This window comes from Salmo salar, chromosome ssa08 (assembly GCF_905237065.1).
Source record: "Salmo salar chromosome ssa08, Ssal_v3.1, whole genome shotgun sequence".
Classification (NCBI taxonomy): Eukaryota; Metazoa; Chordata; class Actinopteri; order Salmoniformes; family Salmonidae; genus Salmo; species Salmo salar.
The window spans coordinates 20,928,819-21,072,997 of NC_059449.1; the positions used below are offsets into that span (position 1 = coordinate 20,928,819).

Here is a 144,179-nt window from a genome sequence, read left to right on the forward strand (position 1 = left end):
TAGCCCAGGAGTGGCTGACGGAACTCTTCAGCTGGCTAGCTGGCTAGCTCCGTAATAATGTGTGTTAATTCCGTGACCGACGTTGCCAATAGTCACTCAGGTAGCAGCTAGTTAGCTGCAAGATCCAGGTGTAAATGTCCGGAGCCTGCGGTAGAAATCGGGGAAAGGAGAGAGAATAGGTCCGGTATGCTCTGGTCTGAGTCGCGCTGTACAAAAACTGGCGATAGCTTTTCGAGCTAATGGATAGCTGAGGACAGCTAACCGTGGCTAGCTGAACTTCAACGTTAGCCAGTGAAAATGGCTAACCTCTTGCTAGCTTCTGTTGTGGAATTCAGATGAGGTAAATAATACTTTCTTTTTTAAATTGGTGAGGCGGGTTGCAGGAGAGTGCTTTGAGGTTGAGTTTTTAGAATAAAAAAAAATATATATATATATAAAAAGATAAGTGAAGAAAAAATATGTAAATATATATATACACGGGACACGACAAGAGGAGGGTAGAGGACGTCTGAACTGCTACGCCATCTTGGAAAAAAAAGATGAAAGATAATAATAATATAAGATGAAAGATGTCTTCGCAAATAAAGAAAGTTAGCATACACTGAGTGTACAAAACATTAGAAACACTTGCTCTTTCCATGACAGACTCACCAGGGTGGGCCCAGTTTCCCAAAAGCATCTTAAGGCTAAGTTCACCGTTAGAACCTTCATAGGAGCATCATTAAATCTCCGAGCTGTTTCCCAAAATCATTGTTTTTAGCGTAGCACTTGAAAACGCTCGTAATCTAACACCTGCCTCAGACCACTCGTAGAACAGCCAAGCGCTTGATTAAATGGTTTTTCGCCCTCCTACAGCACTTTATACAAAGAAAAATCTCTGTTAAACATAGAATCACATGGTTTGTCTATCTCTATGTGACCTCCGATAACTTCAGAAAAAAGTTGCCAATGTCTTTGTAATTGATACAAATAATAAACTTATATAAACTTAAAATGATGCTTCAAATGAAAACTGAGATGACTGCATTAAAATATTATTTTGCTACATAGAAATATCGGGATATATTTTGTCAAAACAAGCAAAACAGTCACGAATAAGTGGTAATTGTGAGCATGAGGTGAGAGAAAAATATCAACATGCATCTCCCTAATTTCACTTAGATGAACAGCTATACAAGACAAATAAAATGGCAGACCCTTCCCTGCCCCCCCCCCCACACACACACACACACACACACTACTTAGTTGAACTATAACCAACTTGTAAAAAAGTCAACATCTCTAAATAGCATGAACAATATGACTAAAAGGAATGGAACAGAATGATAAGCGGAGAAATGCAAGACAACCATTTCCCTAAAGTGGAGTTATCCTTCTCTTTAACACCCCAATGCAGTACAGTTTTCCAGCCCTGAGGTGATAGAGGAGGTGCTGAGTAAAGTTACCCAACACACTGAAGGAGAAAGTAATGGGGGCCAGAAAACACTTGAATGATCTTAAAGAAATATGATCCTGAAGGACTGCCCTGATGATTGTAGGAGAGAAGTATAGCATGCAGGATGATCTGGAAGGTATGGGAGGCTGTCTTCTTCATCAGGTTCCCTCTCTCCTCTTTTTCACCCTTTCTCTCCTTCACTCCATTCCTTGGACTGGACCTGGTCAGTATGAAGACACTTCAGAACACGTTGATGAACAGAACCTATGCGAAGATACCGGCGTTGAATCAGATGGCTACTCTGGTAACTCCCTTGACACAAGGATGCAGTGTCAGCAACCATGTCACAATCACACATGCCATAGGGTGGACCACTGCCAGGAAGAGCTCCACACAGCTCTGGATCATGTGCCTTCCGACCTCGACCAAGCCAAAACTCCCTGGCAGAATGAAGGGTAAAGCTTTTGATGAAGAGGATGTTGGTGACCAACAGAGGTGAGTAGAGGAAGAAGAGAAGCTCCATGACAGACTGGTTGATGGTGAAGATCTCCTGTTTCACCTGCACCGAAGGGGCCACCCGGCACCAGCCACAGGTACCAGGTGTTGGTGACCAGGCCCAGTAGGCAGTTGAACACTTTCATTCGCAGGTGGACTGGCAGACATGTGGGCCACACCCAGCACCAGGAGTCATATTAGTCAAATCCCCCAGTATTGTTAAACCTGACGGGAACGGGAAAAGAGGAGTTTGGTTCCTTCATTGTTGCACGTCCTCTGTTACTTTAGTCTCTGAATAATAGGAAGAGCTGTGTTCTAAGATAAAGAGGAAAACAAGAGGAAAAATTATTAGTGGATCTGAAGCGGAGTAACACAGTGTAAAATGAATTTTATCATCACACGAATTAAGCTTAAATAGTGAGAGATTACAAATTGATTGAAATTACTGTTTTTTTAAGACAACGTCAAAAATGAGTTTCCACTGTACCTGCTGTGGCTTGTTCTTATCGGAGAAGAATGTGGCTGTACCTCTGTCCAGGGGTAAGGATTTGGCTCCTACAGTATGCTGAGAAGAGTTCTCAACACAAGATGACACAAGATGACTTATTTAGACTAGCCTTTATTTGACTAATGTATTGACATTTGAAATTAAGTGCATTTGCCATTAAAATAGCTAATGCTATATCAGGGGGGTCCACATTTTTTCTAGTGTGTATGAAGCTTAATGGCTTTCTAGAGGTGTTCACAGTCTGGGTTAGAATGTTGAGTAATGATGACACCACTAGCCAAGTCTCATGGGCAGTCAGTCCCCATACGTTTGAATAACATTATGACATGTTAGCGACAGACAAGGACCCTAAATTCAAATGACAACATAACATGAAGAAGACAATCCATGAACTAATGCGGAATGAATAGGTCTAATCCCCTATCTAGCCAACCCATCCTAATATTATTTGCATAGTTAATAAAACAAACCAACGTTTACAATAATACTAAACAAGTGATGGAGCTTAAGTTAACAACAAAACTCTAATGCTAACGTGATGCATCTCACAAAATGCTATTGCTACATGCAACCAAATTAAAACAATGAAAACTATATATCAAAAGAAAATTACACATTGTTCTACATGTGTTTAAACTACAGTTCCAGGCACTAAAGAAGTTAGGCTGTGCCATGGTATTGGCAGAAATTTGAATTAAATGTGTATTTAACACAACACTCTATCGTCTTCTAGTGATAGTTTGTCACAAAAACCTGTAAGTCTAACGTGTCTCTGGCCCTCTTCGGCATGGCAGCCTTCCCTCTCTGTAGAGGTGCATCAGGGGTGAAACCATGACACTGAAGATGTTAACAATCAGGAACATGGGGAAAACATTGCAGATGATGTCAAGACTGGATGACAGGGTGGCCAAACCAACAACCACCGAGATGGGGCTTGTCAAGATAATCACCAGGTTGGATAAGATGATCCCAAAAGCTCTCATCTTATGTGGGTCTGTTGTCCCCTTTTTCTTCTCTCCCTCTCTGCCTCCCTCTACCTCTCCTGGACCAGGCTGCTTCAGCACACGCAGGATGAAGAAGCAGCAGAGAGAAATGACAGCCACCCCAAGGCAATAGACACTAATGAGAACATAAGCTGCAGTTTGTCCATAACCCATTAAAGTGATATGTGAACATGCGTAAGTGAGCGACAGCAGCCAGACCACGGTTGAACACGTCACCCTGTACCTCCGGAGTCTGTACTTGAGGAAAGCCACAGGTTGGACCACCGCCAGGTAGTGCTCCACACAAATGCAGCTCTGGAGCAGGGGCCTGCATGTCCAGGAGAGGTTGTAGAGGAAATACACAGCCTGCCGTAACATTATAGCCTTCCGCATGAACAGGTAGCTGATCACTTCAAGGAGACCCTCGACACAGAACACCAGCTCCGCTGCAAACAGGTTAATAGGGAAGACCTGGGTGGGTTTGAGACCTCCAGAGAGACTTCCACTCAGAGAGAGCCAGAGGCACCAGATAATAGCTGGCTGCCCAGTCCCTCTGCATCCTCCTGGGGATGACAGCCTTCAGACAACTCCTGAGGTCCAGCGGGGGCCGAGGTCTCAGTTGCAGCCGTCCCCGACAAAGGTGCCATGGCTGGAGCGGCAATATAGTCACACCGAATGGGGGGGGGCTGTCCGAGAGACAACTTATTGCTGCTGTTTCTCTATATGACTGTCCCATGGTTTCCACGCAACCTGTTGGAGAGGGCTCCACTGACAGGAGGAAGCCCAGGATCTGGTCTTCTGTTGCATAATGCACATATGGCTCTGTATATTCTGCACAATACGTACTACAGTGGAGTAGGCTGCATATATGATATATGCAGCGATGTTCACGGTGCTGCAACTCCCTGGTACACCAATGTAGAAGAATAATCCACACGCTGGGTTGTTGGGGATGCGGTACCACCAGGTGCTGAGTAGTATCCCAAAAGTGGAGGAGAGGAATCCTAGGGTCCATGCTGCACCATCTGCAGGCCATTATTTACTGGACCACAGGTGGGCAGTGTTGAAAGCAGTAGCGGTTAATGGGTAATTGGGTAATTTAGAAAAACAAAAAAACATAAATACCTTATATACATAAGTATACAGACATTTTGCTATGAGACTCAAGATTCAATTGATTGAACATGATTTGGAAAGGCATACACCTTTCTATTTAAAGTCCCACAGTTGACAGTGCATGTCAGAGCAAAAACCAAGCATTGAGGTCGAAGGATTTGTCCGTAGAGCTCCAAGACAGGATTGTGTCAAGGCACAGATCTGGGGAAGGGAGGCAAAAAATGTCTGCAGCATTGAAGGTCCCTGAGAACACAGTGGCCTGCATCATTCTTAAATGGAAGAAGATTGGAACCACCAAGAGTCTTCCTGGAGCTGGCCGCCCGGCCAAACTGAGCAAGAACAACTATCTCTGCAGCACTCCACCAATCAGCATCATACTGTTGGGATGTTTTCAGCGACAGGAACTGGGAGACTAGACAGGATCGAGGAAAATATGAACAGAGCAAAGTACAGAGAGATCCTTGATGAAAACCTGTTCCAGAGCACTCAGGACCTCAGACTGGGGGCGAAGGTTCACCTTCCAACAGAACAATGACCCTAAGCACACAAACAATACAACGCAAGAATGGATTCGGGACAGGTCTCTCAATGTCCTTGAGTTGCCCAGCCATAGCCCGTACTTCAACCCAATCAAACATCTCCGGAGAGACCTGAAAATAGCTGTACTTGCAGCGACGCTCCCCATCCAACATGACAGAGTTTGAGAGGATCCGCAGAGAAGAATGGGAGAAACTCCCCAAATACAGGTGTGCCAAACTTGTAGCGTCATACCCAATTAGATTCAAGGCTGTAATCACTGCCAAAGTTTCTTAAAAAAAGCACTGAGTAAAGGGTCTGAATACATTTACATTTACGTCATTTAGCAGACGCTCTTATCCAGAGCGACTTACAAATTGAATACTTATATAAATGTGATATTTCAGTTAAATTTTTGCAAGATTGTATTAAAACATGTTTTTTCTTCATCATGATGGGGTATTGTGTGTAGAATGATTATGGGGAAAAATATATTGAATCCATTTTAGAATAAGGCTGGAACGTAACAAAATGTGGAAAAAGTTAAGGGATATGAATACTTTCCAAATGTATTGTTTTGCATGTACAGTAACAGACAGTTCCATGTCCTACAGCATAGTCAAGCAAGTAAATTATTTCCACATTGTCAGACCACTAAACAACTGTTGATTTAGAACCACAGAGAGTTATCGCAAGTTTCATAGAAAACAGGAGCTGCCTCCACTATTCCAGCACCATTTCAACTTCAACATTTCAAAATCTTCAAATCACCTCTGCTTACTGTAGTCTTATACAGGGACAACTAAAAGATCAAAAAATTATTTTGTCCAATCAACATAAGCTAAATATGATGTGGCTGTCCATGGTTCTGATTTCTGTGTGCGTGTGCATGTGTGTGTGGGGGGGTGCGTGCTCATTCGTGGAAGTAGAAAAACATGTTGACTCACCCTACTTGTAGAAAAACACCAATGCCATCCTCCTCTCTTTCATGTTGATGAAATGGTCTATCAATCTGCCATACAGTACATGCTTTTATTTATTTGTTGTCCTAGGCTACCTAGCTAGAATGCTTGCTCGCTAGCCTAACTTCCATTCTTGGGCAACGTCAGCTTGTTAACATTAGCCTACTCCATCTAGCTACATATTGAACTTCCATCCTCTCAGGCCAGCAGCACAACAATTTATCAATTAATGGTTGGATCAGAATCGCTCTTGTAATCATTGGCCAGTACGGAGAATTAAGTAAAACCACAAGTACATTCTCTTTTAAAATATGTTGAATTTCTTTACCCTTGTGTGGCGTTCAGGTCAGTGGGACCCATTTTGTATATTTACTAAAAGAAACATTATAAAATGAATACTGTTTTCAACCTGATAATCATTGGCCTAGGCTAATTTTCTGTGAAGAACATGTAAAAGAACACATTTTCATTGAGGGCACACTGTGCACCCCCCTACAGATTTATATTACATATGTGGTGTTCGGGTCCACTGGAACCGAGAGTAATAAAAGTGTGAAAAAGTGTGTAGGTGAAAACAAGCAAAAATGAAACAAAAAGGTTTGCTGTGTGCATTCACTCTGTCTTCCTCCTCTCTGGGCCTGCTGTTTCAACATAGCACCAATAATCTGTCTGTCTCCCTGCCTGTCTGCCTTTCTCCAACTTTTCTCGCAGTTTTTACCTTTTGTAGGATGTGAAACTACACAATGTCTTGTGGGAACCTGCACAATGTTATTACAATACATTATTTTGTAAAAAAAATGCAGTATATTCCAAGACTCTAGCCAAGCCAGGTGCAAATTGGTGGAGGGACACAATAAATAAATAGCTTTGCATGTGTAGCTCCTTACCACAATCAATCAGTATGGCAAAAATAATCTCTGCTCAGAGGGCCTTAGAGGGCCTCTTCCACTTTGGAAGAATTTTCAGAATATGAATGTCTCTGTCAATTCGGAGTCTGACAGTGAGTTGGAAGAAGAGGATGAGATTGAACCTCAGCCAGCCCCAGGACCAGCCCGTCAGCAGCCAGCCCCTAGGACCAACACGTCAGCAACCAGCTCATCAGCAGACTGCAGGAGGAGAAATATGGATGTCAACATTTTCCTGCCCAAGGAATGAGCCACCCCACATGGCTGCCAATGTGATAAGGATACAAGCAGGGCTGACGCGGATGGCGGTTACTCATGTGCAGGACATAAAGTCTTCTTTTGAACTGTTCATCCCAGACACCATCCAGAAAATCATTCTGGAATGCATTCATTTGGAGGGAAGTTGTGTTTTTGGAGAGTGATGGAAGGAGATAGACCAAACTCATTTACATGCATACTTTGGGGTTCTTATCCTCTCCAGCGTCTCATCCCGTCAGCGGGATCAAAATCCAGCGAAAAATCATATCGCCAATTAGCATTAAAAAAAATCATAATAAAAAATAAAAAATCATAATATATATATATTTTTTTTATAGATACACCTCTCCTGAATCGACCCACGTCGTCCGATTTCAAAAAGGTTTTACAGGAAAAGCAAATCATTAGATTATGTTAGATGAGTCCATCGTAAAAAGCAGCTTCATAGCCATTTTCCGACCAACCACTTGCATCACATATAATCAAAAAACAGCTAAATGCAGCACTAACCTTTTACAAACTTCATCAGATGGCACCCCTAGGACATCATGTTATACAATGCATGCATTATTTTGTTCAATAAAGGTCATATTTATATATAAAAACAGCATTTTACATCGGCGTCTGACGTTGACTAAATAATTTCCCCTCAAATGCGTCCCGGTAAACAATGCTACAATTCCCTAAATTACTATCCGATAACGATTTTTTAAATTTATATTGTCAATCTAACATTTATAGATGAATATCTCTTGAGAACACCTGTCATACCAGATTTTAAATTAACTTTACTGGGTAATCACACTTTGCGATAAAAGGAGATGCGATACTCAGAAAATGAGCTAATATACAGAGCTCGGCGCCATCTTGGCACAATCGCATGTCACATCTCATCTTGTATAATATTGTCAATAATCGCCTACCTTTAGTTGTCTTCATCAGAAAGCATCCCAGGTCCACAACAGATGTATTTTTGGTCGAAAAAGTCCATACTTCACGTTCCATTAGCCTGCTGTTGGTAGCGCGTCCTTGGGCTCTCTCCAAATTCTCCGATGTGCGCAGGGCTGAAGTTTCGGATAAAATGATTCTCCCGCCTGTAGGTTCGTTCAAACATGTCAAACGTTGTAAAACATTAATCTTCAGGGCCTGTAACACCAAGAGAGCCAATAAGATTCGAGGGGGATGATTTAATTGTCTTTCAAACCCATTCCAAAGGTGGGGGTAGACATGGCCGCCGGCGTCATAATGGTGATGGCCCATCCCCTGTGACCAATTTCCAAAGTCTCATTCACTGAGTTTCGACTGTATAAGGCTCAAACCACTGTGAAAAGACTGGCGACATCTAGTGGAAGCAATCGGAAGTGCTCACTGAACCATGGTTAACGGTGTGATTTATAGGGAAAGATGAGAAGTCGAGTCCACAATTCTGAATTCCACTTCCTGTTTCAATCGGTCTCGGGGTTTTGACTGCCATTTGAGTTCTGTTATACTCACAGACACCATTCAAACAGTTTTAGAAACTTTAGGGTGTTTTCTATCCATATATAATAAGTATATGCATGCCCTAGCTTCTGAGTTTGATTAGTAGGCCGTTGAAAATGGGAACGATTTTTTTTCAAAATGCGCTGTGGCGCCCCCTATCCTAGGGTATCCTCAAGACCTTGCTGGTGTTTTCAGATCCAATGGGGAACCCACAGAATTCATGTGAGATACAGAAACTGGCAGAGAACTTTTCCGTGCAAAACAATGTCTCTGGAACAATTCCACATTATTTCCATGATTATCCGCTTCGATAACCGAGACACCAGACCAGCTCAGTGGCAGGGAGACTAGCTAGCTGCAATTAGGTCAGTGTGGGACATGTGGGTGGACCACCTTCCCCGTTTTACAACCCTGGGCCCAACATTACTGTTGATGAGCAGCTTATGCCATTTAAGGGCCACTGCCCCTTCAGGCAGTAAATACCGTCTAAACGCTAAAAATGGAATCCAGATCTGGGCTGCCTGTGATGCTGCTTCATCATATGAGTGGAACTTGCAAGTGTATACGGGGAAGCCAGATGGAACAGCCCTTGAGAAGAACCAAGGGATGCGGGTTGTTCTGGATGTGACACAGGGACTCCGTTGCCGCAACATCACATGCAATAACTTTTTACTTTGCACAAGCTGTGACAGGAGCTCATCAAGAGGAAGCTGACAATGGAAGGAACAGTACAAAAAAAAAGCCAGAGCTACAGAAACAATTGCAACACCCCTCCCCCAGACAAACACGATTTAGTTAAAGCATAAACGACTTATTACAAATGTCCAAACCTCTAAATTGCATGAACAATATGATTAAAAGTAATGAAACAGAATCATAAATTGATAAATGCAAGAAAATCAGTCCCCTACAGTGGAGTTATGCTTCTCTTTATCCCAGATACAGTTAACAAGAAGTCTAATGCTAACATGATGTATCTCACAAAATGCTATTGCTACATGCCATCAAATTAAAACAATCCAAACTATTTTACATGCCTATGCCTTGCCTATGCATGTTTAAACTACAGTTGCAGGTACTAAGACGTTAGGCTGCGCTGCGGTACTGGCAGATTTGTTTTTGATTCACACAAGGCTCTATTGTCTCCTAGCATGTTTGTCACAAAAACCTGTACTTTTAGTGCCCGCAACTGTAAGTCTAACGTGCTCTGCCCCTCTTCGGCATGGCAGCCTTTCCTCACTGAGGTGTATCACGGGTGAGACCATGACACTGAAGTTAACAATCAGCAACACGGGGATGACATTACAGTTGTAATAAAGACTGGATGACACAGTGGCTTAACCAACAACAACCGGGATGGAGCTCGCCAAGATGATATCAAGGTTGGTTAAGACGATCCCCAAAGCTCTTATCTTATGTGGGTCTGTTGTCCCCTGTTTTTTCTCTCCCGCTCTGCCTCCCTCTACCTCTCCTGGACCAGGCTGCTTCAGCACACGCAGGATGAAGAAGCAGCAGAGAGAAATGATGGCCACGCCAAGGCAATAGACACTAATGAGAACATAAGCTGTGATGTTTTGATAACCCATTAATAAAGGGACAGGAGAACATGCATAAGCTAACAGCAATACCCAGACCATGGTTGACCACGCCACACAGACGCAGCTCTGGATCAAGGGCCTGCAGGTCCAGGAGAGGATATAGAGGAAATAACCAGCCTTCTGTAAAATGGCATTCTGGTTGAATAGGAAGCTGACCACATTAAGGAGCCCCTCGACACAGAACACCAGCTCCACTGCATACAGGTTGATAGGGAAGACCTGGGTGGGTTTGAGACTTCCAGTGAGACTTCCACTCAGAAAGAACCAGAGGCACCAGACCAGAGATTGCGTCCCCAGCAGGAAGCACAGAGCCTGGGCAGCAAAGAACAGCACTATCCCAACATAGCCGTGCAAACATCACAGTTGTCAAGGTAATTGTGGTTTACTGAAGAGGCATTCATCCTTGTGGAACAAACATCACAGTTGTCACGGTAATTGTGGTTTTCTGAAGAGGCATTCATCCTTGTGGAACAAACATCACAGTTGTCAAGGTAATTGTGGTTTACTGGAGGCATTCATCCTTGTGGAACAATATCCGAGCTCACTGAGATTTGAGAGAGGAGAGATTACAAGATTCATCACTTTATGTTTTAATATATTGTTGCCAAAATACTGATACAATATACTGATGCAAATATTCATAAAAATTATTTGATATACATAGGTCTACCGTTGTCTGTAACAACACTGCGCATTGTCTCAGAAAGTCTGAATTAAGACATGAATAGGAGATAATATACTCAGTGATGTTAAAATGTAAAATAAAATACCCTATTTTTTGTGTAACTCGTACCTTGACGCGCAACAGTTCTCTCTCCTTCTCTCTTCGATGTACCTACATGTATAAGTGATTTCTTGCAAAGCTCTCTGTCCTGTGTTCTTCCTAGCAAGTCACGTGTTGTGTGATTTACATACACACACCTGTGGGTGAATTGAACACCATTGCATTTTATTTGACCAGAAATCCAAACGTATCAAGAAGGAACAAAACACAGATTTACATTTTTTTATTTTTTTATTTAACCTTTGTTTAACTATGCAAGTCAGTTAAGAACAACTTCTTATAATTCTACCACGGTCAAATCCGGACGACGCTGGGCCAATTGTGCGCCACTCTATGGGACTCCCAATCACGGCCGAATGTGATGCAGCCTGGTTTCGAACCAGGTACTGCAGTGACGCCTATTGCACTGAGATGCAGTGTCTTAGACCATATCAACAAAATGCAGATGCTTGCACACACAGATGGAATTTCGACCTGCTCAGGGATTAGCATTTTGGCCTGAGCAGAAATGGAAGCATCACCACTCATATCACTCATTGTCCGAATCCTATGCCTTCCCATACCATAACTCTACAGCCACCATGGGGCACTCTGTTCACAACATTGACATCAGCAAAACGCTCGCACACAAGACGCCATACACTTGGTCTGCGGTTGTGAGGTCGGTTGGACGTACTACCAAATTCTCAAAAATTACGTTAAAGGCTTATGGTATAGAAATTAGCGTTAAATTATCTGGCAACAGTTCTGGTGGACATTCCTGCAGTCAACATGCCAATTGCACTTTCCCTCAAAACTTGAGATGTCTTTGGCATTGTGTTGTGTTATAAAACTGTACATTATAGAGTGGTCTTATACTGTCCCCAGCATCACGCTGTTTAATCAGTTACTTGACATGCCACACCTCTCAGCTGGATGGATTAATTTGATAAAGGATAAAATGCTCAATAACAGGGATGTAGCCAAATTTGTGCACAGAATTTGAGAGAAATAAAAATGTTGTGCATATGGAAAATATCTGAGATCTTTTATTTCAGCTCATGAAACATGGGACCAACAATTTACATGTTGCATTTGCCTTTTTATTCAGTTGATATAGAACATCACATAGAAGTAGAGAAGCAACTGCTATACAGGATGTAACACCAGTTAAAATATGACTAAGCAAAGTGAAAATAGTAGTATATGTTATTGGGGTTACATTTTGTCAAACCAAACAAAACAGTCAGGATAGGTTGGAATGGTGAACATGAGGTGATAGTAAAATCTCACAATGTAACTCCCTAATTTCACTTACATTAACAGCTATACAATGACAAATACAATGAACATTTCACACCAAACAACCCCTTAATCCTCTTCCCCACTTCTCACACTGTTTAGTTTAACCAGAAACCACTTACTACAAATGACAAGACCTCAAAATAGCATGACTAAAAGGAATGGAACAGAATGATAACCTGAGAAATGAAAGACAACCATGCCCCTACGGTGGTTATCCTTCTCTTTAACCCCCGATAAAGGGGAGTTTCCCAGCCCTGTGGAGATAGAGGGGCTGAGTAAAGCTACCCAACACACTGAAGGAGAAAGTAATGAGGGTCAGAATACATCTGAATGATCTCAAAGAAATATGATCCTGAAGGATTTCCCTGATGATCGTAGGAGTAGTTCAGCATCAAGGTTCAGCAGGATGATCTGTGCCCTCCCTCCTCTTTTTTACCCTTTCTCTCCATCCCTCCATCCCCTGGATCAGTAATAATGCTAAATGAATAGGCCTAATTGTATAACTAATAAAACAAACCAACATTCACTATAAGTGATAAACAAGTGATGACGCTTTAGTTAAAGTGGCAATCTGCATTTGGGACATCCATTCTTGGACTTTCAAATGAATGATATACGCCCATTGGATCTTGAAATATATTACTTAGAAATGCCTCATGAGCTTAGTTCAACTGTCATACACTATCAGAACCTAAAATAAGAGCTTGTTTAACTTCTTTGTTTGTTAAAAAACATCAATGTAAACCAACACCGCATAGTCTAAAAACTATCATTTTGATATCATGGCTGGTCAGTCCTTGCATCCATAGCTCTGTCTATGAATTAAAAAGTTGCTTTTTACAAAAACAATGGTAGGGACGGTTTGATTGCCCCTTTAACAACAATTATAAAGCTTATGTTCTGTATCTAACAACATTCTATTGCTACAGGCCACCAAATTAAAACAATCCAAACTATTTATCAAATATAATAGTACACAAATCCTTCTACATCTTTGCCATGTCTTTGTATGTTTAAACTACAGTTGCAGGCACTCAGAAGTTAGGCTGCGCCGCGGTATTGACATAAGAATTTTAATTCAATGGGTATTTAACAAAACCCTCTATCATCTCCTAGCGATAGTGCCCACACTCGTAAGTCTAATGTGTCTCTGTCCCTCTTCGGCATGGCAGCTTTCCCTCTCTGTAGAGGTGCATCAGGGGTGAGAACAAGACGCTGAAGATGTTAACAATCACCAAAATGTTGATGACATTGCAGTTGTAGTCAAGACTGGATGAAAGGGTGGCATAACCAACAACTATCAGGATGGAGCTCGTCACCAGGTTGGTTAAGATGATCCCAAAAGCTCTCATCTTATGTGGATCTGTTGTCCCCTGTTTCTTCTCTCCCCCTCTGTCCCCCTCTACCTCTCCTGGACCAGGCTGGATCAGCACACGCAGGATGAAGAAGCAGCAGAGGGAAATGACGGCCACCCCAAGGCAATAGATACCAATTATCACATGAGCTGCTGTTTCTTCATAACCCATTAAAGCGATAGCAAAACATGCGTAAGTGAGCGACAGCAGCCAGACCACGGTTGAACACGCCACCCTGTACCTCCAGAATCTGTACTTGAGGAAAGCCACAGGTTGGACCACCGCCAGGTAGCGCTCCACACAGATGCAGCTCTGGATCAGGGGCCTGCAGGTCCAGGAGAGGTAATAGAGGAAATATACAGCCTGTGTTAACATGATGTTCTGTACGAGGTAGCTGATCACCTCAATGAAACCCTCCACACAGAACACCAGCTCCACTGCAAACAGTTTAATAGGTAAAACCTGGGTGGGTTTGAGACCTCCAGAGAGACTTCCACTCAGAGAGAGCCAGAGGCACCAGACCAGGGTTGGCATCCCCAGGAGGAAGCACATGGACTGGACAGCACCAATAAGCACTGGCCCAACATAGCCCTTGTTAAGGCAAACATTCCAGCTGAAGTAAGTGTGATTTCCTGAAGAGGCATTCATCCTTGTAGAACAATATCCGATCCCACTGAGATATGAGAGAGGGTAGATGACAAGTTTCATGACTTTATGTTTTAATATACTGTAGGCAACATACTGATGCAATATACAGATGTCAACATACATAAAAATGCTTAGATATACGTAGGGCTACTGGTATTTCAGTCAAAGTATTGTGCATTGTCTCAGAAAGTCTGAATGAACACATGTTATGTAAAACGGTTTGCCAAAGGTAACATGTTATAATGTAAAATAACCTACCCTTGTTGTTTAAGTAAATCAGAGCTTTCCTTATGATATTTGTGGTTATCTGTCCTGCAGAAGGCTGAGTCCAACCTGATGGAACAAAACATCCATGAGTGATTTTAGCCTAAGCCACTTGTCCTGTGTTCTTCTTAACAAGTCACGTGTTATTTAAATACACACACCTGTGGGCGTTCATGAATTGAGCACAAATGAATGATTAGTTGACAGCAGGTCATTTTATTTGACTAGAAATCCTATCAAAACATATCATGAACAAAACACAGATTAATTATAAGGCATAAACACACACACACACCCACCAGCACACGCACACACACACACACACACACACACACACACACACACACACACACACACACACACACACACACACACACACACACACACACACACACACACACACACAGATGCAATTTCAACTTACTCAGTGATTTGCATTTTGGCCTGAGCAGAAATGGAAGCATCATCACTCATATCACTCATCACTTGTCTGTCCCAGCCACAGGTTAACCCAGCCACTTGCAAGGGCTGACTCTTTCACCTTACATAGTCAAATCATATGGGCTTCAGACATACACAGTATTAGTCTGTTTGGATTCTGGATTGCTCTGTAATTGCATTGCGTATACAGTATGGGTTTGTACTTACAGGTAAACCATATGTGATATATTCATAAAAAAACTTACATTCTACGTTTAAACACTCATCATTTCTGAAACAAGTGAAACATTTTTATGTCATGTATTTATCATGAAAAAAAACTCTTTAAAGATAATAGTATAGTGTTAATACTATGTAGCCTATATAGAAGGTATTAGTACTATGTACACTATATAGAAATGGTTAATACTATGTAGCCTATATAGAAGGTGTTAATATGTAGCCTATATTGAAAGTGTTACTACTATGTAGCCTATATGGAAAGTGTTAGTACTATGTAGCCTATATTGAAAGGGTTACTACTAAGTAGCCTATATTGAAAGTGTTAATACTATGTAGCCTATATATAAAAAGAGTTACTACTATGTAGCCTATATAGAAAGAGTTACTACTATGTAGCCTATATTGAAAGTGTTAATACTATGTAGCCTATATAGAAAGTGTTAGTACTATGTAGCCTATATACATTTACATTTTTACATTTTAGTCATTTAGCAGACGCTCTTATCCAGAGCAATTTACATTAGTGATTGCATACATTTCATACATTTCATTTAATTTCATGCATTTTTTATTTTTTTTGTACTGGCCCCGCGTGGGAATCGAACCCACAACCATGGCGTTGCACACAACCGGCTGGCGTTGCAAACACCATGCTCTACCAATTGAACCACAGGAAAGCCCGGAAAGTACTATGTAGCCTATATAGAAAGTGTTAGTTGTCACGTCCTGACCAGTAAAGGGGATATTTGTTATTGTAGTTTGGTCAGGACGTGGCTGGGGGTGTTTGTTTAGAGTGTTTCGGGGTTTGTTGGGCTATGTTCTTATGTAAGAGGGGTGTTTGTTTTATGTGTTTCGGGGTTTGTGGTTAATGTTCTATGTTAGTATATTTCGATGTTCGTTCTAGTCTTTCTATTTCTATGTTTAGTTAATGGGGTTGACCTTCAATTGGAAGCAGCTGCTCCTCGTTGCTTCTAATTGAAGGTCCTACTTATTAAGAGGGGTGTTTTTTCTATGGGATTTGTGGGTAGTTGTTTTGTGTATAGCTGTATGCCTTACAGGACTGTTCGTCGTCGTTATTTTTGTATACGTGTGTTTTGTTTTGGTTTTCCTTCTTTCTGCCAAATAAAAATAAGATGAGTATACACATTCCCGCTGCACCTTGGTCCAATCCTTATGACGCCCGTGACAGAACTATCCAGCAGAAACGGACCAAGCAGCGGGGATTGGAGCACCAGCCTGAAGGATGGACCTGGCAGAAGGAACGGCAATTATGGGAGGACAAGTTACGGGAGCTACGGGAGCCTGAGAGGCAGCCCCAATAAATATTTTGGGAGGGCCACACGGGTAGTTTGGCTGGGCCAAGTTTGAGCCCAAAGCCAACTCCCCGTGCTTATTATGGGGAGCGTGTGGATTGGAGAGCGCCGGTGTACTCGGAAGTGCGCACGATCTCGCCCATTCGCATGCTCAGTCTGGTGCGAGCGATCCCAGCCCCTCGCAAGTGCCGTGCTAGAGTGGGCATCCAGCCTGGAAGGAGGATGCCTGCGCAGCGCATCTGGCCACCAGTGCGCCTCCTAGGCCCAGGCTACCCTACGCCTGCTTTACGCACCGCAACCATCAGGCCTCTGCACAGCCCAGTTCGCCCTGTGCCAGCACTCCGCTCGTGCAGGGCTACTATTACCATCCAGCCAGGACGGGTTGTGCAGGAGGTGCACTCCAGACCTCCAGTGCCTACTCATGGCCCGGTGTATCCAGTTCCTGCTCCTCGCACTAGCCCTGAGGTGCGTGTCTCTAGTCTGGCGCTTCTAAAGCCAGCACCACGCACCAGGCCTCCAGTGCGTCAGCCCAGTCTAGTACGTCCTGTTCCCGCTCCTCGCACTAGCCTTGGGGTGCGTGTCTCCAGTCTGGTACCTCCAGTACCAGCCCCACGCACCAGGCCTCCAGTGCGTCAGCCCAGTCCAGAGCTTCCGACAACAGTGCCCCGTCCAGTGTGTCCGGCAACAGTGCCCCGTCCAGAGTGTCCGGCAACAGTGCCCCATCCAGAGTGTCCGGCAACAGTGCCCCATCCAGAGTGTCCGGCAACAGTGCCCCGTCCAGAGTGTCCGGCAACAGTGCCCCATCCAGAGTGTCCGGCAACAGTGCCCCATCCAGAGTGTCCGGCAACAGTGCCCCGTCCAGAGCTTCCGGCGACAGTGCCCCATCTAGAGATGCCCCACAGTCCGGAGCCAGCAGAGACGGCCCACAGTCTGGAGCCAGCAGAGACGGCCCACAGTCCGGAGCCAGCAGAGACGGCCCACAGTCCGGAACCGAGAGAGACGGCCCACAGTCCGGAACCGAGAGAGACGGCCCACAGTCCGGAACCGAGAGAGACGGCCCACAGTCCGGAACCGAGAGAGACGGTCCACAGTCTGGAACCGAGAGAGACGGCCCACAGTCTGGAACCGAGAGAGACGGCCCACAGTCCGGAACCGAGAGAGACGGCCTACAGTCCGGAACCGAGAGAGTCGCCCTACAGTCCGTAATCGGCGCAGCCAGAGTCGCCCTACAGTCTGGAACTCCCAGCGACGCGCATCAGCCCAAGGTCTCCAGCGACGCGCATCAGCCCGAGGTCTACAGCAACGCGCCTTAGCCCTGAGCCTTCAGCGGGGGTCGACAGGTTAGGTTGGGGACCTAGGCCGGAGCCTGAGCTGTCACGTCATAGTATATTTCGATGTTCGTTCTAGTCTTTCTATTTCTATGTTTAGTTAATGGGATTGACCTTCAATTGGAAGCAGTTGCTCCTCGTTGCTTCTAATTGAAGGTCCTACTTAAGAGGGGTTTTTTTCTATGGGATTTGTGGGTAGTTGTTTTGTGTATAGCTGTATGCAGTATATCAAATGTATTTATATAGCCCTTCTTACATCAGCTGATATCTCAAACTGCTGTACAGAAACCCAGCCTAAACACATTCCCGCTGCACCTTGGTCCAATCCTTACGACTTCCGTGACATTAGTACTATGTAGCCTATGTAGAAAGTGTTAATACTATGTAGCCTATGTAGAAAGTGTTAGTACTATGTAGCCTATATAGAAAGTGTTAGTACTATGTAGCCTATGTAGAAAGTGTTAATGTGTGTTGGTAATAGCTTCTACACAGTGAGTGAGGAGAAGACCTTAGCTAGGACATCCATCTCCCTTTCACCACCTCCCTGTCTCTCAACCCAACACTATGACAGCTGACTACCCCAAAGAAGCCCCCCATAGCCCCACCTTTCTTCCTCCACATGCCCCCTTCCTCCCAATGCCCCGCATCCCACCATCCCACCCCCAGACCAAGGAAGTGCATAAGGACATTCCTCCCCTGGCTGGTGTGAGGCCCCCTCTTCCTCCATGCTCTGTCAGCCTGGCCCTGACTGATGCACTTGTACCTCTTACTCAGCTGTCTGGCTGGAAGACGAGACTTCACTTACACATGATTAAGGTCCCCTAGTCCTCTGCTTGACCTGGAATCCCCTCAACATATCCACAAGGGCTGTCCCTTTGTAGCCACCAGTCCAGCAGTGTTTGTACAGGACAGCAGCTTTTTGTCACGTGAGGACATAAAGTGATGGCTATGTGTCTGTGATTATAGATTGAGGATGCAGTAGAGGGTCTAGAATGGTCTGGGGTAGGTTCCCTGTACAAAGCTTACACACGGGGTCAGCATTGGGTCTTTATTAGGTTCCATCGAGCTCTGTATCGTATGTATGGTTGTGTCAACAGAGCTACGTAAAACAGCAGGGGGCTGAGAGTGTGGGGAGGGAGGGAGGGAGGGAGGGAGGGAGGGAGGGAGGGAGGGAGGGAGGGAGGGAGGGAGGGAGGGAGGGAGGGAGGGAGGGAGGGAGGGAGGGAGGGACTGGAGAGAGAAACAGAGTGGAGACAGTTGTGGGTGAGGAAACATGGGGCAGAAAGAAGGACTGACAGAAGATGAGCAAGCTGAGTGACGTTGTGAGGAACGCTGGACAGTTCAACTACAACAAGACAAACATGTGTTCCCGAATACTCTAATTCTGTCTGAAGACTCTGAAGACTCTACATTCTGAACACTACATTCTGAAGACTCAAGATTCTGAAGACTCTACATTCTGAAGACAGCTATACGGATTACTACTACTTTGATCTGCCTGGGTCTACAGCTGTCCTGGATCGGCCTGTAGTCATTATAGACCAGTGTTATCTGGACCTGTCCTGGATCAGCCTGTAGTCATTATAGATCAGTCTTAACTGGACCTGTCCTGGATCAGCCTGTAGTCATTATAGATCAGTCTAAACTGGACCTGTCCTGGATCAGCCGGTAGTCATTATAGACCAGTGTTCACTGGACCTGTCCTGGATCAGCCTGTAGTCATAATAGACAATTGTTAACTGCATCTTTTCACTGGGATCTGGTCCCATTGGTCTGTGAGTCCCAGACAGTCCGGCCAGGAGATGCAGAAGAACAATAAGAAGAACCGGGTCCAGAACATGGGCCAGCAGCAGAGACCTCTAGCTTGCACAGCCTTGACCAAACCAGGCAACAAGTGAGTCAGGTCAGGGTTCAGGAGTCAGAGGGTATAATACAGGGGGTGAAGGGTAAATGGGTGAAGTGGGTGAAGTGCGTTGTAAAGGGATCTGGGGGTATGCTGTTTTGGTGCGCTTTGTAAATAAAGCAGGCATCCGTTTGCTTTAGGTGTGTGTACACGTGTTTGTTGTGGGATGGCATTTGTGCTAAATACCAACACAGCTTTTTAGATGGTCTTCTACCATGTTTGTTTGTGGTCTAGAATGAAACACTACCAGAAGTACTGTACCTTTCTTGCTACCTTTACTACCAATCAAACTGGTACTTGATTACTTTCTGATCCTTGAAAGAATGTAATTTGCACAGTCGCTAATTCAGCCACAAAATAATTTAGTGTTTAATACAGTGACTTGGCTAACAGTGCCGGGTCGGCGTACTGTGACTCAGCTAGTAATTCTATACTCAATGACTGTGGTAGTGCAACGCTTTAACTCAACTACTAGAGTAAGACATTGTGGAATTCTTTCTGAATCTTCTATCAAAGTGATCAGGTCAAATTTAGCCCAAACCTTTTCCCATAAAGTGGTGTAAAGTGTTGACGAGGTGGTTTATTACCAACTTTTGAAGTCATTTTTTTATGTACTGTGTAAACTAGTAATCTTTTCTTGTTTCTGTCTAGAAATTACAAATACTGTATATATATATATATATATATATATAGATAGTGCGGTATGTTGTGAACTAGATGTTTTTATTTGCTGCAGACAGCTGCAAGCCGAGTAGCAGTCCCCATAGGCTCCAACTTGTCATCACTCTTTTATTGTAAGCCCAACAGACAGTAAGTTTCTAGTGTTGCCCCATCCAACGGCTTAAATCAGTAAATGCTTAGTGCACAGTCAGAGGCGCATCACATCACAGTAAATGAGACCACTGACAGCCAACCCAGTCAGTCGGTGATGAAGGACAGGGGGGTAAATAAATAAACAGACTGGCAGAAAAACAGTTTTAGTACAGTGACCACATTTAAATTATACAAATGTGGGACAACAGGATGATTTTGCAGGACATTCACAGTTTTGGCCGCATGAGATATTTTCTTTTTTTGACTATTCAGCTAACCATCCTAAAATCTCATAAGACATTTGGTGGTGTGTTTGGTGTGACAGTAACATTGTTCTATGCCATTATATTTGGTTGTGTTATGTAGAATACTAACTAATCATTATGTGATCTTCCAAGACATTGATTCAGCTTTGATCTAACTTGACTAAATGAGCACCATTGTGAAAAGTGGCTGAGCAACACTCCGGTGTACTCAGGCAGCACTACAGCCCTGCAATGAACGAGCTAATTGAAGCGAAGCTACTCTTTTGCCTCGTGCAAAATGTAGTGATGCAGAAACAAGAAACCACATGTGTTTTATGAAAATCTGGCATTATGTGGCCAAGGAAACAATTCTGGTTTGTCTCGGGGAATGTAAAACTGTCAACGGTGTGCGCAACTGGTAACTTAAGTCAGGTGCAGGAGAGCAGAGATGAGTGAACAGGCACACTTTATTTGGCAGAAGGAAAACAGTCGGACGCAACTGCGTAACGACACTCCCGCCAAAGGCAAAAGCGAATAGCGCACTAGTCACACAAATAATGGCCACCAGTACTTCCCACTCAGACAGCGCACCGTCTGACCGATCCCAGGACGGCCAGAGGAGGGTGACGTATGGGCCCAATAAATAAACCGGTCACGGACAGCAGACGGAATGTACAGACGCCCAGCGGGACACTGGAGGGGAGCGGGCTCCGCACATAACGCCTGCTCAATGTCCGCGTCCAGCTCCCACACCACCGGCGCTACCAGGCAGGAGGCCGGGAGGATGGGAGTATGATCCATGGGCCGCTCCTCTGTGTCATACAGCCGAGACAGTGCGTCTGCCTACACATTTTGGGAACCTGGTCTGTAAGAAAGGATGAAGACAAAACGGGTAAAAAACATGGCCCACCTTGCCTGACGAGGATTCAGTCTCCTCGCTGCCCGGATGTACTCCAGGTTGCGGTAGTCAGTCCAGATGAGAAAAGGGTGTTTAGCCCCCTCAAGCCAATGTCTCCACACCTTCAAAGCCTTGACCACAGCCAACAGCTCCCGGTCCCCCACATCATAGTTTCGCTCCGCCGGGCTGAGCTTCCTCGAGAAGAAGGCACAGGGGCGGAGCTTCGGTGGCGTGCCCGAGCGCTGAGAGAGCACGGCTCCTATCCCAGCCTCGGACGCGTCCACCTCCACTATGAACGCCAAAGAGGGATCCGGATGGGCCAGCACGGGAGCCGAGGTAAACAGAGCTCTTAAGTGACCAAAAGCCCTGGCCGCCTCAGCCGACCACTGCAAACGTACCGGTCCCCCTTCAGCAGTGAGGTAATGGGAGCCGCTACCTGACCAAAACCCGGTGGTAGTTGGCTGCACCTCCTTTACCGTAGTGAGAGTCGGCCAATTACACACGGCTGAAATGCGGTCACTCTCCATCTCCAGCCCTGAGATGGAAATGCGGTACCCTAGGAAGGAGACGGACTGTTGGAAGAACAGGCATTTCTCAGCCTTGACGTACAGGTCATGCTCCAACAGACGACCAAGCACCCTGCGCACCAGGGACACATGCTCGGCGCGTGTAGCGGAGTATATCAGAATGTCATCAATATACACCACTACACCCTGCCCATGCAGGTCCCTGAAAATGTCATCTACAAAGGTTTGGAAGACTGACGGAGCATTCATCAACCCATACGGCATGACGAGGTACTCATAATGGCCTGAGGTAGTACTGAAAGCCGTCTTCCCTCCCGGATATGCACCAGGTTGTAAGCACTCCTGAGATCTAGTTTGGTGAAGAAGCGCGCCCTGTGCATTGACTCAATCGCTGTGGCTATGAGAGGTAGCAGGTAACTGTACCTCACAGTGATCTGGTTTAGACCTCGATAGTCAATACATGGGCGCAGACCTCCCTCCTTCTTCTTCACAAAAATTAAACTCGAGGAGGCGGGTGAAGTGGAGAATGTATCCCTGACGCAGCGATTCGGAGATATATGTTTACATACACGCCGTCTCCGCCTGTGACAGGGGATACACGTAACTTCCTGGGAAGTGTGGCGTCTACCAGGAGATTTATCGCACAATCCCCCCGTCGATGGGGTGGTAATTGAGTCGCCTTCTTTTTGGAGAAGGCGAGAGACAAATCGGCATATTCAGGGGGGATGCGCACGGTGGAGACCTGGTCTGGACTTTCCACCATAGTAGCACCAACGGAAACCCCTAAACACCTCCCTGAGCACTCCCATGACCACCCCGTGAAAGCCCTCTTTTGCCATGAAATGGTGGGGTCATGACGAGCTAACCAGGGAAGGCCAAGTACCACAGGAAACACAGGAGAGTCAATGAGGAAGAGACTGATTCTCTCCTCGTGACCCCCCTGCGTCACCATGCCCAGGGGAGTGGTGGCCTCTCTAATCAACCCAGACCCTAGTGGTCGACTGTCCAAAGCGTGAACTGGGAAAGGCCTAACCACTGGAACAATGGGGATCCTTAAACTATGGGCGAATGCTCTGTCAATAAAATTCCCAGCCGTGCCTGAATCGACGAGTGCCTTATGCTGGGAATGCGGGGAAATTTTACATGCACAAACATGTGTACAACAGAGGGCTCTGGATGAGAGTGGTGCAGGCTCACCTGGGTTGACGCCAGAGTGCCCTGCCTGCTGCCTTGATCCCCAGATGAACCAACCCGGCACTGACCGGCAGTGTGACCTCTGCGGCCACAGATGGTGCACGTGAAGGCCCCTCCTCCGGTCTCCCTGAGGGCAGCACCTCCCAGCTCCATAGGCACCAGAGCGGTAGTGCTGGGAGAGGGAAACGACAGAGCCCTCTCTGGGCGTCCGCGGGTGACCAGCAGGTTATCCAACCAAATGGACAGGTCTACCAGCTGGTCGAAGGTGAGGGTGGTATCCCTGCAGGCCAACTCCCGACGGACATCCTCGCGCAGGCTGCAGAGGTAGTGGTCGATAAGGGCCCTGTCTTTCCTTCCCGCTCCGGCGGCCAGGGTGCGAAATTCCAGGGCGAACCCCTGGGTGCTCCTCGTGCCCGAGGAGTCAACGACCACCTGCCTCAGGTGGAAGAGGCGTTCACCCGCCGCTCTACCCTCGGGCGGGTGGTTGAAGACTGCCCGGAAGCGGCAGGTGAATACCTCGAAGTGGTCCAACACCGCATCTCCTTCTCCCCACATGGCATTAGCCCACTCCAGAGTTCTCCCCGAGAGGCACGAGATGAGGGAGGACACCCTCTCCCTTCCCGAGGGAGCTGGGTAAACGGTGGCCAGGTATAGGTCCAGCTGTAGTAGGAAACCCTGGCAGCGTGCCGCCGTCCCATCATTATTCCCTGGGAAGGGCGAGACGCATCCCACAGGGACCGGGTACAGAAGGAACGATTAGTCATAACCCCTGTTGTGCTGGTGGAGGCGCTGGAGGGACTCTCTGTCTCTCCCAGCGGTCCATGGTCTGGGCGACGCGGTCCATCGCGGCGCCGAGATGTTGCAGCATCGCTGCATGCTCTCTGATGCGCTCCTCGACCCCTACATCTGGGGTACCTGCTCCTGCTGACTCCATGGTAGGTGTGTAATTCTGTCAACGGTGTGCGCAACTGGTAAACTGATGTCAGGTGCAGGAAAGCAGAGATGAGTGAATTGGCACACTTTATTTGGCAGAAGGAAAACAGTCGGACACAACTGCGTAACGACACTCCCGCCAAAGGCAAAAGCGAATAGAGCACTCATCACACAAATAATGTACAGCATACAATACCATGGGTTCCAAACAAGACCCGGCGAAAAACCAGCACACATGACACGTATGTTCACACATGCACACATGACACGATGAGGGATGTAAAACAGGTGTGCGAAAAAACAAAACAAAACAAATGGAAATGAAAGGTGGAGCGGCGATGGCTAGAAGACTTTCGAGCGCTGCCCGAACAAGGAGAGGAGCCGACTTCGGCGGGAGTCGTGACAAAAACAGGATTGAGTGAAGTAGCAGTAAATATGAAAGCAACACAAATGTGAAATGACCGTATGTCCTATTTTTCAGTCTAATACAGCTATTTGCTTAGTTTTGTAGCTCTTCATCGGTAGCACACTTTTTGTAAGTAGTTAGGCATAACTGTCCTCTCCAAGTTTTGCTGGAATTTAGCCCGAAAAAGTTTGAGAATTGGCTGATAGGTCTATGACATTGGCCAAACATCTGGTCTTGCGCAGAATATCAGATCTCAACAATGACTGGATAAGTTTTTTATGTCACCAGTAACACATCCTTATCATATACAGTGCATTCGGAAAGTATTCTGACCCCTTGAATTTTCTATATTTTATTATGTTACAGCTTTATTCTTAAATTGATTAAATTGCTCCCCATCCAACCTGACAGAGCTTGAGAGGATCTGCCGAGAAGAATGGGAGAAACTCCCGAAATACAGGTGTGGCAAGCTTGTACAGTAGCGTTATACCCAAGGATGGGGTGCATCGCTGCACAGCTATTTTCAAGTCTCTCCAGAGATGTTCGATTGGGTTCAAGTCCGGGCTGGGCCACTCAAGGACATTCAGAGACTTGTCTCAAAGCCACTCCTGTCAGGTTGTGACAAAGTACAGATCTCTCTTTACTTTGCTCTGTTCATCTTTCCCTTGATCCTGACTAGCGTCCCAGTCCCTGCCATTGAAAAACATCCCCACAGCATGATGCTGCCCACACTACGTTTCACCATAGGACCGGTGCCAGGTTTCCTCCAGATGTGACACTTGGCATTCAGGCCAAAGAGTTAAATCTTGGTTTCATCAGACCAGATAATCTTGTTTCTCATGGTCTGAGACTCCTTTAGCTGCCTTTTGGCAAACTCCAACCGGGCTGTCATGTGCCTTTTACTGAGGAGTGGCTTCCATCTGGCCACTCTACCATAAATGCCTTATTGGTGGTGTTGCAGAGATGGTTGTCCTTCTAGAAGGTTTTTCCATCTCCACAGAGGAACTCTGGAGTTTTCAGAGTGACCATCAGGTTCTTGGTCACCTCCCTGACCAAGGCCTTTATCCCCCTATTGCTCAGTTTGGAAGTGTGGCCAGCTCTAGGAGGAGTCTTGGTGGTTCCAAAGTTCTTCCATTTAAGAATACTGGAGGCCACTGTGTTCTTGGGGACATTCAATGCTGCAGAAATGTTTTGGTACCCTTCCCCAGATCGGTGCTTCGACACAATCCTGTCTCGGACGTCTACGGACAATTCTTTCGACCTCATGGCTAAGTTTTTGCTCTTACATGGGACCTTATATAGACAGGTGTGTGCCTTTCCAAATCATGTCCAATCAATTGAATTTACCACAGGTGGACTCCAATCAAGTTGTAGAAACATCTCAAATATGATCAATGGATTCAAGATGCACTTGAGCTCAATTTCGAGTCTCATAGCAAAGGGTCTGAATACTTATGTAAATAATGTATTTCAGTTTTATATATATAGGTTGCAGGCCGGACCACATGTTGTCTCAGATTGTGCGGGACAGTCCCATATTTCGTCCCACGTCCCGCAATATATATATATATATATATATATATATATATATATATATATATATATGTATATGTAAGTTTACCTGTTTTCGCTTTTTCATTATGGGGTATTGTGTGTAGATTGATGAGGAAAGAAAATAATTTTATACATTTTAGAATCAGGCTGTAATGTAACAAAATGTGCAAAAGGGGAAGGGATCTGAATTATTTCTGAATCTTTTCATAAGCACAATGTGACCGCAAGTGACTGACTGAAATTCTGGAGAAACCTATAAAATAAATCTAAGTGAGTGACGTTTGAATTTGTTGATCAAATGCTGGACATGATTGTTTGGTTGCGGGACGTGGGACGAAATATGGGACTGTCCCGCACAATCTGGGACAACATGTGGTCACTCTATAGTGATAAGTCTAATTAAGGACGGATCATTTACTATTGTATTCAAAGTATACTTACAGTACCAGTTAAACGTTTTTTTGCTTTATTTTTACTATTTTCTACATTGTAGAATAATAATGAAGACATCAAAACTATGAAATAACACAAATGTATAGTAGTCTCTAAATACCATGGAAACATTAGCAGCGTTAGCGAGGTATTAGGGATTGATTCCTGTATAGCAGTCTCTAAAGACTGCGAGCACAATACTGTAACTCATTAAGACAAAGACTCATGACATCCAATGTATCATCCTATCATTATAGGGTTGAACACTAACTAACGAAGGTTTAAGCTTAAATAAATCAGCTGTTTAATGTACTTGGTCGGGTGGGAGGTGGGAGTTGAGGATGCTAAGTTGGAAGCGTATGATGCATCGTCTTGCTCTGGCAGACTCTCTGAGGGGTATATGGGGGATAAAAGTTTTACGATTGGCAGCTGCCTGAGTCACTCACAGACACTGGTCAGAGAGCAGTCTCACCTGTCGCATTCCTTTTTTTTAAACCACTGTCTGGTCTTGTGGCTTTGGCCTTGGATTTGTTTGCTACATACGTACAATAACATATTCAAGCTTGTAGAGTCCAGTAAGAACAAAGTACAGTTGATAGGGTGTGTCCATGGCTGTGATAGTGACTGTTCTGGCTTGACACTTGACACAAGTTGGAGCTTTCTGAGCCCTACAATCCACTGTTTTCCCTGCTAACACCCCCTGGGTTTCCACAGTTTTCCATGCAAAAACTTTACATTTTAGTCATTTAGCAGACGCTCTTATCCAGAGCGACTTACGGTAGTGAATGCATACATTTCAATTAATTTCATACATTTTTTTTTTTTTTTTTGTACTGGCCCCCCGTGGGAATCGAACCCACAACCCTGGTGTTGCAAACACCATTGCAAACACCATGCTCTACCAACTGAGCCACAGGGAGGCTGGGTTTCCACCCCCTGGGTTTCCACTGTTTTCCCTGCTAACATCCCCTGGGTTTCCACTGTTTTCCCTGCTAACACCCCCTGGGTTTCCACTGTTTTCCCTGCTAACACTGTTTTCCCTAATTACACTGTCTCACTTCCCTACTGTCTGTGGGTGACCCTTTAACCCTCACATTAACCTAGTTCTAGGACTGTTTCCCCACTCTCTGTGTGTGACCCTTTAATTCTCTCATTAACCTAGTTCTAGGACTGTTTCCCCACTCTCTGTGTGTGACCCTTTAATTCTCTCATTAACCTAGTTCTAGGACTGTTTCCCCACTCTCTGTGTGTGACCCTTTAATTCTCTCATTAACCTAGTTCTAGGACTGTTTCCCCACTCTCTGTGTGTGACCCTTTAATTATCTCATTAACCTAGTTCTAGGACTGTTTCCCTACTCTCTGTGTGTGACCCTTTAATTCTCTCATTAACCTAGTTCCAGGACTTGTAAGAATCTTTAAAACCTACTTGATTAGAGGTTCAAACAGGGTCTTAAATAAGCCAAATGATCAGATCATGACGTGCGGGTGTGATCTTCTCCTAATATGGACTATTGTCTATTTCACCGCAGTCAGAATGCTCTCTCAGAATGATCTCTCATAAAGATTGTGAAAACACCACAGTAAGTACGTGCATAACCTATACCTCATCAAACTGCATGGCTTTCCACTGACATATCATGCCATGGGCTGCCGAGGATCTAAAATAAACACTCTAAAAAGGCTGGCCATGTCAGAGCTACGCAAGAGAAAACAATAAAATACATTTATACACATGCAATGTGACAGTCACAGGTGGCCACTGTGGGTCAAGGGGGCCTTATAAATGTCCTTTAACTGTCTAAAGCAACTAGAATCCGGCCTGCATCTTTTCACAGTGGTGGGCTTGTAAACTAAAGGTGTAAATCAAAGCGTTTAATACAGTGGCAACGCTGTCTTTCAGGCGCGTTGTTTGACTGCTTTGTGAGTCAGGGAATCAATTAATCAATGCCTGACAAACACTCGTGCCCCACAAAACATCACAAGGCATGGCAGTAAAGTTTTCATTGCACTTGTTAAAAGGTCAAGACTGGTGACTTTTATGCCAGGACAAAAGTCACCAGATTAAGAGTGAAATATCCAGATAAACCTTAATTATATGTGGCCACAGCTGGAATTGAATCCACGACCCATGGCGTTGCAAGTGCCATGCTCTACCGACTGAGCCATAACACCAAACGTCTCGTTATTGTTATTACACGTGTGGTGTTGTGCTGCAGTCCATTGCCTTTGTGCATACATATACCTAACTGAGATTATTTCAGCCCTTCAGTCACTTGAGGAGATTCATATCACACCTAACGATTACTGATCTCATCTGTTGGAAGCAGTTTGAAGGGTCAGTTTATGCCAAGGGGGATCTGAGTGGGGCACTCTAGGTCTGGGTAAGGGTTCTGGGGTCTGCCAAGTAACAGAGGCCGAGAGAACGTCCCTCCTCCCCTCCTCCCCTATTCCTCTCCTTAATCACACAGCAAGACCCACTGGACCCACGCACTGTAGGATAGGGATGGGCAATTCCAGTCCTCACGGGACAGACACTTTTTCCCCATCCCTGGCAAACACAGCTGATTAAACAAATTGCATTCTAAACTGAAGATCATGATTAGTTGATTATTGGAGTCAGGTGTGTTAGCTGGGGATGGGGCAAAAGTGTGACACCGATCAGGCTCCTGAAGACTGGAGTTGGCCATCCCTGCTGTAGGACATCACTTTGAATGTGTGTGATTGAAATTAGATGTACCTGAATGTGAATACATCATAATCACAAGATGCTTGTCAATGAAACACAGTCTGCATGACCTTTACGATGCCCACATGCGATGGGACGGCACGTAGGACGGTATAACTAAATCATACTATAGATACAGCAGAGAATAAAGTGTCAAAATCTGTGATGGTCTATAACAGTGGTTCTTAACTCTGGTCCTCGAATACCCTCAACAGTAGATATTTTCTTGTTGTCCCAGACTAACACACCTGATTCAATTTGTCAACTAATCATCAGACCCTCAATGAGTTGAATCAGGTATGTTTGTCCGCAGCTACAACAAAAATGGGTGCTGTTGGGGGTACTCAAGGACCGGAGTTGGGAACCACTAGTCTATAATGTTGTCCCTTAGTAACGGCTTAGCTGAAATGCGCCAAACCTATTTTGAGGTGCTTATTAAACACGAGTTACCTATATCCCATTGCCTGTAGGAACATAAAGTCATGCTAATGTGCCTTATCATCAGGTTCTTCTGGGTTTATTTTTATTTGGTGGTGTGCCCCTCTGCACAGAAATGTCACACCGTGTACCTGAATAGCACAAATTAGCGATGTGCTAGACGGACAAGATGGCCACCGTCCATTAGCAATGCTCTAGTTGATTGGTTAAAGGGGGAAGGCGATATCGTAAGTCATTGTATTTGCTGGCAGTAAATCACTTGGAACTGGCCGCTGCCCAACAGGCACTACGTAACATAGTTATTAGCATCGCATAACATCCATTTATAAAGCTTTAGCTCAGGCACTTTTAGCTTAAGGGACACATTGTATGGGCGTGACAGAATGTTTTTACACAACTGGGAAACTTTGTCGTTCAGTAGGTAGGTTCTGACTGTAGCAGTCTCAGCAGTGACCTCCTTCACTCTTGGGAGCGAGAGGAGTCTTAGTCTGCATCCCGAATAGCACCCTATTCCTTAAATAGTATACTACTTTTGTCCAGAACCCTGTGGGCATCCCTGTGGGCCCTGGTCAAAAGTAATGCACTGTGTGAAAAAGGCTGACATTTGCAACGTTGCCTTAGAGTGATCGCCACTAGCCTATACCCACCACGCCTGGGTCTAAAAATAAGAGGAGTCCTAAAAAAGATTTATGTACTAAGCACTCGTGATGGGCACTTGAGAGAGATGGTGTCAGAGAGAGAGAGTGTGAGAGAGAGTGTGAGCTAAATGAACTGTTAGTGAGCGAGAGAGGGAGAGAGAGAGAAAATATGGTTTAGTTGGTGATTGTTGTTTTTTAGGTCTCCTCCTTACTACTGGTATTCTGCAGCCAACCGTATGATACATTTTAATTGCTACAGTGCGACATTCTCTCATTGAATCTCCATTCTGCATTTCTATTGCCCAGTAATTTGCATGGAGCTGTTGATGGCTTAGCCACTCTGGGATGTTTGAGGGAGTGGAACTGAACGGCTGGCGACACTGTTAATTTACACCCCCTACTACGGCGTTCCGCTCAAAGTCATGAAGCCTACACCTGTCATGCATTACTGCCACACTGCAAAGAGGGGTCGGGGTGGGAGACCAACAGGGTAGTTCAGTGGTGTTACATTGAGTGATTCATCCAATCCAATCCCTTTGGATGTAATAGATACGTTAGTGGTTGTCTAGGCAACAGTGTGGGCAGATTCAGTTAATCTACTGAGGAGTATTCATGATGTGCAAACAAAGCTACATTTCCCTATTGATTGTGTTGTTACTTGGTCTAACTATGTTCTGTTGTAGGAGTTGATAGGAGTTGACCTTAACCACTGGTTCCAGGGTCAGATATTAAGTTCTATCCTAATGAGGATTTAGGCTGAGGATATCTGATCCTAGGTCTGTGTTTAGGGGCCAGTTCAACCTCAAGGTTAGGGGCCAGTTCAAACTCAAGGTTAGGGGTCAGTTCAGTCTCAAGGTGGATTGCTGAGATACCTCTCTAGCACAGAGGTTTTCAAACCTCTCCTCTTGGACCCCAGTAGTTTCACAATTTAGTTGTACCCCTGAACTCTTTCACCTGATTCACATATTCAAGGGCTTGATTATTATATAGTTGACAAGTTGAGTCATGTGTGTTAGCTTTGGAATACATCGAATACATGGAGCGGCTGGGGGTCCGTAGGAGAGATTTTCTCTAGCATGGAAGTCTGACTTCTGAATTCAGTCGGACTGAATCCTCTCCAGTCCACCACCTGCTCTTAATTAGTCCTACACTGTAGTACTGTATTACACATTAATGATATCACAAGCCAGACTGGAAGCCAATCCATTATGCAGCACTGTTAACACCCAGGCTGTTTTCCCCTCGCTTTCACTGCTGATGATGCAAACCCCATGGGGGGGAAGTGAGAAACATCCCATACCGCTCTGTTTGTCCCACCTGGGGCACCCGTATCATTTTCATCCTGTCTGCACCAAATCACTTCAGTGTCTCCTCTCATCCCTCCGAGGTTGATTTGAAACCCCACGCACGTGCCTTCACAACCCGACTCCCCCCACAACCCGTCACCTTTGTCCCAGCACCTAGGGTAGGCTTACGACAGCAACGACAACCATACACCATGCATCAGCAGTAGTAGTTGGAGCTCTGTAATCTGAGGACGCGGGCGGCTGATATAAGAGAGTGTTGGGTCTACGGAAACAAGATGGGCAGTGAGAGTATACTTGTTAGGGATATTCTGGTAGCAAGAGCACATGATCATCTTATTAAGTTGAGACTGGCGAAATAGAGAGACGTTATTTTCTCAGTGTGGTCAGTCATGAGGTTTGATTAATAATTTGATATGATTATTATATACATGTACTATGCCACCGAAATAGCCTGGACATAAAAAAATGGTAGGCCCCTATTTGATTTGAAATTGTAGTCATACAGACACAGTTTATGGAATGCCTGGAGGATTTACAGACATGTTCTGTTTCCCCCCAACAATAACCATATTATTACCTGTGAAAATAACATGTCACATGCATCACCATCATCATCATCTTCTTTTCCCTTAGAATGGGAAAGTAACTGAACACACCCTCCACCGTCATGGAGGGACAGTAGTCACTGGCTTGTCTTCACATGCTCATGCAACACGCCTAGCAACAGCATACATCTTGTCATCTTGTGATATGGTTGGTATTTTTGTTTTGTACACATACAAGATGGCATACGTACATCTCCATTAGCCTATGCTGTCTGCCTATGATCCACATATCTCCCTGCCTACGTTTGCTAGCCGTCCCGTCCGTTCCTTACCCTATCCTGTCAACATTGTGAGCACTTGTTTATCCATTCAGACAGGTGTTTGAATAATGTGCCTCTCTGTCCAATAAATAATGATTGTCATGAGGCTGAAGGGTGAGGCGCGGGGCTAAGGGGTAAATTTACGACAGCCAAATGTATCTTTCACCTCATTGATCATGAAACGTGAGTGACTCCAAAGAACTCTGTCGAACAGGTGCGGTGGCGAGGGGTAGGGGCCCTGGGGCGGTGGCAAGGGGTAGGGGGAGATGAGAGAGAAAGAAAGGGGGGAGTGGAGTAAGGGACACAGCAAGGGAGTCAGGCAGGTTGGGTGATGGGAATTTGCATGATGAAGAAAAAAAATCTATAATCTGACTCATTCAGAGGTGAGGTGGATTCCAAAGGCAGGGGTTGTGTGTTTTTCATCCCCACGACATGTCTCCAAATCTAGCATCGGCCGCTGTGGGGTATGGGGGACATTGCCCACAGGTGCACTTTGGTGACGCAAACAGCAACTAGTTATGACAGGAAATATGATTGAGAGGCAAGTCATTCGGACCCCCACCACCACCAAACCCACTGAGAGAGATAGCGCATACAGTACATAATGTTGTCAGATAGTTCATCCCCGTATCGATTACCAGTCCGGCATGGATGGATCATGTGTTACTGTGTCTGTTTTTAAATGTTTCTGCTATCGAATACATCGCTTGGATCAGATGTCTGTGGCATGTTTAAATACACCGGCATGCTGTCTCTCATTCCTTTTCTCGCTCGTCCCCCCTTCTCTCAAACATACAGCTTCTGTCTCTCATAAACACATGCACACACACACACAAAATGCCCATTCTCTAGGACCTAGGCCTATATCTCACAAACACACTATTTCTCTTTCTCACACGTGCACAGCCTCTGTCTATCCCTCTCTCTATCAGTGTGTGGATGACAGCAGTTTAATATGACCCAGGGGGAATGAAGGCAGTTGCCGTTACAAGCCTGATAATTCGTCAAGTGACAAGCTAATGAGAGGGTCATGGGAGCTTTGGCCACAGACACACCGGAATGTTGGGAACAGCCAATCACAGGACACAGTCAATTCCATACAACTTTATTTATTCCCATCAGGAGTGACTTTAAAAATCAATTTAGACATGTTTGCATTGTTAAGAGAAAGACATAGTAGTGTTGAGGTTGATGCAGTCTCAAATCCTAATTTAGCCTCATCCTGATTTATGTACTATTTTGAAAAAAATAAAAGTGTACAGTACATAACAGTAGGTGTCTAATACAGAAGCATGTAACACAAGTTTCCCATAACAAATGTCTAATATCTCAATATTGACCAAATATGCAATCTGTCATAACTTCACAAAACAATTGCAAATAGGAGCACTAAATAACTCTGATTTATGCTGGTAGTGAAGTAGAAACGTTGTTTTTAGTTTACATAAATTATATTGATGAATAAACTATAATTTACACATTTTGATAGAAAATAAGATACTGTATGTGTGGCGTACGTCTTTTTTGAGCAGAAAAAGCGCAATACGATTCGATTTAATGCCTAAGATTTAATAATTGGTTCTGCTCTCGATTAGTCAGCCTGTTTTCATTGTAGGGCTTTTTGCGCAAGCGGTTATATCCTTCGTCAAAGCGAAGAGAAGAGCTGATTTCAACAGGTCCCACAAAGACAAACAAAGAACCACACCCGGTATTGTATGACAGGTAGCTATGTCTAAACAGATTATTTTACAAAATAGCATCTTCACGGATATTAATCACCGTTCGTTTCGGTGATAAAATACCATTCATGCTTTCTCGTTCTGCTACTGGCATCGCAGCAAAAAACAAAATGGCCTTACAATGCAGCTAGCTAGCTAACTGGCCTAACGTTAGGCCTGGAAAGCTGCATTTAGTCGGACACTGCAGCTAGTCAATGTGGAACGTGTTTATCTGCAAACGTAAGTTATAAAACGACAGGAATGTATTTGCACGAGTGCACAGCTGGATGGTACTAGTCAATAAAATGGTCATTACAGCAGCTTGCTGATTAGGTTAGCTAACTAGCATTGTAACTAACTGTCCTTATTTCAACTGGTTAGCATCAGAGCGAATCAAGGCGTTTGTAATTAAGTGGCATTTGACATCTTGTGCAGTTTTGTATATAATGTATAGGCTAACTTTACAGTACAGTTAGAGCAAGTCGTGTTTTTATATTAGCGATCTAACTCATGTAAATGAATACCCGGCCACCTACAGCTATGTTGCTAGTAGCCCAATAATGGACTAGAAGCTAAGGTCGGAGTAACGTTGTAGTGCAAGGGCCTTACCGTTACATCTTCTATTTAGAGGCTAATTGGCTCTGGCAGCCAAATAATCCATCTAAATGTGAATCGATTTTCAATTGCGTTATGGTTCTAGAAACATAAAGCTGTCTACTTTCATATCACATCAAAACAATTTCACAAATGGAAAATATACAGTTACTGTTTTAAAGGTCGGCTTTGGGCAAAAATAACGTATTCAAACGGTATAACTGATCAATGCACCATCATACCAGGTCATTTAATGCTTAAACACAAAATTGGATTACTAAGATATTTGACCAAAGTGCCATTTCTCCAAAAACAAGTCTTTTGAAATGACGTCAACACTTATGTAGTTACTGGCAAACGAACTAGCTACGTCGGTTTCGGTGCGCATGACCTGAATGACTTAACAACCACCAAAGACACACCCTATTTCTCTTTTGAAAATTGAGAAAGGGGAGGAGTTGGACCAGGTTAACGCAGTTGCTGCTGATAGTATATTTGTGACTACAGGTTTGTGGCGTCCGTCTTCCGTTTTCCGTAAATAAGCACTGTAACATGGAAATATGGCAGTGTGGGAAACCTAACCCTATGAAGCTGTGTAGTAATTTAACCTTTTTGTTTTATGAAAATTATTTCTCGTTGATATGTTCCGTATGTTTCCCTAACTGTACTGCAAGTGATTCATGTTAAAGTTTAGAGAAAGTGTCTGGGCTTTTATGGCCAGACATATGATCATCCAGTGGAGGCTGGTGGGAGGAGCTATAGGAGGACACTCATTGTAATGGCTGGAATGAAATTAATGGAACGTAGTCAAACGTGGTTTCCATATGTTTGTGTTTGATATTGTTGCATTATTCCATTCCAGCCATTACTATGAGCCCGTCCTCCTATAGCTCCACCCACCATCCTCCATTGCTGTCATCAATAGGTGCTAAAGGTAGTTAGCCTCTATCAATGGAGTATGTTCCTAGTTACTGCACTCATTGTCATTTGATCATAATCCTATATACTTGTCCTTTCTTATGCATAGAACTTCTCCTCTTTGAGACTGATGTATGATGCCAACACAGATTAGCTTCTAACTAACCTATCCCTAATATCCACACAAGCTTGCTTGATCGGTGGACTAAATTTGTTCAGGATGCTGATGGACTTCTCAGTTACAAGATAGACTATCATCAGAGTCTAATGGCAAAATGGCGTTTACTCATCGACTCCTTAAGGCGTCAGCATGCTTCAGTTCAACTGGAGCCTATGCGACCCGAACGAGTGTAATCAGACTCCCTTAAAATACTTTTCTCTTGAAAAATTAGAAAAAGGCTACAATAGCACTTTGTCCATTTTTGAGACGCCGGAGCCAGTATATACTTCCTCAAAATCGTCAGAATTAATCTAAGATAACTCAAGAAATCGGTCATTAATTGTAATGTTTTTGCAGAGGAGATCTTAGTCGCCCAATTTTACATCTAACTAAGATGTTTGGTGCAGTATTTCTCAATGAAAAAATGTGCGCGAAAATGAGCAGTCTCTCATTGAATGACAACAAAGACTTTATTGAATAATCCCTACTGTTGACCAGGCACAGATGAAATGGGCGTAGACTTCGGCTACTACCGACTTCGGCTTGCCTCGAGAGAAAAATGTCTGTGCCCGAACAACCAAAGAAAACTTTACTGAAGTCCAAAACAAACAAAAACGTCACAATGTCATCATAATACATGCACAAACCCTTCTGAACTGGGAAGGATGCGGACACCTTTACAATTGAATCGGTCTGTCATCTGAAAAAGGTGTAAAAAATACTGCTGTTTGGGCTTCTATCGAATTTATGTATAAGAATTTTTCCCTTAATATTCCTTGTTTCAGGTCAACATCATATCAAATTGTACATATATTTGAATACAAGCAAGAATCAAGATTACATAAAACATAACATAAGCAACAGAAAACAAAAGTGACAGGGCTGGTTGGTATACCATATTTTACATTAGAAACTGGGTGGTTCGAGCCCTGAATGTTGTTTGGTTGACAGCTGTGGTATATCAGACTATACCACGAGTATGGCAATACATTTATTTTTACTGCTCTAATTATGTTGGTAACCAGTTTATAATAGCAATAAGGCACGTCTGGGGTTTGTGGTATATGGCCAATATACCATGGCTAAGGCCTGTATCCAGGCACTCCGCGTTGTTGTGATTAAGAACAGCCCTTAAACGTGGTATATTGGCCATATACCACACCCCCTCTTCCCTTATTGCTGAAATATACCAGTATGTGGTGTACGGACCGGTTTGGGTTTTTACTTTACCTTCTATAATGGTATTTCAGTGTTTGGTTTGTTAAATTTGATACGCCATGTGTAATGTCCATTTTTATACTTTACTCCACTACTTGAGTCATCTCTTTCTGCTCTCTTTCTGTGCCGCTTTCCACACAGACCTAGCCCCGCTAGCTAATAAATGTCAGAGAAAATGTAACTAGCTATACAGCCTGATAATACCAGTGATGGTGTAGACCTAAATCAGAATGTTTGTGCAACATTATCTTCAAAATCAGAGGGATACGTGAAGCCTGAGTATGTTCACTACATGCAGTAGCTAAGAGAACATTAAATGTAGCCAAAGATTATAGGGTCCCCTAGGAAACACTTACCAACACTTTTGTTGCTACCCTGTCTCCTCCCTGGCATTTTTGTTCATTTTCATGTCAACCAACACTGTATTCAAAGTGTCAGCTATTATATTCTAACTATAGAATTAGAATAATACATTTCCATGATTCCAACATGATTCCAATTTGGTTTAGGTCCACTCAGTCCCTTAAGGGGGCAAGGTAAATGCCAATAAATACACAGCCGTTCTGAGTGAGTGATCACCGTCAACCTATGGTGAAGAATTTCTATCCTGATGGGAGTGGTCTCTTCCAAGATGACCATGTCCCCATCCACAGGGCACGAGTGGTCACTAAATGGTTTGTTGAATGAAAATGATGTAAACCATATGCTATGGCCGTCTGTCACCAGATCTTAACCCAATTCTACACCACCATCAATAAAACACCAAATGATGGAATTTCTTGTGGAAGAATGGTGTTGCATCCCTCCAGTAGTGTTCCAGACACTAGTTGAATCTGCCAAGGCGCATTGAAGCTGTTCTGACGGCTCGTGGTGGTCCAACGCCCTATTAAGACACTTTGTTGGCATTCACTTCATTTTGACAGTTACCTGTACATTTCATAACATAATTACATTTTTATTACATTAACAAAAATAAACCTTCTTTCTTATTACCCATGACACTTCTCAGGGTATGTGCAAGATTAGGGGAAAAGATTCCCCCGCCTTTGTTCTGAAGTATGGAATTTGTTTTCTCCAGTGGCAGCCTTTTAAAAATCTCATAATAACACTGATTTTTATAGTAGGTTGCTGGTCTTTTATCCAAATCAAAATAATCAATTTGCAGGCCACAAAGTGTATATATATTTTTAGGAGATTGAGTTGTGCTAGTGTAAGTAAAGGCCTGTTTTCTGTGACACCTGATACAAGTAGCAACGGGTCCATTCTTCTAGGACATCTTAACATGCCCATTAGCTCAGTTTAGATTTTCTCCCAGAAAATTGTTTGTGGTGGGTAGGTCCAAAACAAGTGCCATTGGGTACCTTTCATTGTTGTACTTATTTGTGTACTTACTAGAGGCTGACCGATTATGATTTTTCAACGCCGATACCGATTAACCCTAACCCCAAAAAAGATGATACAGATTAATTGGCCGATTTTTATTACAAAAATATATTTTTGGGGGGGTTTAATTGTATTTATTTATTTGTAATAATGACAATTACAACAATACTGAATGAACACTTTAACTTCATATAATACATAAATATGATCAATTTAGCCTCAAATAAATAATGAAACATGTTCAATTTGGTTTAAATAATGCAAAAACAAAGTGTTGGAGAAGAAAGTAAAAGTGCAATATGTGCCATGTAAAAAAGCTAACGTTTAAGTTCCTTGCTCAGAACATGAGAACATATGAAAGCTGGTGGTTCCATTTAACATGAGTCTTCAATATTCCCAGGTAAGAAGTTTTAGGTTGTAGTTATTATAGGAATTATAGGACTATTTCGCTCTACGATTTGTATTTCATATACCTTTGACTACTGCATGTTCTTATAGGCACTTTAGTATTGCCAGTGTAACAGTATAGCTTCCGTCCCTCTCCTCGCTCCTACCTGGGCTCGAACCAGGAACACATCGACAACAGCCACCCTCGAAGCAGCGTTACCCATGTAGAGCAAGGGGAACAACTACTCAGAGCGAGTGACGTTTGAAATGCTATTAGCGCGCACCCGCTAACTAGCTAGCCATTTCACATCGGTTACACCAGCCTAATCTTGGGAGTTGATAGGCTTGAAGTCATAAACAGCGCAATGCTTGAAGAATTGCGAAGAGCTGCTGGCAAAACGCACAAAGGTGCTGTTTGAATGAATGCTTACGAGCCTGCTGCTGCCTACCATCGCGCAGTCAGACTGCTCTATCAAATATCAAATCATAGACTTAATTATAACATAACACACAGAAATACGAGCCTTTGGTCATTAATATGGTCGAATCCAGAAACTATCATTTCGAAAATGAAACCGTTCCGTATTTTATCTAACGGGTGGCATCCCTAAGTCTAAATATTCCTGTTACATTGCACAACCTTCAATGTTATGTCATAATTATGTACAATTCTGGCAAATTAATTACGGCCTTTGTTAGGAATAAATGGACTTCACACAGTCCGCAATGAGCCAGGCGGCCCAAACTGCTGTATATACCCTGACTGCTTGCACGGAACGCTAGAGAAGTGACACAAATTCATGTTAGCAGGCAATATTAACTAAATGTGCAGGTTTAAAAATATATACATGTGTATTGATTTTAAAGAAAGGCATTGATGTTTATGGTTAGGTACATTGGTGCAACGACAGTGCTTTTTTTCGCAAATGTGCTTGTTAACTTTTTGAGGCTGTCCCTCCCACCGTGCAGCCAGTGAAAAATCAGAGCTCCAAATTCGAAAACAACAAAATGTCATAATTCAAATTTCTGAAACATACACCTATTTTACACCATTTTATAGATAAACATCTCCTTAATCCAACCACGTTGTCAGATTTCAAAAAGTCTTTACGGCGAAAGCATAAAGTTAGATTATGTTAGGACAGTACATAGACAAAACATTACACACAGCCATTTTCAATGCAAGGACAAGCGTCACCAAAAGCAGCTAAAATTATGCACTAACCTTTGACAATCTTCATCAGATGACACTCCTAGGACATTGTTAGACAATACATGCATTTTTTGTTCTATCAAGTTCATATATCCAAAAACCTCATTTTACATTAGCACGTGACGTTCAGAAAATGTATTTTCCCCCAAACCTCCGGTGAATCAGCACAACAATCTACAAAAAAACTCGTCATAAACGTTGATAAAATATTAAACTGTTATTCAAAGAATTATAGATTAACATCTCCTGAATGCAACCGCATTGACAGATTTCAAAATAACTTTACTGGGAAAGTACACTTTGCAATAATCTGAGTACCGCGCTCAGAAAAATACATCAGGCAATTACAGATACCTGCCATTTTGGAGTCATCTAAATGCATAAATAGCATTATAAATATTCACTTACCTTTAATAATCTTCATCAGAAGGCACTTCCAGGAATCCCAGGTCCACAATAAATGTAGTTTTGTTCGATGAAGTTCATAATATATGTCCAAATAACTCCATGTTTGCGCGTTCAGTAAGCTACTCAAAATGTAGGACGCGAGAGGAAAATGTCACGACGAAAAGTAAAAAAAGTTATATTTACGTTTGTTGAAACGTGTCAAACGTTGTATAGCATCAATCTTTAGGGCCTTTTTCAATCAGAACTTCAGTAATATTCTAACCGCATGATTCCAGTGTCTTGAAAAACGTTTTGGAACACAGCTTACTCTCGCGTGAACCCGTGCAAATGAACTGATGCCCTTCCCTGGGTCACCAACTTCCTTTGTTGGCTCTCTGTTCACCATAGAAGCCTCAAACAACTTTCTAAAGACTGTTGACATCTAGTGGAAGCCTTAGGAAGTGCAAAATGAACCCTAACTCACTGTGTTCAATAGGCAGGGACTTGAAAAAACTACAGGAACCAGATTTTCATTTCCTGCTTGTATTTTTCTCAGGTTTTTGCCTGCCAAATGAGTTCTGTTATACTCACAGACATCATTCAAACAGTTTTGGAAACTTTAGTGTTTTCTATCCAAATCAAATAATTTGCAAATATTTGACTCTGGGCCCTAGCATTAGGCCGTTTGCTCTGGGCACGCTTTTCATCCGAAATCGAAAATACTGCCCCCTATAGCTTGACAGGTTAAATCATAACCCGTTTGTCGAAGTAGGCTGTGATTCGATGAGAAATTAACAGGCACCGCATCGATTATATGCAACGCAGGACACGTTAGATAAACTAGTAATATCATCAACCATGTGTAGTTAACTAGTGATTATGTTAAGATTGATCGTTTTTTATAAGATAAGTTTAATGCTAGCGAGCAACTTACCTTGGCTTCTTGCTGCCCTCGCGTAACAGGTAGTCAGCCTGCCATGCAGGTTCCTCGTGGAGTGCAATGTAAGGCAGGTGGTTAGAGCATTGGACTAGTAACCAGAAGGTTGCAAAAACAAATCCCCGAATCCCCGCTGAACAAGGCAGTTAACCTGTTAGGGCTAGGGGGCAGTATTGACACGGCTGGATAAAAAACATACCCGATTTAATCTGGTTACCACTCCTACCCAGTAACTAGAATATGCATATACTTATTACATATGGATAGAAAACACCCAAAATTTTCTAAAACTGTTTGAATGGTGTCTGTGAGTATAACAGAACTCAAATGGCAGGTCAAAACCTGAGAGATTCCTTTACAGGAAGTGGCCTGTCTGACCATTTCTTGAACTTCTTTTCCATCTCTATCATTTACTAAGGATCTCTGCTCTAACGTGACACTTCCCACGTCGTCCATAGGCGCTCAGAGCCCGGGAAAAAACAGAATGTCGTCATTCCAGCCCCAGGCTGAAACACATTATCGCCTTTCTCAAGTGGCCCATCAAGAGACACTAGCTTATGCGCGTGACCCCGACCGCCCCCGCCTTTGGGATTTTTTCCTCTGTTTGCCGAAAAGGAGATTCCCTGTCGGAATATTATCGCTTTTCTACGAGAAAAATGTCGTAAAAATTGATTTTAAACAGCGGTTGACATGCTTCGAAGTACGGTAATGGAATATTTAGAATTTTATTGTCACGAATTGCGCCATTTACTTCTTTACTATTTCGGATAGTGTCTGGAACGCACGAACAAAACGCCGCTATTCGGATATAACGATGGATTATTTTGGACCAAACCAACATTTGTTATTGAAGTAGAAGTCCTGGGTGTGCATTCTGACGAAGACAACAAAAGGTAATCAAACTTTTATAATAGTAAATATGATTATGGTGAGTGCTAAACTTGCCGGGTGTCTAAATAGCGAGCCCGTGATGCCTGGGCTATGTACTTAGAATATTGCAAAATGTGCTTTCACCAAAAAGCTATTTTAAAATCGGACATATCGAGTGCATAGAGGAGGTCTGTATCTATAATTCTTAAAATAATTGTTATGCTTTTTGTGAACGTTTATCGTGAGTAATTTAGTAAAATGTTAGCGAATTCCCCGGAAGTTTGCTAGTTCTGAACGTCACATGCTAATGTAAAAAGCTGTTTTTTGATATAAATATGAACTTGATTGAACAAAACATGCATGTATTGTATAAAATAATGTCCTAGGGTTGTCATCTGATGAAGATCATCAAAGGTGAGTGCTGCATTTAGCTGTCTTCTGGGTTTTGGTGACATTATATGCTGGCTTGAAAAATGGGTGTCTGATTATTTCTGGCTTGGTACTCTGCTGACATAATCTAATGTTTTGCTTTCGTTGTAAAGCCTTTTTGAAATGGGACAGTGTGGTTAGATTAACGAGAGTCTTGTCTTTAAATGGCTGTAAAATAGTCATATGTTTGAGAAATTGAAGTAATAGGATTTTTAAGGTTTTGAAAATCGCGCCACAGGCTGGCAGTGGCTGTTACGTAGGTGGGACGCAAGCGTCCCACCTAGCCCATAGAGGTTAACCCCCGTTCCTAGGGCGTCATTGAAAATAAGAATGTGTTCTTAATCTGACTTGCCTAGTTAAATAAAGGTGTAAAAAAATGGCATATCGGTGAACAAAAATACCAATTGTTATGAAAACGTGAAATCGGCCCTAATTAATCGGCCATTCCGATTAATCGGTCGACCTCTAGTACTTACAAGTTATTCTTTTATTGGCCTTTGTATCAAATTGATGGTAAGTCTAATGGTGTTGAATAGTTAACATTGCTTTGCTTTTCCACCCTGTAAAAGAGCATGACTGCAAGATGTTTAAGAGAAGATGATGGAATTTCCCCTCCCCTCAATTTAAAAGGAAACAAAAACAGTGAAATCATAGACATTTCTCACTACATAGGGACCCCCTCCTGTAAGAAAACCAAAAAGAAGAAACAATACAAGCAAATCAAATTTGAGGAGGCCCAGCATCTGTAATCCTGTTTCTGCTTTCCACCTCTCAGCTTCGCGTTGCTCACAGAAAGTCGATCCCAGCTCTACCCTCTATCAGCTTGGGCAGATAGGGCAGCCAGCGCCTTCGGTACCATAGGCCGGGGAACCCCGTTCCTCTTCGGACCGTCTGCGGCTATCCGCCTGGCCCAGATCGAAGCCCAGCTAGCCCTGCACCAACTGAGCATCATCGCCGCTGCCAGTAACCACGGCAACCAGCAACTGGCCCTGCTCAACCTTCTCCAGCAAGCAGCTGCCAACAACATCGCTCAGCCGCTCGCCCCTGTCATGTACCAGCCTCAGCAACAGGGGGCACCCTTCAACAGGCCCAGGAACATGCCATACCATCAACAACAACCGGGCCACTCTACGGACGGCAACAACATGGCCCAGATGAACAGCTACCAGGCGGGTCAGTTCCCGCCGCAAACACGGCTACCCGAGGAGCTGGAGTCAGCGATCTCTGTCCGTGTTCAGGGCGGGAGGGACGAGGACCACCGACTACTCAACCAGAATACCCAGATCTCCCGGCAGCACTGTGTAGATCCCCGCCTGCATGGGGACGGTCAGGGTGGGAGTTCAGAGACTGCCTATTCTAACAGCAACAACCTTGTCTCGCTCTCCTGCGATGACCAGCAGAATCAGATGCAAGATGTGGACTGGTCCAACTACCAGACTCCCAGTAAACTCTTTGGTCTCAATCAGCAGCAGCACCTCCAGCAGTCCTCCCACTCTCATGCTAACCCCAACAGCGGGCATTCAGGAGGGGGCATGCAAAGCTGGAATGCTCCTGTTTCTGAACTGGGTCGTCCACAGGGTGGAAACATGCAGGGTCTGTACGTACCCGAGAGCGCAGGCAGTATCCTGGCCGGCTTCGGTTTGTCAAACGATGACCTGGAGGTTCTCAGCCACTACCCTGATGACCAACTAACTCCAGACACTCTGCCCTTCATCCTACGTGACATACAGATACACAAAACAAACAGAAACACAGGCCCTCCTGCGTTCTCTCAAACTCACCCTGCTATTCCTAACCTGCCGCCACCGCCGCGTCCTTCTCCACCACAGCGGCATCCTGTACATTCATGTACGACCAACATCCCAAGTTTTCTGAGTGTGACGCAAACGGCGGGTAAAGTTATCGACTACGGCCACGCGAGTAGGGCAGCGGAAGAGGGTAGAGACTCTTACAAACGCGAGCTACCGCCTAAGGAGAGAGCGACTAAACCAGAGTCAAAGCCCACGGGTTCGTCTTTGAAACGTAAAGCTGAATCCCCAAGGCGGCACGACGACGACTCTGACTCAAAGAAAGACAAAGACTACAGGAGGCGTGCTCCAATCCCCGACGCTCACAAGCACAAAAGAACGCCCGTCAGAGAGCCGCCATCAAGATCTCGGTCGGAGCGCGAAGGGTCCAGATCAAGGCCACAGTTCAAAGCCAGGAGTGAGTCGTCAAAATCAACCAGACCCTCCGGTGCCAAACGCAGCTCTAGCGCAACCAAGAGGCTCCCAACACCCACCATGATAGGTGATTTCTCGGCGGACCCTCCGAAGGTGTACCCCCACACCTGCTCCCTGTGCGACATGCAATGTGAACGGGCTAAGGTGAGTACCGTACCTGTACCGCACACGTTGTTCGCCAAGCAGAGATTTTGTTTTTGTTAAACGGATACTTCAGGATTTTGGAGTCTGATGAACTCGTGGATACCATTTGTTGTCTCTGCGTCCAGTTAGGAAGCTGCTAATTAGTGTTAGCGCAATAACTGGAAGTCTTTGGCAACTGCTAGCATGCTAGTAGATACCATAGACTTCCAGTTGTTGTGCTGATGCTAGTTGGCTTTGGCTCACAAAGTAACTTCTAACTTCCATCATACTGGATACAGAGAAATGGTATCAATGAGTTCCTCTGGCTCTGGGGAAGTAGATAAAGGGCTTCATTGCCAAAATCACAAAGTATCCCTTTAAGCTTTTATAAAGGCCCAATGCAGTTAAAGGAAAAATCCACTCAAACTATATTTTGGTATTTGTTTCCATTAGTCCACGGTTGATACAGTACCACAGTGTTTTGAATGTCAGCAGTCAAGTTTTCAAGATATTGGACTTTCAAGAAGCAAAGTGTCACTTGCCACATTGTCATGATGATGCAAAACCTTTTGGGACTAATGAAGAAAGAAAAAAAAAAAGTTTTGGGGTGGATTTTTCTTTTAAACACCATAACCACTTTTACATACACACCAGGCATAAAACACAGTGAAATACATCACATAATATTTGATTCTACTTTCAAAAATATGCATAGTTTAAGCAATGGTTTAACAGTTCTGATTCACATAAACAATTTGCACGTTTGGTGAGCTTATGCCGATTGAAACACCAGGTTTTCTGTGCAATCTTTCAAGTTATTTGGACATGTAAATACCTTAATCGGCATTCCAGCGGTGATCTGCAGTTGTGCTAGCACCAGCTGAGCGAGCCGCCGTCTTTAGCGAGAGTGAAGTGAAAATCGGAACAACAATGTATGCATCTTTACAAATAGTTTTCACATACAAACTTTATATGTCCGTAATCAGAATCAAATATGCTTCCCAAAAATAACATGGTCGCTGTGGTAGAATGTATATTTTGATTGGCAATTTTCTGCATTTGTCAGTGCCATCAGGTAGCCTGATTTGCAGATGTGTCCATGTAAACAGCACTATTAAGGAAATCGTTCTTCTTGCAAAGCATGTAAATGTTTTTATTAAACTATTTTATTGATCTGACTATCCACAATAATCGCATTATTGTGTGCATCTAACCGTACACGGTGTCTTCTCCTTTCAATCCATATATGGTTGGTGTTACTGTTGAGTTGTTCAACAATTAAAACAACTAAACACTAAAGGAGAGAAAAAAAGAAAAAAAATTGCTCCTGAAAAAGTAGCCTGACCCTTACTCTGCTGATGATGAAGAAGATGAAGATTGCAGAAGACATGGATATAACTGCAAAAGCTGACTCGTATTTGTGGTGAAGAGGACTAACTTTACCCAGTATTCACTCTTCTGCAGTGCACAAAAACATTATCAATGCTGTTTTAATACAAGAAACACCATTTTGCAATTTACATTTTTCTTTTTTACAGGTTGTTGCCAAAATGTCTCTTTTGATAACTTCAAATTTTGAAACTTTCTTTAGTACTTTGCCATTTGATGCCTCAAACTTGAACAAATAGTATCAATGCATATATTTTTGATAGTTTGTTGAGGAATGCATTCAAGATGTGGAAGACCTATACATATCAACAATACCCCTAAATATACATAACATTTCCACCACTCTCCTTAATGCTTACATAAGCATAGGCACTATGGTGGTGTAAATGTGATCCTACCAATCACATCTCTCTGCTGGACTCTGGTAGATATCTAACCATTATTTCTTTATTTTCTTTTGTTTTTTTCCTCACAGGACTGGATCGATCACGTGAACACAGTCAACCACACAGCTAGCTGCAGAGATCTGCGCAACAAGTGGGTGTTTAAACAATAAATAAATTGCTAAATCTATGCTGACAGTTAAAATCCTTATGTCTATTGAAGCACCCATCAGTCTAAGTAAAAAATTAAATATATCCCATCAAAATCCATCAGTTTAAGATGTCAGATATCAGTTGTTTTTTTTTTGCATGGGCTGTGTCTCAATCCATCACATCCGCCTATGTCAGCCTTCCGCGTCCATGATAGGTGGCTGAGCTACAGCGGTGTTTATCAGACCATGAGACATCCTGAAAATCAGTCTTCTCAGAATCAAATATGCTTCCCAAAAATAACATGTTCGCTGTGGTAGAATGTATATTTTGATTGGCAATTTTCTGCATTTGTCAGTGCCCTCAGGTAGCCTGATGCCAGATGTGTCCATGTAAACAGCACTATTAAGGAAATCGTTCTTGCGAAGCATGTAAACGTTTTTATTAAACTATTTTATTGATCTGACTATCCACAATAATGATGTCTGTAGGGTCCGAACGGTTTGAGAAGTGTCATGTGACTCGTCTGAAGTCGGTAACGCTGATGTGCCAACTACTGTCTGTAGCGTCCGAGCCATTTGCTCTACATACTATGACCCCACTATGGGTGACTCACGAACATGATGGTGTTCTCCGTTTTGCTCCATGACCTTCTGAAGCTAACCCTTAAAAACAAATGAAGTAAGGAGGAGTTAGTTTTGTTCCAACAAAAATAAGGGGTTAAATAAAACAAAACATTTCCTGAGCTTTCTTATATCCTAGATATAGGACAGACATTCCAAAACCTTATTCTTTATGATACATTTTTTTACAGCCTTTTTTTTTGTTGCCATTTATGAATGTGTTATTCAATGCATTTCTATGGGCTATAGGAGGCCACATTCAATATTTCCTAAAATATAGATATATTTTTTTAGCTTTTTGGGGATTCTTAAAGGTGTACTAGAAATTTGAAATCAAATAGCTATATGATCCATGGTATGACCATCTTAAAACAATTCCTTATGTTAGCTTAGTACCTCTCCCCCACAACGGCTTAGACTTTTAGAGTTAACTAACCCATTAATACTCACTAATAACCCATGGCTGGTGTACTCATGTCTCTTCTTTCCCCCCCAAAGGTATCCAGACTGGAATCCAAATATCCCAAGGTGAGAGATGTTCCTAAAATGTAGGACTACCTATTTTTCACCCTGATTGTCCAATCGTACCTTTTTGAGATTACAACTGTGCAACTGACAAACCACCTATCATTTTCCTCTGGTGGTGTTGTATGTCACTGGGTTTTTGAATCACATATAATGTCATATTGTTCTTCTGACTCCTCTCTCCCCTCTTTGCCCCAAACCAGGAGGGACCCGTCTCAAGGTCAGGATGCCTGTGCCACCTGGCATTCCCTAGAACGCTCTCCCTCCCGCTCAGTCTCCCGTTCCTTGTCCTGGTCCCCCACCCCTCCTCCGGGCAGAAGGATCTCTCCGCCCACCTCCCATGGACACGCCCCCCACACCTCTGGCCGGCACAGCCCCTCCCAGTCCCATCGCGGTTCTGCCTCCAGCGCTCACAGGCCGGAGAAGAGAACCAGCGAATCCTCAGGTAAGCCACTTTTGTCTAGATGCTAATCTGGGCTAGTGGTTGACATGGTTTCCCAGACCCAGATTAACCATATTCCTGGAGTGCTAGTCTGTTGGCACTGTAATATATCTGCCCTGTGCTACATCGTCATAACCCAGACATCATTTGTTACCCCTACCTCCAGGGATATCTACTGTAAAATATCAAATCAAACTTTATTTGTCACATGTGCAGACCTTACCGTGAAATGCTTAGTTACAAGCCCTTAACCAACAGTGCAGTTCAAGAATAGTAAAGAAAATATTTACTAAATAAACTAAAGTAAAAAAATAACACTAACAATAACGAGGCAATATGCAGAGGTTACTGAGTCAGTGTGCGGGGGTACAGGTTAGTTGAGGTAATTTGTACATGTAGGTAGGGGTGAGGTGACTGCATAGATAATAAACAGTGAGTAGCAGCAGTGTACAAAACAAATGGGGGGGGGTCACTGTAATAATCCGGTGGACATTTGATCAATAGTTAAGCAGTCTTATGGCTTGGACGCTGTTAAGGAGCCTTTTGGTCCTAGACTTGGCGCTCCGGTACCGCTTGCCGTGCGGTAGCAGAGAAAACATTCTGACTTGGGTGTAGAGATTAAATGGTATGAAAATTACATTTCACGATTATAGTGACACAAATTATCACGGTCATCAGTATTATCTCGGTATTGTTAAGATGTGCTGGAAATGTAAAAAAAAATAAAAAGTACTGATACACACACTGAAATCATTTCACCAAGTTTTATATTAAAATTAGCAGCACTATGCACTTTTTGTGTGCATAAACATTAACCATTAAATAAACATAAAAATCTCTCCTTCATAAAGAAATAAGGTGCTGCTGGCCTAGCATCCTGTATGTATGTATGTATGTATGTATGTATGTATGTATGTATGCATCTTTGTTCACTACTTAACTTCTATGGGCTAGGTGGGACGTCACCGTCCCACTCTATTCAACAGCCAGTGGAAGAGCGTGGCGCGAAATACAAAACCTCAAATGCAATAATTTCAATTTTTCAAACATACGACTATTTTACACCATTTTAAAGACAAGACTCTGGTTAATCTAACCACATTGTCCGATTTCAAAAAGGCTTTACAGCGAAAGCAAAACATTAGATTATGTCAGGAGAGTACATAGCCACAAATAATCACACAGCCATTTTCCAAGCAAGCATATATGTCACATAAACCCAAAACACAGCTAAATGAAGCAATAACCTTTGATCTTCATCAGATGACACTCCTAGGACATTATGTTATACAATACATGCATGATTTGTTCAATCAAGTTCATATTTATATCAAAAACAGCTTTTTACATTGGCATGTGATGTTCAGAACATGCATTCCCACCCAAAACTTCCGGTGAATTTACAAAATTGCTCACCATAAACGTTGACAAAATACATAACAATTATTTTAAGAATTATAGATACAGAACTCCTTTATACAATCGCTATGTCAGATTTTAAAATAGCTTTTCGGCGAAAGCACATTTTGCAATATTCTGAGTACATAGCTCAGCCATCACGGCTAGCTATTTTGACACCTGCCAACTTCGGGGCTCACTAAACTCAGAATTACTGTTAGAGAAATTGTATTACCTTTGCTGATCTTCGTCAGAATGCACTCCCAGGACTGCTACTTCCATAAGAAATGTTGTTTTGGTTCCAAATAATCCATAGTTATGTCCAAATACCTCCGTTTTGTTCGTGCGTTCAGCTCACTATCCAAAGGGTAACGCGCGAGCACATATCGAGACAAAAAAATTCTAAATGTTCCTTTACCGTACTTAGAAGCATGTCAAACGCTGTTTAAAATCCAATTTTTATGGATTTTTTCTCGTAAAATAGCGATAATATTCCAACCGGACAATAGTGTATTCATTCAAAAAGGAAAAGAAAAAATAGCATGGTCGCGGGACTGCGCATATCCAATCTCTTAGTCACCAGGTAGACCACTGACAAACTGACCTACTATACTCTGCCCAGAGACAGGAGACGCCTCAATCCGCTTTCTGAAGGCTTTAGAGAGCCAATGGAAGCCTTAGAAAGTGTTACGTAACAGCTTAGATGCTGTAAATTCGATAGAGATGCATTAGAAGGACCACAAATTGCCTGACAGGCCACTTCTTGGTTGAAATCTTCTCAGGTTTTTGCCTGCCATATGAGTTCTGTTGTACTCACAGACACCATTAAAACAGTTTTAGAAACTTTAGTGTTTTCTATCCAAATCTACTAATTATATGCATATTCTAGTTTCTGGGCAAGAGTAGTGACCAGATTAAAACAGGCACGTTTTTTTAACCCGGCCGTGAAAATACTGCCACCTATCCACAACAGGTTTTAACACTGAACGCTTCAGTTTACTTTACTGAGAAGCTATTAGCAAGTTAAACAAATCATGACCTTTTCCCACATGTATTGAGCTAAAAGTTAACTTACCTTGCATTCACTATAAAGTACTGGGTGGAGGTCACGAAGATGACTCCAGAAATGTTAAGTGTTGTCCCCTTTCGCAGCAATTTAAAATAAAATGTTTGCATGTTTCTGCAGACAGGGTGACCATTTTCGATTTAAGTTTCCCTCCGCACTCTTGTAAAACCCAAAATACGACCACACTTCAGATTTGGTCCTCTTAGAAGGCTGAAAAATCTCCTGAGCTCTGTCACACCCTTCCGCCGTGTTTTCGCACAAAACCCACATTGCATGCTGCGCCTGCGTCACTGTTGCTAACTTTGGTTGATGCTGGATGGTATTTACCGTGAGTTATTCAAACCGTGGTAATCAAATACGGTTTTAATGATAATTCAAATTTGAAACGGTAATACAAACCGTTGAATTTTACCATGGTTTATCGTGAAACGGGTAACCATTTCATCCCTACTTGGGTGAATGGAGTCTGACAATTTTATGGGCTTTCCTCTGACACCGCCTATTATATAGGTCCTGGATGGCAGGAAGCTTTGCCCCAATGATGTACTGGGCCGTACGCACTACCCTCTAGCGCCTTACTGTTAGATGCCGAGTGGTTGCCATACCAGGCGATGATGCAACCGGTCAGGATGCTGTCAATGGTGCAGCTGTAGAACTTTTTGAGGATCTGGGGACCCATGCCAAATCTTTTCAGTATCCTGAGGGGGAAAAGGTTTTGTCATGCCCTCTTCACGACTGTCTTGGTGTGTTTGGAACATGGAGTACAGGAGGGGACGAAGTACACACCCCTGAGGGGCCCCATTGTTGAGGATCAGCGTGGCAGATATGTTGTTGCCTACCCTTACCACCTGGGGGTGGCCTGTCAGGAAGTCCAGGATACAGTTGCAGAGGGGGTTGTTTAGTCCCGAGGGTCCTTAGCTTAGTGATGAGCTTCGTGGGCACTATGGTGTTGAACACTGAGCTGTAGTCAATGAACAGCATTCTCACATAGGTGTTCCTTTTGTCCATGTGGGAAAGGGCAGTGTGGATTGAGATTGTGCTTTGAGTCCTGCCACATCCGACGAGCGTCAGAGCCGGTGTAGTAGGATTCAATCTTAGTCCTGTATTGACACTTTGTTTGTTTGATGGTTCGTCTGAGGGCATAGCATGATTTCTTATACGCGTCCAGATTAGTGTGCCGCTCCTTGAAAGGGGCAGTTCTAGCCTTTATGCGGATGTTGCCTGTGATCCATGGCTTCTGGTTGGGATATGTATGTGGGGATGACGTTGTCGACGCACTTATTGATGAAGCTGATGACTGAGGTGGAATGCTCATCAATGACATTGGATGAATCCCGGAACATATTCCAGCCTGTGCTAGCAAAACAGTCCTGTAGCATCCGCATCATCTGACCACTTCCGTATTGAGCGAGTCACTGGTACTTCCTGCTATAGTTTTTGCTTTTAACCTCTTATGGCTAGGGGGCAGTATTTTCACGGCTGGATAAAAAACGTACCCGATTTAATCTGGTTACCACTCCTACCCAGTAACTAGAATATGCATATACTTATTACATATGGATAGAAAACACCCTAAATTTTCTAAAACTGTTTGAATGGTGTCTGTGAGTATAACAGAACTCAAATGGCAGGTCAAAACCTGAGAGATTCCTTTACAGGAAGTGGCCTGTCTGACCATTTCTGGAACTTCTTTGCCATCTCTATCTTTTACTAAGGATCTCTGCTCTAACGTGACACTTCCTACGTCGTCCATAGGCGCTCAGAGCCCGGGAAAAACCTGAATGTCGTCATTCCAGCCCCAGGCTGAAACACATTATCGCCTTTCTCAAGTGGCCGATCAAGGGACTCTGGGCTTAGGCGCGTGACCTGACCGCCCCCGTCTTTGTGATTTTTTTTCCTCTGTTTGCCGAAAAGGAGATTCCCGGTCGGAATATTATCGCTTTTCTACGAGAAAAATGGCATAAAAATTGATTTTAAACAGCGGTTGACATGCTTCGAAGTACGGTAATGGAATATTTAGAATTTTTTTGTCACGAATTGCGCCATGCGCTCGACCCTTCTTTACCATTTCGGATAGTGTCTTGAACGCACGAACAAAACGCCGCTATTCGGATATAACGATGGATTATTTTGGACCAAACCAACATTTGTTATTGAAGTAGCAGTCCTGGGAGTGCATTCTGACGAAGACAACAAAGGTAATGAAACTTTTGTAATAGTAAATCGGAGTTTGATCAGGGCTAAACTTGGTCGGTGTCTAAATGGCTAGCCGTGATGGCTGGGCCATCTACTGAGAATATTGCAAAATGTGCTTTCACCGAAAAGCTATTTTAAAATCAGACATATCGAGTGCATAGAGGAGTTCTGTATCTATAATTCTTAAAATAATTGTTATGTTTTTTGTGAACGTTTATCGTGAGTAATTTAGTAAATTCACCGGATGTTTGCTGGGGGTATGCTAGTTCTGAACGTCACATGCTAATGTAAAAAGCTGGTTTTTGATATAAATATGAACTTGATTGAACAAAACATGCATGCATTGTATAACATAATGTCCTAGGGTTGTCATCTGATGAAGATCATCAAAGGTTAGTGCTGCATTTAGCTGTGGTTTTGGTTTTTGTGACATATATGCTTGCTTTGAAAATGGCTGTGTGATTATTTTTGGCAGGGTACTCTCCTGACATAATGTAATGTTTTGCTTTCGCTGTAAAGCCTTTTTGAAATCGAACAATGTGGTTAGATTAACGAGAGTCTTGTCTTTTTAAATGGTGTAAAATAGTCATATGTTTGAGAAATTGAAGTTATAGCATTTTTAAGGTATTTGTATTTCGCGCCACGCTCTACCATTTGGATATTGGTGAGGCGTTCCGCTAGCGGAATGTCTGTCCCTAAAAGGTTAACTTCTCTGGGCTACGTGGGACGCTACTGTCCCACCCACGGTACACACTATTCAACAGCCAGTGAAAAATCAGAACGCCAAATTCGAAAACACAATGTCATAATTCAAATTTCTCAAACATACAACTATTTTACACCATTTTAAAGATAAGACTCTCGTTAATCTAACCACGTTGTCCGATTTCAAGAAGGCTTTACGGCGAAAGTATAAAGTTAGATTATGTTAGGACGGTACATAGACAAAACATTACATACAGCCATTTTCAATGCAAGGACAGGCGTCGCCAAAAGCAGAAAACCGCTAAGTTATGCACTAACCTTTGACAATCTTCATCAGATGACACTCCTAGGACATTATGTTAGACAATACATGCATTTTTTGTTCCATCAAGTTCATATTTGTATCCAAAAACTCAATTTTACATTGGCGCGTGACGTTCAGAAAATGTATTTCCCCCAAAACTGTCGGTGAAAGGGCATATCAATTTAAAAAAATACTCATCATAAACGTTGATAAAATATTAAACTGTTATTCAAAGAATTATAGATTAACATCTCCTGAATGCAACCGCTTTGACAGATTTCAAAATAACTTTACGAGGAAAGCACACTTTGCAATAATACAGATTTTCATTTATTTTTTTCATTTCACCTTTATTTAACCAGGTAGGCAAGTTGAGAACAAGTTCTCATTTACAATTGCGACCTGGCCAAGATAAAGCAAAGCAGTTCGACAACATACAAAAACACAGAGTTACACATGGAGTAAAACAACATACAATCAATGATGCAGTAGAAGAAAAAAAAATAAAGACTATATACAATGTGAGCAAATGATGTGAGATAATGGAGGTAAAGGCAAAAAAATGCCATGGTGGCAAAGTAAATAAAGTATAGCAAGAAAAACACTGGAATGGTAGATTTGTAGTTTGAAGAAAGTTCAAAGATAAAATATAAATAATATGGTGCAAAGGAGCAAAATAAATAAAATAAATAAATACAGTAGGGGAAGAGGTAGTAGTTTGGGCTAAATTATAGATGGGCTATGTACAGGTGCAGTGATCTGTGAGCTGCTCTGACAGCTGGTGCTTAAAGCTAGTGAGGGAGATGAGTGTTTCCAGTTTCAGAGATTTTTGTAGTTCGTTCCAGTCATTGGCAGCAGAGAACTGGAAGGAGAGACGACCAAAGGAGGAGTTGGCTTTAGGGGTGACCAGAGAGATATACCTGCTGGAGCGCGTGCTACAGGTGGGTGCTGCTATGGTGACCAGTGAGCGGAGATAAGGGGGGACTTTACCTAGCAGGGTCTTGTAGATGACCTGGAGCCAATGTGTTTGGCGACGATTATGAAGCGAAGGCCAGCCAACGAGAGCGTACAGGTCGCAGTGGTGGGTAGTATATGGGGCTTTGGTGACAAAACGGATGGCACTGTGATAGACTGCATCCAGCTTGTTGAGTAGGGTATTGGAGGCTATTTTGTAAATGACATCGCCGAAGTCGAGGATTGGTAGGATGGTCAGTTTTACGAGGGTAAGTTTGGCAGCATGAGTGAAGGATGCTTTGTTGCGAAATAGGAAGCCAATTCTAGATTTAACTTTGGATTGGAGATGATTGATGTGAGTCTGGAAGGAGAGTTTACAGTCTAACCAGATACCTAGGTATTTGTAGTTGTCCACAAATTCTAAGTCAAAACCGTCCAGAGAAGTGATGCTGGACAGGCAGGCAGGTGCAGGCAGCGATCAGTTGAAGAGCATGCATTTTGTTTTACTTGTTTTTAGGAGCAGTTGGAAGCCATGGAAGGAGAGTTGTATGGCATTGAAGCTCGTCTGGAGGTTAGAACCTCTTCAGCGTCTCATCCCGTCAGCGGGATCAAAATCCAGCGAAAAATCATATCGCCATTAGCATAACAAAATTTAATAATTTGAAGAAAAAAAGAAAAAAAATGTTTTTTTCGTTTTATAGATACACCTCTCCTGAATCGACCCACGTCGTCCGATTTCAAAAAGGTTTTACAGGAAAAGCAAATCATTAGATTATGTTAGAGGAGTCCATCGTAAAAAGCAGAAACATAGCCATTTTCCGACCAACCACTTGCATCACAAATAACCAAAAAACAGCTAAATGCAGCACTAACCTTTTTACAAACTTCATCAGATGACACACCTAGGACATTATGTTACACAATGCATGCATTCTTTTGTTCAATAAAGTTCATATTTATATATGAAAACAGCATTTTACATCGGCGTCTGACGTTGACTAACTATTTTCCCGTCAAAAGCATCCGATGAAACAGTGCTACATTTTACTGAATTACTATTCGAAAACATGTTTAAAATGTAATATTGTCATTCTAAGATTTATAGATGAATATCTCTTGAAAGCACCTGTCATACCAGATTTAAAAATAACTTTACTGGGTAATCACACTTAGCGATAAAAGGGGATGCGATACTCAGAAAATGACCTAGTAAATACAGCTCGGCGCCATCTTGGAACAATCGCAGATCACATCTAATGTTGTATAATATTGTCAATAATCCCTTACCTTTAGTTGTCTTCATCAGAAAGCACTTCCAGGAATCCCAGGTCCACAACAGATGTATTTTCGGTCGAAAAAGTCCATCCTTTATGTTCCATTAGCATGCTGTTGTTAGCGCGTCTCAAGGCAGTATCCAAAAGCTCTGCCGGCCGCGGGACAGCCGTGTCGGGAAAAAAGCAATTTTTTTCCCATTTAGGTACGTTCAAACATGTCAAACGTTGTATAACATAAATCTTCAGGGCCTGTTTCAACAAGAGAGCCAATAAGATTCGAGGGGGACGATTTCAATGTGTTTCAAAACATTTCCAAAGGTGGGGGTAGACAGGGCCGCCGGCGTCATAATGGTGATGGCCCTCCCGCTGTGACCAATTTCCAACGCGTCTCATTGACTGAGTTTCGACAGTAGAAGGCTCAAAACACTTTGTAAAGACTGGCGACATCTTGTGGAAGCAATAGGAAGTGCTCAAATAACGATAGTTCACGGTGTGAATAATAGGCAACGACGTGAAGTTGAGTCCACAATTCAGAATTCCACTTCCTGTTTCAATCGGTCTCGGGGTTTTGACTGCCATATGAGTTCTGTTATACTCACAGACACCATTCAAACAGTTTTAGAAACTTTAGGGTGTTTTCTATCCACAGGTATTAATTATATGCATATCCTAGCTTCTGAGTCTGATTAGTAGGCCGTTGAAAATGGGCACAAATTTTTTCCAAAATGCGCTGTGGCGCCCCCTATCCTAGGGTAACGTCAAGAGGTTAACACAGTGTCCAAAGAAGGGCCAGAAATATACAGAATGGTGTCGTCTGCGTAGAGGTGGATCAGAGATTCACCAGCAGCAAGAGCGACATCATTGATGTATACAGAGAAAAGAGTTGGCCCAAGAATTGAAACCCTGTGGTACCCCCATAGAGACTGCCAGAGGTTCGGACAGCAGGCCCTCCGATTTGACACACTGAACTCTATCAGAGGAAGTAGTTGGTGAACCAGGCGACGCAATCGTTTGAGAAACCAAGGCTACTGAGTCTGTCGACGAGGATGTGGTGATTTACAGAGTCAAAAGCTTTGGCCAGGTCAATGAATACATCAGCACAGTATTGTTTCTTATCGATGGCGGTTACGATGTCGTTTAGGACCTTGAGCGTGGCTGAGGTGCACCCATGACCAGCTCTGAAACCAGATTGCATAGCGGAGAGGGTGCGGTGGGATTCGAAATGGTCGGTAATCTGTTTGTTGACTTGGCTTTCGAAGACCTTAGAAAGGCAGGGAAGGATGGATATAGGTCTGTAGCAATTTGGGTCAAGAGTGTCACCTCCTTTGAAGAGGGGGATGACAGCCGCTGCTTTCCAATCTATGGGAATCTCAGACGACACGAGAGGTTGAACAGGCTAGTAATAGGGGTTGCAATAATTTCGGCAAATAATTTTAGAAAGAAAGGGTCCAGATTGTCAAGCCCAGATGATTTGTAGGGGTCCAGATTTTGCAGCTCTTTCAGAACATCAGCTGAATGGATTTGGGAGAAGGAGAAATGGGGGAGGCTTGGGCGAGTAGCTGTGGGGGGTGCAGTGCTGTTGAATGCAGTAGGGGTAGTTAGGTGGAAAGCATGGCCAGCTGTAGAAAAATGCTTATTGAAATTCTCAATTATAGTGGGCTTATCGGTGGTGACAGAGTTTCCTATCCTCAGTGCAGTGGGCAGTTGGGAGGAGGTGTTCTTATTCTCCATGGACTTTACAATGTCCCAGAACTTTTTAGAGTTTGAGTTGCAGGAAGCAAATTTCTGTTTGAAAAAGCTAGCCTTGGCATTTCTAATTGCCTGTGTGTATTGGTTTCTAACTTCCCTGAAAAGTTGCATATCGCGGGGGCAGTTCGATGCTAATGCAGAACGCCACAGGATATTTTTGTGTTGTTAAGGGCAGTCAGGTCTGGGGAGAACCAAGGGCTATATCTGTTCCTGGTTCTAAATTTCTTGAAAGGGGCATGCTTATTTTAGATGGTGAGGAAGGCATTTTAAAAAAAATAACCAGGCATCCTCTACTGACGGGATGAGGTCAATATCCTTCCAGGATACCAGGGCCAGGTCGATTAGAAAGGCTTGCTTGTTGATAGCTGCCATTTTGGAGTAATCTAAAATCCTAAATAGCATTAGAAATATTCACTTGCCTTTAATAATCTTCATCAGAAGGCACTTCCAGGATTCCCAGGTCCACAATAAATGTTTTGTTCGATAAAGTCCATAATTTATGTCGAAATACCCCCTTGTTGTTTGCGCGTTCAGTTAGCTACTCCAAGTGTAGGAAGCGCGCGGAAAATGTCACGACAAAGTCAAAAAAAGTTATATTTACGTTCATTCAAACATGTCAAACATGGTATAGCATCAATCTTTAGAGCCTTTTTATCTTAGAACTTCAATAATATTCCAACCGGACGATTGCATTGTCTTGAAAACGTTTTGGAATACTGCTACCTCACGTGAACGAGCATCAGAAACCCATGTAATTTTCTGAGTCACCTACTTCCATGTGCTCTTGTTCGCTCTGTGTTTACCGCAAAAGCCTCAAACAACTTTCTAAAGACTGTTGACATCTAGTGGAAGCCTTAGGAAGTGCAAAATGAACCCAAAGTCACTGTGTTTGAAAGGCAATGGCTTGAAAAGACTACAGGCATCAGATTTCCATTTCCGGGTTGGATTTTTCTCAGGTTTTTGCCTGCCAAATGAGTTCTGTTATACTCACAGACATCATTCAAACAGTTTTGGAAACTTTAGTGTGTTTACTATCCAAATCTACTAATAATCTGCAAATATTTGGCTCTGGGCCTGAGTATTAGGCCGTTTACTCTGGGCACGCTTTTCATCCAAAAGTGAAAATACTGCCCCCTATACCCCAACAGGTTAATATTACAGACATATGTTACCCCTACAGCCAGGGATATCTACTGTAATATATTTACGTCATTATAGCCCAGACATCTGTTACCCCAACATCCGGGGATATCTACTGTAATATATTTGCGTCATTATAACCCAGACATCATCTGTTACTCCTACCTCCAGGGATATCTACTGGGAGCTCCTCTCGAGAAGGCCTGAAGCGTTCCAGAAATGACCCCGCCAAGTGTGCGACTGACCACGGCAACAGAGCAGGGGTTTCTGGAAAACACGAGTCCGGGAAACGTGAGTCCTATTTGTCATCCACCAGCAAGTTTCCGGCGTCCATGTCTGAGAAGCCACATCGTCCACCTTCCTCTGCTTCCTCTAAGCCAGGCGCCAAGCCAGCGGCCGGGAAGGAGACCGCCCTAGGACAGGACTCAGAGGTGTGCCCTTCACAGAGCTTTTGGTTCAATCTTTTGTTTGCTATGCACAGTGTCATTAGGACTTTTAAGATTAACTACGTTATCAGTAATAATTACTTTCAGTAGTAATATCATTTAGGGAAATTTCACAAATTGAATTAGAACTAACTTATAAGGATAGCAGCTTCTTCACACTCCCATCCAACCCAAGCAGTGCTTGTAAACCTTCCTTCCTTGATTTTTAGGTCCAGTCCTCCAATGCGCCACAGAAGAAGCCGACTCCAACGCTGCAGAAGAAGAATCCTCCAGGTTCCTACTTGCTCTATCTGACGGGCCTCCCTGTAGATGCCAAGTACCAGGAAGTGGTGTCACTGGTGCAGTCCTTCGGCAAGGTCACTAATGTCCTCATCATCAGGAACGAGGAGGGGGAGGAGAACCAGGGGCAGCCGCAATACAGTAAAGTGAGTATAGATAACTGTGTGGGAGTGTCAAGTTAGGCATCATACACTTTAATGCTAAGTGTGGTGTCTTTTTGATAAATATGAAGACATCTTGTTTACCCCCTTGAGTCGATTTCACCGGCCGGCCCTGCATAATAAAAAAAATCCCCATCAAAATCCCTCAGTTTAAGCATTGTTGTGGACTTAACATCTAATTTGTTTGTTTTCCTGTTTATAAAAGTGTGATTTTTTTTTTTTTTTTTTGGAGAGCGAAAACCTGAAAAAAATGGAAACCTGGGAAAACTAAACATGGAATTTGGGGGGAAAACTGAAACTGATTTTATAGGGCTCAATAAATATGCTGAAGCATGGGGTAGGCCCCTTTGCATTTATTCTATTATCCCAGATGTGATCTTTTAACTGGTTAGCTTCCAAAAAGTAAATGTGGACTGTTGTAACATCTTCAAAGTGCGCCAGGCAGATATATTGGTAAAGTCTTCCTGAAATCGTCCATATTGTTTTGTCGTGGCGGGAATGATTTTGCCGTGGCACAGCACTACATATAAATGACTGCAGCGGAAACACTGATACACTATATACAAAGGTATGTGGACACGACGTCAAATGAGTAGATTCGGCTATTGCTGCCACACCCGTTGCTGACAAATGTATAAAATCGAGCACACAGCCATGCAATCTCCATAGACAAACCTTGTCAGTAGAATGGCCTTACTGAAGAGCTCAGTGACTACCAACATGGCACCGTCATAGGATGCCACCTTTCCAACAAGTCAATTGGTCAAATTTCTACCCTGCTAGAGCAGCCCCGGTCAACTGTAAGTGTTGTTATTGTGAAGTGGAAACGTCTAGGAGCAACAACGGCTCAGCCGCGACGTGGTAGGCCACACAAGCTCACAGAACAGCACCGCCAAGTGCTGAAGGACGTTGCGCGTAAAAATCGCCTGTCCTCGGTTGCAAAACACTACTGATTTTCAAACTGCCTCTAGAAGCAACGTCAGTACAAGTACTCTTCGTCGGGAGCTTCATGAAATGGGTTTCCATGGCCGACAGCCACGTACAAGCCTAAGAACACCATGCGCAATGCCAACAATCGGCTGGGGTGGTGTATAGCTTGCCGTCATTGGACTCTGGAGCAGTGAAAACGCGTTCTCTGCAGTAATGAATCACTTTTTACCATCTGGCAGTCTGACGGATGAGTCTGGGTTTGGCGGATGCCAGGAGAACGCTACCTGCCCCAATGCATGGTGTCAACTGTAAAATTTGGTTGCGGAGGTGTAATGTTCTGGGGCTGTTTTTCATGGTTCGAGCTAGGCCCCTTAGTTCCAGTGAAGGGACATCTTAACGCTATAGCATACAATGACATTCTAGACTATTCTGTGTTTCCAACTTTGTGGCAACAGTTTGGGGAAGGACCTTTACTGTTTCAGCATTACAATGCCCCCGTGCACAAAGCAAGGTCCATACAGAAATGGTTTGTCAAGATCGGTTTCGAAGAACTTGACTGGCCTGCACAGAGACCTGACCTTAACCCTATCGAACACCTTTGGTATGAATTGGAACGCCCCCTGTTGAGCCAGGCCTAATCGTCCAACATCAGTTCCTGACCTCACTAATGCTCTTGTGCCAGGGACCTCACGATATGTATTGCGATTCAATGTTCCAACATAATGCTCACGGTATGTCTGTTGCAAAGGTACAAGAGAGAGCCATGATAAAACAAGTTTTGATCTGTCATGGAATTAAGTGAAATAAAAAATGGCAATAAAAGATGGAAAACAAGCTATGAAGCAAGAATACTGGTGCAGGTACAGCCCACTAGTGCAAAAATAATATTGAGATATGTAACTGTACCCCCCCATCACTAGTTTTGGATCCATCTTTCTAACCTCTGCCCCTCTCGGTGTCTCTGTTCCTCCAGGCCACTGTTTGCATGCAGAAAGAGCAGGACGCTAAAGCGCTGGCTGAGTGCCTCACTCTCAACATACGGGAACACCCCATCTCTGTCTCCGACCAGGTTTGTCCCGCCCTACTTACCGTACCAAAGCCACCTCAGCTCCCAGCTGGGTATTCATCCACTGGATTGTAAATCATAGAATTGGCTCATGTTTCCCTTGTAGTGAGGAAGATAGTAATGACAGAAAGAGGAGAAAATTAAATATAAAGGTGATGATTGATCAAATTGAATGTTTATTTCTTTGTTTTACAGAATGGCGAGGAGGAGATTACTTCCTCGATACCTGTCATTATAAAAGGGTAAGTATTATGCATTACCTGTATATACTAGGGTTATCTTTGACCCCTGAACTTTGCCACTTATGTGTTATTACGGAGGCAATTCTTCACACATTTCACTACTCTCCATAGAGAACTGATCGGTGCTCCCAAGACACCTGCAGCCCCGAACGAGGCCAACTTGACTGTTAAAGGCCCAGGTAAAAAAACATAAAATTATATAGTGCATTTTGTTTCACCAACGCCCTATGTATTCTGCTCAAAAGTATTGCACTAAATAGCAAGTAGGGTGCCAGCCTTAGATGTCTTGATTAATATACAACTAATGATGTTTGATAGACCTGATCAATAAGAGTTGTGAAATTGAACATTTTTTTCCCCCACAGAAGCCAGCGTTGGGCAGAAGAATTCAAATGAGGTGCTTTATTTTTGTTTCTGTCTCTTATTTGCCAGTATGTCTATTACAATTTTTTTATTAAGTATTTCAATATTATATATCACATCTACAGAAATACAATTGACGGTTGTCACGTGCCAAATACGTGTAGATTTTACTCTGAAATGCTTATTTACAAGCCCTTAACCTCTTGGGGCTAGGTGGGACGCTAGCGTGCCACCCGTGGTGCACTCCATCAACAGCAGGTGCATTTCAAGAGCGGCAAATTTGAATCCAAATAAATGTCAAAATTCAAATTTTTCAAAAATACAACTATGTTACACCATTTGAAAGATAAACATCTCCTTAATCTAACCACGTTTTACGATTTCAAAAAGGTTTTACGGCGAAAGCATAAATTTAGAGTATGTTAGGACAGTACATTTACAAGAGTTGTGTGTAATGTTTTGTCAAGTCAAAGACAAGGTCACCAAAACCATAAAACCAGCTAAAATGATACACTAACCTTTTACAATCTCCATCAGATGACACTCCTAGGACATTATGTTAGACAATGCATGCATTTTTAGTTCTATCAAGTTGATATTTATATCCAAAAACAGCGTTTTACTATGGCATTGATGTTGAGGAAATCGTTTCCCTCCAATAACCGGCAGTCAAGTCAGCGTCACAAATTAAATAATTAAAATTAGAAAACATTGGTAAAATATTATATTGTCATTTAAAGAATTATAGATTTACATCTTTTGAACGCAATCAACTTGCCAGATTTAAAAATAACCTTACTGGGAAATCACACTTTGCAATAATCTGAGCACTGTGCCCAGAAAAATACGCGTTGCGATACAGACTAGACGTCATGTTGGGGAGATCTAAAATCGAAAATACTATGTAAATAATCCATTACCTTTGATTCTCTTCATCAGATGTCACTTCCAGGTATCACAGGTCCATAACGAATGTAGTTTTGTTCAAAAAAGCTCATCATTTATGTCCAAAAATCTCCGTCTCGTTAGCACATGATGTAAGCCAGCCGGACTTCTCGTCATGAACGAGGGGAAAAAATATATTTCCGTTCGTTCAAACATGTCAAACGTTGTATAGCATAAATCATTAGGGCCTTTTTAACCAGAACATGAATAATATTCAAGGTGGACGAATGCATAGTCTTTTATAACGTATTGGAACGAGGGTACCCAACATGAAGTAGCGCGCCAGGTGTCTAATGGGACATCACCGTTCCATGGCTCTTGTTCGGTCAGATCTCCCTCCAGAAGACTCAAAACACTTTGTAAAGGCTGGTGACATCTAGTGGAAGCAATAGGAAGTGCCAAAATATTCCTAAACCCCTGTGTTTTTCAATGGGATAGGTTTAAAGTCAATACAACACATCAGGTATCCACTTCCTGTCAGAAAATGTCTCAGGGTTTTGCCTGCCAAATGAGTTCTGTTATACTCACAGACACCATTCAAACAGTTTTGGAAACTTTAGAGTGTTTTCTATCCATATATAATAAGTATATGCATATTCTAGTTACTGGGTAGGATTAGTAACCAGATTAAATCGGGTACATTTTTTTTATCCAGACGTGCAAATGCTGCCCCCTAGACCCAACAGGTTAACCAACAATGCTTTAAGAAATAGAGTTAAGAAAATATTTACTAAATAAACAAAAGTTTTTTTTTTTATATTTAAAAAGACAATTACGTAATAGATAATAAACAGCGAGTAGCAGCAGTGTAAAAACAAAGGGGGGGGGGCAGTCAATGTAAATAGTCTGGGTGGCCATTTGCTGAACAATTAATCAGTCTTGTGGCTTGGGGATAGAAGCTGTTAAGGAGCCTTTTATTCCTTGACTTTATTACTGCTTTCTGTGCGGTAGCAGAGAGAACCGTCTATGACTTGGGTGATTTATTTGGGGGGGGGGGGCTTCCTCTGACACCACCTAGTATATAGGTCCTGGGTGTCGGGAAGTTTAGTGTTCCAGCATAGTGTTTCAGTTCATCTTTAACACTTTCAAACAATAGAAAACAGGGAGGCAGCCAGCCAGCCAGTCAGCGGTGTCTGAGCTGTAAGATTAAATGGGTTTCCCAACAGATACACAGGGAGCAGGTGAAGCCAACGAGGAAGAGGAAGAGGGGCTGTAGAGCGGGACAGGTCGAGAGACTCAAAAGACTGCAGAGGGAAAACAAGGTGCAGAACTGAACTGATATCTCATAGGCCCAGGCAGGGGATGCTACATTATGGAACGTTTAGATAGAAATCTATCATGTAGATTAGACTTGATTTAGCCCCGTCAGGACAGGTAGAATAGGAAATTGTATGACTCAGCTTTATTCATAATATCTCTGTATACAACGTTCTGACCGTTTTCTTTTGTTACCTCACTGAATACGCCGTCTTGATTATGACGGTCTTTGTCTCCTGTGGTTTGACCTTTTTTAGAGGGGCATGGTCAAGATTACTGGACTTCCTGAAAGCGGCTGCTCCGAGATTGATATCGCCAAGCTGGCCCAACCCTTCGGAAAACCTGTCAAGATCCTACTCATCACCAAGCCCAGTGAGGTAGGCACGTTATCCACAATACATCACTCACTTTCACATTGATTTGCATTATGTGGCTTAGGGCAGTGTTTCCCAACGCTGGTCCTCCATTACCCCAACAGTACACCCTGGACAAGCACACCTGATTCAACTTGTCAACTAATCATCAGGCCCTCAATGAGTTGAACCAGGTGTTTGTCCAGGGCTACTCAAAAATGTATATTGGTACTGAAGGACCAGGTTTGGGAATTTGATTCCCACATAGGACCTGCTGTATATTGTGTCAATGTTCTGTCAGATGCTTTGGGTAAAATAGTCAGTATAATGGAAATATCATATGATTTTCACATCGATTTTTTTTTTTAAACAATATATCTTGTTTACCCAATATCTTGTATACCCAGTATACCCAAGACTGTTGCTGACTGTTTGTGGTCCTCCCCAGGCTCTGGTCACCATGCAGGATGTGGAGTCAGCCCAGGAGATGGTGAAAGTTTACAATGACATGCCTGTCTGCATCAACGACTCTGTTCTGAACATGAGCCTGCTTCCAAACCTCCTGGTGGACTTCAACAGACCGGTAAGATAATGTGGCTTGACTGACTGATCCCTATTAGCTCCTAGTGGAGCACAGGCCTGAACTGTGCATCTCCAGCGTCCTCTGTTCTGGGCAGTTTTCTTCACTTAATTCCAGGTGGTTGCTGCAGGGTATGATGATAAATGTTCACTATGAAAAGGATGTTTTTGCACATTCAACTTATTTTTCACTGATCTGATTCAGTGATGACATAAAGAACTTTTCATTCCATTTTATTACCACAGGTGGCACTTTTCCATTCATTGATGGGACCCAGGAATCCTGTTAGTGTGAGTATTTTACTGTTTCTTCAGCTAACCTAAAAGGCTCTTAATAATAGCATTGTTGCTACCCCAAGACAAAGGTAGAAAAACACAGACAATCCCACCTGATTACGACCTGCATGTTAAAACATTAGGTTAAATCATGAAATGAATCACACCCAAGAGCATATATTATTGCAGAGTCCCTTTACAATTTCTAACAACTATTTAGAAAGTTGAGCTTCTTCCAGTAATTGGTACAAGTAAAGTTGTTTGTAATTCCAATACGTCCTGCAGAAGGCGGAGGTGGGAGGTGATGATGACTGGAACCGTCTCCTGGTTGTCAGTAACATCCCGGCCACGCCCTCCGGCCCAACAGAGATCCAGAAACTGGTCCAGCGCTTCGGCACAGTCCAACAGACTCTGGCACTCAAGGACAAGGTGAGGGACCTGTGGGTGGGGAGGGGTGTGTGTTGGGGGGTGGCGGGGATGTCTTTATGTGCTCAAGTGTCTGTCAAGGGGAGGGACATCTTAGTGAGGAACGTTTGTTTTTGTGTGAGGTTTAAGTGTTTGTGTCTTGCATCTACCCTGCCTACAGTAATTCCACACCATCCATCCAATCCTGTTTTCTTTACCCCATGCAGATCATCTTTGAGATGGGAACAGCAGACATGGCCAAGAGTGTCTTCAACCGCTTCCAGAAGTTTCCCTGCATTGTTCAGAACAACAAGCTCGCCTTCTCCTGGAAACCTGATCCCAAGATTGATCTACCTAAAGTCGACATCTCTGCTGCCGGCTCAACGGCTTCAACCGGTGACAATGACTCCCAGACTGCAGAGACTACTATGCCCCCTGGTGGCCAGGAGGACTCACTGTCTCAGTCAGGATTAAAGGTGGAGTCAGGAACAGGGGTTGATACTAAGGTTGAAGGACAGGAGGTTCAGCCAGGAAATCAAGGGATGAAGGTTGAAGGAGAGGTTCAAGCCACAAAGGAATCTCCAGCATTAGGAGGTAAGGATCAAGAGAAGGAGCCTAATGCATCTTCCGTACAGCCAGCAGGAGTGAACCAGAGAGAAGCTACAAAACCCAACATAGACCAACCTCGAGGTCAGGGTGGAGAGGAGGTCACAGAGAAAGTTGCAGACATTTCAACAACGGAGTCCGAAGAAACTGAAGAACCAGTCTCCTCGGCTGCTACCTCTGCTCCTCAAGCTGCTAAACCAGAGACTGAGAAAATGTCAGTTTCCAGTTCCACAACAGCCACCTCCGCCCCAGCCCCAAAAGTGATGGCGGCCATCATAGAGGCCTTACGACAGGAGAGCAGGAACAGATCCTCTACCAAGGTTTCCACCGAACAGGCTGCAGCTGAGAATCCTCCAGGTAAACAACCAAAAGATAAGGAGACTCCAGATGTTCAGGCTGCCCCCGCTCTTCCCAGAGTGACCCCAGAGATCCTGAAGGTGCTGCTGGAGGAGTGCAGGGTCCGGTCCTCCAGTAGGGCCGGCGCTGAGCAGGCCAGGAAGGAACAGGACCAGGCGCCCCCTGCAGGCCAAAAGCCATCCACTGGAAACCGAAGAGACCACAGTGGAGACAGGGAGCCTGGAAGAGAGCAGGTCACCAAGAGGAAGACCCGTGAGGAGGAAAGGGAGGAGAGGGAGAGCGCGAGGAAGGAGAGGGAGAAGAGGCTGAAGGCCCAAGAGGAGGAGAGGGAGAAAGGAAGGAGAGAGAAGAGGTGGTCCCACAGGGAACGGTCATCAGGATCACCGGGGTCCAGGTCCTCTATGAGGTATGACGGGAGCCGGCGCAGTGGGAAGAGCGGCGCCAGGTCTGAGTCCAGGAGAGGAAACGGAGAGGAGAAACAGCAGGTAGGAGAGAGGCTAGTGTGTTGGTATTCACTCTATATACAGAGAGGACAAAACATTAACAACACTTTCCATGACAGACTGTCCAGGTGGAAACTATGATCCCTTATTGACGCCACTTGTTAAATTCACTTCAATCAGTGTAGATGTAGATGAAGGGGAGGAGACAGGTTAAATAATGATTTTCAAGCCTTGAGACAATTGAGCCATGGATTGTGTATTTGTGCCATTCAGCGGGTGAATGAGCAAGAAAAAATAATTGTGCCTTTGAACGGGGTGTGGTAGTAGGTGCCAGGCGCACTGGTTTGTGTCAGACCCAGCAGCGTTGCAGTTCTTTTCACACTCAAAGTTTCCCGGTGCGTATCAAGAATGGTCCACCACCCAAAGGACATCCAGCCAACTTGACACAACTGTGGGAAGCGTTGGAGTCAACAGGCCAGCGTCCCTGTGGAACGCTTTCAACACCTTGTAGAGTGTGGGGGGGTGAAACTCAATATTAGGAAGGTGATCCTAATGTTTGGTATACTCATATATGGATGGAGAGAGAATCTCCACTGAACCAGAGTGTCGTATACCCATCATGAATATAGAATGCCAATATCAACTTTCCAAACATTTTGGGGAATGACTTGCCATTTTGAGGAAAGCAGTGGTTTTATAGTTAACTGTTCCCTGTCTTCTTTCAGGAAGAGGAGGAGTTAGGTGAGAACCACATCCCCTTCGACATGGCGGACTTTGTGACTGTGGACGAGGTGGGGGAAGTAGCTGCGGTGCCCCGTCCTCTCCCCGAGACTACCACAGAGGTGACTGAGGTTATGGAGGTGACCGTCAACGACCCTGTGACCACAGCCCTTGAGGCGGAGCAGCAGGCACCAGATGACACAACACCGATGGAGGTGGAGGGTGAGCCTAGGACAGCCAAGGTACAGGAGGAAGCTCTGGACAAACGAGAACAGAAGGAGGGGTTGTCCCCAGCAACCACAGAGGAGGGGTCAGTGAAGACTGCAGAGGGAACTGGGGAGGTGACAGAGGAGAAAGTTCCAGACTGTCAGGATTACATCATCAAAGAGGTCAGTGTGTCTAGTCACATTCCTAATTTGTGTAATCCCTTTCCTAAAAGGAAGGCTTCAACCCTATAGCATTCTACAACGAGCAGATCTGTGAGAAGACTACTTCAACCGAGGAAGGAGAAAATTAAGTGTTTCTAAAGTGTGAACACGACCCCAATCTTGTCTAACATTACTCTCCTTCAGCCTGTGGTCACTGTGCCGAAGACGACCTGTGACGAGGTCACTGAGGAGTCCAAGGTGAAAGGTCACGATGAGGCCACACCCACAGACGCACCTGCTGGAGAAGAGGAAAAGGAGGCTGGACGAGTGGAGGATCTCAACATTGGGACGTTTCTGACGGTGGACGAGGTGGGACAGGTGGAGGAAGACGGGGGGAAGAGGTCTGCTGAGACGGGTAAGAAACATACTGTATATCACTGCTATGCTCGTCTTGTGAAAGCCTGTCATTGTAAATAAAATCGGTTCTGCTGTGCTTACCTGTATAAATGTTTTTTTAAATTTTTTAATTTAAGATGTGGTAGGAAACTGGCCAGTAGAGGTAAGAAACAAACTTTATGTTAAGTCAATCTGCAACATATTTGTCTGAGGAGACTGGGTTGTGTTCAGTAGCGAAACGTTTTGAAATGGAGGTAACTACCCTCTGGTTTGCCACAGGAGGAAAAAGACTACAGGTAGAATGATGTTTTGAGAAATGGTAGCCAGCCACTGAATGCATAGTAGTGGTTGAGCTGGCCACCTGCATTTTGTTAAGTGGTCAAAGAATGGCATCCTGGTTTACATAGATTAGTGGTTGTGGTCATTGTAGAGGAGTGGTAGTGGTGAGGTCAGATAACCAACCCTATGTAATAGGGGTGTAATGGTACAAGCATTAGTACTGAACCGTTCGGTATGGAGACCTCAGTTCGGTCCGCACTGTGAACCCGAATGAGTAGATAAATAAGACATCTGTATGTGTATATACAGTACCAGTCAAAAGTTTACACACCTACTTATTCCAGGGTTTTTCTTTATTTGTATTATTTTCTACATTGTAGAATATTAGTGAAGTCATCAAAACAATTAAATAACACATATAGAATCATGTAGTACCCAAGAAAGTGTTAAACAAATCAAAATATGTTTGAGATTCTTCAAAGTAGCCACACTTTCCCTTGATGACAGCTTTGCACACTCTTGGCATTCTCTCAACCAGCTTCACGAGGTTTTCACCTGGAATCCATTTCAATTAACAGGTGTGCCTTGTTAAAAGTTAATTTGTAGAATGTGTTTCCTTAATGCGTTTGAGTCAGTTGTGTTGTGACATGGTAGGTGTGTGTTGTAACTTTGTATTGATTAATGTGACGACTGCTGTTCATCGAATTATTAACCATTTGTAATTACGTGATTTAATGAGTCAGGTAATTATTAACCTGGGGCACCATGGGAAAGTTTTGGCTTTGAGTTTCTATTTCCCAAATTAACTCAAAGAATATCAGAATATTGTTTTTACAACAGTCGCTAATTAATTTCCTCTACAGTCTCATTCTGAACGTTGCATAATCTGTGAATCTGCACAAACCCGAGTCTCACTAAAAGGTCTGTAGCACACCAATTGAGTTGATTAGTAAATAACAAGTTAAAATTATAATATAAGATGCAGTCTAGGCTATTGATTAGAACATAGTACAATGAAACAGTTCCCTAGTGTGCCAACACTTGCGTGTTACACGAAAATTGTGATTTCAAAAGAGAAAGAGAGTGCACGAGAGAAAAGCACACTTGGGTACATTTGTGAACTATGCTTATTTTAACCCTAACCTTGCCCCGAACTGCCGCTCTTATGGGTCAGAATATAATGATGTAATTACGTGTCAAAGGTCTCTGATGGGGTGTCTCCTCGTGGACCGAGTTCCTCCTTCTCTTCTGATGGCGAAACTTCTGTTGTTACCGGGTGTGACCCTCTGATTGTCCATACAACGTCTGTGTCCTTTCTCTTAGTGGTCTGTTTCCACACCCTTTTTCTGAAAGTGGGGTCTTCTGAGGACGGCTAATCAGCCATATAGGGGGTTCCAGCGTGAGAATGAAAGCAGTGTAGACACATGGTTCCTTGGCGAGAATAACCGTGTGGTCCAGCTTGAATTCACCCTGTTAGACACAGCTACTCATCCGTAGCATAGATTGTTAAAAGGTTCCTTTGTCTTCTTCAACCTCGTGTTGCATTTTGGGTTTACAACTAATTCGGTCCTTGGCTGCAGCTCGTTATGTTATAATGTTGTTTCTTAACTCACATGTTTTATACCCTCGGGTCAGAAGTGGGCCTTTCAGCCTGTAGGGCAAGTTCTCTGGGTGTAACTAGTTACGAGGCAAGGTCTGGATTTTACTCAGATCCAATTTAGACAACTAACTTCACATTTCATCTTAAAAAACCAAAAAAAAACATTCTCTTTGATCTGGACATTTTCCACACAACGTACAGTAAATATCAAGTACATGTTGTGAAAACTCTTCTAGTTATAACGTTTTCATTATAACGTCGTCATTTAACTTTTAATAACAAAAACAACATTTTAATATTTCATCTGTCGTCATTACTACCATTTTGTCTGATGAAACATATTGTCCATTTATTGCATGTTACTGTTCTGAGGTAGGTTCTCCATAGGCCCATCATACATTCCATTCCTCCATACTGAGAGGACAAAGGGATTTTGTCTGCTGCTTTAAGAGTTACAATGGGCAGGAGGTGTCATAAATCCCCCACCTCCATACCTCTCCATCTCTTTCCCCACTGATGGGTGTGAGAGATATCTCTGTGGGATTATGGTCCACAGTAATCTGACCCGAACATGCCATTCATGACAGGTGGTATACAGAAGATAGCCCTATTTGGTAAAAGACCAAGTCCATATTATGGAAAGAACAGCTCAAATAAGCAAAGTGAAACGAAGTGCGTCATTACTTTAAGACCTGAAGGTCAGTCAATCCAGATAATGGTCAACAACTTTGAAAGTTTCTTCAAATGCAGTCGCAAAAACCATCAAGCGCTATGATGAAACTTGCTCTCATATGGACCGCCACAGGAAAGGAAGACCCCCACAGGAAAGGAAGACCCAAAGTTACCTTTGCTGCAGAGGATAAGTTCAAAGCAAAGAAACCACTACTAAAGGACACCAATAATGTGTAACAACACCTGCACAGGATCGGTACATCCGAACATTACCATTTTTTTTATTTAACCTTTATTTAACCAGGTAGGCCAGTTGAGAACAAGTTCTCATTTACAACTGCGACCTGGCCAAGAACAAGCAAAGCAGTGCGACAAAAAACAGAGTTACACATGGGATAAACAAAAGTACAGTCAATAACACAATAGAAAAATCTATATACACTGTGTGCAAATGGAGTAAGGAGGTAAGGAAATAAATGGGCCATAGTAGCGAAGTAATTACAATTTAGCAAATTAACACGAGTGATAGTTGTGCAAGTAGAAATACTGGTGTGCAAAAGAGCAAAAAAATAAAAACATCACACCTGTGGGACAGGTACAGGATGGAAACAACAACTGCCCGAGTTACACCAGGAACACACAATCCCTCCATCAGTGCTCAGACTCTCCACAATAGGCTGAGAGAGGCTGGACTGAGGGCTTGCAGGCCTGTCGTAAGGCAGCTCCTCACCAGACATCACCGGCAACAACGTCGCCTATGGGCACAAATCCACCGTCGCTGGACCAGACAGGACTGACAAAAAGTGCTCTTTACTGACGAGTCGCGGTTTTGTCTAACCGGGGATGATGGTAGGATTTGCATTTATCGTCGAAGGAATGAGCCTTACACCGAGGCCTGTACTCTGGAGCGGGATTGAGTTGGAGGGTCCGTCATGGTCTGGGGTGGTGTGTCACAGCATTATCGGACTGAGCTTGTTGTCATTGCAGGCAATCTCAACGCTGTGCGCTACAGGGAAGAACATCCTCCTCCCTCATGTGGTACCCTTACTGCAGGCTCATCCTGACATGACCCTCCAGAATGAGGGTAGCCTTCCCTGTAGCTCAGTTGGTAGAGCATGGTGTTTGCAACACCAGGGTTGTGGGTTCGTTTCCCACGGGGGGCCAGCACAGAAAAAAAATGTATGAAATGTATGCATTCACTACTGTAAGTCGCTCTGGATAAGAGCGTCTGCTAAATGACTAAAATGTAAATGTAAATGTAATGACAATGCCACCAGCCATACTGCTCGTTCTGTGCGTGACTTCCTGCAAGACAGGAATGTCAGTGTTCTGCCATGGCCAGCGAAGTGCCCAGATCTCAATCCCATTGAGCACGTCTGGGACCTGTTGGATTGGAGTGTGAGGTCTAGAACCCCCCCCAGAAATGTCCGGGAACTTGCAAGTGCCTTGATGGAAGAGTGGAGAAACATCTCACAGCAAGAACTGGCAAATCTGGTTCAGTCCATGAGGAGGAGATGCACTGCAGTACTTAATGCAGCTGGTGGCCACACCAGAAACTTACTGACTTTTGATTTTGACCCCCCCTCCCTTTTTTTGGTTCAGGGACACTTCCATTTCTGTTAGTCACATGTCTGTGGAACTTGTTCAGTTTGTCTCAGTTTAGTCTTATGTTCATACAAATATTTACACATGTTAAGTTTGCTGAAAATAAATGCAGTTGACAGTGAGAGGACGTTTCTTTTTTTTGCTTAGTTTATATACAGAAATGTAATTTGAGAAAAGGTCAAATGAAACAAAATGCAGCTAGTTTGCAATCTTTCCAGCTTCAGTTTGAAGTGATTGTGTTAGCTGTGTTGTTAGCTAGCTCCCCTGAACAACAGTGTCCTGAAGAGTGAACATATTTTCGATCCCAGGCGAAATTGCGCCTCATTAGCTCATTGTTACCAATATATCTAAATAAATGTCACTAGAAATCAGTTTATTCAAATGCGGCTACTTACTGCAGCTGTTTTTCTGGTTGCACTTTTTGACGTGGCTGTAAGTTATCCCTTGCTAGCTAGCCAACTACGGCTAAGAACGTTGCCAGCAGGTATGGCAATGGAACATTTAGAGCAAACAACTGGATTGTGTCCATAGATACAGAACAAAACAACTGAACGACTGGGTCACTTCTCTGGAACCCGAACCAATAGAACGAACGACCAGCCGGCTTTGGTAGCAACCCTAGATTGGTGTTGGAACTATATCTTGTGGAAGGATGAAAATTAGTATGAATACATTCATCAAAATAACAATTAAAATATGTAAATCATTATTTGAATATGTTGGTAACCCGTTTTATAAAGGTTATAATACACACAAAGCTGGTGTTTGACACGGGCCTAACAACACCCGTGCCAATATATCCTCAACACTGGCATCTCTGGCATTCACATAATGAACATAAATGGAATCTGGGATACCAACACTATTTTTATTAAATAAAGTTAACAGTAACGGTTGGCATTTCATTTTCCTGCTGTACTGAAACTGAACCGTGACCCCCCCAAACACTGCAATACGTACCTAACCGTGGGTTTGGTGAACTGTTACAGTCCTAGTATGTAGATCAATGGTAGCTATGGTAACCACTATACAGCTAGATTATAAAATGTGTTAGAGGTGAACTCAGCCAAATCAATGGTGGAGGCAAGTGCATTTTAACCTGGTTACCAGTCTGTTTTGTGTTGTTATGCCACTCCTCGTCATGGCATGATGGCATAAAAAGATGGGTTCTTTGAGAAGTAGAAAAAGATGGTTGATTGACAGCCTGAAACCACATTAGTTGGATTGTTTCTAAGGTGTCAGTGATTTTTATTTTTGTGATTTCATGTTTTAAAGACTTTTCACAACAACAACAAAAAATGTTTTCCTTCCTTGTAAGGACATTCTGGTGATTTGTCAGGTCTAGGAAAACCCACACAACCAACAAGCAGAACAGTTAAAACAAACAATGCTAAAGTCTCAGTGATGACCCTGCTCCTTCCTCCATCTTCTCTTTCATCTCTCAGTGGAGTCTAAGCGAAGGAGGACATCTCAGGAGGAGAGAGAGGAGGAGACAGCGAGGAGGAAGATGAAGATGGAACCCCTCTTTTATAAAGACTACATCATCCCCCCTTTCAACCCTGACTGCCCTGTCGGTGAGACTCAAATGATGTTGCTTTTGACAGTTAACTAATTGTTGAAATTGATTAGGGTAGTTCTAATGATAAACTAGTCAAGCGTATCTATTATCAGAATACTGTCTTTGTGCTAGGTGTGTGTGTTTACCTAGGCCCCATCGTATAATCACATCAGTTGTATGTTTTAAATCTGGTTTTGTTTCTGGTCTGTTTGGTCACTATCAGGAATGGAGTTTCTGGTCCCCAAGTCAGGCTTCTTCTGCAAGGTGTGTTCTAAGTTCTACAGCGGAACTGACGAGGCCGAGAAGAACCACTGCAAGACCCTCAAACACCATCAGAACCTGGAGGTGAGAACCAAAAACAACCAATCAGCCACAACTGAAAGTCAACCTCCAATCAGAAAGAACATTTTGACAATCGGGGATGGGGTCAATTCCATTGAGTAAATTCAGTTGGCAAAACAAATTTTGAATTTCATTTTGCTTCCTGAATTGAAACTTCAAAAAAAAAACTTTAAAAAATATTGTTTTTATTGTCCAGGTGTTACGTGTTTGATTATTAATACATTGATACTCAGGAGTGGGGAATGAGGTGAAGGAATGTGTCTGGTCATGGAAACCATCCCCAGACAGGCTTAAGTTTGGCAGCAGTGGCTCTCTCTCGTGGAACCCTTATGTTCCGCATATGAATCAACATTATCTAGTAACAAAGATACTCATGATTGTCTTTTTATTCTTCTACAGAAGTCCCTGGAGAAGTGGAGAGTGAAGAAAGACTGACTCTCCATGATGAGATGAAGCGTTAAATATTGACTATCTGTGACCCAACCACTGACTGACTGATTCATTCCTGTCTTAACTCTTTTCCCACTTCTTGTTTTTGTTTTTCTTCCCCGTGGGTCCAATCTCTCCCTCTCACACTCACAACTATAACTGTTTCATTTAGTTAGTTATTTCCCCATGATATAGAAGATAAGTGATTCAATAGCGAAAAATTAAAGTAGAAACCAGTGTACAATGAAAATAAAGTGTTTTATTCAATCACTGTGTCTGTTTTGTAATTGAAACCATCCTTTGAAGACATGTTTACCAGAGTAATCTTTTACCCTTATTCAATACAACTGTATTCATCCCTCCAGGGCAAACCTGTCTATCTACTTATGCAGCATCCTGATTTTGAATACTGTTAGTTCAGCAGTGTGGTTTCCCCTGGATGTCCATGCGCACCAAGAGAAATGTACTGATTTCCATGTTCAACTCATGCATGGACCATTAGCTTCCCCCAGCAATAGCACAGCTAGCCACTGTGCTAAAACGGCTAACCTCCTGTTAACATGGAAATATATTAGACTTGGCTTTAGTTAAATTTATCGTGCTCTTTTATATACAGTAGCTATTTCAAATCTATACATTCCAATGACTCACTACTTCACTGCAACAGTTGATTTCTGTAAAAGAGAATTATGTCACTATAAATGCATTAAAACAAACAATACATGTTTTGTATTTATCTGACATCGATGAGACAGCCAATAGGGAGGAGGTCAGAGAACTGGCAGTGGTGTCAGGACAATCTCTCAATGTGAGCAAGACAAAGGAGCTGATAGTGGACTATAAGAAAAGGAGGGACGAACAGGCCCCCATTAACACCGACGGGTCTGAAGTGGAGCAGGTTGAGAGTTTCAAGTTCCTTGGTGTCCACATCACCAACAACGAACATGGTCCATACACACCAAGACTGTTGTAAAGAGGGAACGACAGCACCTCTTCCACATCAGGGGACTAAAGATTTGGCATGGGTCCCCAGATCCACAAAAAGTTCTACAGCTGCACCATCAAGAACATCCTGACAGGTTGCATTGTATGATAGTGATCAAACAGACCAGTACATCACTGGCACCAAGCTTCCTGCCATCCAGGACCTATATATTAGGTGATGTCAGAGGAAGGCACAAACAATTGTCAAAGACTCCAGTCAACCAAGTCAGAAACTATTCTCTCTGCTACCGCATGGCAAGCGGTACTGGAGCGCTAAGTATAGGACTAAAAGTCTCCTTAACAGCTTCTACCCCCAAGCCATAAAACTGCTGAACAACTAAACTAATCTAATGGCCACCCGGACTATTTACATTTAACCCCCACATTTAGTTTTTATGCTACTGCTCATTGTCTATGCATTCACTTTACAAATTACCTTGATTAACCTATACCACTGCCCCCCCCCCCCTGTATATAGCCTCGTTATTATGTACATTTCTTGTGTTACAGTACAGTTACAGATGGATTAGATTTTATAAAAAAAAAATTACTTTAGTTTATTTAATAAAATATTTACTAACTCTATTTCCTGAACGGCATGGTTGGTTAAGGGCTTGTAAGTAAGCATTTCACGGTAAGGTCGACACCTGTTGTATTCTGTGCATGTGACAAATAACATTTGATTAATTACATTTTGATACCTTAACAGAATGTTTTAATAAGATTGTAGCCTAGGCCTACTCTGCTGACTGACAATAGAGCAGTAAAAACAACCTTGTCTTGAATGCAACCATGTTATCAAAAGTATTTATTTGTATTATAGCTAACCCCTCATACCCTTTTCATAACCTTAACCTAATTCTCAACCTGCTACGTTAATTCTCATAACCTACTACGAAAGTCAAATATAACATTAATTTGACAAAAGTTGAATCCCTTCTAGCCATGACCATGAAAAGGGAAGATAAATTGTACAATATGATGTCCATATAGCCTGGAGGAGGTAATTATTGTCACACAAAAAAACAGTGGCACTGGCCCAATGATAATTTGTTGACAACTGTGTTTATGACAATGTATTGACATTATAGCATAGGACAAAGGCCTCAATGGGATAGGACAACCTGCTGTGTTGACTATTGGTTGTTCCAGCCCAACAATTAAGAGCCCTGACAGTATAGGTGACCTGAAGCAGTGATATTCTAACGTCAGGTGTGCTTTTCATTTGTTTATGTACTGTAGGTTTGCCAGCTGACCTCTATCAAGACACCCATGACGACTGTATTCCCACTGTGAAGATGAGCAATGCTGCAGCAACATCAGCTTCTACTTCTACTACTTTGTCTTGTTCCAGATTTGAAAGGAGACACCCCTCAGTTATACAAGATGGTTTGGTCCATCTGCATGATTCTGTTGTGCCATTTCAATAGAGAGCACCTTCACCTTGTCATGAAAAAAAGCCCCATTTAAAAATATACTGAACAAAAATAAGCAACAATTTAAAATATTTTACATTTTCAGCTTCCAGGATTTGTTTACAGATCCTTGTGACATTTGGCCGTGCAATATCATGCTGAAACATGAGGTGATTGCAGCGGATGAATGGCACTACATTGGGCCTCAGGATCTTGTCACTGTATCTGTGCATTCAAATGGCCATCGCTAAAATGCAGTTGTGTTCACTGTCTGTAGTTTATGCCTGCCCATACCATAACCCCACCGTCACCATGGAGCACTCTGTTCACAATGTTGACATCAGCAAACCACTCGCCCACACAACGCCATACACGTGGTCTGCGGTTGTGAGGCCGGTTGGACGTACTGCCAAATTCTCTAAAATAACGTTGGAGGCGGCTTACATTAGAGAAATTAACATTCAATTCTCTGGCTTGATTTCAAGCTCCCTCAAAACTTGAGACATCTGTGGCATTGTGTTGCGTGACAAAACTGCACATTTTAGAATGGCCTTTTATTGTCCCCAGCACAAGGTTCACCTGTGTAATGATTGTGCTGTTTCATCAGCTTCCTGATATGCCAAACATGTCAGGTAGATGGATTATCTTGGCAAATAGATAATGCTCACTAACAGGGATATAAACACATTTGTGCACAAATTTGAGAGAAAACGCTTTTTGTGTTTCTGGAAAATTGAAGGGATGTTTCATTTCATTTCAGCTCATGAGACATGGCACCAACACTTTACAGGTTGCGTGCATATTTTTGTTCAGCAACATGCAAAAGAATATTGTTTATATTGTAAACATACTGTCATTTAATAAGTCTATATTGTTTTATGGGTGAAATGAATGAAAAGTACTTTGTGTCATCTCTGCTTTGTCTTGACCCACTGAATACAATGCATTGCTTATAGCCCAACTCTTTTTTTAATGTATTTTACATTTGAAACACATTTAGTATAGACAATGTAGTTTTTGTGGTAGTCTTATGCAAACCATCTTCATTATTACAGTGGCACCTCCCAGCTCATTTGAGTTAGCCTTCACAAAAAGTTCATGTAGCAAGCAAGCTAGCTAATAATAGCTACATAGGTTATCATTTTCAAAGTATATTTACTTACTTGAATAGGTTTCCCCACTGCCTCATTTTTCTGGGTTCTTAGAAAAACGAAATAATGGGAAATCTTCCCAAAGTTTGGTGCGTTTGCTCGGTGAATTGTGACACAACTGCAAGCCCTCTATAGGTGCTGTCACTTAAAACCTGTTAAGGTATAGGGGGCAGTATTTTCACGGCCGGATGAAAAATGTACCCAAATTAAACGGCCTACTACTCGGGCCCAGAAACTAGGATATGCATATTATTAGTAGATTTGGATAGAAAACTGTTTGAATGATGTCTGTGAGTATAACAGAACTCATATGGCAGGCAAAAACCTGAGAAAAATCCAACCAGGAAGTGGGAAATCTGAGACTTGTAGTCTTTCAGACCATTTTCTATTGAAACTACAGTGTCTGTGGGGTCAATTGGCACTTCCTAAGGCTTCCACTAGATGTCAACAGTCTTTACAAAGTTGATTGAGTCTTCTATGGTGAATTTTGACCGAATAACAGCTGGTTCAAGCAGTGGACTAGCTGAGGTCATGTAGTTAGTTCATGCGCATTCACGCATGGCTAGCATTTGTATTTTTCTTCTGTAATGAATACGCTATTGTCCGGTTGGAATATTATCGATTATTTATGTTAACCTGTTGGGGATAGGGGGCAGTATTTGCACGGCCGGATAAAAAACGTACCCGATTTAATCTGGTTACTACTCCTGCCCAGTAACTAGAATATGCATATAATTGTTTGATTTGGATAGAAAACACCCTAAAGTTTCTAAAACTGTTTGAATGGTGTCTGTGAGTATAACAGAACTCATATGGCAGGCCAAAACCTGAGAAGATTCTAAACAGGAAGTGCCCTCTCTGACCATTTCTTGGCCTTCTTTGTCATCTCTATCCAAAACAGAGGATCTCTGCTGTAACGTGACACTTTCTAAGGCTCCCATAGGCTCTCAGAAGGTGCCAGAACGTTGAATGATGACTCTGTAGTTACTGGCTGAAAAACAGTAGCGCATTTGGTAAGTGGTCCATATGAGAACAATGAGATGGGTGCGCGCGTGCATGTGAAGAGTCCATTTTCTTCTTTGAGTCTTTGAATGAAAACAACTTCTCTCGGTCGGAATATTATCACTATTTTATGAGAAAAATCGCATAAAAATTGATTTTAAACAGCGTTTGACATGCTTCGAAGTACGGTAATGGAATATTTTGAAATTTTTTGTCACGATATGCGCCGGCGCGTCACCCTTTGGATAGTGTCTTGAACGCACAAACAAAACGCCGCTATTTGGATATAACTATGGATTATTTGGAACCAAACCAACATTTGTTGTTGAAGTAGAAGTCCTGGGAGTGCATTCTGACGAAGAACAGCAAAGGTAATCCAATTTTTCTTATAGTAAATCTGAGTTTGGTGAGTACCAAACTTGGTGGGTGTCAAAATAGCTAGCCTGTGATGGCCGGGCTATCTACTCAGAATATTGCAAAATGTGCTTTCACCGAAAAGCTATTTTAAAATCGGACACCGCGATTGCATAAAGGAGTTCTGTATCTATAATTCTTAAAATAATTGTTATGTTTTTTGTGAACGTTTATCGTGAGTAATTAAGTAAATTCACCGGAAGTGTTCGGTGGGAATGCTAGTCACATGCTAGTCACATGCTAATGTAAAAAGCTGGTTTTTGATATAAATATGAACTTGATTGAACAAAACATGCATGTATTGTATAACATAATGTCCTAGGAGTGTCATCTGATGAAGATCATCAAAGGTTAGTGCTGCATTTAGCTGTGGTTTTGGTTTTTGTGACATTATATGCTAGCTTGAAAAATGGGTGTCTGATTATTTCTGGCTGGGTACTCTGCTGACATAATCTAATGTTTTGCTTTCGTTGTAAAGCCTTTTTGAAATCGGACAGTGTGGTTAGATTAACCTCTCTAGGGTCGGCGGGACCTACTCAACAGCCAGTTGAATCCCGTGGCGCGTTATTCAAATACCTTAGAAATGCTATTACTTCAATTTCTCAAACATATGACTATTTTACACCATTTTAAAGACAAGACTCTCGTTAATCTAACCACACTGTCCGATTTCAAAATTTCAAAGTGATCCTTGGGACATCAAGCTGGTACTTCCAAACTGATCTTGGTAAAAATAAAAGGGATGAACTCTTCCAACCATTCCTCTGTCCTCTCTGGCTATGCGGAAACCGATTCCTCTATCGGCACTGCCTGCTATGCAGTCAATCTCATCCTCAGTCTCCCCACCAATGTCTACGTGGCTGATAGTGACGGAGCGGGAGAAACGATGGCCTCAGAGTTCTTCGCTCTCAACCTGGCCGTATCTGAGATCCTCTACTGCCTGTGTTCTGTCTTCTTCTTTGTCCATATACACCTCCCTGTCCCCCCTCTCACAGCTCTATTAACATTCTGTGGTGGTTTTCTCATCTTTGGTCGGACCCTGTTCCAGTGCTGTATATGTTTTGAACACTACCTGGCGGTGGTCCACCCTGTTGTCTTCCTGAAGTACAAACTCCTCAGATACAAAGTGGCATGTTCTGGGATAGTCTGGTTGGTTGTGATCGGGTTCTGTCTTACTTTTATGCTGGCAAAGAGCCTAAATGTTATATATTTCGTGGCTTTGGGTAAAATTCTGTTCTTCATTTCCTTCATGTTATTTTGCTGCCTCTCAGTTCTCAGGGTTCTGAAACGTCCAGGGCCGGGGGAAGGGGAGAGGGAGGGGACAAATAACATGAAGATGAGGGAGTTTAAGATCATTTTGATTATCATGGTGGTGTCATGACGTTGGCCTGTGGGTAAGGTTTATGACCCCCCCCCCCCATAAATACCTTTCTCCCTTCCCCTCTCTGAGTCTACTGAAGGACTTGAATAGCCTGTGTTAAATATAGAGAGTCTGGGAACATCAAACAAATGGGGAAAAGGAACCATATTTTGTTAATAAAACCAGTTGGAAATATGCTTGATAACGTAATGAGTATGGATTTCATTTCAGTTGTCATCTGAGACAATATGATTGATGACAGGACGACATAAACTGTACCTGGGAAAGTATCCACCCTCTAGTTATCAGAGTCACATGGAATTGTTATGCAATTGAAATGTTTGATATGGAAATTGTTTGTTAGGAGATTAAATGTAATTTTAGCTTCCCAGTTAAGAGAATTGGGTTTTCATAAGGAAAGTGCCCTGCTCGATCAGTGGCCCAACCCTGTGAAGAGACAGGGGTTAGAAACGATGAAACACCTCCCTCCCCCTCTCCACTATATAAGCCTTTGACGAAAAGATAACCAGGTTGTTCCAGTGCGGGAGGTCTGCAGCATCTACGTTAGAAGGACACACATGTCAAGACCAGAACTAAGCCAACCTCGGCGTGAGCTTTGGTGGCGAATGGTATGAACTTTGAGCTTATTCACTACGGAAGTGCTACTTCCTAGCCGTTGAGTTAGCAGCGGCCGCTGCTTACGTGGGCTAGGAAAGGACGGACGACGGATCCAGTCTAACAACCAGACGAAGATACCACCACGTATCCAATTGACGACCATTGACATTCTTCCGGCCAGGAAGATCTGTTGGCCAACCCCACCAGCATCTACGACCAATCTACCAAAGCGCAGCTCAGAGTAAATATTTATTGCATTTTCCTTTTCCAAATGGGCGGTAATTTAGAATGCATAAGATAATGTATTTACGATAGCATAGCTGCTGTTTCTCTGTTCCTAAATCTTCCCGCTCTTTCATTCAAGCCCAACCCCCTTTCCTTTGTGTAACCAGCCGTCATATCTGTTCCGTCTACCGGGACGTTTTCTGTATGACATCATTGTATTCTGTGTATATGTAATTCTGTGTGATTAGTTAGGTATTTAGTAAATAAATAATTAAACCCAATTTTGTATTGCTGATTCAACTTGTTAGCCAGGGTTCGTGAAGATAGCCAAGAATTTACAACTTTCATTATGAGACTGAAAATAAGACAAGGGTTAATATTGACTGCTATCGATTATTTTAAGAGTTTATTCGGGAAGATAACAGCTCTATAAACGTTCTTCCGTGGTGCCCCGACTTTCTAGTTAATTACATTTACATGATTAGCTTAATCAGGTAATATTAATTACAGAGAAATCATTTTATAAGTTAGCATGTCATATCACTTAATCCGGCATAGCCAAAGACACGACAGTGGCTATGATGGTGAACTACCTCCCATGGGTAATGATTTTACCTTTCATTGGAATATTAGATTTGGGGCAGTTCCTTTCAGCCATGTATGTTTGTACAGCCCCTCCTCTACCTCCACATGGCTGGGAAACTGCCCTGTATCAGAGGTCTTTAAGAGAGTTGATACTCAAAGTTTCACCTTATACAGATTGCCAGTTGTAACCTGTTTGTTTCCACCTGATAATTGATAGCTTGTAAGAGGTTGATAGTTGTTGATGCTCTGGCAAAAATATGTTTGTGTTTTGATAAGGGTTGCAAAAGTATGGTAATTTCCCCTAAATTCCCAGGTTTTCCCGAAATCCTGTTTGGAAGATTCCTGGCATGAGAAAGGAATAAGCAGGAAATCCTGAATTTTGCATGCCTTGGTTTGATTTATTCCCTCTTACATGGGAAGATTACCTATCGATCTTCTTGCTTCACATTGTAGCTTTATATATGAAAGTTTTTAATATTGAGATGGAACGATAAGACTTACTTTGTACATGGGTTAAGTCTTGTGTATTTCATGTTTACAACATTTTTAATTTTTTTTTGAATCCTTCACATTTAATAAATATGTGTGTAGAACGACTCATGTAGCTGTTTTTTTCTTTATGTAGAGCAGAGAAAATCAGCCAGTGATACATTCAGAAAATATATTTTTTTAAATTGCATACACATTTTGGGTCTCTTAGATGGGTCTGGGTCCAGTCAGGGAGTCCAATTTACAGTAGCTATTACAGTGAAATAATATCATACTATTGTTTGAGGAGAGTGCACAGTTATGAACTTTAAAAGTTATTTATAAACCAATTAGGCACATTTGGGCTGTATTGATACAACATTTTGAACATAAATGCAATGGCTCTTTGAATCAGTCTAAAATGTTGCACATACACTGCTGCCTTCTAGTGTCAAACATCTATATTGTGCCTAACCTGGAATGTTACATTTTGGCCTCTCTCTTGCATTTCAAAGATGATACAATTTTTTCTTTTTTTTTTTTTCTTTCAAATGGTGTCAAGAATATGCATATCCTTGCTTGAGGTCCTGAGCTATAGGCAGTTAGATTTGGGTATCACATTTTAGGCGAAATTTGAAAAAAATGGTCCGATCCTTAAGAGGTTTTTCACTGACTTGCCTAGTTAAATAAAGGTTAAATAAAATAAATAAATACAGTCAGGTGCCCAGTTTCGCTCGCTCATATGCTTTCACCAGTGAGCTACATTCAGCCTTAACAATTGAAGGAAAATGATGAAACACAGAAGAGAACAAAATATGAACTATGTTATGTTTTTATTTTTTATTGTTCAGTCTTTTGGGGAAGCCTGACTTCTCTTGGCATCCATGAATACACGCTACTGTTTGAATTTTAGGTCGAAGGCAGTCTGAAACAGCACACAGGTGTTTAGGAAGGAAGGCAGGGGGACAGGCAGGATGCAGGGGGACAGGCAGTGGGGCAGGCAGGGGGACAGACAGGGGGCAGACCGTCCTCTTCTCGGGGCTCTGGTCTGCAGGTATGATCCTGTTTTGTTTGTTCCTTTGTAGGTTTACTTAGTTTCCACTCAGTCATGTTCACACACACAGATTAATACATCCATGCACCTTACATTATGACATTTCCACACCTCATTCCTTTTTCTTTGTTTAAAGTTAATAGTTTGGTTTATAATAAAGAACCTTTTCATTGGCCTATACCTGTTGTTCATGTCCCCTCATTTTTGCCACAGGCTATGAGCCGGCCTGTGACAAGTGGGGGCTCATCTGTAAGTTAAAGTTAATTGTTCTTTAGTATTTTAGTTTACTTCAACGTTTTGTCATAGTTGGTTAAGGCTTTGTCTAGATTGTCTTTGCTTTATTGATACGTTTGTTTATTTGTAATTTGGCTTATTTGACTATTGTTTTATAGTTAACTTGGGGTAGTTTAGTTCAGATTGCCAATTTTTTTGTTTGATGGGATGTTTTGGTTTGGCCAATATTGTTGGAGAGAGTGTTGAGGGCATGTGTTCTTTTGGTTCAGTTAGCTTGGTAGCTAAATTTGGTTAACAATTCACTCTGGGTTTTTCTGGGTTTTTGTTCAAGTGGGAGTCCTTATCAGCGAGTGTCAATAGGAGGCTTGTGGTGCTTTTGTTTTAGGTGGCAGTGAACGTGGGTAGAGCTTCCCTTTTCCCCTACATCGGCCCGGGAGCACCTCCGTGGTTATGGGGGGGCCGCCAGTTTCTGGTTGTCTTTTCCACTCCACTGGTTTTGTATGCATAAAACCCCACCACATGTGACTGCACGAAGACCAGGGCCAGTTAGTTAGTTGTTTTGGAGGATAGAGGGGTGTGGCTCCTGTCCTTGAACCCAGACTGACAGCAGGTGAGTTGTGTATTTTTTTTGGAGCATTTGTAATAGTTGTATTGGTTGAGGAAAATGTCTTCCATTCTGAGTAGTTTGTTTCAAGCTCCTTCAGGGGTAGCCTTAGAGTTGTCTACTAAGGAGCAGTTAATTGAAATTGCTGAACATTATCAGATTGAGATTGTTGATTAAAACAAATAGAGACTGTTAAAGCTAAATTAAAGCAGGGTCTTAAGGAAATAGGTGTTTTTCAGGGTCAGTCTGCTAGTAGTGAGGGTACAAGTTCAGTCTTTCATTAACTTTTGAGCAGCAGAGGGAGCTGTTGCAAATGCAATTGGAGATAGCGTTTCTCAATCGCTCTAATAGACCAAAAGAATTACCAGTTTGATGTTTCACAGAATCTTTGTTTGTTGCCTAAATTTGATGAGTCAGATCCAGACACATACTTTGCTTTATTTGAGCGTATTGCGGAAGCTAGAGCTTGGTCAGATTTGGACATGACTATGTTGTTGCAATGTGTACTTACAGGTAAAGCACGTGAGGCTTTTGCAGCACTGAGTGTAGGGTGAATGTAAAGTGCATGGATGCATGAATCTGTGTGTGTGAACATGACTGTGGCTCAGTTGGTAGAGCATGGTGTTTGCAACGCCAGCATGGTGTGTGCAAAGCCAGGGTTGTGGGTTCAATTCCCACGGGGGGGCAGTACAAACATTTTTTATGAAATGGATGCATTCACTACTGTAAGTTGCTCTGGATAAGAGCGTCTGCTAAATGACTAAAATGTAAAAAAAATTATGTAGGGTGCATGAATCTGTGTGTGGGAACATGACTGAGTGGAAACTAAATAAACCTACAAAGGAACAAACAAAACAGGATCATACCTGGAGAAGCAGGGAGAGAGAGAGAAGAGTGGTTAGTGAAGCAGTTTATACCCTGAGCCCAGGTGGCTCCAATCACGCCAGCTCCAATCACTAACGACCCTCCTCTGCCTGCAGGAGGAACCGTCCCTGCACTGCAGAGGGGCCGTGACACCCGCCTCCTTAAAATGAGTGTCCCACCCTCAACCCAAATTACAACCCAACATATTTAAAACAATCCAAAATTCCCCTAAAAAAAAAACGGATACCAGTCCCAGCTCCTAGCAGTAGCCCCGTGTCCCCTAGCTGACTGTCCGTCCTCAAACTCAGCAGCCCTGGTAGCTGGGGAGCAATTTAAAGAGAAAAGAGGCGCAGACAGCCCGCAGGGGTCAGCAGAGAGAAAATACAAACTAGGCTAAAGGAGCACGGGACAGAGCATCAGCAATGATATTATCCTTACCACTAATGTGTCTAATATCCAGGTTGAATGGTTGCAAGAACAAAACCCAACGCATCAGGCGCTGGTTGGGATTTTGCAGGGACTTCAGAAAAACAAGTGGGATGTGGTCAGTGAACACAGTTAAAGGGGTTAAACCAGAACCAACATAGACCTCGAAGTGCTGTAAAGCCCAAATGAGACCTAAAACCTCCTTTTCAATTACAGAATAGCTTTGCTGATACTTCTTAAATTTCCGGGAAAAGAAACTGACTGGACACTCAACATTGTCATCATTTTCCTGGAGAAGCACAGCCCCAGCACCGATTTGACTGACGTCTAAATGCAATTTGAAAGGTTTCCCAAAATTTGGTGCTACCAACACGGGTGCCAAACACAAAAGAGCCTTAACTGCATCAAATGCCTCTTGACACTGGGTGGACCAGATAAATTCGCTCTCTCTCGCTCTCGCTCTCTCTCGTTCTCGATACTGACCGGAGCTGGAGGGACAATGACTTCAGAGTTCTTCTCTCTCAACCTGGCCGTGTCTGAGATCGTCTTCTGCCTGTTTTTCTATCTTGTATTTTATCTGGCTACACCATCCCACAATCGTTGTCTTGTACATCATGGTATTTTCTTACGGTTTTCTAATGACAGGCTGTCCATTTTTCCAGTACTGTATCTGTGTAGAGCGCTACCTGGCAGTGGTCCACCATGTTGTCTACCTGAAGTACAAACCCCTGAGATACAGGGTGAGGTGTTGTCTGGCTGATGGTGCTTGGATCCTGTCTGTTCTTTATGTTTGGGAGTGAAACATTCTTTCTTTTATGTTTACTGGGGTAAGGTTCTGATGTTTTTGTTTTGGCTATCCTGCTGTCTCTCAGTTCTCAGGGCTCTGAAATGTCCCTGGGAGGGGACAAATAACATGAAGATGAGGGCCTTCAAGATCATTTTGATTGTAATGTTGTCTAGGGTGGTGAATTATCTTCCATATGAGGTAACTCTACCTTTAAAAGCTTGTTTGAATGTTGCTGAGGTTTTGTTAGCCTTAAACATTTGTTTGACCATCAATGTGATTACTAGGTTGGTGCAGCCCTTCCTACCTCCACAGGGCTGGGAAACTGTCCTGTTTCAGACTACTCTAAGAGATAATAGAGGCTAGATAATCGGCTTGATGTAGTCCACCTGAATCCAAGGGTGAATGTTCTAATAAAGGTTAAATAAAAATGTAATTGTTAATTGTTAACTAGCTACAGCATGTTTGTCGTTGACAGACTTTACATATATACAGAGGGTACCGTTACCGTGTCAATGTGCGGGGGTACAGGTTAGTCGAGGTCATTTGTACATAAAGTGTAACTATGCATAGATAATAAGCAGTGCGTAGCAGTAGTGTAAAAACAAAGGGGGAAGGGGGGTGTCAATGTAAATAGTCTGGGTGGCCATTTTATAAATTCTTTAGCAGTCTTATAGCTTGGGGGTTGAAGCTGTTAAGGAGCCTTTTGGACCTAGCCTTTGCGCTCCGGTACCGCTTGCCGTGCGGTAGCAGAGAGAACAGTCTATGACATGGGTGACTGGAGTTTTGACACCGCGTAGTATATAGGCCCTGGATGGCAGGAAGCTTGGCCCCAGTAATGTACTGGACCTCACTCGCTACATTCTGTAGCGCCTTGCAGTCAGATGCCGAGCAGTTGCCATACCAGGCGGTGATGCAACCGGTCAGGATGCTCTCAATGGAGCAGCTGTATAACTTTTTGAGGATCTGGGGACCCATGACAAATCCTTTGTCTCCTGAGGGGGAAAAGTTGTTGTGCCCTCTTCACAACTGTCTTGTTGTGTTTGGACCATGATAGTTTGTGATGTGTGTAACAGTGTAGGTTCCGTCCCTCTCTTCGCCCCAACCCGGGCTCGAACCAGGGACCCTTGCACACATCAACAACTGACACCCCACGAAGCATCGTTACCCATCGCGCCACAAAAGCCGCGGCCCTTGCAACGCAAGGGGAACAACCACTTCAGGTCTCAGAGCGAGTGACGTCACCGATTGAACCGCTAATAGCGCGCACCACCGCTAACTAACTAGCCATTTCACATCGGTTACACTCACCCCCCCTTTGACCTCCTCCTTTTCCGCAGCAACCAATGATCCGGGTCACGGCACCAATGTAACAGTGTAGGTTCCGTCCCTCTCTTCGCCCCAACCCGGGCTCGAACCAGGGACCTTTGCACACATCAACAACTGACACCCCGCGAAGCATCGTTACCCATCGCGCCACAAAAGCCGCGGCCCTTGCAACGCAAGGGGAACAACCACTTCAGGTCTCAGAGCGAGTGACGTCACCGATTGAACCGCTAATAGCGCGCACCACCGCTAACTAACTAGCCATTTCACATCGGTTACATGTGGACACCAAGTATCTTGAAACTCTCGACCCGCTCCACTACAGCCCCGTCGATGTTAATGGGGGCCTGTTTGGCCCTCCTTTTTCAATAGTCCACAATCAGCTCCTTTTTCTTGCTCACATTGAGGGAGAGGTTGTTGTCCTGGCACCACACTGCCAGGTCTCTGGCTTCCTCCCTATAGGCTGTCTCATTATTGTCGGTGATCAGTCTTACCACTGTTATGTCGTCAGCAAACTTAATGATGGTGTTGGAGTCATGCCTGGTCTTGCAATCGTGGGTGAACAGGGAGTACAGGAGAGGACTAGACACACACACCTGACGGGCCCCAGTGTTGAGGATCAGTGTGGCAGACGTGTTGCTCTCAGCATATCTGTATTTAATTGTTAAATGGGCCATTAAGGTTTTTAATAAAAGTGTGTATATTACATGTTTACTTTGTGTTTTTCTTCTTTGGATACTCAATAAATACTTGTTCTGAACTACACATGTATCCTTCTATTATTTGTTGTAAAGCAGAACATTTCCAGACCTCATTACTATAGTACTTACTATAACATGTGAAGAAGCTACAGCTAACAAAGAAGACCAAATGTCAGAAGACACTGTCATTAAAACCTCTTATCCAAATATCCAAATCTAACTGACTGTAGCTCAGGACCTGAAGCAAGAACATGCATATTTTTGATACCATTTGAAAGGAAATACCTTGAAGTTTCTGGAAATGTGAAATTGATGTTGGATAATATAACACATTAGATCTGGTAGAAGATAATACAAAGAAGATAATATGTTTATTTATTATTATTATTAAAAAATATATATACACTGCTCAAAAAAATAAAGGGAACACTTAAACAACACAATGTAACTCCAAGTCAATCACACTTCTGTGAAATCAAACTGTCCACTTAGGAAGCAACACTGATTGACAATACATTTCACATGCTGTTGTGCAAATGGAATAGACAACAGGTGGAAATTATAGGCAATTAGCAAGACACCCCCATTAAAGGAGTGGTTCTGCAGTGGTGACCACAGACCACTTCTCAGTTCCTATGCTTCCTGGCTGATGTTTTGGTCACTTTTGAATGCTGGCGGTGCTTTCACTCTAGTGGTAGCATGAGACGGAGTCTACAACCCACACAAGTGGCTCAGGTAGTGCAGCTCATCCAGGATGGCACATCAATGCGAGCTGTGGCAAGAAGTTTTGCTGTGTCTGTCAGCGTAGTGTCCAGAGCATGGAGGCGCTACCAGGAGACAGGCCAGTACATCAGGAGACGTGAAGGAGGCCGTAGAAGGGCAACAACCCAGCAGCAGGACCGCTACCTCCACTTTTGTGCAAGGAGGAGCAGGGGGAGCACTGCCAGAGCCCTGCAAAATGACCTCCAGCAGGTCACAAATGTGCATGTGTCTGCTCAAATGGTCAGAAACAGACTCCATGAGGGTGGTATGAGGGCCCGACGTCCACAGGTGGGGGTTGTGCTTACAGCTCAACACCGTGCAGGACGTTTGGCATTTGCCAGAGAACACCAAGATTGTCAAATTCGCCACTGGCGCCCTGTGCTCTTCACAGGTGAAGCAGGTTCACACTGAGCACATGTGACAGACGTGACAGAGTCTGGAGACGCCGTGGAGAACGTTCTGCTGCCTGCAACATCCTCCAGCATGACCGGTTTGGCGGTGGGTCAGTCATGGTGTGGGGTGGCATTTCTTTGGGGGGCCGCACAGCCCTCCATGTGCTCGCCAGAGGTAGCCTGACTGCCATTATGTACCAAGATGAGATCCTCAGACCCCTTGTGAGACCATATGCTGGTGCGGTTGGCCCTGGGTTCCTCCTAATGCAAGACAATGCTAGACCTCATGTGGCTGGAGTGTGTCAGCAGTTCCTGCAAGAGGAAGGCATTGATGCTATGGACTGGCCCACCCGTTCCCCAGACCTGAATCCAATTGAGCACATCTGGGACATCATGTCTTGCTTCATCCACCAACGCCACGTTGCACCGCAGACTGTCCAGGAGTTGGCGGATGCTTTAGTCCAGGTCTGGGAGGAGATCCCTCAGGAGACCATCCGCCACCTCATCAGGAGCATGCCCAGGTGTTGTAGGGAGGTCATACAGGCACGTGGAGGCCACACACACTACTGAGCCTCATTTTTACTTGTTTTAAGGACATTACATCAAAGTTGGATCAGCCTGTAGTGTGGTTTTCCACTTTAATTTTGAGTGTGACTCCAAATCCAGACCTCCATGGGTTGATAAATTGGATTTCCATTGATTATTTTTGTGTGATTTTGTTGTCAGCACATTCAACTATGTAAATAAAAAAGTATTTAATAAGATTATTTCATTCATTCAGATCTACGATGTGTTATTTCAGTGTTCCCTTTATTTTTTTGAGCAGTATATATTCATCTTTGATATGCAAGAGAAAGGCCAAAATGTAATATTGCAATTTAGATTTTGACCACTAGATGGTGTATATGCAAGTTTTAGATTGATCCAATGAACCAGTGCATTTCTGTTCAAAATCAACTCTGCCCAAATGTGCCTAAATGGTTGGTTGATACATAACTGTGCACTCTCCTCAAACAATAGCATAGTATTCGTTCACTGTAATAGCTACTGTAAACTGGACAGTGCAGTTAGATTAACAAGAATGTAAGCTTTCTGCCCATATCAGATATGTATGTCCTTGGAAATGTGCTTGTTACTTACAATGTCATGCTAATCACATTAGCGCGTGTTAGCTCAACAGTCCCATGGGGGTGGACACCTATCCCGAGGTTAACCTCTGCATACAAATGTTAGTCTCTTTATAATGTTTTGTCTACCGGTTTGCCTTTTATAGTACTTGGTAAATTACTTACATTTCTTCTAGCATTTGTGACCTGTTTCAGGAAATTAGGCGCATTTCGCTGGTCACTACTTCACAGGAGAGCCGTTTGAACGTAAACATTTTACAATTTTTGGGGGGCAGAAATGCCTTCTCGAACATGTGGATTGTCATGTGCCTTAGTAAAGAACTTGAACGCCATCTGTAAATACTTATAAAATTGTTAAATTACGAGCCAAGTTGGTTTAGCCAAAGAAAAAGGCAGCAACCATCCCGCTAGCCATGATTGGCTGAGATAATGAGTGGGCTTGACATGCCGAGAGATGAGTTTGGTTTGGTCTGCCATATAGAATGCTTCTGTCTATTTGAGCTGGTCAGTATATCTAGGTAATGCTGTCTAACACAGTTTTTTTTTATAGAAACGTATTGTGTATTAAAACTGCATAAGTGTTGCTCTCCACTTTCTGGAGTACTGAGTTTTGAAATCAGTGGAATTTGAGTATGATAGCTAAGGAGATGGAGAAAACACCTGTCTCCGGTTTACATCTTCAAACTAAGAGCAACCAAGGCATCCGACAGGAGATGCGTCCAACAATAAATTATGTATACGGGTAAGATATTCTAGCTAGCTAAATGTTTGGATATTACACGTTTCTAATTTTGACAGAAAGAGACATTTGTTTGGCTTGCTATAGACCAATGTTAGCTAGCTAACATTGAACCTGGTTGGTTAGCTACTTGCAGATTCATGCAGGGTAGTAACGTCATGAGTTGTGACTATGGTTCAAAGCACTTCATGATGACAGAAGTGAGTGCTACGGTGAGATAGTCATTTAGCTCAGTTACCTTAGCTTTCTTGGGAACAGGAACAATGGTGGCCCTCTTGAAGCATGTGGGCACAGCAGACTGGGATAGGGATTGATTGAATATGTCTGTAAACACACCAGCCAGCTGGTCTGCGCATGCTCTGAGGACACGGCCGGGGATGCCGTCTGGGCCTGCAGCCTTGCGAGGGTTAACACGTTTAAATGTTTTACTCACCTTGGCTGCAGTGAAGGAAAGCCCGCAGGCTTTGGTAGCGGGCCATGTTAGTGGCACTGTATTGTCCTCAAAGTGAGCAAAACAGTTGTTTAGTCTGTCTGGGAGCAAGGCATCGTGATCCGCGACGGGGCTGATTTTTCTTTTGTAGTCCGTGATTGACTGTAGACCCTGCCACATACCTCTCGTGTCTGAGCCGTTGAATTGCGACTCCACTTTGTCTCTGTACTGAGGCTTAGCTTGTTTGATTGCCTTGAGGAGGGAATAGCTACACTGTTTGTATTCGGTCATGTTTTCGGTCACTTTGCCCTGATTAAAAGCAGTGGTTCGCACATTCATTTTTGCTACTAATCACGACTGTGATTATGATCGAAGAGAATTCTCTTGGTAGATAATGCGGTCGGAATTTGATAGTGAGGTATTCTAAGTCAGGTGAACAAAATTACTTGAGTTCCTGTATGTTGTTATGACCACACCACGTCTCGTTAATCATAAAGCATACACCCCCACCCTTCTTCTTACCAGAGAGACGCTTGTTTCTGTCTGTGCGATGTGTGAAGAAACCAAGTGGCTGTACCGACTCAGATAGCGTGTCTCGAGTGAGCCATGTTTCTGTGAAACAAAGAACGTTACAGTCTCGGATGTCTCTCTGGAATGCTACCCTTGCTCGGATTTCGTCTACCTTGTTGTCAAGAGACTGGACATTGGCGAGTAGTATGCTCGGGAGCGGTGCGCGATGTGCCGTCTACGGAGCCTGACCAGAAGGCCCCTTTTTCTACGACGTCGTTGTTTTTGGTCGCCTGCTGGGATCCGATCCATTGTCCTGGGTGGTGGGCCAAACAGAGGATCCGCTTCGGGAAAGTCGTATTTCTGGTTGTAATGTTGGTGAGTTGACGTTGCTCTTATATCCAATAGTTCCTCCCGACTCTATGTAGTAAAACCTAAGATTTCCTGGTGTAACAATGTAAGAAATAACACATAAAAAAGCTAAATACGGCATAGTTTCCTAGGAACGCGAAGCGAGGCGGCCATCTTTGTCGGCACCGGAAACAAAGAGAATAAATAAAGTACTGCATGACTGTTTTATAAACAATATCGAGAATTATAATAATCAACATTGCAATGAGAGCTTGGTGACAGCTTGGTAAGTCAGTTCTGTCTCATATGTCTGCAGGGTGTATCACTAACCATGATCAAAGTAGGTAACAGTAAACATGTAGTCCCCCATGAATGATGCAGTATGAATGAATGCCCCTTGGGTCAATCAGTGTCATTTTGTAAAACCTCTATGGCAAGACACATCATTCACACACGTTTTTATTTTCGGGACAGTGTTGTCTGAGGTATTGCGTGTGACTTACGGATGGATCTAAGGAAACAGATCGACAATTTTAGTGTGGGGAACAATATAATTATTATATTTCAATATATTTATCTTTGAAATCAATGGCACGTTCCAGCTATAATGGTGTCATAAAACTCAATACTTCTGCACTGACCATCATATTGTGTAACTAGGGCCATGAGTCTTTTCTGCCCATTTGACCTTACTGTGTTTGGAAAAACTCAGGGCCCTATCCATCCATGGTGTCTGAGAGTGTGGTTCTGGGTGAGGGAGGGAAGAAGGGAGGGTGGGAAGGAGGACAGAGAGAGGGAGGGAGGTAGGTAGGACCGGAGCTAGAGATGGAGCGAGGGAACCCTGGTGAAAAGTAGTGCACTAAATAGGAAGTAGGGTGCCATTTGGGATGGAACCACTGACTGACTGATTAATTCCTGTCCAGTCTTTAACTCTTCCCCCCTCTTTCCTACTTCCTTGTTTTTGGTCAAGACTCGCTTTCTCTCATTCTCTCTCGCTCGCTCGCTCGCTCGCTCTCTCTCAATTTCAATTTATGATGCTTTATTGGCATGGGAAACATATGTTTACATTGCCAAAGCAAGTGAAATAGATAATAAACAAAAGTTAAATAAACAGTAAATATTACACTCACAAAAGTTCCAAAAGAATAAAGACATATCAAATGTCAACAATGTGCAACAGTTAAAGTAAAATAAATAAACACAAATATAGGTTGTATTTACAATGGTGTTTGTTCTTCACTGGTTGCCCTTTTCTTGTGGCAACAGGTCACAGATCTTGCTGCTGTGATTGCACACTGTGGTTTTTCACCCAATAGATATGGGAGTTTATCAAAATTGGATTTATTTTGGAATTCTTTGTGGGCCTGTGTAATCTGAGGGAAATATGTGTCTCTAATATGGTCGTACATTTAGCAGGAAGTTAGGAAGTGGAGCTGTTTCCAACTCATTTGTGGGCAGTGCGCACATTACTTGTCTTCTCTTGAGAGCCAGGTCTGCCTATGGCGGTCTTTCTCAATAGCAAGGCTATGCTCACTGAGTCTGTACATAGTCAAAGCGTTCCTTAAGTTTGGGTCAGTCACAGTGGTCAGGTATTCTGCCAGTGTGTAGTCTTTATTTAGGGCTAAATAGCATTCTAGTTTGCTCAGTTTTTTAAATTCTTTCCAATGTGTCAAGTAATTATCATTTTGTTTTCTCATGGTTTGGTTGGGTCTAACTGTGTTGCTGTCCTGGGGCTCTGTGGGTTCTGTTTGTGTTTGTGAACAGAGCCTCAGGACCAGCTTGCTTAGGGGACTCGTCTCCAGGTTCATCTCTCTATAGGTGATGGCTTTGTTATGGAAGGTTTGTGAATCGCTACCTTTTAGGTGGTTGTAGAATTGAACGTCTCTTTTCTGGATTTTGATAATTAGCTGGTATCGGCCTAATTCTGCTCAGCATGCATTATTTGGTGTTTTATGTTGAACATGGAGGATATTTTTGCAGAATTCTGCATGCAGAGTCTCAATTTTGTGTTTGTCACATTTTGTGAATTCTTGATTGGTGAGCAGACCCCAGACCTCACAACTATAAAGGGCAAGGGGTTCTATAAGAGATTTAAGTATTTTTAGCCAGATTAAAATGTCAATTTTTATGTTCCTTTTGATGGTATAGAAGGCCTTTCTTGCCTTGTCTCTCAGATCGTTCACAGCTTTCTCTCGCTCTCTCGCTCTCTCTCTCACTAATATCTTAATTTTTTTAGAGCGCTCTTTTCCCATGATAAAGAAGTGACACAATACAGATAAATTTAAGTAGAAACCAGAATATACTGAACAAAAATATAAACGCAACAAGTAAAGTGTTGGTCCCATGAAATTAAAGATCCCAGAAATGTTTCATAATCACAAAAAGCTTATTTATCTAAAATGTTGTGCACACATTTGTTTGCATCCCTGTTAGTGAGCATTTCTCCTTTAGCAACATAATCCATCCACCTGTCAGGTGGGGCATGTCAAGAAGCTGATTGAACAGCACGATCATTACACAGGGGTACCTTGTGCTGGGAAAAATAAAAGGCCACTCTAAAACGTGTGGTTTTGTCACACAACACAATGCCACAGATGTCTCAAGTTGAGGGAGAGTGCAATTGGCATGTTGACTGCAGGAATGTCTACTAGAGCTATTGCCAGGTAATTTATTGTTAATTTCTCTACCATACAACGTCATTTTTAGAGAATTGGGCATTACGTCCAACCGGCCTTACAACCGCAGCCCACGTGTATGGCGTTGTGTGGGCGTCTGGTTTGCAGATGTCAACTTTGTGAACAAAGGGCCCCATGGTGGCAGTGGTTCTATGATATGGGTAGGCATAAGCTACAGACAACGAGCAGAATTGCATTTTATCGATACCAACTTGAATGCAGAGATACCGTTACGAGATCCTGAGGCCCTTTGTCATGACATTCCTCTGCCACCATCACCTCACGTTTCAGCGTGATAATGCATGGCCCAATGTGCAAGGATCTGTACACAATTCCTGGAAACTGAAAATGTCCCAATTCTTCCATGGCCTGCATACTCACCAGACAACACACATTTTTCATGTTTGGGATGCTTTGGATCAACGTGTACGACAGTGTGTTCCAGTTCCCGCCAATATCCAGCAACTTCGCACAACCATTGAAGTGGAGTGGGAAAACATTCTAGAAGCAACAGCCTGATCAACTCTATGTGAAGGAGATTTGTCATGCTGCATGAGGCAGATGGTGGACACACCAGATACTGACTGGTTTTCTGATCCACTCCCCTAGTTATTTTAAGGATCTGTAACCAACTCATGCATGTCTGTTTTCCCAGTCATGTGGAGTCCGTAAATTACGATCTAATGAATTTATTTCAATTGACTGATTTCGTTATATAAATTGTCACTTAGTAAAATCTTTGAAATTGTTGCATGTTGCGTTTATACTTTTGTTCAGTATAAAATGTATTCAATCCATTGCTTCGTTTTGTAATTGAAGCCAATATTTGATCATTTAAAGGCAGAGATGTTCTCCAGACAATTCAACTTTTACATTCATGTTTACCTACAGTACTTATGCAGCGTCTTTCTGATTTGAATACTGTTAGTTCAGAAGTGTGGTTTCCCCTGGGTGTCCATACGCACCAAGGGAAATGCACTGATTTCCATGTTCAAATCATGAACGGCCCTTTAGAGGTGACAGGTAGCCTAGTGGTTAGAGCATTGGGCCAGTAACCAAAATGTTGCTAGATCAAATCCCTGAGCTGACAAGGTAAAAATTTGTCATTCTGCCCCTGCACAAGGCAGTGTTGTGTCTTTGGCATCATTAAAACGGAAGACATGTTTATAAAATAACTCTCTGTAATTATTATTACGCGATTAAACTGATTAATCGTGTAACTGTAATTAACTAGAAGGTCGGGCACCAGTTGGTAGAGCATTGTGTTTCCAACGCCAGCATAGTGTATGCAACGCCAGGGTTGTGGGTTTGATTCCCACGGGGGGCCAGTACAAAAAAAAATGCATGAAATGTATGCATTCACTACTGTAAGTCGCTCTGGATAAGAGCGTCTGCTAAATGACTGAAATGTAAATATGGTTACAAGGAAATGATAGGAGAATGTGCCCTAGTGGGCTAAACTGGCATGGTGGCTTGTTACACAAAGAAAGGGGGTTGGTCTTGAATGAAAGAGCGGGAAGACTGAGGAACCAAGAAAGCAGCTATGCTCTTGTAAATACAGTATTGTATGCATTCTAAATTACTGCCCATTTGGAAAAGGAAAATGCAATAAATTTTTACTCTGTGCTTCAGTAGGTTGGTTGTAGATGTTGGCCATAAGATCTTCCTGTCCTCGGAAGAATGTCACTGGTGGTAAAATGGTTACGTTGTAGTATCTTCGCTGTGTGTTAGACTGGATACGTCTGTCCTTTCCTAGCCCACGTTTACAGCGGCCGCTGCTAACTCAACGGCTAGGAGGTATCACTTCTGTAGTGAATAAGGGTTCAAAGTTCATACCATTCGCAACCAAAGCTCACGCTGAGGTTGGCTTAGTTCTGTATTTGACATGTGAGTCCTTTTAACGCAGAGGCTGCAGACCTCACGTACCCGGAACAGGCTGGTTACATTTTGTCACTGGCTTATATAGTGGCGAGGGGAGAAAGGTGTGTTTCATCCTTTATAACCCCTGTCTCTTCACAGGGACGGGCTACTGATTGGTCAGGGCTCTTTCCTTATGAAAACCCAATTCTCTCATTTGGAAGCTAAAATTACATTTAATCTCCTAACAAACAGTTTCAATATCAAAATTTAAATTGCACAACAATTCCATGTGAATCTGATAATTAGAATGTGTAGACTCTCCCAGGTACAGTTTGTCGTCCTGTCATCAGTCAATGTCTCAGATGACAACCGAACTGACATCCATACTCATTAAGAAATGTAGCAAGATGGCTAGCTAGGTAATAAATGAATCCCAACGCATGACATAACATTATTTAGCAAGCCAGCCAGCTAACTTTAGCTAGCTTGCTAACAGTACACTTTAACTTCTTACCGATCATTGGGAAGCTAGCATCACACCTCGACAACATCAGGTAAAATTGCAGAGCGCCAAATTCAAATTACAGAAATCGTAATATTACACATTCATGAAAATACAAGTGTCATACATCATTTAAAAGCTTAACTTCTTGTTAATCCAGCCGCTTTGCCAGATTTCAAAAAGGCTTTATGGCGAAAGCACACCGTGCGCCCCGCACACACAAGCATTACATACATTTTCCAACCAAGCAGAGGCATCACGAAAGTCAGAAATAGCGATAAAATAAATCACTTCCATTTCAAGATCTTCATCTGGTTGCAATCACAAGGGTCCCAGCTACATAACAAATGGCCCTTTTGTTCGATAAAGTCCTTCTTTATATCCCAAAAAGGTAAGTTTCAATGGCGCGCTTGACTCAGTAATCCACCGGTTTCCCTCGATCAAAATGCATGCAAATGAATCCTGTAAGTAACGAATAAACTTCTTCCAAACATATCAAACAACATTCCTAATCAATCCTCTGGTACCCTAATATGTAAATAAACGAACAAATTTAAGACGGAGAATACCAGAGACCATTACTGGAGATAGATAACGAAGTGCACGCCCTCACCGGAACACGCAACAAACACTACAGCCATAATGGGAGCCACTTAGAAAAACTACAAATTCTAGCTAATTTTACAATAAAAAAAGCCTGAAACCCTTTCTAAAGACTGTTGACATCTAGAGAAAGCCCTAGGAACTGCAATCTGGGAGGTCTTCCTTTTATATTCCCATTCCCAGCCATTGTAATCAGTGGTGAGCTGAAAAAAATAATTCTGGATGGATTGTCCTCAGGTTTTCGCCTGCCATATCAGTTCTGTTATACGCACAGACATTATTTTAACAGTTTTGGAAACTTTAGAGTGTTTTCTATCCAATACTACCAATTATATGCATATCCTAGCTTCTGCGCCTGAGTAACAGGCAGTTTACTTTGGGCACCTCATTCATCCAAACATCCGAATACTGCCCCCTAGCCCAAAGAAGTTAACGTGAAATGAAAATACTTTGTCAAAATTAGAGTGGAGTCTTTTGTTAAGACATGTAGCTAGCTAGCAACAATGGACCATCATCACAACTCATGACGTTACTACCCTGCATGAATATGCAGGTAGCTAACCGCCAGGTTCTATGGCTATAACTAGTAAAGCAAATGTGTATGAGATACGAAGAATGAGATCATACACATAACATTAGCTAGCGACACAGCCAGCTAATGTTAGCTAGCTAACAGTACACTTGAAATGAACCTACTTTCTGTCAAAATTACAAACGTGTATTATCTGAAAGTCTTACCAGTATTCATCATGGTTGGACGCGTCTCCTGCCTGATGCCATGCATGGTTGCCTTAGTTTGGCGATGTATTCCAGACTGGTGTTTCTTCATCTCCTTAGCTATCATACTCAAATTCCACTGATTTCAAAACTCGGTCCTCCAGAAAGTGGAGAGCATACACATAATGTTAGCTAGCGAGCCAGCCAGGTAATGTTAGCTAGCTAACAGTACACTTTAACTTGACATTAGGTTTAAGCATTTTTACTACGCGATACATTAAACAAAAGCAGTGTTCGACACAATTACCTAAACATACTGACCAGATCCAATAGACAGACGTGTGCTATATTGTAGACGAATCCAAACTCATCTCTCGACATGTCCAGCCCACTCATTGTCTCAGCCAATCATGGCTAGCGTGAAGGTTGCTGACTTTTTCTGTGGCTAAACCAACTAGGCTCATAATTTAACAATTGTATTCGTATTTACAGATGGCATACATGTTTGATATTAAGGCATATGAATGTTCACATGTTCGATAAGGCATTTCTGCCACAAAATGCATTTTGATTTAAAAAAAATTACATTCAAACAGCTCTGTTGTGCAGTTGTGACTTGCGACATACGCCTAGTTTCCTGAATCGGATCACATTTATCAGTGTTCGACTAAACGGAATGAGCAGCAGCTACGTTTGGCTACATGCGGACCGTTAGTGGAATTCCCGCGAGAGAGTAACAGTTAATGTGAATGGATGTTAATTATTGGACTAAGCTACCTGTATTTGACATTGTGTTGTTATTTCGCTGAACACTAGATGGTATAATTTTATTTTTGGCAGTGAAATTAAGCTACTCACCCAAATGTTTAGCCCCATTGGAAAATACAGTGCCTTGACAAAGTATTCATCCCATTTGGTTTTTTCCAATTTTGTTGCATTACACCATGTAATTTAAGTTGATTTTTATTTGGATTTCATGTAATGGTCATACACAAAATATTCCAAATTGGTGAAAAAAAATTACACGTTTCCAAAAATTATAAAACATAAAAAAAGGAAAAGTTGTGCGGCATATGTATTCACCCCCTTTGCTATGAAGCCCCTAACTAAGATCTGGTGCAATTACCTTCAGAAGTCACATAATTAGTTAGATTGTACACAGGTGGACTTAATTTACAGTTGAAGTCGGAAGTCAACATACACATAGGTTGGAGTCATTAAAACTTGTTTTTCAACCTCTCCACAAATTTCTTGTTAAGGCTTGGGGGTAGAAGCCGTTAAGGGTCTGTTGGTTCCAGACTTGGTGCATCGGTACTGCTTGCCATGCGGTAGCAGAGAGAAAACAGTCTATGTGGCTGGAGTCTGACATTTCTTGTGGCCTTCCTCTGACACCGCCTGGTATAGAGGTCCTGAATGGCAGGGAGCTCGGCCCCTGTGGTGTATTTGACTGTACGCAATACTCTCTGTAACTGTTATGCCCTAATCTGTTTCACCTGTCTTTGTGCTTGTCGCCACCCCCCTCCAGGTGTCGCCCATCTAAACCCATTATCCCCTGTGTATTTCTACCTGTGCTCTCTGTTTGTCTGTTGCCAGTTCGTTTTGTTTCATGAAACCTACCAGCATTTATTCCCCTGCTCCTGTCTGTTCTTACTCCTGTTTTCTGGTCCGTCCCGGTTTGACCACTCTGCCTGCCCTGACCCTGAGCCTGCCTGCCGTTCTGTACCTTGCCCCAACTCACTGGAATATTGACCACTCTGCCTGCCCTGACCCTGAGACTGCCTGCCGTTATGGACCTTTTGCACCCTCTCTGGATTACTGACCTCTTCCTGCCTTTGACCTGTAGTTTGCCTGCCCCTGTACTAGAAATAAACTTTTGTTTCTTCGACACTGTCTGCATCTGGGTCATACCTGATAGTAGCACCTTGCGTTCGGATGCCAAGCAGTTGACATACCAAGCGATGATGCAGCCAGTCTAGATGTCCTCAATGGTGCAGCTGTATAATTCTTGAGGATCTGAGGGCCCATGTCAAATCTTTTCATTCACATGAGGGGGAAGAGGCATTGTCGTGCCTTCTTCATGACAGTGTTGGTGTGTGTGTACCATGTCAATTCCTTAGTGATGTGGACACAGAGGAAAAATCGCGATCCACTCCACTACAGCCCCAATGATATGGTTTGAGTCGTTCTTGGCCCTCTATTTTCTGTTGTCCACGATCAGCTCCTTTATTGTTGTCCTGGCATCACACTGCCAGGTCTCTGACAACCTCTGTAAAGGCTGTCGCATTGTCGTCGGTGATCAGGCATACCACTTTCATGTCGTCAGCAAACATAATGTTGTTGTTGGAGTCGTAGGTGGTCATGCAGTAGTCGGTGACAGGAGGGGACCAAGCACGCACTCCTGAGGGGCCCCATGTTGAGGGTCAGCGTGGCGGATGTGTTGTTGCCTACCCTCACCACCTCGGGGTGGCCCATCAGGAAGTCCAGGACCCAGTTGCAGAGGGAGGTGTTCAGTCCCTGGGTCCTGAGCTTAGTGGTAAGCTTAGAAGGCACTATGGCATGTTATATTCCAGCAAAAAGCAAGAAATTCAAGAAAACTGAATAAATGTAAGCATTTGGCTAATCAAGAAAGTTCAGTCTTGGAATCATGTATCAAGGATCAGGATGAGAGTGTCTGCTAAATTAGTAAAATGTAAAATGAAAGTAAAAGATGGAGAGAGATAACAAGTGAGAATTCTATACCATGATGTATTTTGGGGAATTTATATCAATTACACTGTTTTTTGGTTAGGGGTTAGGGTAAGTGTAAAGGTTAAGGGTTAGGTTTAGGGTTAGGGAAAATAGGATTTTGAATGGGAATCCCACAAGGATAGTAAAACAAACATTAGTGTGTGTCTACAAGTCACCATAGTAACAAAGTATATCTCTGTAGAACACAGAGTGTCAGCAGATAGCATTAGACATAGACAACTATGTGCAGAAAAGGACTGGGATGCTTGTTGAACTTTACATGTTGTTGTTATGACACCACACTTTATAAGAAAACCTTTATCTGCAACCCTTATCAGTTATATGTTATAGTTATAATATCATAAAGGCCTTAACCCAAAACCCATAGTGACCTCATCAATAGAAACAGAAATCTTGGGTACTGTAACAGCTAAGGTGTTGGGTTGACAGTCCTAAGGTCCCTGAAACAAGTCCCTGACAGGACTATCCTCTGACTTCGCTACAGTATAGTGAAATATTACCCTAATTTGGCTGTTATTATTCATGGTGTGTGTAAAGTTGTACGCTGAGTGTCGGGAAGCAAGTTCAGAGAGTGAATACATTTAATAAATAAATGAACATGAACAAAACAAGAAACCCTAACAGCTCAGCGACATGAATCAGAAACAAAAACAATAACGCTTAGGGAAGGAACCAAAGGGAGTGACATAAATAGGGCAGGTAATCAAGGAGGTGACGGATTCCAGGTGAGTGTCAATAAGCGCTGGTGCGCGTGACGATGGTGACAGGTGTGTGTGTGTGTGTAATAATCAGCAGTCTGGTGACCCAGAGGCCAGAGAGGGAGTATACGTGACAGTGTGCCACAGACTACGCCATCTTAGAGCAGGGTATCAAACTCGATTCCTGGAGAGCAATAAGTCTGCTGGTTTTAGAGTTTTGTTGTTAACCTGTTGGGGCTAGGGGGCAGTATTTGCACGGCCGGATAAAAAACGTACCCGATTTAATCTGGTTACTACTCCTGCCCAGTAACTAGAATATGCATATAATTATTGGCTTTGGATAGAAAACACCCTAAAGTTTCTAAAACTGTTTGAATGGTGCCTGTGAGTATAACAGAACTCATTTGGCAGGCCAAAACCTGAGAAGATTCCTTACAGGAAGTGGCCTGTCTGACCATTTCTTGCCCTCCTTGATCATCTCTAACAAATACAGGGGATCTCTGGCATGACGTGACACTTCCTACGGCTCCCATGGGCTCTCAGAAGGCGGGAAAAAGCTGAACGATGTAATTCCATCCCCAGGCTGAAACACATTAGCGCGTTTGGCAAGTGCTCTATCAGAGGGCCATTAGACTGAGGCTCGTGCATGAGGGGATAGCATGCTTTTACTTTCACTCTCTTTGTAATAAAAAACGATTTCCCGGTCGGAATATTATGGCTTTTTTACGAGAAAAATGGCATAAAAATTGATTTTAAACAGCGGTTGACATGCTTCGAAGTACGGTAATAGAATATTTAGAATTTTTTTGTCACGAAATGCGCCGTGCTCGTAACCCTTATTTACCCTTTCGGATAGTGTCTTGAACGCACGAACAAAACGCCGCTATTTGGATATAACAATGGATTATTTGGGACCAAACCTACATTTGTTATTGAAGTAGAAGTCCTGGGAGTGCATTCTGACGAAGACAGCAAAGGTAATAACATTTTTCTTATAGTAAATCTGACTTTGGTGAATGCTAAACTTGCTGGGTGTCTAAATAGCTAGCCCTGTGATGCCGGGCTATCTACTTAGAATATTGCAAAATGTGCTTTCACCGAAAATATATTTTAAAATCGGACATATCGAGTGCATAGAGGAGTTCTCTATCTATAATTCTTAAAATGATTGTTATGTTTTTTGTGAACGTTTATCGTGAGTAATTTAGTAAATTCACCGGCAGTGTTCGGTGGGAATGCTAGTCACATGCTAGTCACATGCTAATGTAAAAAGTTGGTTTTTGATATAAATATGAACTTGATTGAACAAAATATGCATGTATTGTATAACATAATGTCCTAGGGTTGTCATCTGATGAAGATCATCAAAGGTTAGTGCTGCATTTAGCTGTGGTTTGGGTTTATGTGACATTATATGCTAGCTTGAAAAATGGGTGTCTGATTATTTCTGGCTGGGTACTCTGCTGACATAATCTAATGTTTTGCTTTCATTGTAAAGCCTTTTTGAAATCGGACAGTGTGGTTAGATTAACGAGAGTCTTGTCTTTAAAATGGTGTAAAATAGTCATATGTTTGAGAAATTGAAGTTTTTGCATTTTTGAGGTATTTGAATATCGCGCCACGGGATTACACTGGCTGTTGAGTAGGTGGGACGCAAGCGTCCCACCTAGCCCATAGAGATTAAACCTGAAATTGATAACTGGTGATTGGTGTCTCCTCTCTTCTTGGGCCTTTTGTTATAGTGTCTCTCCTTATAACTGAGAAATGTAAATATATAGGCTACATCCATACATCAAATAACTGCCTACATACCTGTGTGGCATCACACTGCAAACCTCTGTAGCTACACACAAAGACCACATGAAATGCAAATATCCTCCTCAGTGTGACAGGAAACACAACTATCATTATAGTTGATGAGGATGTTGCTGTTTTTAAAAAAGGCCTACTTGTTCAACACAGAGTTGGGAAATGCTCCATGCTAGCCAAAAAAATAGATATATTTTGCCTAGCATATTGTAGCAGAAAATAAGTGTCAGGGATTTCTTCGTCGTCAGACGATATGGCGAAATCATCGTCGGAAAATGAGGACCAATATGCAGCAGAGTTGAGATAGTTTATTTTGAACATTTAATGAACTCAAAAATGAACATAAAAAATAACAAAATAAACGATTTACAGACAGTCCTGTTAGGCTCACTCATGCTAAACAAGAAACAATCTCCCAAAAATACACAGACAAACACACCCAACTAATATAGGACTTCCAATCAAAGGCAACACCAAACAGCTGCCTTCAATTGGAAGTCCACCCCAATTAACTCAACATAGAAACAGATTACCTAGACTAAACATAGAATTACATAAACAAGGAACAGTGCCCCAAAACCCCGGAATACATCAATCAAATGCCCTTTTAGAAAAAACACCACCCCGAACCACATAAACCAAATACCCTCTGCCACGTCCTGACCAAACTACAATAACAATTAACCCTTATACTGGCCAGTACGTGACAATAAGTTATTTGTCAAGTTGTTCAGTATAAAAGTGTCAGAAGAATTTTCTATCCCAATGATAATAACTAACAATCAACAAGCTTTGACTAATCCCCAAGGTTTGTAAGACACTGGCTTAAGAATAATTAGGCAAAGACTCAGCTTCTGCAAAAGGTTCATAGAGTTTATTCAGAGAACGTTCTGAAGTCCACAATACAAAGACATTCATTTTATGCTCACTCCCTACTTACGCACATACCTCCACACAAACAGTAGATGTCCTAAACACATACATACACACGAACAGTAGGTGAGTTGTATCCCTCCCCGGAGTTCTCACCACTGTTAATCACTACCCAGCGCTGTCTGTTCCTTTCCCCCGAGATTAGAGGAACCATGAGAGTTACTCCCTTTCTTCTCTAAGTTCTCGCTAGGTCGGGTCAAACAGTCTAATTGTTCTTGCTATTTTCTTAGGCACACTCATACACCCATACATTTCTCTTCCTCCCGGGTCTCTACTAGACCTTATGGGACTAATGTTTAGTACTTTAATTATTAATTATACATGCTACTTAATCTTACATCTAGACGTTCCGCTAGCGGAACACCTGCTCCAATATCCAATGATAGGCGTGGCGCGAATTACAAATTCCTCAAAAATACAAAAACTTCAATTTTTCAAACATGACTATTTTACAGCATTTTAAAGACAAGACTCTCCTTTATCTAACCACACTGTCCGATTTCAAAAAGGCTTTACAGCGAAAGCAAAACATTAGATTATGTCAGCAGAGTACCCAGCCAGAAATAATCATACACCCATTTTTCAAGCTAGCATATAATGTCACAAAAAAAAAACACAGCTAAATGCAGCACTAACCTTTGATGATCTTCATCAGATGACAACCCTAGGACATTATGTTATACAATACATGCATGTTTTGTTCAATCAAGTTCATATTTATATCAAAAACCAGCTTTTTACATTAGCATGTGATGTTCAGAACTAGCATTCCCACTGAACACTTCCGGTGAATTTACTAAATTACGCACGATAAACGTTCACAAAAAACATAACAATTATTTTAAGAATTATAGATACAGAACTCCTTTGTGCAATCGAGGTGTCCGATTTTAAAATAGCTTTTCGGTGAAAGCACATTTTGCAATATTCTGAGTACATAGCCCGGCATCACGGGCTAGCTATTTAGACACCCAGCAAGTTTAGCCTTCACCAAAGTCAGATTTACTATAATGCATGACGCATTTCGTGACAAAAAAATTGTAAATATTCCATTACCGTACTTCGAAGCATGTCAACCGCTGTTTAAAATCAATTTTTATGCCATTTTTCTCGTAAAAAAGCGATAATATTCCGACCAGGAGCAGTGGTTTTCGTTCAAAGATAAAACATGGAGTCCCCTCGTGCACGCGCCTGAGTCTCACAGCTTTTTGCCGCCTTCTGAGAGCCCATGGGAGCTGTAGGAAGTGTCACGTAACAGCAGAGATCCCCTGTAATGGATAGAGATAATCAAGAAGGCCAAGAAATTGTCAGACAGGGCACTTCCTGCATGGAATCTTCTCAGGTTTTGGCCTTCCATTCAAACAGTTTTAGAAACTTTGGAGTGTTTTCTATCCAAAGCTAATAATTATATGCATATTCTAGTTTCTGGTCAGGAGTAATAATCAGATTAAATCGGGTACATTTTTTATCCGGCCGTGAAAATACTGCCCCCTAGCCATAACAGGATAACTACTAATTACTAATTAGTTACGTTTCAGGGTTGGATTCTTTAATCATTTACCTTTAAACCAATTACTCCCTTATCAAAAAGGCTTACTGATTTGTATTGTATAGAGACTACAATGTCTCTGCAAAGGTTAATGACAGTGTCTTCTGACATTTGGTCACTCTTTGTTGGCTGTAGCCTCCTCACATGTTATAGTAGTATAGAAAATGAGGTCTGGATGTTTTCTCTGCTTTACAACAAGTAAAAGAAGGATATATGTGTAGTTCATCACAAGCATTTATTAAATATCCAAAGAAGAAATACATCACATTGAAGGTGAAACATATGTTAAAGGCCAAAAAATATAGAAGATAATTCATGACAATAGACACCATGATAATCTAAATGATCATGAAGGTCCTGATCTTCATGTTATTTGTGCCTTCGCACTCCCCTCCCCCCGGCCTGGGACATTTCAGAGCCCTGAGAACTGAGAGGTAGCAGAAGAGATTTAACACAAAAAACAATACAACAGATCTTTCATCTACCAGCATAAAGAACAGACAGGACCAATGCACCATCAGCCAGACAAGACTACAACACCCAACCCTGTATCTCAGGGGTTTGTAATTCAGGTAGACCACAGGGTGGACCACTGCCAGGTAGCGCTCCATACAGATACGGCTTTGAAACAGGACGGCCGGTGTAGAGAAAATCATAAGAAAAGAACATGATGCATGAGACAACGATTGAGGGGTTGTGTAACCAGATAAAATACAAGATTGAAAACAAGCAGAAGAGGACCTCAGACATGGCCAAGTTGAGAAAGAAGAACTCTGAGGCCATCGTCCCTGCATCTTCAGTCAGTATCAGCCATAGAATGTAGACATTAGTGGGGTGTTATGAGAATTATGTTCTCAATGTTAACTCCAATTAACATACTCAGTCTGCCTCCCAGAATGGGTAAGATTCTGGTTGAATAACACAGACGGAGGCCCAGCTTACAAGATTCAGAAGTGTTTATTCACGAGTGCGCTCTGAAGTCCATTGTACAGAGACATCATTATATACCATGTTCCGTATTTACGCACACACATACACACAAACATTAAGGCCCAGATCTCTTAACACTATAGATCATTACCCAGCCGACAGTTTCATTCCTCTGAGATTAGGGAAACCTTGAGGAGGATTCCCTCTCATATCTTAAACCCTCAGAGTTCAAGCTAGGGCAGGTCAACCACAGTTTAACAGTTCTTGGTGTTTACTTAAACAGAGAGACACACATTCTTCTCTTATCTTAGTCCAACCTCGTTAGACTTAGGCTCACTCTACATGCTATATAGACCATATCCCTAATAGTTAAGTCTCAGGGTAGAATTATTTAATCATTACATTCAAACATATAAATTCCTTTACATGGGGAGACCCAGGATGATGTTGATTGCTAAGGAAGCAGTGCTGATTGATTTGATATGGTAAAAGTAGCCAGCCAGTGGGTCTTCAGGAATGGAATAGTTGGTAGCTGGAGTTGAGGTATTGATCGCCTCACTTCGTGTAGTTCTGATGTGTGAAGGAAGCTGAGAGAGAAAGAGAGAGAGAGTGTGTGAGAGAGAGAGAGAGAGAGAAGGAGAGAGGAGAGAGAACGAGACAGGGATAAATGCATTAAATTAATTGTCAACCCCAGATCATACAATATACAGCACATTTAAGTAGCCTTTTGAGGTGTTTCCTCAATAGAAACTGAAAACACAAATTCCTGTAAGATTTTCATAAATATATATTTTTAAATTCTGCTTTGAAAATTCTGAATTCCCGAACAGGGGAAACCCTCAGAAGTGAACTGAATACTTATTCTACAGCAACAATTAAGATTTTGACAAAGAAAAATAACAATTTCAAATCTTGAACTGATGGAGCTCTTCTCCCTCCTGGAAAGTCTGTGTCCATCAGTAACTAAATGCTGGGTCACACACAATAGACACAACATAACAGGGGCAAACCAGATGGAAAAGGAGGGGGTGCTTCCTACCCTTATCCAATGAGAATGCTCATCTTATTTTTTTAACCCCACTCGAAACATTTTCCAATTGCTGTGTCCTGAACACAAGTCAAGTCTATTGCGCCCAGCTTGAACACCGGTGAGTCACAAACAGGTGCAGCAGGTCATTACACCTATACAAATGACTGTGTTTGACAGAACCCAATGGCCATGAGCAGTCTATGATTGATTGAGGAGGTTTTGTACAGGCTTGTTCACACCGCAGGCCTTAATGCTCAAATCAGATTAGTTTATCAAATCAGTTTTGGAATACTGACTGTCCAAACAATACTGACTGTCATGACAGCAAGTTACAAGTGACCAAATCGGATTTGTGTGCGGTCAGACATCAGCCGTTTGTTGACATGTCTGCTCTAGTTGTCATAGTAACAACTGGTGTGTGTGCCGTGGTGTAGGCTGATTGGTGCTTGTGCTTCCTATCACTCAGAAGTTATGTTGCAAGCTAAGGTGACAACAATGCCTGGCATGAACGTTTCCCAGTTGCTTTGAATGTTCAAAATCACAGTGTAAGAACACTTTTACATCCTCAAAGGATAAGATGATCCAACTTTCAAACTAGTCCTTTTTGGCTAGCCACAGCAGTCAACTAGCTAGCTAGGTAGCTGTTTAGCTTTCTAGCAAATTCACTATTTTGTTTGAAAACAAAAATTGGATTTGAGTCACTTCAAACTGCCAATATGAACAAGGCTTAAGTGGCAGCAAATATACAGAAGCTAGGGACAGGAGACTTACTAACAGTGCCGGGGCATAAAAACACACAACAAAATTCAGATATAATTTATTATTTAACAAACGCACTTATCCAGGCAGGTTAGACGTACTGCCAAATTCTCTAAAATGACATGATGGTACATTTTCTGAACATGAATTCTCTGGCAACAGCTCTGGTTGACATTCCTGCAGTCAGCATGCCAATTGCATGCTCCCTCAAAACTTGAGACATCTGTGCACATTTTAGTGACTTTTTATTGTCCCCAGCTCAAGGTGCACCTGTGTAATGATAATAATGTTTAATCAGCTTATTCATATGCCACACCTGTCAGGTTGACAGAGGAGAAATGCTCAATAACAATAACAGGGATGTAAAGAAATGTATGCAGAACATTTATGAAAAATAATGTCTTATATTTTTTATTTCTGGGACCAACAGTTTACATTTTGCATTTAAATTTATGTTTAGTGTAAATTGGTTTAAATTCCCTTTCTCTCTATTGAGTCACTTCTCTTCGATATCATGGGAAAAGAGCTTTCTAACAAAATGAAACATATTTACATCAGAGAGAGAGAGATTCAGAGAGAGAGAGATTCAGAGAGAGAGAGTGAGAGAGAGAGAGAGAGAGAGAGAGAGAGAGAGAGAGAGAGAGAGAGAGAGAGAGAGTCTGTACCCATGGGGAAACAAAAACAAGGACGTGAAAAAGGGAGAGAAAGAGTTAACCTGTTACGGCTAGACTTAAAAGACAGGAATGAATCAGGCAAAATGGAACCCTATTTCATATTTAGTGCACTACATTTCACCAGGGCTCCCCCGCTCCAGCCCTAGCTCCCACCCTACCTCCCTCTCTCCCTGCCTTACCCAGAACCTCACCCTCAGACAACACACCTAAACACCTGTTGATCACGTCTGTAAACTGATGCTGCCCATCACTCTCAGCCTCCCCACCAAGACACCTGTGTTGCTCCGGTCTGTAAACTGATGCTGCCCATCACTCTCAGCCTCCCCCACCAAGACACCTGTGTTGCTCCCATTTGTAAACTGATGCTGCTCATCACCGCACTAGATGGACCACACCTGACATGCAAATGTTTTCCACTGATTATGACAACATTAAGATATGTTTAGTGTGGTTGCAGAAGTATTCAATGTTGTTTAATTCCATTTTATGACACCAGAATAGTGGGAACTGATCATTGAAATATTATAATTGTATTTGTTATTGTAATTATGTCACATCCTGACCAGTATAGGGGTTATTTGTTATTGTAGGTTGGTCAGGACGTGGCAGGGGGTGTTTGTTTTATGTGGTTCAGGGTGTGTTTTGTGTATGTGTTTAGGTAGTGGGGTATTTGATTTATTAGTCCGGGGTTTGTTAGTCATTGTTCTATGTTAGTATATTTCTATGTTCTATCTAGTCTTTTGTATTTCTATGTTTAGTTAATTGGGGTTGGACCTTCAATTGGAGGCAGCTGGTTATTGTTGCCTCTGATTGAGGGTCCTATAATTAGGAGTTTGTTTTTCATGGGTTTTTGTGGGAGATTGTTCTTGTTTAGCTGTTTTGCCTGACGAGACTGTCAAGTTCGTTTTCTTGTTTTGTATATGTTTTATGTGTTTTCCTTCTTCACTATAATAAAAGAAGATGAGTGTACATTTTCCCGCTGCGTTTTGATCTCTACCCTACGACACCCGTGACAAATTATTGCAATATGCATACATATTCTTTATTTATCCTCTTTAAAGCAGACAGACATGGAGCTCCTAAATAAGTATGTATTTCATTTCATCAACCCAACAGTATTTACAATCTAACTTTCAAGAGAAAACAATGTAAAAGCTTGGTGCCAGTCTGTTTCTGCATTAGCCAGCTGAATGGTCTGTCTCTCTGGCAATAACATATCACCAGGTCTTTTTACAAACAGGTACATTATGGCCAGGATTCAATTCAAAGCCGAGCTATATCCCCCTTGACATTTCCAAATTCAGCCAACATCGGAAGCGTTTATCTTGAATGCCATATCAGTGAATGCAGTTCCATTGCCTTTAAAAGCTGCATTGTCTACAAGCGCTTTGTTTTGAACCCCGGCCTATATATCACAATCATTTTGCTACATATGGACGATTTTAGTAGTACTTGGGCTGGTTTACACTCTATGTGGGTACATAAACTGCAGACCCAATATTATCAACACAAAATCTATAGAGTGGTTAATCAAACCATCACTTTCTAGGCTACTGATTAAATTGGAAATACATTCAAACATTATGAATTGGAAAACAATAAAATCCATTTGAAGAATATTATACATTTAAATTCACAAATTCAAATGAAATATAAAGATATATTTTATAAACATTTTTAAAGCACTAATGCGTTGAACAGATTTAGACTTTTTGTCTTAGAGACCTCTGATACAGGGCAGCTTCCCAACCCTGCAGAGGTAGAGGAGGGGCTGCAAAAACCCAGAGATTACAATAATGCAGAAACAAATGGATAGGCCTAAAGAAAAGTTAATGTATGGAATGTAACATTTAATCGATAACACCAGTACTAGTGGGAGTTGAGACACAGTAGCATACACCAGGATAATCAAAATTACCTTAAAGGCCTTCATCTTAATGCTGTTTGTCCCCTCCCTGTCCCCATCCCCTGGCCCTGGACGTTTCAGAGCCCAGAGAACTGAGAGGCAGCAGAATGACATCAGAAGGAAATAGATCAGAGACTGGCCAAGGACAGAGTAGAAGAACATTGGTGAAAGTGTCTCTAACAAAGATAGACAGCAGGACCCAAGAACCATCAGCCAGACAACACTACAACACCCAACCTTGTATCTCAGGGGTTTGTACTTCAGGAAGACCACAGGGTGAACCACTGCCAGGTATCGCTGTAAACAAATACAGCACTGGAACAGGGGACGACCAGAGAAAATTAACCCAAAAGAAAAAGAAGCAGCTTTGTGGACAAGATTAGAATGGACATATTTGTCTGACTGGAGTTCAGCTATGCGGACGGCATTAAAGAGGCAGAAGAGGATCTCTGACACAGTCAGGTTGAGAGCGAAGAACTCTGAGGCCATCGTCCCTCCCGCTCCGGTCAGTATCAGCCACAGGATATAGACATTGGCTGGGAGACCCAGGATGATGTTGATTGCATAGGAGGCAGTAAGCATGGGGATAAAACGTACCGAAAGGACACTTTCTTCACCCGTATCAATCAGGGAGATTGGAGGAGATGTGGACGTGTCATTGAATTTAGATGAGTTCATCTCAACGAATTATGTAACTGTAATGTCCAAAAATTGTTGCGATCTATAAGAAAGGAGAAAAAGAGAGAGAGGTAGAGAGAGAGAGCGGTAGAGAGAGAGAGATAGGTAGCGAGAGAGAGGTAGAGAGATAGAGAGAGAGAATGAGGGAGGGTTGGAAGGATTGTTATACAAGCAGAAAGACACTGCAAAGTATTTCTCTCACAATATTTGCATTCTTTGCTTAAATATGCACATATAATCGTGCTATTGCCACTGCAATAGGGTGTTAGTGTTTTTTTGACCTGTTTTAAAAATAAACACAAAAATTCTGAGAACCGTCAACTACGTGTGCAGCCTTGTTAGAATCACAATAAAGCACACAAAAAACCTGAGGAAGATAAATTAAGAAAGATAATCTATTGTTAACTTATGCACTGCACATGATCACTTTCTAAACGTGACAAAATATCAAAATGTGTCCATATATTTTCATAAATTGTTATGTTTTTGTTCACAACTACATTCATCTATATCAAATGAGATTTAAATTCAAAATGGAAATCGTTTAAAAATACAAATGGAACAATTTAACTCACCTGTAGCCAATTGATGCTGTGACTCTGTCCTCTGAGGTGTGGTGTGTTGTGTCTGTCACAGGTGCTGGACCTGATAACCTGCAACTATATATCCAAATCTCTGCCCTACTCTGCCCTGCCTCACCTGAGTGCCGTGTCATTTCAACCTAGTAATGCAAACAACAATGCATCCTAAATGGCACTCTATTCCCTGATAAAAGTTAGTGCACTATACTGTATAGGGTGGCATTTTAAACGTTGGCCAGAGCACAGACAAGAGCGGTGTCATATTCTAGGCAAATAACAAGCTACATTTGTTTTGATAAGCTTGCATTCAATTGCCCCTCCTTGCTACTCACAACCAGCTTCCTTTCCCCCTGTCACGAGCAGAGTTATGGCTGATATAATATGAAATGGTCCACCGGTTTTTCTTAATTAATTTAACATATGAAGATTGGAAAACATGTCTTTTTTTTAAGTTGAATATGTGTTCTTTATGACGGAATTATTTTACAACCTTGCACTACCGAAAAGACAATCTGTTCATGGAACGACTCAGTCACTTCTTCCTCAGAGACCTCTGATACAGGACAGTATCCCAGCCCTGTGGAGGCAGAGGAGAGGCTGCACTAACCCACAGATCACAAAGATGGATAAAGAAATGGATAGTGACAAAACAACAACAACACAACCTGATGAAGGACATTGTACAAAGACATAATTACAATCATAGGCAGGTAGTTCAACATCATCGACACCAGGATAATCAACATGAACTTAAAATTCTTCAGAGTATTTGTTAATGGAATTATTTTATCCCCATGATAATAATTAACAATCAATAAGCCTTGACTAATTCCCAAGGTTTGTAAGACAATGGGTTAAATAATTAAGCAAGGACTCAGCTTTCTGCGAAAGGTTTGTACAGTTTATTCAGAGAACGTTCTGCCCAACATTAACAAAGAAGTTCATTTTATCCTCTCTCTCCATTTACGCACACACCTCCACACAAACAGTAGGTGAATAGTATCTCTCCCCTGACTTCTCACAACTGTTAATCACTATCCAGCGCTGTCTGTGCCTTCCCCCGAGATTACTGAGACCTTGAGAGTTACTCCCATCTTTGCCTCCAAAGCCTCTCGAAGTTGCTAGGTCAGGTAGAACAAATGTCTACAGTCCTCTTAGGTCCATTAATACGCACACACATTTCTCTTCCTTTCCAGCCTGTACTAGACCTTTATGGGACTTACATTCAGTACTTTAACTATTCATTATACATGCTACATCAACTACTAAATAGATAAGTTTCAGAGTGGATTCTTTATTAAATTTACTTTTTATCATTTATTTCACTTATCATTCCACCCCTAAATGATTAAATAATACACTTTGATAATCAAACGCTATAAGGAAACACTGATAATCAAACGCTATAAGGAAACACAACTGGGATACAAGAGTTAACCTGTCTGGGATAGGGGGTAGTATTTTCACGGCCGGATAAAGAACGTACCCGATTTAATCTGGTTACAACTCCTGCCCAGAAATGAGAATATGCATATTATTAGTAGATTTGGATAGAAAACACTCTAAAGTTTTAAAACTGTTTGAATGGTGTCTGTGAGTATAACAGAACTCATATGGCAGGCAAAAACCTGAGAAGATTCCAAGCAGTAAGTGCCCTGTCTGACAATTTGTAGTCCTTCTGTTGCATCTCTATCGAAATTACAGTATCTGAGCTGTTACGTGACACTTTCTAAGGCTTCCATTGGTTCTCTAAACCCTTCAGAAACCGGATTGATACGTCTCCTGTCTCTGGGCAGAGTATGGTAGCACCGTTTGTCAGTGGACTGCCTGGTGACTCAGAGATTGGAGATGGGCATTCACATTACCTCGCCATTTTTTCTTTTCCTCTTTGAATGAATACAACATTGTCCGGTTGGAATATTACCGCTATTTTACGAGAAAAATAGCAGAAAAATTTATTTTAAACAGCATTTGACATGCTTCTAAGTACGGTAATGGAACATTTTGAAATTGTTTGTCTCAAAATGCGCTCGCACGTTACCCGTTGGATAGTGACCTGAACGCACGAACAAAACGGAGGTATTTGGATATAACTATGGATTATTTGGAACAAAAACAACATTTGTTGTTGAAGTAGCAGTCCTGGGAGTGCATTCTGATGAAGAACAGCAAAGGTAATACAATTTTTCTAATAGTATTTCTGAGTTTAGTGAGCCCCGAAGTTGTCTGAATAACTAGCCTTGATGGCCGAGCTATGTACTCAGAATATTGCAAAATGTGCTTTCGCCGAAAAGCTATTTTAAAATCTGACATAGCGATTGCATAAAGGAGCTCTGTATCTATAATTCTTAAAATAATTGTTATGCATTTCGTCATCGTTTATGATGAGTAATTTAGTAAATTAAACGGAAGTTTTGGGTGGGAACGCTATTTCTGAACATCACATGCTAATGTAAAAAGCTGTTTTTTTTATATAAATATGAACTTGATTGAACAAAACATGCATGTATTGTATAACATAATGTTCTAGGAGTGTCATCTGATGAAGATCATCAAAGGTTAGTGCTGCATTTAGCTGTGGTTTGGGTTTTTGTGACATATATGCTTGCTTTGAAAATGGCTGTGTGATTATTTTTGGCTGTGTACTCTCCTAACATAATCTAATGTTTTGCTTTCGCTGTAAAGCCTTTTTGAAATCGGACAATGTGGTTAGATTAACGAGAGTCTTGTCTTTAAAATGGTGTAAAATAGTCATATGGTTGAAAAAGTGAAATTATTGCGTTTTTGAGGTATTTGTATTTCGCGCCACGTTCTTCCATTGAATATTTGGCAAGGTGTTCCGCTAGCGGAACGTCTAGATGCAAGAAGTTATTAAAGGGATAGAGTGAGATTCTGGCAAATAAGCCCTTTATAGAGGATACAATCCCGATAATGGGATTGGTTGGGCAACAACCAGTGAGATAGCACGGCGCGATATTCAAAACAAAATAATCTCAAAATTAAAATTCAAGTATTATACGGCATTTTAACCTCTTACATCTAGACGTTCCGCTAGCGGAACACCTGCTCCAATATCCAATGATAGGCGTGGCGCGAATTACAAATTCCTCAAAAATACAAAAACTTCAATTTTTCAAACATATGACTATTTTACAGCATTTTAAAGACAAGACTCTCCTTTATCTAACCACACTGTCCGATTTCAAAAAGGCTTTACAGCGAAAGCAAAACATTAGATTATGTCAGCAGAGGACCCAGCCAGAAATAATCAGACACCCATTTTTCAAGCTAGCATATAATGTCACAAAAAACAAAACCACAGCTAAATGCAGCACTAACCTTTGATGATCTTCATCAGATGACACACCTAGGACATTATGTTATACAATACATGCATGTTTTGTTCAATCAAGTTCATATTTATATCAAAAAACAGCTTTTTACATTATCATGTGACGTTCAGAACTAGCATACCCCCCGCAAACCTCCGGTGAATTTACTAAATTACTCACGATAAACGTTCACAAAAAACATAACAATTATATTAAGAATTATAGATACAGAACTCCTTTGTGCAATCGAGGTGTCCGATTTTAAAATAGCTTTTCGGTGAAAGCAGATTTTGCAATATTCTGAGTAGATAGCCCAGCCATCACGGCTAGGTATTTAGACACCCACCAAGTTTAGCCCTGACCAAACTCCGATTTACTATTAGAAAAGTTTGATTACCTTTGGTGTTCTTCGTCAGAATGCACTCCCAGGACTGCTACTTCAATAACAAATGTTGGTTTGGTTCAAAATAATCCATTGTTATATCCAAATAGCGACGTTTTGTTTGTGCGTTCAAGACGCTATCCGAAGTGTAAATAAGGGTCACGAGCATGGCGCATTTCGTGACAAAAGATTTCTAAATATTCCATTACCGTACTTCGAAGCATGTCAACCGCTGTTTAAAATCGATTTTTATGCCATTTTTCTCGTAAAAAAGCGATAATATTCTGACCGGGAATCTGCGTTTAGGTAAAAAGACGAAAGAAAATAAAGCATGGGGTCGACTCGGGCACGCGCCAGAGTCTCACAGTACTGTAACCAGCCACTATCCAAACGCGCTACTTTTTTTCAGCCAGAGCCTGCAAAGCCACGATTCAGCTTTTTGCCGCCTTCTGAGAGCCCATGGGAGCCGTAGGAAGTGTCACGTAACAGCAGAGATCCCCTGTATTGGATAGAGATAATCAAGAAGGGCAAGAAATTGTCAGACAGGGCACTTCCTGCATGGAATCTTCTCAGGTTTTGGCCTGCCAAATGAGTTCTGTTATACACACAGACACCATTCGAACAGTTTTAGAAACTTTGGAGTGTTTTCTATCCAAAGCTAATAATTATATGCATATTCTAGTTTCTGGGCAGGAGTAATAATCAGATTAAATCGGGTACGTTTTTTATCCGGCCGTGAAAATACTGCCCCCTAGCCATAACAGGTTAAAGATACTCTACTCATTAATCCAATCACATTGTCCGATTTCAAAAAGGCTTTATGGTGAAAGAAAAACATTAGATTATTTTAGCATAGCACCTCAGCAACAAAAAAAAGCTATTTTCCAAGCACGATAGCCATCACAAAACCAGATATACAGCTAAAATTAAGAAGTAACCTTTGACAATCTTCATCAGATGACACTCCTAGGACATCATGTTAGACAATACATGCATTTTTTGTTCGATCAAGTTTATATTTATACCCAAAAACCCAATTTTTACATTGGCGCGTGACATTCAGAAAATGTTTTCTCCCCATAACCTCCCGGTGAATAGGCCCATTTAATTTACAGAAGAACTCATGAACGTTGAAAAAATGTATAACAATTATTTAAAGAATTAGAGATAATCTACTCCTTTATGCAACCACTTTGTCAGATTTCAATATAACATTACGGAAAAAGCACATTGTTCAATATTCTGAGTACAGAACTTAGCCTTCTATGCTAAGCTATACAGTTAGCCTACAACCACGACGTCGACAAATCTCTAACAATATGTTAGAAATATTTACTTACCTTTGCTGATCTTCGGTGGAATGCACTCGGATGGGCACCCACTTCCACAAGAAATGTTCATTTGTTCTGCAAAGTCCATCATTTATGTCCAAATACGTCCGTTTTGTTGACCCATCCAGAACACTTTACAATGCCATGTGGCGTGGACGCAAATCCATATACGAAATGTTCAAAGTTCCATTACCGTTTGTAGAAACACGTCAAACGATGTTTACAATCAATCCTTTAGGGTATTTTCTTACGTAAAATTGTGATAATTTTACAACCGGGCAATAGCTATTCATCCCAGAAGAAAAATATAAAAACGATGACTTCACGTGCACACACATCATAAGACAACTCTCCTCAGACTGGCCAATGATTGACTGAGCCAAAATGATCTGCCCGGTAACAGCTGACGGTTGAAACCAGTTCATAAAGATTGTTGAAGCCAATGGAAGAGTTAGGAGGTGTAACGTAAATCCTATGTCACTGTAGTTTTCCAAGGGATTCAAAACAAAAACTACATTTCTAAATTCTCCCACTTCCTGATTCAATTTTTCTCTGTTTTCTTGCCTGCCATATGTGTTCTGTTATACTCACAGACACCATTCAAACAGTTTTAGAAACTTCAGAGTGTTTTCTATCCAAATCTACTAATAATATGCATATTCTATTTTCTGGGCCAGAGTAGTAACCTGTTTAAAATGGGTATGTTTTTCATCCGGCCGTGAAAATACTGCCCCCTAGCCCCTAGAGGTTAACCCCATTGTCATATGAACTCATGAATGCCATTTGTATGTCTCTGCGTCCACTATGAATGAAATTACTGGTAGCTTCGAGAGTTAGCCGTTCCTTTAGACCTCCAGTCATAGTGCCAACTCTGGTTAGCATTGGCTAACAAAACTACCTTAAACTTCCTTCATACTGGATGCAGAGACATATAAATGGTATCCATAAGTTCATCTGACTCTGGGAAAGTAGAAAAATGGCGTGTGTGCCAAAATCTCAAACTACCCCGTTTAAATAGACATTAATATATATAAAGGAGCGCCCCATAGAAATAGAATAGCTAGAATGGAAATTGCCATTCATGTCAACATTGTGAGTGTACCCAATTATATTTCTACGGTTGTACCACCTCTGCCTCACTGGCACCTTGAGGTAGCAGGGTAGTTTCCCAGCACTGTGGAGGGGCTGCACCAACCCACAGAACACCAGGAGGAAAATGTTGAGAGCATTGTGCAAGCAGAACCCTTCAGCACTGATGGAGTCTTACAACAGGTAAATTATCTCTGTGGGAAGGTTGTTGAGCAACATCATTGCCATGACAACTGATGCAATAAGGAATGCTCTCTTGTTCATGGGGTTCATCACTTTTTTCTGCCAACCTTCCTCCTCTTCTCTCCATCTCTAACTGCCCTGGTGTTGGGCATTTCAGGACATGTAGGATGGAGAGGCTGCAGAATAAATTGACCAATAGGAAGAGCAGGATGTAGTTGAGTGCGCAATGGATGAGGTACTGAGTTGCGTAGAGGGAAATAGCAGTCCCTGTGAACATCAGCGTGACTCCCCAAGCCCCGGTCACCCACCCTGTACCTTAAGGGTTTGCAGTTCATGTATACCACATGGTGGACCATCGCCAGGTGTATGCGATGACTCTGAAGTGACTCTGGTGTCTTGTGATGAGTTAACGGAGTCGGCTACCGGGCTAAACAGGCTGTGTACAATCTCTACGAGGGCCATGTTGAAATTGAAGATCTCCATGGCGATTAGGAATGAATGGAGAGGACATACTTCAATGTCTGAACCAAACATAGAGCGACAAGGTTTTTCCAGAACACAGATGGTATGCAATTCAATGAAAATATATGAAGTAAGAGATACATTTAAACAGTTCACTTAAATGTTTATTAATTAACAAAAGCATTGTAAAATGTAATTCAGAATTACCGTTCAGTAGATTGCAATTAATTTATGACATGCATTTCCAGACATTTACATTTAATGTAAACCCACTATCATAAATAATCCACATGACATACCTGGATGGAAAACTCATGGTCTCTGTGTGAATGTATCATAGACAGAGATTGTGATTCTAGAGCCTTCTCTCTGAACTTAATCTCATACCGGCTCTCCTTTTCCTATTCAAGCACTGGACACACGACCATTGGGATCCGGCACAGTTACGCAGATAACCGCACCACTCACCCTCACCGTGGGACCCATGCACCAGGAAAGCCTTTCCTTCTTCATCACCTCTGCACCTGTACACAAGGTAATCCCCAGCCTCCCATGGCTCCAACGTCACAATCACATGTTCGAGTATGAAAATTACGGCCTGGGGACCAGGATGCCGGAGGACTTGCTTTCCCGTACCCTGTGGTTCCACGCTGGTTGAGGACCATGTGAATCCCCACCAGCCTATCAATCGGTCCTGCTGTATCGGTGGCCCAGTATGTTGGGACGTATAAGAGTCGACTTCCGCCAGGCTCTGGAGCGGGAACCCGCTCCTGCCACCTGCCCTCCGGAACGCATCTACGTTCCCACAGGGGTAAGAGATCGGCTGTTAACCTCTATGGGCTAGGTGGGATGCTTGCGTCCCACCTACTCAACAGCCAATGTAATCCCGAGGCGCGATATTCAAATACCTCAAAAATGCAAAAACTTCAATTTTTCAAACATATGACTATTTTACACCATTTTAAAGTCGACTCTCGTTAATCTAACCACACTGTCCGATTTCAAAAAGGCTTTACAACGAAAGCAAAACATTAGATTATGTCAGCAGAGTACCCAGCCAGAAATAATCAGACACCCATTTTTCAAGCTAGCATATAATGTCACATAAACCCAAACCACAGCTAAATGCAGCACTAACCTTTGATGATCTTCATCAGATGACAACCCTAGGACATTATGTTATACAATACATGCATGTTTTGTTCAATTAAGTTCATATTTATCCTCTCTGGGCTAGGCGGGACGAATTCGTCCCACCTACGCAACAGCCAGTTGAATCCCGTGGCGCGATTTTCAAATACCTTAGAAATACTATTACTTCAATTTCTCAAACATATGACTATTTTACAGCATTGTGAAGACAAGACTCTCGTTAATCTAACCACACTGTCCGATTTCAAAAAGGCTTTACAACGAAAACAAAACATTAGTTTATGTCAGCAGTGTACCCAGCCAGAAATAATCAGACACCCATTTTTCAAGCTAGCATATAATGTCACAAAAACCCAAACCACAGCTAAATGCAGCACTAACCTTTGATGATCTTCATCAGATGACAACCCTAGGACATTATGTTATACAATACATGCATGTTTTGTTCAATCAAGTTCATATTTATATCAAAAACCAGCTTTTTACATTAGCATGTGACGTTCAGAACTAGCATACCCCCCGCAAACTTCCGGGGAATTTACTAACAATTTACTAAATTACTCACAATAAACGTTCACAAAAAGCATAACAATTATTTTAAGAATTAGAGATACAGAACTCCTCTATGCACTCGATATGTCCGATTTTAAAATAGCTTTTTGGTGAAAGCACATTTTGCAATATTCTAAGTACATAGCCCAGCCATCACGGGCTAGCTATTTAGACACCCAGCAAGTTTAGCCTTCACCAAAATCAGATTTACTATTACAAAAGTTTGATTACCTTTTGTTGTCTTCATCAGAATGCACTCCCAGGACTGCTACTTCAATAACAAATGTTGGTTTGGTCCAAAATAATCCATCGTTATATCCGAATAGCGGCGTTTTGTTCGTGCGTTCCAGACACTATCCGAAATGGTAAATCAGGGTCGCGAGCATGGCGCAATTCGTGACAAAAAAAATCTAAATATTCCATTACCGTACTTCGAAGCATGTCAACCGCTGTTTAAAATCCATTTTTATGCCATTTCTCTCGTAAAAAAGCGATAATATTCCGACCGGGAACCTACTTTTAGGTAAACAGAGGAAAGAAAACAAGACCTTCGGTCGACGCGGGCACGAGCCTGAGTCTCACAGTACTGTAACCAGCCACTACCCAAACGCGCTACTTTGTTTCAGCCAGAGCCTGCAAAGCCACGATTCAGCTTTTTGCCGCCTTCTGAGAGCCCATGTGAGCCGTAGGAAGTGTCACGTTATAGCAGAGATCCTTTGTAATGGATAGAGATAATCAAGAAGGGGAAGAAATGGTCAGACAGGGTACTTCCTGTACAGAATCTTCTCAGGTTTTGACCTTCCATTTGAGTTCTCTTATACTCACATACACCATTCAAACAGTTTTAGAAACTTTGGAGTGTTTTCTATCCAAAGCCAATAATTATATGCCTATACTAGTTACTGGGCAGGAGTTGTAACCAGATTAAATCGGGTACGTTTTTTATCCAGCCGTGTCAATACTGCCCCCTAGCCCTAACAGGTTATATCAAAAACCAGCTTTTTACATTAGCATGTGACTAGCATGTGACTAGCATTCCGACCGAACACTGCCGGTGAATTTACTAAATTACTCACAATAAACGTTCACAAAAAACATAACAATTATTTTAAGAATTATAGATACAGAACTCCTCTATGCACTCGCTATGTCCGATTTTAAAATAGCTTTTCGGTGAAAGCACATTTTGCAATATTCTAAGTAGATAGCCCGGCATCACAGGGCTAGCTATTTAGACACCCAGCAAGTTTAGCACTCACCAAAGTCAGATTTACTACAAGAAAAATGTTATTACCTTTGCTGTTCTTTGTCAGAATGCACTCCAAGGACTTCTACTTCAATAACAAATGTTGGTTTGGTCCCAAATAATCCATTGTTATATCCAAATAGCGGTGTTTTGTTCGTGCGTTCAAGACACTATCCGAAAGGGTAAATAAGGGTTACGAGCATGGCGCATTTCGTGACCAAAAAATTCTAAATATTCCATTACCATACTTCGAAGCATGTCAACCGCTGTTTAAAATCAATTTTTATGCGATTTTTCTCGTAAAAAAGCGATAATATTCCGACCGGGAAGTCGTTTTTTATTACAAAGAGAGTGAAAGTAAAAGCATGCTATCCCCTCATGCACGAGCCTCAGTCTAATTGCCCTCTGATAGAGCACTTGCCAAACGCGCTAATGTGTTTCAGCCTGGGATGGAATTACATCGTTCAGCTTTTTCCCGCCTTCTGAGAGCCCATGGGAGCCGTAGGAAGTGTCACGTCATGCCAGAGATCCCCTGTATTTGTTAGAGATGATCAAGGAGGTCAAGAAATGGTCAGACAGGCCACTTCCTGTAAGGAATCTTCTCAGGTTTTGGCCTGAGTTCTGTTATACTCACAGACACCATTCAAACAGTTTTAGAAACTTTAGGGTGTTTTCTATCCAAAGCCAATAATTATATGCATATTCTAGTTACTGGGCAGGAGTAGTAACCAGATTAAATCGGGTACGTTTTTTATCCGGCTGTGCAAATACTGCCCCCTAGCCCCAACAGGTTAACCTGGGTTCCCAGGTATCACTCGCACCAACCAATCCCTCTCCAAGAAGTACTGGTGGCGCACCTTGGCGCAGGACGTCACCCACTATATCAACTCATGCTCCATTTTTACTTAAGCCAAATCTCCCCGGCACGCTCCAGCAGGGAAACTACTTCCCCTTCCCGCGCCTCACATTTGGTCACATTTGTCCATAGACTTTGTAACTTATCTTCCGCTCTCTGATGGTTGTACCACTGTGGTTGTTATTGGCAGATTCTCTAAGTCCTGCCGTTGTATCCTTCTCTCTGGTCTACCTACCGCTCTCCAGGTCACTGAGGCACTATTCCAGCAGGTCTTCCGGTACTATGGCCTTCCAGGACATTGTTTTGTTTCTGACCTTGGTCCCCAGTTCACGTCGCTGGTCTGGATAGCCTTTATGGAAAAGCTTGTAGTCAAGGTCAGCCTCACATCTGGGTACCGGCCTCAGTCCAATGGGCAGGTGGAGAGGACCAACCAGGAGCTGGGGAGGTTCCTAAGGAGACTCTGCCAGGACCGGCAAGGTGAGTGGGCCCGGTTCCTTCGCTGGGCGAAATAATCCAGAACTCACTTCAACATTCCTCCACCGGTCTGTCTCCCTTCCAGTGCATCCTGGGTTATTAGCCAGACCGAGGCCCCTGCAGTGGATGAGTGGTTCCGGGCACGCAGATGTGTAGAACGAATCCCACGTGAGGATCCGTAGGGCCATCCGCGGACAGAAGGATCAGGCTGAACGCCACCGCAGTGAGGCTCCAGTGTTCCATCCTGGTGATCATGTCTGGCTCTCCACCAGGAACCTCCTGCCCTGCTGGAAGCTGAGCCCCCAGTTTGTGGGCCCCTTCAAGGTCCTCCGGAGGGTCAACGTGGTAACCTATCATCTCAAACTCCCCACCAACTACTGGATATCACCTTCATTTCATGTTTCCTTCCTTAGGCCGGCGGTTCCAGGTCCCATGGCTGATGCCGTCCCCCACGACACCCTGCTACGGCAAGGTAATAATTGTTTTATTTATTTAACTTTGCAAGCCAGTTAAGAACAAGTTCTTATTTACAATGACAGCCTAGGAACAGTGGGTTAACTGCTGTCATGACGTTGGCCTGTGGGTAAGGTTTATGACCCCCCCATAAATACCTTTCTCCCTTCCCCTCTCTTTCTGACCCTACTGAAGGACTTTTGAATAGCCTTTGTTAAATATAGAGAGTCTGGGAACATCAAACAAGTGGGGGGAAAGGAACCATATTTCCGTAATAGAACCAGTTGGAAATATACCACGTACTTAACAAAATTGTACCAGAGCGCAGAATAATTGATGCATTTTTGAACACTCAACACTCAACATGTCCGGTTTCAGTGCACGTCGGCAACAAAGCACAATTAATTTGTTGCCAGCAACACAGGTACAGTCAGCAACGCTCTGGATAACGTGAAAAAAGCCTAACGAGCTCTGCTAGGGCAAGGAAAATGGTCAGAGTGGGGTGTTCTCTCATTTTGTGTCTGGAAGTAGCTAGCCAATGTTTGCCAGTTAGCTTCGGTGCTTGACTATAGTTGTGAGGTGAGAGCTTTCGGAACAACCCTACTTATTGGCCAGAGCGTCCAGTGTACGCTCTGAATGCGAATCCACAGATGTTCAGTGAGCTGTTCTCTCTCTCTTAGATGTCTAGAAGTAGTTGGCAAGTTAGTACAGAAAGCACCGATCAACCCTTAGCCCCATCCATTTATGTAAGGCTTAAGAGGGTGTGAACAATTCTGAATGGGTGTAGACAAAGAAGGGCTCTCGAATAGTAGCCCAATAGTAGTACCAAAACATTGAAAGACAGTTCTCTCAAAAGTGAGTTTACAAGTTGATCAACTTTCAAAGCAGAAATACTTTCCCATTGTTTCCTCAAATGCAGTGTATGATATACCATTTTGTAGCTCTGAGTCCCTACTTTTATCCAATGTTAAAAACAGAAATTCAAATGCTGCAACATAAGACTGAATCAGAGTGGTGAGTCACAAATGGTTAAAAAGAGTAAGGCCCGCGTCCATAGAGACACATGCCAGCTCTACTGGTAGTGCTGCTACTACCAGCAGTACTACACCTGCACCTGTCGACGACATAAGTTGTTCTGCTTCCACGAGCACATCCAAGGCTAGCATCAGTAATTCTACATTTGTTGTTAGCCCATCTAGCAAGAACACTGACAGTTGTGTATCTGATGCAGCCGAAGAGCTACTGCCCCCTTACCCGGGAAAGCACTGAAACACGGACAGGTATGTAGGTCCATCGATGAGGTGCAAATATGATGATAGCTTCATTGATTTGGGGTTCACTTATATTGGAAGTAGTGCCTTTTCTCAGCCACAGTGTGTTATATGTGCAAAAGTACGATCTCACAACTCGATGAAACCTCCACTCTTGGGCTGACATTTAGAAACAAAACATGCCAATTTGAAAAATAAGCCACGGGAGTTTTTTGAGCGAGAATTAATGCAACTTTCGAGTAGTAAGACATGTATAAAAGCAATAGATACCAGTAATAAGAAGGGGCTAGAAGCGTCTTATATGGCAAGCTATCGAGTGGCTAGGACAGGTAAGCCCCATACTTTTGTGGAGGACTTAATTCTTCCTGCTGCTGCGGATATGGCTGGGACAATATTGGGGAAAAGGCCAAAAAAACTGTACGGACAATGCCTTTGTCAGACAACAATGTTTCATGGCACATCAGTGACATGGCAGGGGATGTTTTGAAACAATTACAGCTTCTCATACAAGCCAGTGAACTCTATGGATTACAGCTGGATGAGTCAACAGACAAGGCTGGCCTGGCACAGCTCCTGGTATATGTCTGTTACGTTTATGGGGGGTCAATTAAGGAAGACATCCTCTTCTGCAAACCACTGGAAACCAGGACAACAGGAGAGGATATTTGTAAAGTACTGGACAGCTTTGTGACATCAAATGGACTTTGGTGGTCAAGATGTGTTGGTGTCTGAACTGATGGCGCAAAAGCCATGACAGGGAGACATAGTGAAGTTATATTGCCCGTGCAAGCATTTGCTCCCAACAGCACTTGGGTACACAGCAGCATCCATCGAGAGGCTCTTGCTGCCAAGGAAATGCCTGACAGCTTGAAAGACGTTTTGGACACTACAGTGAAAATGGTTAACTTTGTTAACCTGTTAGGGCTAGGGGGCAGTATTTGCACGGCTGGATAAAAAAAATGTACCCGATTTAATCTGGTTACTAATCCTACCCAGTAACTAGAATATGCATATACTTATTATATATGGATAGAAAACACTCTAAAGTTTCTAAAACTGTTTGAATGGTGTCTGTGAGTATAACAGAACTCATTTGGCAGGCAAAACCCTGAGACATTTTCTGACAGGAAGTGGATACCTGATGTGTTGTATTACCTTTAAACCTATGCCATTGAAAAACACAGGGGCTGAGGAATATTTTGGCACTTCCTATTGCTTCCACTAGATGTCACCAGCCTTTACAAAGTGTTTTGAGTCTTCTGGAGGGAGATCTGACCGAACAAGAGCCATGGAACGATGATGGCCCATTAGACACCTGGCGCGCGAGTTCATGTTGGGTACCCTCGTTCCAATACGTTATAAAAGAGAATGCATTCGTCCACCTTGAATATTATTCATGTTCTGGTTAAAAAAGGCCCTAATGATTTATGTTATACAACGTTTGACATGTTTGAACGAACGTAAATATATTTTTTCCCCTCGTTCATGACGAGAAGTCCGGCTGGCTTAGATCATGTGCTAACAAGACGGAGATTTTTGAACATAAATTAGTTTTTTTGAACAAAACTACATTCGTTATGGACCTGTGATACCTGGAAGTGACATCTGATGAAGAGAATCAAAGGTAATGGATTATTTACATAGTATTTTCGATTTTAGATCTCCCCAACATGACGTCTAGTCTGTATCGCAACGCGTATTTTTCTGGGCGCAGTGCTCAGATTATTGCAAAGTGTGATTTCCCAGTAAGGTTATTTTTAAATCTGGCAAGTTGATTGCGTTCAAGAGATGTAAATCTATAATTCTTTAAATGACAATATAATATTTTACCAATGTTTTCTAATTTTAATTATTTAATTTGTGGTACTGACTTGACTGCCGGTTATTGGAGGGAAACGATTTCCTCAACATCAATGCCATAGTAAAACGCTGTTTTTGGATATAAATATGAACTTGATAGAACTAAAAATGCATGCATTGTCTAACATAATGTCCTAGGAGTGTCATCTGATGGAGATTGTAAAAGGTTAGTGCATCATTTTAGCTGGTTTTATGGTTTTGGTGACCCTGTCTTTGAATTGACAAAACATTACACACAACTCTTGTAAATGTACTGTCCTAATTTCTTGTTAATCCAGCCGCGGTATCAGATTCAAAAAGGCTTTACTGCGAAAGCAAACCACGCGATTATCTGAGGACAGCGCCCCGCAATACAAACACATTAAAAACATATTTCATCCAGGCAGGTGCGACACGAAAGTCGGAAATAGCTATATAAAAAATGCCTTACCTTTGATGATCTTCTTCTGTTGGCACTCCAAAAGGTTCCAGTTACATCACAAATGGTCATTTTGTTCGATAATGCCCTTCTTTATATCCATAAAAACTCAGTTTAGCTTGCGCGCTTCAGTTAATAATCCACCCAGTTTCCCTCCATCAAAATGCATACAAAATGAATCCCAAACGTTACTAATAAACTTTTCCAAACAAGTCATACAACGTTTATAATCAAACCTTACATACCCTAATACGTAAATAAACGATAAAATTTAAGACTGAGAATCGATATTGTCTTTACCAGAGTAAAATACCAAAGAACACCAGATGCAGGTACCATCAGTCCAGTAAAATAAAAAAGCTAATTATTTAAATTCAAGCTCCACAGTGCCTCACAAGTGCTAAACCAACTGATCTACATTGTTATCAAAGCTCGAGTTTTTAAATATAATATGGTCTGATTAACAATATTGGCAGGCCAATCATATAGCCAATATGTTGTGATATTGTATTAGGCCAACTGCCCAAACCTCATTCCTACAAAACTGTTTGCGTGAGGTTAATGTAAAAAAAATACAATCTGAGCAATAGATCTCAGCGTGCTTTTTGACTGCGAAAGTGATCTTGACTCAGAAAAGTTTGGTGACCACTGCCCTAAAGGATGTTGTTTTCTACACTATCCTCTAAAGGATGTAGTTCTCTACCCTATCCCCTAAAGTTGTGCACTATATTGGTAATAGGATGCCATTTAGGACTCCCCCTATGTTTAATATTGGATCAGGATCTAACATCATGCTGAGGGAGTGATATTCAAAGTGATGATCATAATTTAAAATGACAAGTATACAGTTTAAATAATACATTTGGAATTAACAGAACTTGAGCCCTTGTCAGAAGAGGTAGTGATTTCAGAGAGTTCCCTGTCCTGCAGAAGAGAGTGAGTTTATTTGTATAATACAGAATTCCCAGTGTAGATTTAGGTTTTCAGGGTGGGAGAGGTCCAGTCCTACAGATAAGAGTGAGATTATTTTTTAAATCATAAATTGTAGAACGAGAATAAACACTAAAAGCAAACAATTAAGTTATCTTTGTTTAATTATATCTGATAATATCTACATAATGCTTCAGTAATGTCTTATGAGAAGATATTGATGCATTACAGCCATTCATATCATAGGTTCAACAGCATATTTAAATGTTTTCATTATCATTCTTAATAACAATGCGACTCTGAACAGTGATTTAAATGGATTGATTCTGTGGTTTAGTTTAGTTTAGTTATTTTGTTTGAAAGTAAAAGCAGTGAAGTCCCAAATGGCACCCTATTCCCTATACAGTGCACTGTTTTTAACCAAAGAACTTTGGGCCCTGGACAAAAGAAGTGCACTAATTAGGGAATACGGTGCCAGCCAAGGCCGCCTTCCTCCAAATGTGCTCTCATTAGACAGTCAAAGTGGCTGAGCTACAGAGGTAAACAAACATGGCCAGCAGCTAAGGCTGCTGATGCAAATTCCTGGAGATGTGATGTAAAACTCTGGGTGTGTCACAGAGGTTAAGAGATCATTTAGGCAAATTAAGTTGTTGAGAATATTCTCGTAATGAAAACTTCTATAGACGTACATTAAATATATTATTATTAAATGTTACTTATTTCATTCATGTATTGTTTATAATGTTTTTTATTTCTTTACATTGACTGAGATATCCATTTTACAGAAATCAACTGTTGGACTGAAGTAGTGAGTCATTGGAATACATTTTATTTAAATTGCATCTGCACGTGAAAGAGCAAGACCCCTTAACTCAAGCCAAGCCTTATACTTTCCATGGTAACAGGAGGTTAGCTGTTTAAGAACAGTGGCTTGCTGTGCTATGGCTAGGGGAAGCTAGTGGTCCGTGCATGAGTTGAACATGGAAATCAGTGCATTTCCCTTGGTGCGTATGGACACCCAGGGGAAACCACACTTCTGAACTAGCAGTATTCAAATCAGAAGGATACTGCAAAAGTAGGTCAACATAATTGCCCCTGAAGGGATGAGTAAAGTTGTATTTTATTGAATTGACTAAAAATATTAAATTGTCTGGTAAACATCTCTGTCTTTAAATGATCCAACATTGGCTTCAATGACAAAACGGTGACACAGATTAAATAAAAAAACACTTTATTTTCATTGTACACTGGTTTCTATTTTAATGTCTCACTCTTCTATATCATGGGAAAAGTTTTCTAACAAAATAAAAAATATATTGACTGAATTGAAATGGAATCTTCCCAAACTTAGGGTGAAAATGTTCTTGCTGATTGTTTCTTGATTGTCAGTATTGTGGCTGATTGGTTGTTTGGGGTTCTCACCTCCAGGTTCTGATGGGTGTTTGATGCTCCTGCAGTGGTTCTTCTTGGCCTCGTCAGTTCCAATGTAGAACTTAAAACACACCTTGCAGAAGAAGCCTGACTTGGGGATCAGACACTCCATGGGACCTATGTAAACATACACACACTGCACCTAGCACCAACACAGTATTCTGATAATAGATAAGCTTGACTAGTTTATCATTAGAAATACCCTAATCAATTATAACAAGTAGTTGATTGTAGTTGATTAAGTCAGGACTGTGTGTGTGTGTGTGTGTGTGTGTGTGTGTGTGTGTGTGTGTGTGTGTGTGTGTGTGTGTGTGTGTGTGTGTGTGTGTGTGTGTGTGTGTGTGTGTGTGTGTGTGTGTATATACATGTGTGAAAAATCTATAAAATGTTAATCACAAAAAAAAAACACTGAACCTTTGGAAACAATCCAACTAATGTAGTTTCAGGATGTCAACCAATCATCTTTTTCAACAACCTCTAAAAAAACACTGCTTTTTGTGCCATCATGACACTCCTTGCCATGTTTGACATGATGAGGAATGGCAAGGAGTGGAATAAGAGCACCAACAGACTGGAACCTAGGCTAACATGAGCTTGCTACCACCATTGATTTACCTTCCATGGCTGAGTTTTCCTCTACCACAGTTTAACATCTAACCATCTAGTGCTTACCATAGCTATCACTGTTTAACATCTAGCCATCTACTGGTAACAATTGCTACCGCAGTTTAAAGTGGAACATTTTAACAACATTGAATCTTATACAAATCTGTTCATATACACACCCAGGAAGAATGACACTTTTCTTTACATTTTCAGACAAGCGAACGCAACAAGCAACAATTTCAAAGATTTTACTGAGTTACAGTTCATATAAGGAAATCAGTCAATTTAAATAAACTCATTAAGCACTAATCTATGGATTTCAAATAACTGGGAATACAGATATGCATCTGTTGGTTACAGATACCGTACCTTAAAATAAAAGTTAGGGTCGTGGATCAGAAAACCAGTGTCGGGTGTGACCATCATTTGCCTCATGCAGCGTGACACATCTACTTTGCAAAATGTTTATCAGGCTGTTGATTGTGGCCTGTGGAATGTTGTTGTGCCACTCCTCTTCAATGACTGTGCGAAGTTTCTGGATATTGGTGGGAACTGGAACACACTGTTGTACACACTGATCCAGACCATCCCAAACATGCTCAATGGGTGACATGTCTGGTGAGTATGCAGGCCGTGCAAGAACTGGGACATTTTCAGCTTCCAGGAATTGTGTACAGATCCTTGCGACTTGGGGTGGTGCATTATCATGCTGAAACATTAGGTGATGGCGGCTGATGACAATAGGTCTCAGGATATTGTCACAGTAGATCTGTGCAGTCAAATTGCCATTGATAAAATGCAATTGTGTTCATCATCTGTAGCTTATGCCTGCCCATACCATACGCCTACCGCCACCATGGGGCACTCTACTCACAACGTTGACCTTAGCAAACTGCTCACCCACACCACAACGCCATACACGTGGTCTGCAGTTGTGAGGCCGGTTGGACCAAATCTCTAAGACGACACTGGAGGCGGCTTATGGTAGATCATTTAACATCTGTGACAATACTGCACATTTCAGAGTGGCCTTTTGTTGTGCCCATCACAAGGTGCACCTGTGTAATGATCATGCCATTTAATCAGCTTCTTGATATGCCACACCGGTCAGGTGAATGGATTATATTGGCAACAGAGAAATGCTCACTAACAGGGGTGTAAACAAATTTGTGCACAACTTTTTTGAGAAATAATATTTTTCTGCATTTGGAACATTTCTGGAATCTTTTATTTCAGCTAATGAAACATGTGCCCAACACAACATTTTCGTTCGGTGTAGTTAAAACTTCTCAGGGCTACGTGGGACGCCAGCGTCCTACCTGCAGGACACAGCCAGTGAAATATCAGGGCGGCAAATTCAAAAACAACAAAATGTCATAATTCAACTTCCTCAAACATACCACTATTTTACAGCATTTTAAAGATACACTTCTCCTTGATGTAACCACATTGTCCGATTTCAAAAAGGCTTTACAGCGAAAGCAAAACATTAGATTATGTTAGGAGAGTACATAGACAAAAATAATCACACAGCCATTTTCCAAGCAAGGACATGTGTCAATAAAACCCAAAACACAGCGAAATGAAGCACTAACCTTTGACGGTCTTCATCAGATGACACTCCTAGGACATTATGTTACACAATACATGTATGTTTTGTTTGATAAAGTTCATATTTATATCCAAAAACAGCATTTTACATTGGAGCGTGATATTCAGAAAATGTATTCCCACCAAAACTACGGTGAATGTGCACATAAATTTACAAAAATACTCATCATAAATGTTGACAAAATACATAACAATTATTTTAAGAATTATAGATAGACTACTCCTTTATACAACCGCTGTGTCAGATTTTAAAATAGCTTTACGGAGAAAGCACATTTTTCAATATTCTGAGTACATAGCTCAGCCATCACGGCGAGCTATTCAGACACCCGCCAAATTCGGGGCAACCTAAACTCAGAATTAGTATTAGAAATATTGTATTACCTTTGCTGATATTCGTCAGAATGCACTCCCAGGACTGCTACTTCCACAAAAAATGTTGTTTTTGTTCCAAATAATCCATATTTATGTCCAAATACCTCCGTTTTGTTTGTGCGTTCAGGTCACTATCCAAAAGCATGATGCGCGAGCGTAATTCGAGACACAAAACATCAAAATGTTCCATTACCGTTCTTAGAAGCATGTCAAACGCTGTTTAAAATTAATCTTTATGGTATTTTTAACGTAGAATTGCGATAATTTTCCAACCGGAAAATAGCATATTCATTCACGAAGAAAAAGAAGGAACAGCGTCCTCGCGTGACTGCGCATATCCAATCCCTTTGTTGCCAGGCAGGCCACTCAGTAACTGAGCTCCTATAATCTGCCCAGTGACAGGAGAATGCTCAAACCACTTTCTGAAGGCTTTAGACAGCCAATGGAAGCCTTAGGAAGTGCAACGTAACCCCACGGATACTGTAGTTTCGAAAGAGACTAGAAAGAAAAACTACAATTCTCAGATCCTCCACTTCCTGGTTGACTTTTGCCATATGAGTTCTGTTATACTCACAGACACCATTCAAACAGTTTTAGAAACTTCAGAGTGATTTCTATCCAAATCTACTAATAATATGCATATTCTAGTTTCTGGGCCAGAGTAGTAACCTGTTTAAATTGGGTACGTTTTTCATCCGGCCGTGAAAATACTGCCCCCTACACCCCAACAGGTTAAAACAATGTCAGTTCCACTTTAACATCTAGCCATCTAGTGTTTACCATAGCTACCACAGATTAACATCTAGCCATCCAGCGGTTACCATATGTACAACTTATCTACATACAGTTGGTTATCTGACCTCACCACAACCACTCATCTACAATGACCACAATCACTAATCTATGTAAACCAGGTTAACTTTCATTTACCACTTATCAACAAAAGATGGGTGGCCATCTCAACCACTACTATGCAGTAGGCTGACTAAAATATCTCAAGCACTATTCTACTGAAGAGCTGGCTTGCCTGTTGTCTTTCCTCCTATTGCAAGGCAGAGGCTCATACAACCTTCACCCCTTGTTTCAACCCCTGGCTGAGGCTCCTCTCCTTCAGCATTGGTATTGACCTCTGTCTCTGTCTCAACCCTTATTCCTGACTGAGAAAGTGAGTCCTCCTGTTTAGTATCAACCCCTGTCCCTGTCTACACCTTTATTCCTGACTGAGAAAGTGAGTCCTGTCAACCAGAGATCGTAGTTCCCACGGTATACCTTTGCCACCAGTTGGACATGTCGACTGGAAGGTGTATCAGTCATAAGATCATGCTCAGGATCAGGTTTACACCCCCACCAAGACACCTGTGTTCCTCCTGTCAGTTTACCGATGCTGCCCATCATCTCACTTAATGGACCATACCTGACATGCAAATGTTTCCCACTGGTTAAGACAACACTAAGCAATGTTAAGTATGGTGGCTACTGATACAAATGTCATTGTATTTGTTATTGTATTTATTGTTAATATATACAGCTCAAAAAAATAAAGGGAACACTGAAACAACACAATGTAACTCCAAGTCAATCAAACTTCTGTGAAATCAAACTGTCCACTTAGGAAGCAACACTGATTGACAATAAATTTCACATGCTGTTGTGCAAATGGAATAGACAACAGGTGGAAATTATAGTCAATTAGCAAGACACCCACAATAAAGGAGTGGTTCTGCAGGTGGGGACCACAGACCACTTCTCAGTTCCTATGCTTCCTGGCTGATGTTTTGGTCACTTTTGAATGCTGGCGGTGCTTTCACTCTAGTGGTAGCATGAGGCGGAGTCTACAACCCACACAAGTGGCTCAGGTAGTACAGCTCATTCAGGATGGCACATCAATGCGAGCTGTGGCAAGAAGGTTTGCTGTGTCTGTCAGCGTAGTGTCCAGAGCATGGAGGCGCTACCAGGAGACAGGCCAGTACATCAGGAGACGTGGAGGAGGGCAACAACCCAGCAGCAGGACCGCTACCTCCGCCTTTGTCCAAGGAGGAGCACTGCCAGAGCCCTGCAAAATGACCTCCAGCAGGCCACAAATGTGCATGTGTCTGCTCAAATGGTCAGAAACAGACTCCATGAGGGTGGTATGAGGGCCCGACGTCCACAGGTGGGGGTTGTGCTTACAGCGCAACACCGTGCAGGACGTTTGGCATTTGCCAGAGAACACCAAGATTGGCAAATTCGCCACTGGCGCCCTGTGCTCTTCACAGATGAAAGCAGGTTCACACTGAGCACGTGACAGAGTCTGGAGACGCCGGGGAGAACGTTCTGCTGCCTGCAACATCCTCCAGCATGACCGGTTTGGCGGTGGGTCAGTCATGGTGTGGGGTGGCATTTCTTTGGGGGGCCGCACAGCCCTCCATGTGCTCGCCAGAGGTAGCCTGACTGCCATTAGGTACCGAGATGAGATCCTCAGACCCCTTGTGAGACCATATGCTGGTGCGGTTGGCCCTGGGTTCCTCCTAATGCAAGACAATGCTAGACCTTATGTGGCTGGAGTGTGTCAGCAGTTCCTGCAAGAGGAAGGCATTGATGCTATGGACTGGCCCGCCTGTTCCCCAGACCTGAATCCAATTGAGCACATCTGGGACATCATGTCTCGCTCCATCCACCAACACCACATTGCACCACAGACTGTCCAGGAGTTGGCGGATGCTTTAGTCCAGGTCTGGGAGGAGATCCCTAAGGAGGACATCCGCCACCTCATCAGGAGCATGCCCAGGCATTGTAGGGAGGTCATACAGGCACGTGGAGGCCAAACACACTACTGAGCCTCATTTTGACTTGCTTTAAGGACATTACATCAAAGTTGGATCAGCCTGTAGTGTGGTTTTCCACTTTAATTTTGAGTGTGACTCCAAATCCAGACCTCCATGGGTTGATAAATTGGATTTCCATTGATTATTTTTGTGTGATTTTGTTGTCAGCACATTCAACTATGTAAAGAAAAAAGTATTTAATAAGATTATTTCATTCATTCAGATCTAGGATGTGTTATTTTAGTGTTCCCTTTATTTTTTGAGCAGTGTATATTATTAATATACAGACATATCCTCTATTCATCCTCTTTAAAGAAGACAGACAGACAGACAGACAGGGAGATCCTTAATAAGTATGTATATAATCTCATCAACCCAACAATAACTACACTGTAACTTTCAAGAGAAAACACACGTAAATGTTTGGTGCCAGTCTGTTTCTGCATTAGCCAGCTGAATGGTCTGTCTCTGCCAATAAACTATCGAGCTAATGTGAAAACCGAATGACACCAAGTCTATTTACAAACAAGTATATTATGGCCAGGATTCAATATGAAACTCTTCTATACAGTTTTTTTCGGAAAGTATTCGAAAACCCATGACTTTTTCCACATTTTGTTGCGTTACAGCCTTTATCTAAAATGGATAAAACAATTATAATCCTCATAAATCTACACACAATGCCCCATAATGACAAAGCAAAAACAGGTTTTTAGAAATTGCAGCAAATTTATTAAAAATAGATACCTGTAATATCACATTTACATTTTAGTCATTTAGCAGACGCTCTTATCCAGAGCGACTTACAGTAGTGAATGCATACATTTCATTTTTTTATTTATTTTTTTATTTTATTTTTTTTGTACTGGCACCCCGTGGGAATCGAACCCACAACCCTGGCGTTGCAAACACCACACTCTACCAACTGAGCCACAGGGAAGTATTCTGACCCTTCACTGAGCCACAGGGAAGTATTCTGACCCTTTACTCAGTACTTCGTTGAAGCACCTTTGGCAGCGATTACAGCCTAGAGTATTTTGGGGTATGGTCTCTACAAGCTTGGCACATCTGAGTTTCTCCCATTCTTTTCTGCAGATCCTATCAATCTCTTTCAGGTTGGACGGGGATCATCGCTGCACAGCTATTTTCAGGTCTCTGCAGAGATGTTCTATAGGGTTCAAGTCCGGGCTCTGGCTGAGCCACTCAAGGACATTCAGAGACCTGAAGCCACTCCTGTATTTTCTTACCTGTGTGCTTAGAGTCATTGTCCTGTTGGAAGGTGAAGCTTTGCCGCAGTCTGCGGTCCTGAGCGCTTTGGAACAGGTTTTCATCAAGGATCTCCCTGTACTTTGCTCCGTTCATCTTTCTCTCGATCCTGACTAATCTCCCAGTCCCTGCTGCTGAAAAACATCCCCAAAGCATGAAGCTGGTACAACAATGCTTCACGTTAGGGGTGGTGCCAGGTTTCCTCCAGACGTGACGCTTTGCGTTCAGGCCAAAAAGATCAATTTCAGTTTCATCAGACCAGAGAATCTTGTTTCTCATGGTCTTAGAGTCCTGTAGGTGCCTTTCGGCAAGCTCCAAGTGAGCTGTCATGTGCCATGTACTGAGAAGTAGCTTCCGTCTGGCCACTCTACCGTAAAGGCCTGATTAGTAGAGTGCTGCAGAGATGGTTGTCCTTCTGGAAGGTTCTCCCATCTCCACAGAGGAACTCTGGAGCTCTGTCAGAGTGACCATCGACTTCTTGGTCACCTCACTGACCAAGGCCCTTCTCCTCCGATTGCTCAGTTTGGCCAGGCGACCAACTCTAGGAAGTCCAAACTTCTCCCATTTAAGAATGATGGAGGCCACTGTGTTCTTGGGGACCTTCAATGCTGCAGAATTTTTTGGGAACACTTCACCAGATTTGTTCCCCGACACAATCCTGTCTCGGAGCTCTACTGACAATTTCTTTGACTTCAGGGCTTGGTTTTTGCTCTGACATGCACTGTCAGCTGTGGGACCTTATAAAAACAGGTGTGCACCTTTCCAAATCATGTCCAATCAATTGAATATACCACAGGTGGACTCCAATAAAGTTGATGAAACATCTCAAGGATGATCAATGGAAACAGGATGCACCTGAGCTAATTTTCGAGTCTGATAGCAAACAGTCTGAATACTTATGTAAATGAGGTAATTCTGTTTTTTATTTATAATACATTTTCAAAAAATTCTAAAAAACCTTTTCGCTTTGTCATTATGGGGTATTATGTGTAGATTTATGAGCAAAACATTTATTTAATGACTGGCCAAGGATAAAGTAGACGAACACTGGTAAAATGTTCTCAAACACACACAGACAGCAGGACCCAAGAACCATCAGCCAGACAACACTACAACACCCAACCCTGTATCTCAGGGGTTTGTACTTCAGGAAGAGCACAGGGTGGACCACTGCCAGGTAGCGCTCTACACAGATGCAGCACTGGAACAGGGGACGAACCGGCGCTCAAGAAACCAAAAGAAAAAGCTACAAGATATGAAAGTGTAGTTGTAGGAATGTGATTGTTGACAAGGACAAAGACAGAAAACAAGCAGACACAGCCAGATTGAGAGAGAAGAACTCTGAGGCCATCGTCCCTTACACTCCGGTCAATATCAGCTACAGAACACAATGTCTTATTGAACACATCTAATGATATTATCCAAATTCAACAAATCTAGCACATATTCTCATTGGTTGTTAAATCAGAGATACAGTCAAAGACAAAATAAACCAACCTGAATAGACAGTCTTTTCTTCTTGTCTGAAGGTGAAGGGGTGACGTTAGGTTTGACAAGCTGAAGCAGGAGTGCAGACATTATTAACACACCTTCACTCAGTCTCTCAGTGAGTTAGTTTTGCATCATCTGCATTCCCTGGTGGGTGGAGATTTCACTTTAGGACCAATGGAATGGCAAAGGAACTCACCCAGTCACTCACTCCTTCCCTTCCTTCCTCCCCACCCTTACTACCTCACTCGATTGCTCACTCATTCACTCACTCACTTCCCCCCTCCCTCCCTCCCTCCCACCCACCCACCCGCTCTCCCTTCCTCCCTCACCCATAATCACGCCCTCAGCCACGCCCACCAAGACACATGTGATGCTCCCGTCTGTAAACTGTTGCGGCACATCACCTCACTTGGACCAAAACTCACATGCAAATGTTTTCCATTGGTTATAACAACACTAAGTGATGTTTAGAATGGTTGAAGATAGTATGGCGTGCTGTGTAAAATGTGTTATGGATGGATAAGAGTCTGAGTATTCCCAAACCAGGTAAGGTCAAAAGGTCAGGAAAAGCTAATAGCCCTAGTTACACAATATGGTGGTCAGTGCAGAAGTATTCAATGTCAATTTTATGACAACATTATAGCTTGAACTTCCCCATGATTTTAAGGATAAATATATTGAAATATGATAATTTTATTGCCCACACTATAAAGGGGGGAGGGGCTGTGGATCTGTCTCCATCCGTCTGTCCGTTAGTCACACTCAGACCCCACTGTCCCGATTTCGATTAAACTTGGGTGAATTATGTGTCTTGCTATAGACATCCGGCATTTACAAAATGACACTGATTGGAAAGATGGTGCCCTTTAAGAGATTTAAAATGCAAACTTTTTTACGAAATTTTACGCCTCTCACCCCATTTGACCTAGACATGAGATTCGGTACATAGGTCCCTCCCCTCAAAAGGAACAAATTTGCATCACGGACCCATAAGGTCCGCCATTATGGATTTTCTGCCATTTAGAATTTTTTGAAAAACACTTAAAACGCTACTCTTCTGTCACTGAATGACCGATCTGCACAAAACCTGATATGTGACATCTGCGGAAAAAAGTCTCTCATCACAATATTTTCCAGAATAGTACCTAAAACAACATTGCTGCTGTTGACCAATAAACATTCACATGGGCGTGGTCTGGCACATGAATTTATTTAAATCAGTAAGGGACGTTCATATTGTAACACAATTTGGTAGACATATTGCGAACACTGTCAGGACTCAACATAATTTAGAACATTTATATCGACCACACGGTGGCAATACAACTGGCACATGATTATATTTCTTGATCTGTTTGACTCGGAGTGCTGAAATTTGGCACACATACTCAGGGATATGAGTTAACCCACACTATATCTCAGACACCACTGGCCCAATTTTGATTAAACTTGGGTGAATGATGCGCCTTGCAATACAGACCTGTCATTTGAAAAAAATAATACACTGATAGGCCCAAGGGTGCGCTATAGCAATCAACTGTACGTATGTTAGTCACATGCAAAATCTCAGACACCAATGACCCAATTTTGATGAAACTTGGGTGATTGATGCGTCTTAGCATTGAGAGCTGTCATTTACAAAATTACACTGATTAGCCCAAGGTGGGTGCTGCACCATTTGTGGGGGACTACATATTTACTGTTGCCAATTTTATCATGGTTAGTGAACAGCCCAACAGTCATACGAGACAGAACTTCATTACCAAGCTGTCACTAAGCTCTCTGTCTCATCCAACACAGGCCAGGTTGAGAGAGAAGAAATCTGAGGCCATTGTCCCTCCCACTCCAGTCAGTATCAGCCACAGGACATAGACATTTGTGGGGAGACCCAGAATGAGGTTGATTGTATAGGAGGCAGTGTAGATGGATGTGATTTGTGCATAGAGAGCAGCTACTGAAGAACTGTTTGTCTCTGAGATGTTCATGTCTTCACCTTCTGTACTGGTGTGTGGGGCTTCAATATTCTACAACAATAAATATGTTTCACTAAGATTTGTTATGTTGCAATGCAGCAGTAAAGCATGAATGAATCAATCATGAATCAATCAAAGGAACCAAGATTGGGTTCAACTCCATTTCAACTCAAACAATTAGAACATGCATCAATACGAGCACACAATAAGTGACTTTGGGACCTTTAAAAGATCCATCTAAATAATATGTATTATTATTAATAAAATGACATGTTACTGAATTTACTCACTCAATGTCTTTTTGAAAACCTCAAATGATATTATCTAATTGAACAAATCTAGCACATATTCTCATTGGTTCTTAAATCAGAGATACAGTCAGAGACAAAATGAACAAACATGAATAGACGGTGTTCTCTTCTTGTCTGAAGGTGAAGGGATGACGTTAGGTTGACAAGCTGAAGCAGGAGTGCAGACATTAACACACCCTCACTTAGTGACATTTTTTTGCATCACCTGGTGCCCCTGGTGGGCAGAGATTTCACTTTAGGACCAATGGAAATAGAACTCGCCCACACCCTCCCACCGTCACTGCCCCTTCCCTTCCCTTCCCTTCCCTTCCCTTCCCTTCCCTTCCCTTCCCTTCCCTTCCCTTCCCTTCCCTTCCCTTCCCTTCCCTTCCCTTCCCTTCCCTCACCCACAACCACACCCTCAGCCACTCCCACCAATACATGTGTGTTGCTGACTTCTGTATACTGTTGCTGCCAATCATCTCACTAGATGGATCACGTCTTACATGCAAATGTTTTCCACTGGTTATTACTACACTAAGTGATGTTTAGTGTGGTTGAAGAGAATATGTTGTGCTGTGTAGAATGTGTTGTGAATAGGTAGGGCCCTGAGTTTTTCCAGACCAGGTCAAAAGGTCAAGTAAAACTACAAGATCTAGTTACACAACATGGTGGTCAGTGCAGAAGTATTCAATGTCAATTTTATGACACCATTAAAGCTGGAACTGCCAATTGATTTCAAGGATAAATCTATTGAAAAGTTATTATTTTATTATTTGTTAATATAAAACAAATGATTCCAGAAATATCCTTTTGTTATCCTATTTAAAGAACACAGACTGACAGGGAGCTCCTTA

At 42.4% G+C, this 144,179-nt stretch overlaps 1 protein-coding gene across 6 annotated transcripts; it reads left to right on the forward strand.

Annotated features, from left to right (window-relative positions):
- Window positions 1–19,684: 19,684 nt before the first annotated feature.
- LOC106610436 (zinc finger protein 638) lies at window positions 19,685–76,576 on the forward strand. 6 transcript variants are annotated; one of them, XM_014209806.2, is made up of 22 exons: window positions 19,685–19,791; window positions 43,765–45,355; window positions 47,199–47,260; window positions 48,378–48,407; window positions 48,608–48,849; window positions 59,804–60,063; window positions 60,288–60,503; window positions 62,422–62,517; window positions 62,710–62,756; window positions 62,868–62,935; window positions 63,122–63,153; window positions 65,231–65,326; window positions 65,579–65,698; window positions 66,123–66,257; window positions 66,500–66,544; window positions 66,815–66,958; window positions 67,162–68,382; window positions 69,066–69,449; window positions 69,633–69,843; window positions 75,426–75,554; window positions 75,762–75,883; window positions 76,280–76,576. In XM_014209806.2, exons 1-22 carry the CDS (start codon window positions 19,700–19,702, stop codon window positions 76,313–76,315), a joined length of 5,379 nt encoding a protein of 1,792 aa, XP_014065281.1. In that variant the 5' UTR covers window positions 19,685–19,699; the 3' UTR covers window positions 76,316–76,576. The 6 variants fall into 6 exon arrangements, with proteins under 6 accessions (XP_014065281.1, XP_014065282.1, XP_014065283.1 ...); XM_014209808.1 differs by lacking the exon at window positions 19,685–19,791 and adding an exon at window positions 34,374–34,497; XM_045722973.1 differs by lacking the exon at window positions 19,685–19,791 and adding an exon at window positions 34,381–34,497 and having other exon boundaries at window positions 43,559–45,355.
- The last annotated feature ends 67,603 nt before the right edge of the window (window positions 76,577–144,179 follow it).

Excerpts from the sequence above, each read along its gene's own strand:
- LOC106610436 (XM_014209806.2), top strand. The coding sequence starts at position 19,700 with ATGCAGAAGAACAATAAGAAGAACCGGGTCCAGAACATGGGCCAGCAG. Across the intron at positions 69,450-69,632 it reads AGGATTACATCATCAAAGAG|CCTGTGGTCACTGTGCCGAA; the intron begins GTCAGTGTGTCT and ends ACTCTCCTTCAG. Across the intron at positions 69,844-75,425 it reads GAAGAGGTCTGCTGAGACGG|TGGAGTCTAAGCGAAGGAGG; the intron begins GTAAGAAACATA and ends TTCATCTCTCAG.